Source organism: Carassius gibelio, chromosome B20, assembly GCF_023724105.1.
Source record: "Carassius gibelio isolate Cgi1373 ecotype wild population from Czech Republic chromosome B20, carGib1.2-hapl.c, whole genome shotgun sequence".
Taxonomy (NCBI): Eukaryota; Metazoa; Chordata; class Actinopteri; order Cypriniformes; family Cyprinidae; genus Carassius; species Carassius gibelio.
Window position 1 is genome coordinate 22,218,566 of NC_068415.1, and position 110,486 is coordinate 22,329,051.

At 36.7% G+C, this 110,486-nt stretch overlaps 7 protein-coding genes, 1 long non-coding RNA gene and 1 pseudogene across 10 annotated transcripts; 5 read left to right on the top strand and 4 right to left on the bottom strand.

The window, feature by feature from the left end:
• Positions 1 to 1,946: 1,946 nt before the first annotated feature.
• Positions 1,947 to 18,219, bottom strand: LOC127984221 (dihydroxyacetone phosphate acyltransferase). The gene is made up of 16 exons (XM_052586759.1): positions 18,052 to 18,219; positions 17,107 to 17,298; positions 16,701 to 16,877; positions 14,762 to 14,891; positions 13,857 to 13,984; positions 11,614 to 11,689; positions 10,947 to 11,098; positions 10,574 to 10,704; positions 10,204 to 10,427; positions 8,791 to 9,042; positions 8,630 to 8,709; positions 8,361 to 8,501; positions 5,645 to 5,744; positions 5,417 to 5,510; positions 5,270 to 5,331; positions 1,947 to 4,031 (listed from the first exon to the last, which is right to left on the bottom strand). The coding sequence occupies exons 1-16, from the start codon at positions 18,073 to 18,075 to the stop codon at positions 3,988 to 3,990; spliced, it is 2,007 nt and encodes a 668-aa protein (XP_052442719.1). The 5' UTR covers positions 18,076 to 18,219; the 3' UTR covers positions 1,947 to 3,987.
• Positions 18,220 to 21,924: 3,705 nt separating this feature from the next.
• On the bottom strand, positions 21,925 to 57,885 carry LOC127984220 (E3 ubiquitin-protein ligase TRIM9-like). The gene is made up of 10 exons (XM_052586758.1): positions 57,102 to 57,885; positions 42,229 to 42,324; positions 39,867 to 39,989; positions 38,054 to 38,164; positions 36,962 to 37,115; positions 35,472 to 35,632; positions 34,420 to 34,558; positions 32,062 to 32,365; positions 26,711 to 26,873; positions 21,925 to 25,926 (listed from the first exon to the last, which is right to left on the bottom strand). The coding sequence occupies exons 1-10, from the start codon at positions 57,837 to 57,839 to the stop codon at positions 25,882 to 25,884; spliced, it is 2,034 nt and encodes a 677-aa protein (XP_052442718.1). The 5' UTR covers positions 57,840 to 57,885; the 3' UTR covers positions 21,925 to 25,881.
• A 1,233-nt stretch (positions 57,886 to 59,118) lies between these two features.
• On the bottom strand, positions 59,119 to 62,452 carry LOC127983923 (exocyst complex component 8-like). Its single transcript, XM_052586324.1, has one exon. It carries the CDS (start codon positions 62,309 to 62,311, stop codon positions 60,257 to 60,259), a length of 2,055 nt encoding a protein of 684 aa, XP_052442284.1. The 5' UTR covers positions 62,312 to 62,452; the 3' UTR covers positions 59,119 to 60,256.
• Positions 62,453 to 63,287: 835 nt separating this feature from the next.
• sprtn (SprT-like N-terminal domain) lies at positions 63,288 to 68,758 on the top strand. Its single transcript, XM_052586325.1, has 5 exons — positions 63,288 to 63,865; positions 64,060 to 64,159; positions 65,145 to 65,273; positions 65,655 to 65,946; positions 66,295 to 68,758. Exons 1-5 carry the CDS (start codon positions 63,573 to 63,575, stop codon positions 67,368 to 67,370), a joined length of 1,890 nt encoding a protein of 629 aa, XP_052442285.1. The 5' UTR covers positions 63,288 to 63,572; the 3' UTR covers positions 67,371 to 68,758.
• A 2,489-nt stretch (positions 68,759 to 71,247) lies between these two features.
• Positions 71,248 to 73,963, top strand: LOC127984572 (protein FAM89A). Its single transcript, XM_052587277.1, has 2 exons — positions 71,248 to 71,660; positions 73,012 to 73,963. Exons 1-2 carry the CDS (start codon positions 71,409 to 71,411, stop codon positions 73,285 to 73,287), a joined length of 528 nt encoding a protein of 175 aa, XP_052443237.1. The 5' UTR covers positions 71,248 to 71,408; the 3' UTR covers positions 73,288 to 73,963.
• A 5,639-nt stretch (positions 73,964 to 79,602) lies between these two features.
• LOC127983844 (uncharacterized) lies at positions 79,603 to 83,044 on the top strand. Its single transcript, XR_008160503.1, has 3 exons — positions 79,603 to 79,846; positions 79,951 to 80,013; positions 81,893 to 83,044. It is a non-coding gene; the product is annotated as an uncharacterized LOC127983844 (long non-coding RNA).
• A 3,372-nt stretch (positions 83,045 to 86,416) lies between these two features.
• LOC127983542 (tetratricopeptide repeat protein 13-like) lies at positions 86,417 to 96,170 on the top strand (annotated as a pseudogene).
• Positions 96,129 to 104,845, top strand: selenol (selenoprotein L). Of its 3 annotated transcripts, none has more exons than XM_052586200.1 (10): positions 96,129 to 96,290; positions 96,420 to 96,501; positions 96,592 to 96,645; positions 96,882 to 96,927; positions 100,458 to 100,585; positions 100,980 to 101,094; positions 101,225 to 101,347; positions 102,295 to 102,432; positions 103,278 to 103,424; positions 103,755 to 104,845. In XM_052586200.1, exons 1-9 carry the CDS (start codon positions 96,188 to 96,190, stop codon positions 103,395 to 103,397), a joined length of 909 nt encoding a protein of 302 aa, XP_052442160.1. In that variant the 5' UTR covers positions 96,129 to 96,187; the 3' UTR covers positions 103,398 to 103,424; positions 103,755 to 104,845. The 3 variants fall into 3 exon arrangements, with proteins under 3 accessions (XP_052442160.1, XP_052442159.1, XP_052442161.1); XM_052586199.1 differs by having other exon boundaries at positions 103,278 to 103,414; XM_052586201.1 differs by having other exon boundaries at positions 103,278 to 104,845.
• LOC127983843 (C-type lectin domain family 11 member A-like) lies at positions 104,292 to 109,855 on the bottom strand. Its single transcript, XM_052586202.1, has 4 exons — positions 109,456 to 109,855; positions 108,696 to 108,807; positions 108,194 to 108,385; positions 104,292 to 108,050 (listed from the first exon to the last, which is right to left on the bottom strand). The coding sequence occupies exons 1-4, from the start codon at positions 109,564 to 109,566 to the stop codon at positions 107,653 to 107,655; spliced, it is 813 nt and encodes a 270-aa protein (XP_052442162.1). The 5' UTR covers positions 109,567 to 109,855; the 3' UTR covers positions 104,292 to 107,652.
• Between the last annotated feature and the right edge of the window lie 631 nt (positions 109,856 to 110,486).

Genomic DNA, 110,486 nt, shown 5'->3' on the forward strand with positions numbered 1-110,486 from the left:
TCATTTCCCGACATCGCACCCAGCAAGTGTGTGTGCACCCCGCTGCCTGCACCGCTTTTTTAAATACGCGACATGCATTACTTTTAGACACAGCAAATGTGCTTGATATCATCAGATGATGAAACACTGAAATATGTGCAGTGACTTTGAAAAGAATCCCCAGTGGACAAAAAGTCTGGGCTGTGACCCTAAGGCAGTATGACACTGAATAGACCTCACAGTCTCGGTCAGATCAGAGATTTTCTGGAAGAGCTGGAAATGAAACTCTTGAATGCATCACTAAAGAATAAAAAGTTGAAATTGGTTAAAAATGAACGAGCCAATCATATAAAGCCATTTCAGCATTTTATAAAAGTCTGTTAACTGACCACAGAAATGCATGGATGGCTGCAAACAAATCTCTCCTGCAAAATTGCGATTTCAATTATAAAACTAATTATTTTATTTTTTTTGGTAGCAAATTCCAAATATAGCTGACTCACAACACGGCATGCAGAACATGTTGAAGATTAGCTGCAAATGCGCGAAATAGCAAGCTGTTTCCACACAAAATCAGTTTATTCAGCGTACTGAAGCATCTCCGCCATTGACATCCATTCAAAGTAATCCACTTTTGAGTAATGCTCCCCTTGGAGAAGGGCTCTGGTGGTGTTTGCATCAAATTAAAATGCAGTGTGTACTCAGATTAAGGTAGGCCCGACGTTGTTTGCATTTGCGATGACATTTTGCGGCCAATATTTCCAGTTCCACATGGCAGAATAAACAGCAGGACTTCGCAGCTTAATGTTCATTCGTTGAATGTGTTCTGCCAAATGGGCCTAATCAATCAAATACAACTATGGATATGAATAAGAAAAGAAATACAGGATATTTAAACAGTTACAATATGCAGAACTGTAGCTACAGCATGAGCACTGGACATGTCCAGAGCAACAGTAGACGTGTCCTGTTCTCCGAGAGAGAGATTGCTGGCATATTGATTGATATCCTGTTGACAAGATGAATGAAATGGAAAGGAAAAATGAGTAAAAGGTTTTGCTTGGCTGCACAAATTTGGTGAAAGGACCCAACTGGCTGCTTAATACGAGCAGGTAAATTCAGATCCAAGTCTGCCATCTAGAGGACAGCACTGATGAAACAACAACTTCAAGGATGAGGATCGATGGAATAATTGTTTTCTAAACGTAAGATTCTGCACTGTTTTTACTGGACCAGCAGATTATTTTGACTTGATTTGGAAGATTAAAAAAAAAAAATGTGTTACTCTATTTTTAAACAAAAGCATTAATTATTTTAGTAAAGAATGGAAACAGTTGCATAGGATCCCAGGATGCATATCCACAACACTGATGAAATGTCAAAAGTGGCACAATTTGGACAAAATGGAAAAAGTGTACATAAGTTTATGATCAACGTATAGGCAATTATTCTAAAAAGGGTATGAAACTGTAATAGAAATGAGTTGCTCTGTTTTTTATTAAATTATATAATAATTAAATAATTAGATATTTGTAAATTATTACTTTTATTACATAAAGAGAAATGAAACTGATCAAAACCGACAGTAAAGTTTGTTGAATGTTTCAAAAGATTTCAATTTCAGTTAAAAGCTGTTGTTGTTGTTTTTGGGTTTTTTTTACTTTCTGATCATCAAAAATTCCTGAAAAACAAATGTACTATTGTCTCCAGAAAAAAAGAGAGAGCGAAAGCAGCACAAAAGTAAAAAAAAAAATAGGTTTCATGAGCATTAAATTATCATACTATAATGATTTCTGAAGGATCGTGTGACACTGAAGACTAGGGAAATGATGCTGAAAATACAGCTTTGCATCACAACCTTAACTAAATGCTGGGTACATTTTTTTTTCTTTTTTAAACAATCAAAATGGCTGGAGAACAGAACAGAAAGACTGATCATATACAGTACATATTACAAAAACACAGCATTTGGGTTTCACTTGGCTTTAATGCATATTTAAACTTTAGTTTTAGTCCCATTTCTCCAAAAAATTATCAGACAGAAGCATTGTTCAATCACAATATTAACATTATTAGAAAAACACTCAATCCATAGATAGAAAAAAGAAAACCTTTCAAAACTGTCCAAAAGTCAAAAGGAGTGAAAACCATTTCAAGATGAGTTCATCTAATTATGTAAAAAGCTGCTTGTCCATGTAAACATAAATATGGTTTCAGCTTTTTTTTTTTTTTTTTTTTTTCTTAATATGATGAACTGTGCAAGAATCAACCCAAACCCAGAACGGATGAATGCTATGGCTTTACTTATGGCTTGCGTTTGTGGTTGCATCATCCATTCAGTGAGTACAGACCAACAACGTCTGATGATCAAAAATATACCTGAATTTCCATTCAAATTCACACAATGGGCACATTATAGATTTTAGTTTTTTCCAAGAAAAAGTGCAGCATATAAATGTATCTAAACCTTGTAGTTAAGTTCTAAAAGCTGTATCCAACACTTCATCACCACAACTTTAAAAGTGACATTTTGTCCAATATTGAAATCTTGGGTCAGTATGATTTAATTCTTAACAGACTAAATCTGATAAAATGGATATAATGTTTTGAAATAACATTAGAGGGGCATTAAACAGAGATTCAGCAGTTTCGTGCGACATGCCTCTGTATTGTCTGATCAATCTTAGTAATAAAAAAATATTTCATCATATTAATTATTGAAAGATAGGGTGAAATATCCAAACAATGGAGTAATACATCAAATAAAACCTGTCGATTCATTATGCATTATTCTGAAGCAGAAAAGCTGCAGTTTACAACAGGCATGTAAACACTGTTATGGCAATAAAGCATCTCCATATCTGACTCATGACAACAGCCGTTCTGTAAACCCAAAAGTTGACCCAAAAATTCAAATGAGCTGAAATTTGACTCACCATCAGGCTATCCATGATGTAGATGAGTTTGTTTTTCAACAGATTTTTTTAAATGTATCATTACATCACTTACTTACCCCTGGATTCCCTGCAGTGAATGGGTGCCGTCAGAACGCGAGTCCAAACAGCTGATGAAATCACACCGCTCCATTAATTAACGTCTTGAGAAGGTTTCAAGTTAAAAACATTGTTTATTACAAACATTCAGATTTTCAGTTTATACATTAAAAGTGGATCATTATCATGTTTTCATCAGCTGTTTGGGCTCTCATTCTGACGGCACCCATTCACCACAGAGGATCCACTGGTTATGCACTGTAATGCTATATTTCTCCAAATCTGCCCCGACGAACAAACAAACTCGTCTACATCTTTGATGACTCGAGTGAATATTCAGCAAATTGTTATTTTTGAGTGAACTATTCTTTTAACTGCAAGTTTCTTTATGAGAGAGAGCAGATACAAAAAGACAAGCGTTTCTTTAGCTCTGAAGGAGTTAACACACTTTTGAGTGACCTATTTCTGTAACACGATCCTTAAAAAGCTTGATCTGTGGCGAACGCAACAGACGGCCATATCTAGAGAGCAAAAGAAAACAGTTCAATTCCGACGAGTCACGAAGAAAAGATAACAGACCCACCACAAATCCAGTGAGAACAAACAGTAACAGCCAAGGCTCTTTAGTGCAGACATAGATAAAACACACGCAAACGGTAGATGTTCAAACACTCAAAAAAAAAAAAAAGAAATCTCAAGTGTCACTCTCTTTATATACTTGGCAACATCAGAGCGGTTTAAAACTCGTCTGATAAAGACACGGTGAGGATCGAAGGCCGATCAGAGACACGGCAACCTGCTGTCAAGTTTGTAGGAGAGGGAGAGAGATAAAAAGAGTGCTTCTAGCGCAGCGTGGGCATCCCAGATGGCAAACCCGTGACGTCCCTTTAAAGCTCGATGACAGGTAACCTCTGTAGTCAGCGAAGCCATGCCACCTTGCAAAATTTGGCATTATGTTAATGAAGGCAGTTTAGTTTGGTTTGGCTCTCCAGAGACTCCACGTGTGCGTTCGCGACTACAGTCGAGCGAGGATGGGCTTCTGGGTAGGAATTTTACCTCCTGTGTGACAGGAAAAGTAAACAAGCGTAGCTGTAAATCAGAACGAAGACGCAGGAGGTCATGGCACTACGGCACAGCGAGACAAGAACTGGGTCACAGCGGAAAATCAGCCAAACAAACCAATTCTCGGAGAGGAAACTTTGAAAACTTCACTTCTTAAAGAGTAAATTATTGCATTTAATTTCAAAATATGTGTGTGCATTGAGTAGTTTACGTTTCACCTATAATATATTTAGATGTTGAGGCTGTTGCATCACTCGATACAAACAATACAGTAAATGCAAACTATATAAATATAATTCAACTATCAAACTCACCTAAAAAAAGCTATTTATACACAAATCTATAGAAGATTCTTTAATAGTACTTGTTGTAAAATAATGTTGTGGTTTTCTGGGGCCATCTTATAAAACAAGTCCTTCAAAGTTTACCTGAAATATATTTATTTTTACCAAAAAATGTTAAATTAATTGTACGATGTTTCTAATGATGCTGACTATTTGAAATCCTCTTATTTCTGAACACATATCAGCGTAAATAGGCTTCTGCAGTTATTAAAACATGAGTACATCCACTTCTCTGTGTAAACTGTAAAACTATTCACGTTCATAAGTATGAATTTGGATTATTTTGCATGTCATTTTAGTCACAAAAATATGTCTTATTTACACCATATATATAATGCTCTAAAATGCTCTTTTGCTCCAGCAAAATTTATTATTATTTATTATAAAAAAATAGGGTTGATTTACTGGGAATTTACTTGAGTTTACACTCAATATTGCGTACATATTATTTAAAAAAGAACAAAAAATTTTATATTTAGTAGGATATTTGTATATTATTATATATATATAGCATTTAATTTTTTTTATTCTTTTTTTCTACATCTGCGTACAGTAGCTTTAGTAATTACAATACTTAAACTTTTCAGTTTATAATTTTTAAGCTTTTCAACCAATGTTTATATTTTATTTCATTTCAGCTTTTTAAAAATTACCAAAACACATTTTTAATAGTTGCTACATTTGTAGTCTAATTATCTCATCACATGGATGGTTTAAAAAAAAAAATCATGTAATACTTTCGAGACCAATAAAATAACCCCAAAAAAGATAGTCAGATCAACTTGGAATGCACATATTATATACTGCAGAAATGATTAGACTAGTATGTTAGAGGATTGCTATTTCAACATTGCCATACGTGAACACCTGCTATTATGACATCACTCTTACCCATCATATCCTCCAGTGAGTTCACTGCAATCTTGTTGACCTTCAACGTCACCTGATCTTCTCTGTGAGAGGGAATCCACATCAGTTACACTTCTAAAGCCCCATGACACATCTAATGAAGCGGAGACTGTATGTAGATGGACTTACACTTTGACCTTCCCCACGGCTTTGAGCCTCAGAAGGGCTGCTAGAGCGTTCTTCTGCAGGTCTGAGGATAAAGCTTCGTAACACTTCAGGCGACCTGATGCCATGATCACAAACACAGATAGAACAGTGCAGGACCCACTACATGCATGATCAGATCAGTTGAGACAGATATACTGGTGTGTTTACGGATTAAACTTCCACACACAAAACACTGTCATCCTGTGTTACCTGCTAATATGAGTTTGAGTGCAAAACTCCTCACAGCAGGAATAAACTCCTTCTCTGTCAGGTTCTCGTTGGTCTCCTCACACAGACAGCGACACACCACCTGCACAAAGACACACACTAACTTAATAAAACCTAAGAATGTGTCCTATGTGAAAAAAACAATTATGAATTAAACAGGATTCTACAGTTTAATGTGCAGTAAGGGATTTCTGTGTGAGTTAGGGGGTGGAGCTATGAAAGGAGGGTGGGTTTTTTTGGGAGGGGGTTTTGTTTGAACAACAGTGTTTGTCAGAAATATTTTACCGTACTTTTATCTATTCATGTAGATAATATAAAGAAGTGTATACTAAAAATCACAAGTTAAGGAGTCATTAAGTTAATTTTTTTATGTGAAACCTCAGAGATGCTCACTGAGACAGCATTTGTTTGATCAAAAATACGGTAAAAAAAAAATAGCAATATTTGCTGGGGGCTCTATTTTTTTATATTTTTTACATTTAATTTATTCCTGTGATGAAAAGCTGAATTTCAGCATCATTACTTCAGTGTTAGGACTAGACTTGTGCCGGTATTCGGTAATGCGATATATTGCGGTGATTGATATGCACGATATTGTTATCGTGGGCACTTCTAAATATCGTGTATAAATATACATTACAAATTATTCAGAATTTAGAAAGCATTTTAAGAATAGTTAATTGTATGTAAACAAGCACGCATGAGAAGCACATGGAGGAACACGTGAGAGACACGCTGAATGAAAGCACATTCACTCTCTGACAGCAGATGGCGCTAAATGCAGCCCTTACCCTGTAAACCCCATAAATAAAGCAGCTGTTACTTTCAAAACCATATTTAAATAATCTTAAATAACCATTCAGATTTGTGTTTTCCCTATTGTGTTTATTACAGAGCCAACTACTGAAATATTTAGACTTAACAGGCTATTTATCTTCAAACATTCATATATATATATATATATATATATATATATATATATATATATATATATATATATTTTTTTTTTTTTTTTTTTTTTTTTTTATCTGGACTACAAATGCCCTAGATATTGTTTGAAAGTGTCTTGATCTTTTATTGTTCATTCACACTTTACATTATGGCTTCATTAGTTAACAAACTGCCAATGAAAAAATTATTCTGAACATTCATTAATCTTAGGTATTCCAATATTTAATAACACATTGTTAAAATTGAAATTTGCAACTGTGTTATTTAATGAGCTAACATGAACTAAGACTTGTATTTTTTAACAAAAATTAATAACTTCTATAGTAAATGTAGCTATTGCTCATTGTTTAGCTGTGCATTTATTGAATGTGCACTATGCGATGTCCGAACTGATTACACTATATTTTATGTATTGCACTGTATTTTATGTAAAATCATTTTCTATTTTTAAACTTAAATTCATTTTAAGTCAATTTTTAAATCATTTTCATTTTCAAGTTCTTAAATTGCTTGTTTAATTTTTGTGATTATTTTTCTTCATGACTTTTTTTTTACTTTCTTTTGAATTACCATTCTGTACGAAATGCGCTATAAATAAACTTGCCTTGCCTTGAATGTTAATGCATTAACTAAGGTTAACTAATAAGGTCTTACTGTAAAGTGATACCTATTGCTTTTTATAGTTCTTTTGCACTTTAATGTGTAAAACATTTAACTTTTATATATTTTTCTGTATTGCTTTAAATGTTTAGTTATTTTTCTTATAAGGAAAACCTGTTATACTGTATTATGACCACTTTTTTAAAACAAAATTTCAATACCGTGATAATACCGTATACTGTGATAAGAGCATTATCAATTAACCGCAACAGGAAAATTTGATACCGGCATATCGCTAGTTAGGACACATGATCCTTCAGAAATCAGTCTAAACAACAATGTTTTCAGCCAAAAACTGTAAAACTTTAATGCGTTTTGCCTGTTCGTTTACATGACAGCAGCGTTTTGGGGACTGAAAACCCATATTTTCAAAAACACCAATGTTATTGTTTCCGTGTTAACACGCAATACGGGAATCTTTCAAAATGGTGATGTCATGCGTGTGCGTAGTTTGTTCGGTGTGTAGACATGTGCAGTACGTGCTGATCTTAAAGGCAAGCACGAACAAACATACACAACAATTGCAGAGTACAGTACAGTACAGTACAGTTGTTGCTGCTCAAGAGTTTCTAACACTTCTTCAACAAAGTGTGGATTTATTTCACCAATATTACAACCAACAGCAGAGACTCATCATTTTACATCTTATAATCATCACTTCCCTACAGGTACTGTTTACTTACAAGGTGATAGCGCCAACTGCTGGCCTGGCATATGTAATACAACGTTTTTGGCCGATTTCGCAGACATGTGTAAACGTGAATCATTTTGAAAACGTTGTCGTGTATACATGAAACTTTCTAAAAATGCAAGGGGAAAACGTTTCCATTTTTGACCACATCGTTATCGTGTGAACACAGTCTAATATTCAGATTTGTTGCTCAAGAAATATTTCCTATTATCGTCAACGTTGAAAACAATTTTCTGTGGAAATCTTGATACATTTTTTTCAGGATTTCTCTGTTTTGATTGAGCATCCCAGCTGAAAAAAGAACTAATTAAGAAAGGAAAAAAGAAACAAAAAACATAAGGACCCCCAAACTTTTGCACAGTAGTGTACATTTGCACATTGTGTGTAAGGTGTCACCTGGTATCCCTGCAGGAAGGGGTCCAGAACCGAACAGAGGAAAGCAAGCGTGCTGTGACCGCTCGCTGACAACACAATCTCATGCTCCAATACCTGCAACACGCCACGCTTCATGAGCAAATAACACGCTTCTTCAAAGTCCTACAAAAAAAAAAAAACATACACGTCATGAAAAAAGACATTTGAGTACAGACTAGAGGTGAAAATCTTTTTTAAAAACTTGTCATTCGATTAAGTTTCAACTGAGACATTTGTGAATGATGTCTCACCTGAACAGAGTCCCCGGGGCAAAGAATAAATTCATTGGAGAACATGTTCCTCAGGAAGCTGAAACAGTTGTAGACGTCATCTAGAACACAAATTTCTTTGTGATTTGGTACAATATACTAATCCAGAGTAAAATAACATTCACAAAACATATTTCTCACACCTTTTCTATTAGAGTTTGCGCTTTGCATGGCCATCGCTAAGAGAGCAGGTCTCAGAAACACGTGTAAGATCTGGTTCCTGTAGGAGGCGCAAGAGAGCACAACGACCGCTCGGTGAAACACGGCTTCCTCTGGTGTGCTCTCGATCCCCGGCGCATCCGCGACGCTCAGCTGAACGTGGCCTGCAGACACACTCAACAGGTGTCTGTGTAGAGCTAAACTACTGCTGACCACTTCACTGCTGACCTCGTGATCTACAGAGAGAGAGAGAGAGAGAGAGAGAGCGAGAGAGAGACAGGGAGAGTGAGAGAGAGAGAGAGAGAGAGAGAGAGAGAGAGAGAGAGAGAGAGAGAGACAGGGAGAGTGAGAGAGAGAGAGAGAGAGAGAGAGAGAGAGAGAGAGAGAGAGTGAGAGATCATATTATTGGGGATTGTTCAAATTAAGGTCAAGTAAGCTTAGATCTGCAATATATTATTCATCAAGCGTCTTTCCTTTATCTAAGCAGATTCTGCATATCCTGGAGATATGCATGATCATTTTTGCCATACTGAGAAAATTTGAAGAACATGATATATGATATTAGGATACAATTTCATATGTCTATCGCTGCTAAGCTTTCAAATTTAGAGATATCCACGGATACGAACACTTTGCGTGAATGTTATTACATTTGATATGATTGTTATATACTGTGGGACTTTTGATGAACACATGATTTTATGTTGTTGTTGTCGACTGTTAATTCACGTTCATTATACAATAACTAATATTCATTTATACAACCTGTAATGTTAAAGGTTTTGTTTTTTATTATTATTATTCTTTAATCAAAGATTCCAAAATATATATATCACGGTTTTAACAATATTAGGCAGCACAATTGCAATAATGTTTCATAATATTACTGCTTTTACTGTATTTCTTAATCAATTAAATGCAGCATGCATAAATGAGTTCTTTCAAAAACATCTTACTGGACCCGAATGACAGCTAATAGCATATAGTAGGGCTGCAAAATGATGAATAACGATTCATTGCATACAAAATAAAAGTCTGTTTACATATTATACTATGTACTATATATACATAAATATACACAGTAGCATGTAAACAAACTTTTATGTAAAATGCATGTAAACATTTACATTCTTATAATTCGCTTCTCACATGGGATGGTGCGAGACGCTGCAAAAGACACAAGTGCACTTTTAAGGGGGAAGTATTACGTTTTTTTCTTTTTACAAATAATCGACATCGGAACATTATGTCGGTTAGAGGTTCTGAATGCCGGTTTTTGACTTTGTTTGCTGATAGACTGATGTAAAGCTGTGCATTCTGACTTAGAGACATTTTAATAGATTGCACTGGTGATCTGTTGCGATTAGTCTGCAGTTGAGGTAAAGTTGATCTCTCACCGGGCCAGTCCAGGAACGCTCCAAACGCCAGTGCCAGGTGTCTGAGCCAGTCTGTGTGTTCTGTGAGGGAGGACAGCTCCAGGCCGTCAGGGTTCTGTAGCAGCAGTGTGGCGATGAGAACCCAGGGCTTCAGAACCATGTTCTCCTCCTGGATGCGCACCAGACGGAACGCAGCGTCGTTCAGGAACTCATGAGTGTCCACACTAGGTCTCTGTGGAATATACCTGTTAAAAACAACACTCAAGTCAGGATGCTTTATACAGCTTACAGTAAAGTCTGTAAAAGTTTTAAAGCTTGTTATGCCAAAAATGCATGCTTTTTGACTTTTAGAGCAAAATGTTCTGAGCATGGCTGATTGCAGCTGTCATACCTGGGCAGCAGGTTGTACTGAGACCGCTTTATCTTTCCCTCTGCCAGACTGCGCACAGATACAGGATTACCAAAATACACATGCATACTGCCATAGTCCTCACTCAAGACCCGCCGGGCCTTCAGCAGACCCTGAGAGAGAGATACAGAGTTGAGAAATGGATGTCAATCAAATTCATTTTGGTCTGTCTGTCTGTGCCATACAAAATGATCCAATAAAAAAACAGAATATCAATGCATCATTATACAAACATTAAGTGAGGTTTCATGCCTGAAATGAAAATAAACTTAATTCAGGAGACAGCTAAGATACATGTTTAGTTGTTATCTGCTAAAACATAGTGATGGAATGCATATTAGAAGGCAATGCATACGGAGGTCGATTCTTTGGGCTTGGGGACGCCGAGCAGCTCTCGGGCGTACAGAGACTCTTCCAGAACTCTCTCATAGCTAATGCTGACAGGAACCAGGTTCACATCAAACAGCTCTCCTTTAAAAAACGGCTCCATCACAATATTAAACAACCCTGAGGGAGAGAGAGAGAGAGAGAGAAAGGAAGAAAGAGAGCAGGAGATGAAGCTGAAACAAAATGAACCGTGTTCAAAGAGGCGGACCATTTTGTTTCTCTCATTCATCTAAATTTGCTTTTGTTCGCTTTGATTGATGAGCTGCCACCGTCAGGCTTTCCAGGTTTCAAGCTGTCGTTTTGAACCTCTGTGCCATAAATTAGTCAGGGGCTCTATATCATACTGGGACTGAGACTCGATTGCGAAAATCCTGTGAAATTTCATTTAGCTGGCATCTCACTTCCTGTGTGCAAGCAATGCTGACCAAAAAAATGTTTCCTGTCACCTTGAATTTATTTGTGCAGCGATAAAAAAGGCCGAAAAGTGGGGAAAAGCCTTGACGCTGCACAATACGTGCAGAAGTCAGCAAAGAGCTTTTATCAAAATGAAACATCTTAAAGTCACAGCAGCACAGATGGTCTGTTTTTAAAATTGTATAAAAAGTGTTACAAACATATAGTCGATGTACACTGACCTGTCTTTGGTGTGAGAGATTTGCACGTCCTGCTTCTAGTTCCTTCCAAGAAGAACTCAATTGGGGCATATCCATTCTGAATAAGCAACATAATACAACAAAACATATTTACAACGGTTTAAGAATGGAAGTACCTTTATTACCTGTAAAATCGCACTGGATCGACCTGTTTGAACTTTGAACTCTGTCTTGATCAGTGTTACTAGTAAGGTAACACATTACTCTTCTATTTAAGAATTACTTTTTACAATTAAAAATTGTAATGCGTTACTTTTAAAAGTAACTTTCCCCAACACTGGCCTTGATCAAGGGCCATTACAACTATATTTTTCAACGTATTTTTCGGACTATAAGTCGCCCCTGAGTATAAGTCACATCAGTCCAAAAATATGTCATGATGAGGAAAAAAACATATATAAGTCGCACTGGACTATAAGTCGCATTTATATAGATGCAAGCACCAAGAGAAAACATTACCGTCTACAGCCACGAGAGGGCGCTCTATGCTGCTCAATGTAGGCTACAGGAGCAATTTTGAGCATCATAGAGCGCCCTCATAGGCTGTAGACGGTAATGTTTTCTCTTGGTTAATTTCTCTTGGTTCATGTCAAATTAATTTTGATAAATATGTCGCACCTGACTATAAGTCGCAGGACCAGCCAAACTATGAAAAAAAGTGTGACTTATAGTCCGTAAAATACAGTGCACACGATGAAAATTCTGTAATTAAAGACTCAACCTCATGTTGTTCCAAACCTGTAAGAACTTTGTTCATCTTCGGAACACAAGTTAAGATATTTTGGAGGAAATCCAAGAGCTCTGTAAACAGCAAGGGTCCTACCACAATTAAGTCACAGAAACGTAGTATAGACATTGTTAAAGTTGTCCATGTGACATCAGTGGTTCAACTGTAATTTTACGAAGTTACGAGAATACTTTTTGTGCAAAGAAAACAAAAATAGCAAGTTCATTCAATAATTTTTTTTCAGGGATATTCCTTCACCATTATCGATGCATGTGTCTGGTGCCGCTGACGTAGAACACACAAGCGATTCACCTTGTTTACGCAGATAGGAACACAATACGCATGTGTATATTATGGCAGAGAACTGTCCCTGAAGAGAAGAAATCGTTGAATAAAGTTGATCTCTTTGTTTTCTTTGCACACAAAAAAGTATTCTAGCATCTTCATAAAATTACTGATGAGCCACTGATGTCATATGGACTGTTTTAAAAGGGGTCATATGGTGCGATTAAGTTTTCCTTTGTCTTTGGAGTGTTACAAGCTGTCCGTGCGCAGATAAGATCCCTAAAGTTGTAATGACTAAAGTCTCAAACCCAAAAAGATATTCTATATAAAAGTTAAGACTCGTCCACTCTCTCCTAAAACGTCTCGTTTAAACACGCCCCCACATGTCTATGTCACTGTGTGGGGAGATCTGCAAAAAACTGCCCAAATGTTTATGCACAGAAAGAAGTCGTAACTTTTATTCTCGCTGTAGTATTGTTGCTGCAACTGTCATATCGAGGAGACTTTGTGTTTCGTTGCAAAAGCAAAACTACTTTGTTTGGGCTTCCAAAAGAGCACACAACTAGAGGTAGTTGTGGTTAAGTTGTATTTAAAACGCTGTTCCAGAACAGTTCACGCTTGTTGTTTGTCGTTTCCCTGATCACAAATGCAGACATGGTTTTATGTGTACCCGGCGCGATACACAACGCAATGTGTAAAAAGATTGTGTAAGTCATTGTAATCAGTAATTATTTCCCTACTGGATGCAGCAAATGCCTTGTTTGTAATGGGTTTTATTGGTTTTGTCTCGTCGCGCTGTGACACGTCATCACAGTGTGTTCAGGCGCATAACATCTCCATCACACGCTTGAGGCATTCAGCCAATCACAACGCACTGGATAACTGACCAATCAGAGCACGCCTCGCTTTTCAGACCAATGAGCTTTGTAAAAACCGACACGTTTCAGAAAGACGGGACATAGAGGAACAACAATAATGTATAGTATGTGGAAAATAATGTGCTTTTTTTTGTTTTACCTTAAACCGCATAAACACATTTCACTACACCAAATACACAAAATAATGTTTTTTTTTCGCAACGTCATATGACCTCTTTATTGATGTTGTTACTACCTTTCTGTGCAATATGAAGCCTGTATTTTTCTTATATAAACAGGACAGTTTAATTGACTGATTTGCTCAATTGTTCAGTTGTTTGGATGAAGCATCTTACCCTCAGCATGGTCTTCACATACTCAGAGAACACAGCCCAGTAAAGTTTATCACCTCCGAACGACCGGCGGATGAAAAAAGCCCCCGACTTACGCAGCATCTCACCAATAAACTTCATGCTCATAAAATCTGCAGAAACATATGGCCATTAGTAAACAGTACAGTATAATAATGAATATAATATGAAATCGACAGGTTTAAACTCACATATTGATCAAATCGGAATCAAAAGAATAAAGACATTACTGAAAAGAAAATAGTGGTTTATTAAAACTAAACTCCACATAATTTTAACTTGACACTTTCTGCCTATATCCTTCAAACCATTAGGTTTCATTTGCCAGCAATATGATTTTAATCATTTAAAATATAACGATTTAGTATGATCACTTTTTCTATTGTATATTTTAATAAGTACAGGTCAAAATAAATATGCTGTTTGATTTTTAAATCACTGTTACACTGAATGATGATGGAACAATATTCAACCCATGTTTTAACATTTTCACAAATATTAGACATTTGTTTGAATTTAATATGCATCCTACGCATATAAAATCCCTTTTGTAAAGTGAATTTGATGCGACACTGTCTTTGACCCATTTAACCATGGTTACAATGATTTTACAAGAGTATATATGTTTATGTATATGAATTTTATAAACTACCGCAGAGTGCTTGTATCAAGATTTTGAATATAACACAGAAAGATTATCAATTGTTTAGATGCTCTAGCTGGCACGGTCAACCCTCAACACCGTGATTAAACAAGAAAACATCAGTTACAAAGTCCACCCAAGCATATAAAGGAGAATGAACTATACTTCGGGCAAGTGTGTCTACTTGTGCTTGTATAATAGCTACACTCAAAGCATTAATGCATCAGTGTAACCGGTCCCCACTCACCCATTCCAGCCGCAATCACCGGCAGGGGAAGATCGAACATGAAGAGTACGTAGGAGAGCATCAGGAAGTCCATGTAACTCCGGTGGCTGGGCAGGAGAACCACGGGGTGTTCCTGTACAACCTGCTGGAGCTGAAGAGAGAAAACACCATCAATGAACACCAGCATGACATTAAACTCTATTTACATGCCATCTCTATTAAACCAAACGAAAGACTTAAAAGTATTTCAATTAACAAATGATTAATTATATTTAAGAATAATCTTTTTTATTATTATTAAAAACTAATAATATTAAGATATAAACTGAAATCAGATATTTTCCCCTTCAATAACTAGTGTTTGTATTGCACTGTTGGGCTGAAGAATACAAAGTTCTTGCAACATGATGACATTTCAATGATTGACTCATTTAATGTATCAAATATTTGTCTGATGAAGAGCCTGCGTGATTGAAACGTCCCATACGCCATGCGATGGGTTTTAAATAATGAATGTTGGATACCTTTGGTGTTAATGCCTTTACATTTTAATATTTTTCTGCTTGTTTTTTTGGTCGAGCACCCAGTTATATTGATGTGCATGCTTTTGCCTGCTTTTTTTTTATTTTTTTGCTGATATAATGCATCAACACTATTTCTGTAAAAAAAAAAAAAGAAAAACATGCAACGCTTTTATGATTACATCTTAAATACGGCTCAAAAGTTTGAAATAATTATTTTATTCTTATAATAATATAAATATTTATTTTAAGATTTTGATGTTAACAAAATCTGCTTTTATTTGATAAAAAATGTGACCCTGGACCACAAAACCAGTCTTACAGGGATAGCTCACCCAAAAATGAAAATGTAATGTTTATCTGCCTGAGATGTAGGTGACGTTGTTTCTTCAGTAGATACCAGATTATGATTTTTAGCATCAGTCGTTGCAGTCTCTCAGTCGGTACAATGCATGGCGAATGGTAACAGAATCTAGGAGTAAAAAAACATGCACAGACAAATCCATATTAAACCCTGCGCCTCGTAACGATACACTGATGTGTAAAGACACAAAATAATCGGTCTGTGCAAGAAACTGAACAGTATTTATATAGTTTTAGCAACGTTAGAACTCTTGTGAACTCACTTCACAGCAGCAGGCACGTGATGAGGCTTCTTCTTCTTCTTCTTCTTCTTCTTCTGACTTTAAGTTGGACTGCAGACTTGTAAGTGCATTACCACCACCTATCTCTCAAGTGGACCACTGAAACTCCTAACTGAAAATTGCAGATAGAGTGTCAATGTCCATTTGAGAGATAAGTGGCAGTAATGCACTTATAAGTCTGCAATCCGCCATAAAGCAAAAAGAAGAAGAAGACGCTTCACACGCCTGCAGCTGTTCAGTTCAGGCAGTGCATCAGAGGTAAAACATGATATAAATACTGTTTAGTTTCTTGCACGGACCAATCGTTTTGTATCTTTACACATCAATGTATCGTCACAAGCCACAGGGTTAAATTTTGTTTGTGTAAGTTTTTCGTTTTTGTTTTATTGTATGTTTTAGCCGTGATTCCCATACACTTATATTATAATACTGGTAGACTACAACAGTAAAAAAAAAAACTAATTTTGTGTTCTACTGAAGAAACAAAGTCACCTACATCTTGGATGCCCTGGGGGTAACTAGATAAACATCAAATTTTCATTTTTGGGTGAACTCTCCTTTTAATAAAAGGCTTAATAATTCTATATTTTTCAGCAGTAGAATATATATGATAATAAGTAAGCACTTTTAAAATAATCACATGCTAATGACAAGTGACACAAGGGACCTGAGACGCCTCAATCCTTGTAATTAGGACACATGTTTTAGTAACATTAAAAATCCTAACAATCGGCTCAAAGTGTAGATGCCAGGTGTTTCACATGTGTATTTTGGGGACAGTGAAGAGTCACTCACTCTCTGGATGCCCTCCTCGTTGACACACACGCTGCGGAAGAGTCTCTTGAAGGCTTTGCTGAGCGTAAAGACAAAGAAGCGTACAGTGCTGAGCTCCATACGGTGAGCCATCTCATCCAGAATCAGAGACGCTTCCTCCGCAACACACTCGGTGCTGTCTCCTGATTCTGATGAAACCTAAACACACACATCTCAGTAGCCATTAAAACACCTAGGCTTTGTTCTGTATCCCTAGATACAGACACCTGAATGTACAGCACAACATAACTGTAATAATGAAGCAATCATAATTAAAGAAAACCGTTTTTCATCAGAATGTAAAAATGCCTCACTAGATTTAGGGTTACTAGATAAAAGCATGGTAAGTTATGGCATGAAACTGTGGTGCTCTGTGTTGTTTCTGTACCTGTTTAATGACATACTGCAGGTGATCTGACTGCAGAACGATGCTTTTTAGCATGCTGACCTTGCAGGGCACCAGTCCTTTATAGAGTGTGGGAGTGTAACATTTCAACGCATATCTCAGATCACTGGAGCGTCTTCTCTCTTCCAGAACATCTTCAAAATCATCCCGCTTCTTCAGCACTGGATGCCTAGGCTGCATGAAGACAGAAAACATGTCTTTCAGAATAATAAGACAGCTTACATGATCACATTTCTGCTTCTGCTCTTTTAAAACCGTAATACACTACAATTACAGTACATTAAAAAATAAAACAAAAATTGCAAGAACTGATACTCTCGATGTGCATATACAAATATATTCATGTATGACAGAATTATGTCAAATACATATGAATAACACTTTCTGTAAAATCATACAGTATATTCTATCTTTTTTTGTAAGATAACTTAAATAAAATAACTTATTTGTGGTCACTGCATTATTATATTAATTCATTTGTGTTTTCAAAATAGTTTGGCTTTTAAGTTATTCTGAAATGTGGGAAAAAGTACTACAAAATATTGAGGGTGTGTCCATTTCTTTGTAAAAAATGCAAAGAAAATAAACCAAATAGCAAAAAATGTTTGTTGCTTAAACACAGACATACATTTGATAATTTCTTCTATGTTTAATCAAATTCTGCCAGAGTTTATAGATAGCTGTACAGTATGGTTTTCTGATGGTAAATGACTCTAAAACCATGTTAAATCACTTTTTTAAACAAATGACGTGTAAAACCAGAGGTAAAACTCATGTGAGAGATTATATTCATTGGTTCATGAAATGTGCTTAATGTTTCCTTGAAGGAAACATCAGAGGAAGCTCTGTGAGAGACTCACACTCTGCAAGTGTTGCAAGCATGTGCTACTTGGGACAGAAAGCATGCACACATATTGAGTTACTCACCGAGTACAGTGCTCGAGACGCCATTTCATTCCACACCTATCAGAGCATGAGTGTAATAGATCAGAAGAGTTCTGGGTGAGAAAGTTTGGATCAAGGTTGACAATTCAGTCCAGAACTCATTCCAGTCATAGAAACACAACATGTTGGAGGAATGAAGAATCAGTATGAAACAGCGTGTACCGGGTGGGCGGGGCTTGGAGGTACGGCTGGTCAAAGTAATAATTTTTTTCAAAGTAAATATTTCTTTAATGACGTTTATTAAATCTCACTATTACCCCACAAACTTTACTAAGGTGTCCTGAAATACCAGTCTCGGCTTCTCTGACAGATATGTGTAAACGACAACAAAAAACGAATCGAGGCGGGAGCGTTCCGAAGTTTAGCCAATCACAAACGCCTCCTTCTGGTCAATCATTCTGTGAGTTAGAGTTTGCCGTTAGCTGGTTGGTTGGCAGTGTTTTTGGGGGCGGGCTTCATGTGATTAAAATTATAGGCACTGAAAATCTGGATAAAGTTAGCAACATGGATGAAATAGGTCATAATGCTGTAAGTTATCGCCGCTTATTTTATTATTATTATTATTTAAGTGTTCTGGTGTCATTATCCTTGAGTAAAAACAACCGCCTCAGCGTCGCGGTGATGGCATGAACACGTGGTACATGTTAGTTTTCTCAGCGCTGCACGGATGGGCCAATCACTGACGTTTGTGATTATTAGGTTGTTGTGTTCATTTAATGTCTTTATTTAAACATTCTGCGCGGTTGTTTTATTTTTATGTCAGGTAGCACTCTTTAAAAGTGATATATGTAAAACTGTATGACTTTTGCCGTACATCTAGTAAGACAAAAACGCCGTGAGACTTGAATGTGGTTCAATGGAGGGTTGGAGCTCTGGGCTTCCATGCGCCGTCTAGAGGAAAGAAAGCATCTCTCCAGCCTCTACAGTTTCCTCCTCCTGTCCTGTCCTATCACATGGGCGGTGTCAACATTTCAGATTAGGCTTCTTCCGGGACGACGAGAGTATTGACGGAAAGTGAGAAAGGACATTTTGTGTATATGACGCACACACGTGATACTGTAAATGAACCCTGTTGTGTAGTAATGCAGGGCTCTGTTTACAATGAAATACTAGCGTACTGAAAAGTGTGGACTATATACTGCATACAGTTTCTAAAACAAATGTACTAAAGCAGTACTACGTACGCTACGTTAAACATTAATATTATATATATAAATTTCATGAATTATTATAATAAGTAATTTATTTTGTAGGCCTATATAACGTGAAATATATATATATATATATATATATATATATATATATATATATATATATATATATATATATATATATATATATATATATATATATATATATATATATATATATACATACATCACGTTATATAGGCCTACAAAATAAATTACTGATTATAATAATTCATGATATTTTTCATGTTTAGGTGATGGAAAAAAACAAAAGAATAGAAAAGTCTTGGAAAATAAGAAATCAGCTAAAGATGCCATGAACGATACTGAAGGAAAATAAAGATACTGTCTTTCATCATGGCACAGACTCAGAGCAGCTCACGACAAACTCAACCGTAGCCTTTATTAAAAAACATGCTATCTGTGGCATAACGATCCAATGTTGAGGTTGTTACATTTATCATTCCTTTAATGAAGAACAAATGATCAAAGGCTGTTGAACCAGGGCAGAAGATGCAGCCTCAGAAGTCCATGATCTACAAAAAAAAACATTTATCTCTGGTGACATATACAGACTTTTCCAGTCAACTAAATGTACACCTATTTCTTACAATCGACGGCAAACGAATTCAATTCTGTCTCCATCCAATAATGAGATCATGGATTGAAGTCCCCATCCTGCGTCTCTTTAAATAATCAATTTCACTTAAATGCTTGTCATGATATGAAAGAAAAGATCTGTAGATACTTCACTTTCACTTGAATGTATGACGGATGGCCGTGCCAAAAGATAGACAACTTAATTATGCTGCTCAAGGCTTGAATACACCGCATGACCAGATTTTTGCTTTGGTTTGCGATCTGGATGTTTGGACGCAAGTCAGAGTTCACAGAATTCATTTAAAACTGAGTGCATGATGGACACAGACTTCACTTTCTGTCTATCCAAGTTGGGATATCAAACAAAAATAAATTCAAGATGGTGGACAAAATGAAAAATTTTTTTTTTGATGATAAATAGCCTACTCTTGAAGTCTGAAAATACTGAAAAGCAGGTGTTTTCAGCTATAATTGAAAACAAAATAAAAGTTTGTTAAAAAAAACACCTCACATTTGTTTGCTGTGTGTTTTTAGAGTATTTCGTTGTTAGCTTAGCAATATGCTAATGTCAAACTCCTGAATTCAGTTGCAGCTCAACATTATTTGCCTCGTGGAGTTTCTGCTCGTGTAGAGTGTCCCAGATCAGTCATTTATGAGGTTCTAAGATTGTATGTTTATTAAGGTAATAAATATTTTCTCGCATCACATTGATTCTCTCGTGTTCAGATTGTCTATTTGTTCACAGTTTACAAGTCAGTAAAAATCAAGTCAGTTCAGCACACATCCACTAATCACATGCAGGACTGCTGGGCCTCAGACATACTCAAAGAAAATCTTCTGCAGTGCTTTGTGTTCAGAAATGTCTCAGAACGCAATATAAGGCAGCACAAGTATGCATTCTCAGCACTGCCACAAGGGGCGCTATAAGCATGTGATCTGAATCTTGCAGAGAAAGTGATTACATTTAATAATGCTTTTATTTGAATGTCACAGACATTTGAAGGTAACTCTATCGCCCCACTGACCCTACACTTGCAATGTTTTGGCAGCAGGTAAAGTATTGTAAACCTAAAAGCATAAAAAAGCCAATATTTTCAAAATGTTTTCCACATTTGTATAAAATATATATATATATATATATATATATATATACACACACACACACACACACACACACACACACACACACACACAAACACAACAAAATGACTAAAACTAATCTAGAAATGCAATTAGAAGATATAAAAATAAAACTGAACTCAAAATATTACCAAAATCGTTGTCATTTTTATTTTATTTTTTTATAATTCTCAAATTAATAAATGTTGTTGTTTTTCTCTGTAGCCCCCTAAAAAGCAATATGTTAACTACAAAGTGTATCAACAAATAATAAAAGAACAGAAGATGATAGCTAATGAGGAAGCAAAATCTGTTAAGTACAACTTTTCAAAAACTGAAACAGTTGTTATAAGCTTACTTTTTTAAAACACTTGACTGCTTCTACAGCATGTGCAAACTTTCCACTAACCTTTCCTCTCTGGGTGTTTCATCAGGAACCACAGAAGAAAAGAAAGAATGAAGGAAAATCAAGGTTTGTGTTTACGTTTTGAACTCAGTGACAATAAAAAGCGAATCTTTCTGATGTTATGTTTGTCATTTAAATGAAATGGGTTGTATCTGTTTGTGCTTGATTGTATTAGCCCAGGCTAAAAGTGTGGTCACATTAAGAAAGTTGAGGGTTTGGAAATAATGCTGCAATGCATGAAGCACAACTCACTGTCTGTTGGTTAGTGCAGTGAATCCAATTGAATTTACTGAATTTTGGCTGTGAAATTTCACAGAGCACCTTCAGAGTCAAGATATCAGGTCTGTTTTTGTAGCATTGCTAATTTTATTTGCGCTTTTGACTTCCCAGGACTGAGAAAAGTAATTTGTCGTCTAGCGGAGAGCTTGGTGGACATAGACGCTTCAACTGGGGAATGCTGATGTTGAGCTCCAAAGACATTCAGAAAATCGTTGAGAGTTTAATAAATCAGATGAGATACTCTGAATAAAGATGCATGGATCACGGTTGTATTGTTTATTAAAAGGGAAAGACACTGGTTTTCTGCTACACTAAGCAGTAAGAAAAGAATGTCATGTATAATGTATTTGATATACAAACCACAAAGACATACAAAATATCACGTTAGTTAGAGGAAATGAAAGCTCAAGATCACATACAGAAGAAAAGCACTAAAACACGCGTTCCCACACATTAGAGTTTGCTTCGAGGATGATGATGATGATGATGATGATGATGATGATAATGACATATGTGTGTGTCAGCAGATCAATGGAAAGACTCTTCAGAGAAACAGCTCGTCTTTCCTTTCCGAACTCTTCACAAAGAGATCATCTGAGGGCCAAACACCTGACTAACGTATACATCCACATGAGTAATATGCTGTATATAGAAAAATAAATCCTTAAATGCTGTTATTGGGACCGTTGAACTTTTTGTGATGGTCTCACTTGCAGGCAGTCATGTTAAGCATACAGCTATACAGCAAACACCTCAAGACCATTTCATTTTGTGTGCTTTCAAGAAAATCACTTGTTTAGTGTCTCCTTGATTCTGGACAAAACCCAGTGTAATGAATCTGTGCTTTCTTTTGATGAAGTTTCTTGACATCCAGTCTGAGTGAAAACACACCACCTTCCAAAGCAACGTCTCTAATGTCGGCAGATTTGTGTGAATGAGGCACAGGACGAGACGTTCATTTTCTCAGCCTAATGAATATTTAAGACTGTGAGAAACGGGAAAAGTAAGGAAAATTATTAATGTCCGAGATCTGGATATTTTAGGCTATGGCAGTTGGTGTAATAGCTTAAATAAATTCACTTAGGCAGGAATTGCAAGTTAACTTGCTCAGCCTTTGAGGAGGTAAAATATCTTCATATTACACATCCTTCCTCCCATTAATCTGGGTCGTATCCATATTTAGCTCATGAATTCTCTATTACTTCACAGTTGGTTTATTATAATACATATGCAATGCACTGTTTTTCTTTTTGCTTAATATTCAGTATATGACCAGTGTTTCTATTATCATTCTACATTGACATAAACTTTTAAATATACTTTAATACAAACAAAAAAGTCCACTGTGAGATTTAAGATGACACTGTGAAATAGATGGCAATTTTGGGAGGCGTCACCGACAGAATGAACTGGATTTAAAGGAATGCTCAAAGTTCAGCTTTAGCTATTCATACGTTTCAGTCACATGATTTTTCCGTCTCATCGTCCATAATTATGACCATGGGCAGCCCACTATTGACTGTGAAATGAAAACACATAAACTGAGATAAAATATATTTTACCCACATTGGCTATTTATATATCAGTGCTCTCCATTTACTGGCATTACATACAGAGATTAAATATATCAATGTCTATCAAAGTTGCATTTATTAAGGGCTAACCTGAGATCTGTACAAATGTTTTCTGGTTATTTTGTATGGATTGAAGCCATTGATGGCTGTATGTCTGTATGTCTGTATTTATCACCATTACTTTGGCAGCTGATGGTCATAAATGCGGTGTATTATGCAAAAAAAGTACATATGGACAGCAAATGTGGCATAATGGCAGTTTCCACAGACAATAAATAAACCTGGCACTTTTACAGTACAATGAAGGTCTATAGGGCAAAATGTTCTGAAGGGTCAAGAAGTGGAAATGCAGCTAAAGCACTAGTCCAAATTCTTCCCTACTGAATTATATCAGATAAATATTTATAATTTTTAGCAAAAAAGTAAGCATGAACATTCACTTCTAACCCTACCCCTAAACATAACCATCACTGGGGCATAAATAGATCCTATGGACATGTACGAATGAGATTGTAGAAACTTATATGGATTAGTCACCAATTTGCCAAAATGTTAAATAGTTAGAAAAAGCCATCGGTACTTGTGTTGGTGTTTTACTGCTAAAAGTCCCCTTTTTTTCTTTAAATTATACTTGAAATGCCATCATAGTAGTGTAAAGATGTCAATGAGTGACCTAGAACAACACTCTCAGTTTTCCAAAAGAGACAATAGTCCTGACTGAACCCAGAACATTCCTTTAAGCACAGCTTTTCACATTTAACCACTCCTTCTTTTCTTTTTTTTAACGCTCTTATTTAGTGCCAGTACCTGTTCAGTTTTAGTTTGGTACTCCTGACAGCAAAGCACTCACTGCGAGATAAATGTATCTGCTCAAGCTATTTACAATAATTACACTCTTCATAGAAACACATTATAAATATCAACAACATCCCATGCTTTACATCACCAATGAGTTATTATCTGTTCCCATAATCCCATGAGTTAATGTCTGGGCAGGAAAATAAACAAATATAACATCTTTCATTTATCTCTCATTTCTCCCTGAAACCACTGTATTTTGAACCGAGGTATAAACTGAAACATAGGCATGTATCTCCTGTTGCAAGGTCCATATGCGACTCCTCGTAGCATTTAATGTAGGAGTTATGTAGTTATGTAGTTATGTAGCTTTTGGTGGTTTTACTTTTAACTCAAAGCTATGTTATCAGAAAAATAATTCCACACAATAAACACTTGGGCAGATTGCAACTCTGCGTCTATGCTGTATTCCTGTTTCATTCACGTATTCACACTACGTAACACAAATTCAACATAATGAATGTGTAACTCATGCGTGCTTCACTGCTTTGACTATATTTACAGCTGTACAACATGCAAACGCAATCGTTTCTCCCGACTATAAGTTATGACTTTGTTTTTCGACATCGGAATCTAAAAAAATCGTTAAAGGGTGCGCCATTGAAATAATACTGATTTGGACCATGAAGTGATAATTTATTATAATGAAGCGTATGAAGCTCGAGTCTGTCGAAGTGTGTAATTTTCACCTCATTAAATAAATTTACAAAAATATAGTGACTGTTTTCAAACAGGTTTCCCGACCGCTCATTTGTCATTGGTCAGCAATACAGACAGCCCTGCCCTAAACTCTCTCTACTGGTTGAGTCGTTGCTAGGAGTTCAAACAAAAAATAATGCAATGTTTTGAATCAGTGTTTACACTTTTCTGTGAAATCAACCTAAAATGGCTTACAATTATCTCTGCATATTAAGCTGAGTCAAGAGAAAATTACACACGTCAGCTTCAAGACTCTTAAGGAATGTGTCGGTCACAGTGTAAAGAGACCTCAGAGTTGAGATTCTGGCTGAATATTCACAACTGTGGCTCATATAAAGCACCAAGGCTGAGTCTACTTGGCGGTGAGGGCACAGTCTGTGTCCAGTGGCAGGTATTATATCATTTCTGTAAACCTGGAGCTTTTTCCTGTGTGTTTTTGTGCTGTTTGCTAAGAGAATTGTGCATACATTAAGTATTACACTTCAGCATGTAACTCATCCGGCAATGTTTGTGCTACAATCGTTGTTGTTTTTTCCTCAAATTTTACAGCTTATTCAGCAGAAGTGTGATATTAGCCATAAGGTTTACAATTTTACTTGTGGAACTACGAACTGAAGAGACTGTAAACTTCACCAATATGTGACGCAGGGCTTTTGGCTTGACCGGGACTCTTTCAGTCCCAGCACCCCAGATTCATGGTCTGAGTGATGATATTTCTGAGGGCTTCTGAAGCACATTAAAGGTGAGTAAACCTGAGATTTGTGTCTCACAGTTGTTTGATCACTATCAGTTGCGTTTGATCACTCCGTTCCATTGCTAACATATCAAATGGCTGCTAAATTGGTTTTAATCCAAATATGTTTTTGAAACTGTGCTATCTTTCGTTGGAGGTATGAAAAAGAGCCATTACTCTACTTCAAAGTGGGAATGATTTGTAAACACTGCAATGCAAATCACCCATATGACCATGGGAGGCGGGGGGGTATTATTAACATTAGCATTATATGTCAGTGCAGTATAAGAGCAGAGTAGAGCACTGATTTCTTTAACAAGAAAGGTCTGGCTCGTTCTTATTGGTCCACGATGTTCACTTGTTGCTCTTAGGGACTTCCAGACCTGTGATTAGAGTCACCTGTGAAAAAGACAAATTTAAATCATTAATGTTGATAAATGTGATGTGCTGATGATCACTAGGCATGGAAATTAATATCATGATTCACCTTAAATTATTATATTTCCATCTATTAACTTTCAAGACGATTCATTTAATCTAAAGCACTGTGCAACAAAAAAATAGATGTCCACCCTATAAAAGATATTGAGTGTGACATTGCTTTTATACAACAGCTTACATTAAATGACGAGACTCAAACAGTAATATTTATTAAGAAAATTAAAGTGGATTTTGGTGTCAGCCATGACAATCGCTCAGTTGGAGTTCTGTTGTCACTAGAACAAGGGTACAAGAGTGGGACAAGGTGGGTCGCAAAAAAGTCACTTGGGTGAAGCTAAATTAGCATTTCATTGACACACACCCTCGCACAGTTCTGTCTAGGGCCGCTCAATATACCAACATTAATTACGAAATGCATACAGACTGATTTGGTTGTAACCAATCGAGTTTTAACAATAAGAGTGAGGTCTCAGAGCAATTTAATTTGGTTCACACTACTAATGAGAGGAAACTTGCTCACTTCACTCCGATGTATTCTGCATGAGATTGCATACACCAGAAAATTCAAATGCTACGAAAACTGTTTCAGGTATGTTTGTTCATTTCTATCATCTGTTTTAACACAGCACTGTTCTTGTTCCTTCATATGCATATGGCTACCCAGCAATAAGGAAAAGGTCTGTAAAAAGCTCTGTTTTAGAGAGTTCTGCAGTGTGTGTGTCAGCGTGAATCGGCCGCTCACCTGGACGTTGCGGTTGAGGCTAACTGCGGGCATGAACACACCCTCCAGGTTCTCGAAAGCGACGGGTCCATGCTGCTGTTTGTTGATGAAGAAGGTCAGGGTGTGTTTTGTCAGGTCTAACAGTATCCCCACACTCGAACCCTTTGTGATGCCACCCTCAGCCCTGCAAGAATCACAGAGAAGAGGAAGGAGACAAATGAAGTTAATCAGCGACTCAGGATGATCCGAGATCTCTGTGGGCAGAGCTATGAGAAGGATGCAGGTAACGGAGAATTTGGAGTGGAGCTGGATTAGAGTAAATAACGAAGTGTAATGACTCCACTTTACTCACAACACATTAGTGTGTATGTTACTTCTGAATCACAGCAATGCTAATATTCAGTTTGACAGGACGACTGCAAGTGTGATAACACCAACTTATATTTATAGAGTAGTGAAGCCCAGACATTTTTAAAGGGACAGTAAGTAGGAATTACTCCCATTTAGTGGTGAAATTGTATTTTGCATTCAAACTAATTTTGCTCTCCAGCGCCTCGCTTTTTCAAATGCGCGTTGCATCTACGGTAGGCGATATGTACCAAAAAGCTTTGACAGGATGTCTTCTAATAGCACTTCGTGAGTTTTCCTTCAGGTGAACAGGTGTGTTATTTCAAACAAACTGCAACATGACAACTAACAAACGAATGTTACAGTATGAATTACTGACTGTGGAAAACATAAAATATTGTAATTAGTAGTTATCTTCTTTATTCGTTATATTTTCTGAATTATGTGCATTGTTAGATATCATCATCAAACACTGACTTAGCTGTCGAGAAGAAAACAGGCCACTTCAGCGTCTCTTTTGAAATCTTTATCCAGCATTAGCTCTTTCCACCTAGAAAAAGCTTCCCCGACATTAACTCTTGTTTTCTGTAATCTACGGTCACGTTTCCTTTTACGTTCTATTTTTGACTGTTTTGGCGACGATGTTTTCTTCTCCTGTGGCGCGGCATATGTATGGTCCATAATAAGAATGCAATCCAGACTTTTAAACTTGCCGGCGCAGTTTCAAGCGCCTCTCACTGCTCTGCACCTGCGTTTCTGGCTCTGACCGAAAACGCGTTGTGGAAACGCGTTGGCTTAGTACTTTTTGTCCCTCTCTGCTATTATAGTTTTGCAAAATGGCGGAACTACATGGAAGCCTCCGTCGACCTACCCGTCCCATGTATATAAAGATAATAAATTCTTCATTTACGAGGATTAGTTTAAACATGGGCATAGGTATTTGTACACCATTGAGGGCATATTTATGAATAAAAATATTGATTTTAGATAATAAAATACCTAAAAAGTTACTTATTGTCCCTTTAAAGAAACATGTTGAGGAATACAAGGGAAGCCGCTACATATTATGTATTTCTAAACATTGGCCCTGTTTCCAACTGTTATTAAAGGGTTAGTTCACCAGGATTTTTGTTCTTATGTATCATGTGAGCACGTTTGAGCTTTGATAAGAGCCAGCGAGATTTGTTCTTACAGATCAAGCAACTACATTTCTTTTTACTATATTTGATAAATCTCAATTTTGGTTTCTTGGTCCAGGATCACATATCTAAATAAATCTGTTCATCATCATATAAAGTGACGTCTCTCGTCAAAAGACTTGGATTGGATTTTGCAAAATCCACTTTTATATGGTGTTTGGACATAAATGTGTGTTGGCAGTGTGTGAACACAACCACCCAACAATGACAAAAATCCACCCACTCCTTTTTTTAATCCCCATTAAACCAAATCAGTTTCACTAGGCCTTATTCTCTAAGCAATAGAGCATCACAGTCCCGCCCACAGCCCAAGAGCGATCTGGTGCCGGAAGTAAATTTCAAATTCATTTTTCCCATTGACTTTCTGAAAAATCCGTATCTAAAGAGTTTTAGAGCATGTCTGAGAATAACCAGCTACGGCTGAACTCATAAGCATATAACATATCATTTCGAGTGAAAAAAGTAATAGAAAATCCAAAAAAAGTCAAAGGTACTAGACTGTGTACATATTTTCATTTCGAGCGCAGGAACTACTCATCCCATAAACCACCGCGCCTCATTGAATTCGACTGAAGCACCAACCGCGAACAAGCCTCAGCCTTTTGAGCGACTTCCAAATCTGATGACCGCTGCCCTCGCGAACTTTTTCCTCCAGTGAATTTTATTCTATATAGTGAATGTGCAGTAATAGCAGTTCTTTCAGTATTAATCGTGTAAATAAATAGTGTTTTATATAGGTATTGTGTATTGATTTTTATATTTATCATCGTGTATTTTATATATTGTGTGCGTGTTTGAAAGGGGTTAACAACAACGACAGCGAAATGGGGCAGTGCTTTGTACCTGACTGCAATCACCGCTCAGTCGTCAACACATGTCGTTGCAATTACACAAATGTTCAGTAAATGGACAAAAAGGTATGCCTAGGCTAAATATTGTTTTGACAGTGGCATCATAAAATGCTTGATATGACTCATACCGTATGAAGGCTACAGTAGCCTAGCTAAAGTGGACGATAATGCTAACCAACGTTACCAACCTCCCTGCAAAACTCACCAAGACTTTGTAGGTCTTGTCCCTTATGCTGGCCCATACAAAACCCACAAGCTGACCCTCGGACACTCTACACTCAACTATCGTTACATGACCCTATCTAAAGTGGTTTTCCTCCTTGAAAAAAGCAATCATGGCAGCCAAGGAGCACACGATTGCACTGATAAGTCTACCGTGCAAAAAAACGCAAAGCATATTTTTATTTAATTTTTTATTAATGATCTTCAGTCTTCACGGATCTTCGCGGGGTTTAACCAGACAGTTACACGAGCTCCACCAATCAGATGCATCACTGTGGGATTGTGGGATTGTTCAGTATTGTGGGTAATGAAGTACTTATCCAAGACATTGCGAATAAAAGGCATTTATCTCAAAACAAGGTTAGTGCCCCATGAACTTTTGCCGTTTATATAAGCATATACTATTGCTTAGTACAGCCGTAGCTGTTTTTAAGTCTACCATGTATGGTTACGTTTTTATGGCTTATTTCCCAAATGTCAATGCAGAAATTGCATTGAATTTTACTTCCGGCACCAGCAGTGGGCGGAACTGTGATGCTCTATATGACATCACATTGCTTAGGCCCCTCCCACGATGGCTGATTGACAGCCCTGCGTTGCCATAGTTTCTAACAGCTGTTTATTGCTGTGTATGCAAAGCAGAAAGACATATAAACAAAGCCCTCTTCTGGAGATGGGGTGGGAAAATGTGGCTCATTTGCATTTAAAATGATACACACCAAAACAGCTCTGTTTTTAGACACAACTCAAAAATGACATTATCCAGATAATATAATGAATTATATATGGGGTATTTTGAGCTGAAACTTTACAGACACATTCTGGGCACACCAAAGACCAACATTTCCTCTTGTACAAAGGAGCATAATAGGTACCCTTTAAATCGCTTGGTTACTCTTACAATGTCTTTATACATTTTGTATTAATTATGAACTTTTTTGTTATAAAATATCTATTAAAAATATCTCCATTTGTGTTCTGATGGCGAACAGAAATTTTAAGGGTTTGGAACAACTTGAGGATGTGTACTTTTTTATTTGTTTGTTTGTTTGAGTTAATTATCCCATTAACATGCATTTCAAATAAACCTCATGTGACTCCTTGTGTTTGGATTTTTTATGTTTTGTCACAATTTGCATCCCTTTCTGTGTCTTTTCTCTTTAAAGCTATGGCGTGAACTTCTCTATACTTAAGAATCACAATGATTATTAAAACGTTACAGTCAATGTTATAGTTATCCTTGGTGTGAATGGGTCTTAACTTGAATGTGCATGCTGCATTCATGTTGTGAACAGAACCATTGTGTTTCTAGAACATTCTCTCCAACGAATATCACAAAGCTAATAATACTACAACTGTTACTAGCAAACTTCTACAGAAGTGATTCTACAAACTACTTTTATCTGAATGGCTTACAGTACCTGCTTACAGCCTCTGGATGATGGAGGAGAAGATAAAAGAAACATGCTGAGAACAAGACATCTTAAAAAATCTATAACTATTTTTTTAAAGAGAAGAGGAAAAAACTGTTATTAAGTGTATGGTGGATCCAAGACTAAAAAAGAAGTAGAGCAAGCTTGGCTTCAGGCTACATATGAAATCAGGGACTGTTAAGTGTAACACTATCAGTACTGTGTTAGCGTGTCCTCGGAGTCACCTCAATATCAATAAACGGAGGCAGAATTTTAAATCATTGCATTAGTATTCAAGGGTTTTAATCAGCCTGCCTTTCATCCTCTCTAGAGAACACTGCATCAGCACAACTGTGACACACACCATGTGTACATGCACTACATATCCAGTATATCCATAATCAAACCTTTATACTGAAACTGTTTATAATGCTCCACAACTATGAAACTATTCCAGCATACTGTAATATAGTGTGTATACATCAACAGCATAGTCTGAACTATCACAGACGTGTGTTATTGTCTTGCTCTTCTGCTTATAATATGTCAGCAAGTTTACATCTATGTATTTTGCATTTCTATTCATGCATAATGCATTTTGGAATAGTGGGAAAATGGAATGTTCTGAAATGCGTTTCTTAACATTGAATTTTGAACTTATTTTAACTTAAGTGCTGCATTTTTAGTATGCCATATTATGCACAAGGAACTGCAAAAGACACAAAACATGATCGCAATGATCGAACACATCCATCATAGAGAGACAATAGTGGAATGGAAAAACATGCTCTATGTGAACAGTTCATTAGATTGCATTTAAGATACACGTTTTATTAGTTACTGCTGCATGCAAACTGAACCCAAATCATGCCATTGCTAGCATCATGCTCTACTGTTTAAGCTACAGAAAACCAGTAAAACTGATTTAAATCCATATTATTCATAGTTTTAATCCAAATAATTTAAATTCTATCATTTACTCATTCTCAAGTCTTTCTTGAAGACTTTCTTTTTTAATCTTTAGGACACAAATAAACGTACTTCTCCTTTTGATGTTTCTGATCTCTCTATGAAGTTCATAGACAATGACAGCAAGTATACGATAGAGCAGCCATTGACCATATTTGATGTCCTCTATATATGTGCATTGATCAAAATGTATTAATATAAAGCCTAAATTAAACTTGCTTGACAATTTTGGTTATGTGGATTTTCAGTGAATAGACTAAAATTATTTGTTGAACAGATTGGTCCTTTTCTGTCCAAGACAATGTGGACCAAATCTGTCAAAGCCCACCTTGCAAAATGTATCACCACTCTAGAAAAATTAGGAAGCGTACCTATTGGTGTGGGAGTTGTTGTGCATGAACCAGGAGCGATTGTTGTCCACATACATGGCCCAGGCCTTGTCGTCCTTCCCTAGCATCATGTCCTTCATCGTATTAATCCGGGCCACACCGAATGCGGGGTCGGGGTGGTTGTCATATCGATCCACACTAAGTTCCCAGTAATGCACGCCCTTGGAGAAGGCAGCGGTCCCGAGCACCACACGATCATCGTAACTGTTACAAGTCACAGTCTGGTTTTCATTAGATAGGACAATGTCTCTGTGAGCTGACGTAGGGTCAAAGGTGAACCATGCCACTGCAGAGGAAAGATCAAATAAACTTTGTGAAAGCCAGAATAAGTCAAAAACATATTTTCAGTCAAAGAGGTTACTAAGATTACTCAGAATAGAATCTCACAGCATTTGACTGACATTGCTGTGCACTGTATAATGACAATAGTTAATGCTGTTTCTCCAACTGTTTGTGCAACAAAACAAAAACAAAGTCAACAAGTGCACCAATTTTAAATTCCACCATTTTCTTTGTGACTTAAAAGGCTTTTTCTGTTTAGTTTTTTGTTAAGATTTAAAAAACAGAGCCAAGGGAATTTTAGGACAGTTATTTCAGTTATATCTGACAGATAAAAGCATCGTTTTTACCTGTGATATTCCCAGAAAAAAATGTTCTCAGCTCCTTCAGCAACCATATAAAAGAGGTTAAGTTTAGTCATCATAATTTGCTGATCATACACATAGCTACAAATATTCACTCCTGCAGTGAGACATTAATTATTAAAAGAGTTGAAGGAATGAAATATTGAAGCTAGTATGCTCTCTTAGAAGATTTGTGGTAGCAAAGGGCCTGTGAGGCAAATCTAGCATCAAACCCCAGTAAGTCCTGTGTTAACTGAACATCTCCTGTGGGACCCCTGGTTTGTGTAGCAATCTAGAACCTGCCAATGTAACTATATCTAGGATCTTAATTCTAACGGTCTTCTATTGGTGCAAAACTTAAAAGCCAGTCACAGGACATAAATATACACCTATAAATAGTGCAATAAATCTAAATAATTATCTTTTTTTCCATAAACATTTTTGTGTTAATCTTAATCACTAAATGCATGTGTTCATTTATCCACTGTGCTCCTCTATTAGGTATCAGTGTTTTTATGCCATTTTGCTAAATATGAAATTAATTCTAAAAACCTCAAGATTTTTTTTTATTATTATTGTTTTGCCATCTTTTATCACATTCCAAGCTATAAGCACAAGTTAGCCATGTTCATTCAATGTGAACACTGTAAAGATGTTGTGGAAAGTTAAGAAATACAGAGTATAGTAAACATTTTACAAGTTCTATTCACAAGATAAAAGAACAAATCACCCAAACATGAAAATTTGCGGAACATTTTCTCATCCTCAGGTCATCCAAGACCTTCACTGGAACAAATTTTGAGAAATGTAGCATTACATGCTAAACAATGAATCCTCTGCAGTGAATGGGTGCCATCAGAATGCGAGTCCAAACAGTGAAAAACACTGTCCACTGTTATCCTCTCTTATCAAAATCCATTGAAATATTTGTTTAGAACAATTTTTGGCTGTTTTTGCTTGTAAACGATGCTTGAACTGTGCTGCATTTTTTACTTTTTTTCAACAGGGAAAGCAATATTATGGATAGATGACTCATATTTTAGCAAATGCTAGCAGTTAAGAAGTCTTAATGAGGCATTTTATTCATACAAACACGCAAAGGATCCACTGGTGAGCAGGTGATGTAATGCAAATTTCTCAGAATCTGTTCCCATGAAGAAACAAACACATCTTGTATGGCCTGAGGGTGAGTAGGGTGATGGTGAGTTTTTTAGTTTAATATTATTTTAATATTGAGTAATATTGAGTAATTTGTATACTTCTGCTCAGCCATAGAAAACAGTTCTACCAAAAAAGCTACAGCAGAATCAGTGTTTTTGAACAAATCGGTTGTGTGAATGATTCAATGACTCACTCATATAGAAAGTCACTCTGGTGGTTCAACATTAACTTACAGAAGTGGAATGGATGGTACAAACAGTGAAAAGCCTCAGTAATATTGGTAAAAATATCAGCATTTTTTAAATACACTCAGTCAAATGAATTCCCTATAAGATAGACAGAGTTTGATCAGTAGAGTAGCTAAAAAGAAATAACAGGAGTTTTCCTATAAAGCACTCATTAAAGAGATGCATCCACAGCAGGGATCCACAGAGGAAAGGGAATATATAATGGGAAAGCTGTGTGAATGAGCGTCATAGATAGAAAAGAAGCTTAAGAACACTCTATTAAAAGTGAATGAAAGAAACTGTATGAAAAAGATGACAAAAACACCCACCATCAGACGTTTTCAAAACAACAACTTTGCTGTACGCTCCCACGCCAGCAGAGTTGTACGCTTTGACTCGAGCGTTGTATGAACTATTGAAATGAAGGCCGTCCACTGTACAGATGGTCTCTTTCCCAACATAGACTTCCTAAAACATGGACAGGGTAAGATGGAAAAAGTAGACAAGGTGTAAGGTAAAAATAGAAAGCATCTGGTAAAGCTTGATCTCATGTAAGATAAGAGATAAGACAATAGACAGCATAGACAGCAAATGTATTACCAAACTCAAGGCCAGGAAACCGAGAGTTAAGTAATTTTTGTAAAACGCATGTCGAAGACTGCCAGGGAAGGTATTCTCATAGCTTTATAAAATTATTGTTTAACCCCTGATGTCACATGGACTATTTTAACAATGTCCTTACTATCTTTCTGGACCTTAAACGTGGTATAACTTTTGCTGTCTACTGGAGGGTCAGAAAGCTCTTCAATTTGTGTTCATTTGTGTTTCGAAGATGAGCGAAGATCTCATGGGTTTGAAACAACATGAAGGTGAGTAATTAATGACAATTAAAATTTTGGGGTGAACTATTCCTTTAAAGACCACAACTACTAGTGTCAGTTGCTAGTGCAAATCTTCTTGAGTCCAGAAGAGTGAGGTTTAGCTGCACAGTTCTTACTAGCTGGGCTCCTTTAAACCCCACTCTCGTCCGGGTCACGGCACCAATGTCACTGGTTCTACTGGCACCGCTCCAAATGGGATTTAATTAGCACCAATTCACATGGAAGGCTAGCAATTTTATTGCATCCCAGACTAGCTTGCATCCATTACACAAATATCAAATCAAAATGCTGATGACTGAGAAACGAAACGCTATTGGCTATTTTTAGAGGGGAACAAGCTCTTTAAAATGTCCTGCCAAAAAGTCCTGATTCAGTACAAATTATATCAGCACAAGAATGAAAACTGTGCATAGTTGAGTTGATTTCATTCAGAGTAAAAAAATATTACAAGATTTCTTTGTTTTCAATACTGCTAAATATAAAAAATGTTGTGGATGTACCCGGTAAGGCCCGCTATTCCCGTCATCCAGCTCCAGCACGTAACCCTCTACAGGCAGGGCTTGGACAGTAGTTATCCTCCAGGCCAGAGTGGCACTATTGTTCCTCATGCAGCATTTTTCCAACTGCAACAGCGGTGCAGGAGGCACTGTGGAGGTCTCCGCTAAAAGACAAAAATATTAAAAGAGTACGTATTTAAGCTGACTGTCATACACTGAAGCATCACATGGTTAAACGGGGTAATCATGGAGTGACATCATGCATAGGAATAAGCACTTCCTTAAAGTCACTGGTGCCAAACGGAGGATAAGGGGCTGTGGGTTTGGGAGGGGTCGAGTATTTTAGGGAGCTCTGAAATACCTCCTGTGCTCTCCTCCTCTTTCTGGTCACCTGCATGCATTTGTTTCAATAAAGCAGCCTCCTGACCATCTGAAAGATGATATCGGACAAAGCAGGTGTTGCATGTGTGAGTCTAGAGGTAAAACTGTGGGGATCATTTGCCTCTGAAACTGGGAATTTATTTTTGGATTGTATAGTCCAATTATTATTTGACAAGATGTGAATTTGTGTTTTCAATATTGGTTTTCTTTCCCAAACCTGGTTAATTGCCATTTTCCAACCTGTTGTTTACTAGTCCAGATTCTAAAGGGAAAAACAAGAATCTCATTGCAACAAATTCAGATTATATTATTAGCTTTATTACAGTGGCCACCAGTGTTGAGGAACATGTTTTTAGTTACTCATAAACAACTGTGTTAATTACAAAAATGCTGTTACATGATCATTTTTATATATTTCTGAAAAATATTCCTGAATTCTACCTACTGACCCCCCCCCCCCCTTCTTTTAAAAAGAGGTCCTATTTTTTATGCTTTACAGGGCTGCATTTATATGAAAATGAAATAATATGAATTTATATGAAGATTGCAATCAACAGTAACATTGTGTATTGTTACTACAATTTTATATGCTTTTCCATGTATATTTTGAAAATGTATTCCTGTGATGGCAAAGCTAAATTTTCTGAATCACATGATGCTTTAAAATTATTCTAAAATGCAGATTTGGTGCTCAAGAAAACATTTCTTATTATTATCAATGCTTTTTTAAGGATTCTTTGATGAACAGGAAGTTCACAAGAACAGCACTTATATTGATATCGAAATCTTTTTGTCGATCTTTCTGAAAGTCTTTTCTGTCACTCTTAATTTAATGCATCCTTGCTAAATAAAAGTATGAATTTCTTTAAAAAAAAAATCCTATGACATTGTTTTGGTATTAGGTAAACTTGTAAAAGTGCACCTTCTGTTCAGCTCCGCTATGTTCCATCTATCTGTTTTAATGCAAGAACATGCATGGTATGCATGGTCTCAAATCCAAAACATTTAAAGCATAACCTGATTATGTAATATGCATTGCTTGTTAATGTTACGCCCCCAACATTGTTCATTACAAGCAGCAAACATGAAATCTCATTTGTTAGGTGTGTTACCTTTATTCTGGGAGAAGTCCAGCTGGAGAATCGACTGCATCAGAGGATCTGTGTTGACGGTCAAAGCAAATTCTGGGCAGACCTTTGGCTCCAATGCACTTCTTACCCACTGTTCCTGAGACGCCAGGACACGCTTTATCAACGCATCTGAGATCTGGAAGAGAAATTATAATTATCAAATGTTTTTATAATTATATTTAATATAAATGTGTAATTCTTTCTTTTACAGACCTTAGTCAGGTTAGACACCACATTCAATTTAACACGGATGAAAATGAAGGATAGACTTTTTTACCAACTTTTTTTCATTTAACAAACTATTTCATAACCTTTTTCTTCTACATAAAGTTTTTTATTTTTTTCAGAAAGCTAAACCGTTAGTATGTTGTTAAACAACAATACAATCCACTGAACACGTTGCACTTCTTTTTCTCGTATTCATTCCTGTCAAAAATGAAATACCTGACTATGGTGCATTATTGATGAAAATAAGCATTAAAACTATAATTTTTTTAATCTATTTTTGAAATTGGAAAATGGTTTGGAATACAGGCACATGAAAAAAAAAAAGATTGTTTGGGTGAACTATTATTTTAAGGACATGATATTTAGCTTTGCTAACTGTGTTGCCACTGATTTAGTCCATAACATTCTACACAGGGTTTTCAGCGATTCACTCTTTCCCTTTATGCATCGGTTTGCCTTGATCCTCAAAACACATTGTTTTCTACCAACGTCTTCTTTTTTCCTGCCTTTTCAGAAATCTCTGCTGGACAGACCTCTCTGACTCACATTACATGCTTTGTGAAGACACTCAAAGAAACATCACAATCGATACTTCATAAAAAATCTGTAAAGAGGCAGCGTGGCTCATCTGGAGCTGTCGTCTCAATATTTTATACTTTACTTGCTATGAAACATCAGTTATTGAAAGAGTTTAATTGCTGAGCACCAGTGTGAACACCGGAAACCACATCTTACAAGACACCAAGTTTCATTCATACTCTAGAATTAAAGATGGAACCAGCACTTAAAATATATTTTCTTTTTGTCATTATGTGTTTCTCTCTGGGGGTTTTGTCTTGTTTGTACCTGTAGGAATCCACTGGGATCGTTCTCTTTAATAACCTCCAGACAGAATTCCATCATTCCTGTGGTCTGTCGGAGCTTCATGGTGCAGTGAGTTATCTGATCCTTCACAGTCTGAAACAGAGCGGAGATGGTTAGGGTCTCATCACACCCTCACAGTCTGAGAAACAGCCATTCAATCAAAGACATGCTCACACTGATGAAGATGAACCACTTCATAAAATTAAAATAAAATCTTATGTCCGTGCTGTGAATGCAGTCATGACTCCTGTCATGTCATGGCTAACTTTTCACATAAAGTACTTTACAAAGGAACTGCGTCTCTTCAGAAAACTGGATTCTTATGGAATTAACAGCTGGATTCTTATGGAATTCATATGTCAATAAAAGAATCTTCATTCAAGTCTTACAGGTTTGAAATGATATGAGGGTGATTGTATGACGAAATCTCTTTTTGTATGAACTTTATCACTTTAAGTGTAGTATTAAATGTTCTTTCCTGAAATTATAAACTGTGAATAATCCTGCATATATTCTATTAATATTTGCTTTTTTTAAATACAATGATTTTAAAAGATTACTCATTTATCAAACATTCACTCATGTTTTTTTTTTTTTTTTTTTTTTTTGCCATCCATGTGCAAATGTGAAGACAAGCTGATCAAATCAGTCACTCTTTATTTGTGATAATTATTTAATGATGCACTTGTCAAGTGCTCTCTGGAATGATGAATGACTGTATATAATTAGAACTGACAGAACCAGCATTAAGTTAGAATTAAATGAATATTTAAACAAAACAAAAGCAAGCAGATTAACACACTGTTTAATGTGTTTAATGTGCCATTAATCAAAAATTAACTAACAATATTTAAAAACATTAATATTGTGAGGCCATGAATATTTAACATATGAAAAAAATCAGCTTCATGTGTTTCATTTTCATTTTTTTTTTCTGCCAGCTTTATCATGATTAAAATAACCAGAAAGCCTTCTGTCTCTAATCTGTATCAAATGAAGCAAAGGATATTATGTCGGTTGGTTTATTGAGCAAAGAGCCATACATTAACCATTCATGAACCAATTCTGCTGCTTTTTTTCCGATACATAAACTGTAGATAATTGTATTCTTCCAAACACACAATATCATCTTCCATCACTGTGATCTATTGAACAATGTAAGGATTAATTTCTTAACAATCTTTAGAAACGCATTGGACCGAGCGGGTTAACTTTCACATCCTGTGTTCAGTGTGGTGAAAGAGGGCAAGTGTAAAGCTCTGTTGTCAGACTAATGGCGTGGAAGAAATTAATTAGAGTAGAAAATGACGTCTCCTGTCACTGCAAACAAAAACACTTCATTTGATTTTCTGAGCAGAGCACACAGACCCCGGGAGATGGAGGAACTTGCTCTATTAAGCCACAAATTATCTCAGAGAAAAAAACATTTTTTATTTTTATTTTAATTTTTTTAATTATGAGGTCCTCAGTACAACCAGAGTTGATGAAAACTGCACTTGAAATATCATCCATATTTAAAAATTACTCTGAAAAAGTGTTTTCTCCCTCTATCCCATCTGTGTAGTAAAGCCAGGGACAATTTCATGTCAGTAAACTAGGAAATAATCTCACTGCTGCAAAATGTATAGTGTATATACATGTATATAAAATACTTTCCCATATTACCCTTAAAGGCTGATGCAAAATATTACTACTACAGGCGCTAGCAAATGTAATTTTAGGTGTGTGTACCCCTGTCAAAAGGAGTTTAGAATAGGAATGAATGACGAGATGTGCATGTTGTGTGCCGACCCACCTTCAGCTTACTCTCTTTCTCCTTTGTGACCTTGGTGAGCAGTTTGGCCCTCTGCCGAGTGAGCGCTTCAATCAGAGCGTCACACTGAGCAACCAGACATGCCTCAAACTCAACGCCGTTCTCCTGTTACACACATACACACAGTACACACATACTGAGAGTCAGCCTCAAGAATTTAAACCAAAAACACTATATACAATATATCTATATTTTGTTTTTGGTGACCTTAATATGCAACTTTTGTAGAAACACTGCTGCTGCAGATATAACATACATGAAATCCCCCTGTAGCAGATCTATACAGGTGGAGCTGGGGAAGGTGAGGGCCTTCTGAAGTGTGCTGAATCTGCTACAGCAAGCACTAGCCATCTGCTGCATTAATAATAATATTAATGATGTGATTATATCAGATTTAGTTAGAACCTATTGGCCTGAACTGTCTTAAGTTTCATGACTTTGTATATTGTGGAAATGTGGTTACAATATAACATTACCTCTACTCCCCCATCTGCCAGTGTTTTCTGAAACCTTTCCACAAATTCACATAATTGAGTTTTATTTTTATTTATTTGATTTATTTTTTATTGGTTAATGATGTTTAAACAAATAAGGGTTATTATCTACAACCAAATCTATTCTAAAAAGTGATTTAAAATAAGATAAATGTTTATGTTTAGTCTAAGCTGAAGAATTACTTTAAGGTCTGATTTTCGCTATTAACAAACTATTAACTAATTTATTTATTTTTATTTGCTGTTTATTAATAGTCAATTAGGTAGTTGTTAAGTCTAGGTATGGGGTGGGATTAGGATATAAAATCTTGTCTTGCAAAATATGTGCTTTATATGTACTAATAAACAGCCAATATGTTAAACGGGATTTTTCATGAAAATTCTATAATTCAAGCTGGCCACCACCATATGACGTCATAATATGCAAATTAGGTGGGAAAATGTAATCCCTCCATAAACATTGGGTCATCCTTAATATTTTTTTTTTTATTGACAGAAAGTCTTCTATCTTTTATCACTTTTAAGATATAGTCTTTTGAAATTAATCGTCAAAATCGAATGTTTTAGGGAAAAAACTCTGGCACCTAAAGTGTTAATAATAGGCATGATAATAAATAGTAAGAACTGGTCACTATACTAAAGCGTTATTAAGAACTAAATTATTATTTTTGCTATTCTGTTTGCTGTCTGTAGTGGCACAGAAATGACACACTTTGGCTTTAAAATGCATTTTGCAAAGCTGGCAGAGGTCAGTGGAGGGAGTCTGTGGTGTAGGAGTTTTGAACGGAACTAATCGTTCATTCACTTTGAGTTCGGTTGTGACTCAGATGTGAGACCTACACCCACACACTGGGGCTGATGGGACTGAGTCATTTCATCTACTACACAACGATGATGAAGAGAAGATGTCTGAAATGAGCATGTGTGACTGGTACATTTTATAATAAGAGCTCAGGCTTGAAACCAGACTATAGTGCTTCTGCAGGACTGGTCTCTGTGTGAGAAAGTATGTCACGTTGAATTGAAAATCACTGATCACTATAGCACTTAAGTGCAAAGTCTGCTTACAGAGGCTTTCAAAGACAATCTCTTCCTGCTCGGCAGTATGAAAGGGCATTAAACTCTTCCCTCGAGTAAAAACAGCTCAGAGCTCATAATCCAGTGGTCTCCAGGCAGAATACAATTCAAAACTCATGACATCAATATGAAATGTATGGGGGGGAAATGGCATTGATTAACATTCAATACAAATGAATGTTAAGCTGCATCATTGTCATTGGACTATTGCAAGGACCCTCAGTATAACGTAAAATGCTCTCAATAACATTTTATTTCAACAATACATTCTATAATATTTAAGTGATAATTAATGCTTCAAACCTGATATGTATGAAATATTTGTATACGTTTATTATGAATCTTATGTTTTATCTGTCTTCAGACCCCCTTGGAGATGTGCCTTGATTAAAAACCCCAGCTTTAGATTATCAAAGCCTTTGAAATGCAATGCATAAACATCCTAACAAAATTCATGTTAACATCTGACATATGGTATGTTTGTTGTATACATGCTGAACGTTATAATTACCCCACCTCATTTTTAACGAGGTATTCATTTGCATATTTAATGAGACACTTCAAAATCAAAGAGGATATGCTAATATTCAAGTGCTGCTAGCATGGCTGTTTTAAATCATGTTATTTTACTTGCTCTGATGTGAAGAAAATGTTTATTCCCTAGTGTTCAAAACGTATTCGGGGTTGTTATATGAAACTGAAAAGAACACATTCAAAACTGGCAACCTATATAAACATTACTAATCATTTTCACATTTTTAAAACTGTGTTACCTGTATCTGCTGAAGCAGGTTCTTCAGCTGCACCAGGAACTCCTTGGCCTCCTTGGCTTTGTCAGACACTCCATTCAATGCCTGGGACAGCTGACACTGCACACATATACATGGCTCAGTGAAACCGTTAGCTTAACATGCTTTAAAATCTTTTCTTCTAAAACAATGTAACTTCAATTAAGTCAGTTAAAACATGAATCTATTCATGTTGCATAAAACAAATTAAATATTGTAGTCCACTAGTATTCACACTTACACTCCTTATACATCATCTCTAGACACTATCCTCACATGCTTATATCATCCTAAACCTGCAGAAATTCATCTAGCACATTCATTGGCTACATCCCACTGAACATTCCCAGTATTCTCTACCTAACATTTCATGCATCCTAAAATATCACCTACCAAAATCAACCCGGCATTAATTAGCTGATATCCTCAAATTCCAATCAGCATTCCCACCATTCCTAAACACACCTTCCCAACAGATTCCCAACATATTCAAGACCCAGGGGGTCAAGGATTGGCTGGTTAGCTTGTGCAGTCACCCCTGCTGGTACATGTCATAACTAAAATATTATGTGGACAAGATGTTAAAAGAAGTTGAACTCCCATTTTCTTGGATTTTTTTTTATTTTAGCACTGCCCACGTCGCATCTTTGTCAACACAAAGGTGCATTCTGTGTGAATGCCACCTAGCAATATATTCTACTTATGGTCCTTCACATGCGCGTCACATGCGTTATATACGCCAGAATAGGGTTAGATAATTATTTTCTCTTTACTATCATTGGCATATTGTGTCTAACTCTGATGTTTGGTATCATTTCTATTCAATATCGTGATTTCTCGAGTCGATTTATAAAAAACAGAATTGTGGCAAAACATTAAATTCAAATGGATTAATAAAATCTGAAAAATCGCCCAAACCTAGTTTCTACCTTGACAGCCTTCAACAGTTATCAATTATTCCAGGTGTCACCAAACTCGGTCCTAAAGGGGCCGGTGTCCTGCAGAGTTTAGCTCTTACTTTCCTCAGCACACCTGCCTGGAAGTTTTGATTAGCTGGTTCAGGTGTGTTTGATTAGGGTTGGAGCTGAACTCTGCAGGACACCAGGGCCGAGTCTGGTGACCCCTGATTTATTCCAATGAAATAACAACAAAATAAAGATAAATACCCACTGCCCAGGGACCTAATGGGACCTTGATCCAGTCCTGCCAATCCAACATTTCCCACCATCCTCAAACACCTCCAAACGTTCTCAGGATCCTCAAACAGCCCATATCCTGTGCATCTTCAAACACCACCCAACATTCCCAGCATCTTCAAAACACCTACCAACATTTCTGCGGTGCCTCAAAACCTGTGCCCAGGGGCCCCACAAAACCATGATCCAGTCCTGCCAATCCAACATAACCCAGCGTTCTTAAACACCACCCAACATCCTGGACCACAGGACCATAATCTGGTCCTGCTAATTTAACTTTACCCTGAAACACACCCAAGATTCCCAGTATCCTCAAACATTATCACTGAAGCACCTCAAGCCCTGAACATTCTAAAACACCACAAAAACACCAACCCAACAACCCTGTTGAAAAAAAAAACATCATGTGTTGGTTAGGTATGTTTTGAACTGGTTTAAGATGGTCATGTGCTGGTCTTAAAATGGTCCTGAGCAGGAGCTAATTGCTAAGGACAAGCTGCATTAAACTGGCTCAAACCAGCAGCCATGCTTCAAAACATACCGAGCTGTTTATTCAACAGGGGATGCTAATCACAACTACCACTAAACATACTCATTAATGCAATATGTCAAACAGAACTCTTTCTCATATTATTATGAGAGTCTTTTCCCAAACAAAACTAAACAGTCAGGATTTGAACGATTTATGTGTTGTATCGAATCTGTGCAGAATCGGCTTTAGATTACTGAAACACTGTCACTATCGACTTAATACCCAGCCACGAGAGGTTCAGAGCTTTACCAGACCTCCATAATCCATAGGCAGCAGCTATAAGATTATTTCAATATGATATTTTCAAAGCAAACAACAGCTTTGCATTATGGATTCTTTATAATTTATCACCTACTGTACTGCATGTGACAACTACTGTATATCATTTTAATCTGAACTCTAATAAAACTGGAGTGAACCAAGATGCATGACTCATTGATCCAGATTTAGTGGGAACACTGAAAAAACCTGAGTTCACCAGAGTGAAAGGAAAAAGGTGGCAAAAGGTAAATAAATCATATTTTCTATTCGACAAACTTTATAAATGTGTCTATTCATGTAATACTAAGCACAACGGCAGTTGCAAGGCACAATCATTTTTTGTTGTAAACACCTACTACACAAATGTTTTCCCATTTTGGATTGTGTTATTAAATATAATATTAAGGCCAATTATTAGATTGTATTGTTGTCAGCAATGTGGACATTTCCCTGACAATTATATGCTGCCTGTAATACATTTTTTTTAATATATATTTATTCTTCAAAAATACTAAAATAAATGTTAATGGAACTGTTAAGGATGTAAGATATTTATAACTTTAGAAAATATTTCGATTTCAAATATAAAACTGAAAAATAAAGATAATCAGAAATGTTTCTTGGGCAGCAAATCAGCATATTAGACTGATTTCTGAAGGATCGTGTGACACTGAAGACTGGAGGAATGATGCTGAAAATACAACTTCGCTTCACAAGAATAAATTACATTTGAAAATATATTAAAATAGAAAATAGACACTTTAAACTGTATTAAATAGCAAAGTGACTTGCAGGTTATTACCAGGACAATGTGTAGTTAAAACTACATGTGTGTAAGTAGTAATTATTTTATAAATAAAATACTTAAATAAATACCTAAGTACAATACTAAAGTATTTTATTTTGGGCTGCCTGGAATAAAACGTATTTTCTTAAAATATTTATTCTTCAGAAGTATTAAAGGAGCCATTAAGGAACCAAAATTGTTAAGAATAATCAGAACCAAAGCTGTTAAATTCCATAAGATCTATTTTATTTTCTTCTTAAACACTGCTCACATAATGCACACAATAAAAAAATCTCTCTGGCTTGACTAATGATCACTCGAGTCTGTGGAAAACACCCTGGCAGGAGTCCACAGAGACACACACACACACACACACACACACACACACACATTTCCTTTCCACCTGCTCTTCTTCCTCTGGGTCTTCTCTGGCCTTCTTCGATCAGCAGGGTCTTAAATCAACGAAAGAAACACACACACATAAACAAACACAAGCACACACACAGACGTATCTCCTCGCTCTATTAACATGCCATCTGCCCGGGCAAGCTGTCCAGCCTGCTAACAAGACCCTTCTCACGGCCCACTTCTCCTAGTATGTGTGCCTGTGTGATGGAGAAGAAGAGACCAGGACACCGCTGGGGTCAATGATGCATCGGGGTCACGCTTTTGTGTCCACAGACCCTGTACAACCTGGCCCTCCTTTACGACACTCGGGCTAATTTCAACCAAAGAACCAAACAAAGAAAAAGGCTTGCTTTGTTAGAATGGTGTTAACAGACTTTAAAGTCCAAAATGTCACGTAGTTAAAGTTTATTGACCACAGTCAGTGCAAAGGTCGGTGGTCAGACTCACTTACACAGATGAGGTCAAATGTATTTCAGTCCTAAACATGCTGGGGGCTAGTGACTGATGTCTCAAATGTGCACACTTTTCTTTCGAATAATGAATGAATGAGATGTGTCCTCTCTAAAAGGTTTTAATGTTAAATCATAAAGAAACTAATAGTAATTTCACAAATGTCTCAAATTCTTAAAAGAGATGATGACTCCTGTCAAGTCTGTGAGTTGGATAAAATAATATTACATATACAAACATTTTGGGGTCAGTTATTTAATTATAAGATGTTTACATTGTTACAAATGATAAATGCTCTTCTTTTTAACTTTCTATTTGTCAGTGAAACCTGAAAATAAAATCACTGTTTCCACAGACATATTGAGCAGTTTTCAACACCGATAATAATAATAAATGTTTCTTAAACAGCAAATCAGCATATGTGACTACAAAATCAGTTATAAGTAGCACGCTAGCATATTATTGCTAAGGACTTCATTTGGACAACTTTAAAGGCAATTTTCTCAATATTTAGATTTTTTTGCTCCCTTAGATTCCAGATTTTCAAATAGTTGTATTTTGTCCCAAATATTGTCCAATCCTAACAAACCATACAACAATGGAAAGCTTGTTTATTCAGCTTTCAGATGATGTATGAATCTCAATTTCACAAAAGTGAACCCTACGACTGGTTTTGTGATCCATGGTCTCACATTAGAATGTTTTCTGAAGGATCATGTGATGTGACACTAAAACTGAAGTAATGATGCTGAAATCACATTAATAAATTACGTTTCATAATACATTAAAACTGAAAATAGTTATTTTAAACTGTAATAATATTATACAATCAGTGTTGTAACACATTACAAGTAACATGAGTTACGTAATCAGATTACTTTTTTCAAGTAACTAGTAAAGTAACGCATTACTTTTTAATTTACAAGAAAATATATTTCACCAGTTACTTGTTTTCCCATTAATTGACTGATTATAGTCTCATGTCCCCATATCGGGAGAAATCGGAAGCACATAGGCGTGTGCACTGTGTGAACATGATTCTAGACTAAATGTGAATGTGCATTAATTCATCCCACTCACAAAAAAACTGATTTAGTATTCATCAAAATGAATTAAAACAGTGAATGCAAACTCAGAATATGATGCAAACCTGCAATAATTAAATATGTTAAATAACACAAATGTATCTAATCCCATTTTATTAACTAATGTCTTAGTTGGTGACCTTTGATGATCCAGTTAAACCATAATAATAAGCAAAAATTACTTTAGATAAACTAACAATTGTGCTTCATTGTTTTGTTTTTTAATGCTGAAGAGTGTTCTTCTTCTCCTGTGTTCTACTGTACAGATGCAAATCAACTTTTCCTTCAGCCTGAGGTTTATTCATTAAACTTTTACATTTGCTATAAATAGAACTTCTTATATTAAAAACAATTAAGCCCTGCTCATATTTAAAAAGTAACGTGATAGAAACTCAAAAGTAATGTAATGCATTACTTAGCATAAAAAGTAACTAAGTCATGTAATTAGTTACTTTTTTTAGGGAGTAACACAATATTGTAATACATTATTTTTAAAAGTTAAAATATTACAGTTTTACTGTCTTTTTCTTAAAGATAGTACATGAACATTTCACGAACATTAATAAACTTTACCAGCCCCAAACCTTTAAAAGGTAGTGTATATATTACATACATAACATTCATTATTATATTCAAGTGTGCAGTAGATGTCCAAGCTTTTTCACTGTATCATTTCAATGTCTAACTGGACAATTAACTTTGGGTTAAAAGATGTCAGTTAGAAGAATACATGCAGTGCAAAAATATAACAAAACTATGCTTTATTGGCCTTTTACTGATTTACTGAACAGTAAGTCTATCTGTAATTAAATAAAATAAAAAAGATTTAAAAAAATGCTGCGCTAATATGAAATAAAACAGAAAAGTGGAGCTTCTTAATTTAGACTCTTGCTAAAAGACGGAGTGCTATTATCCCATTATCTACTTCAGCAGGGCAATGTGATGAAGAGCTGATGAGACATGAATTGAATTTCAATGCCAGTGTGTGTGTGTGTGTGTGTGTGTGTGTGTGTGTGTGTGTCAGGGACATCACAGAAACACGCATGACATTTCAATGACTTTTGTTGGTTGATTTTTTTTGACAGAGCAATTGGGCACTTGCCTTATCAGCATGTTTGCTGGACTGAGACTGTGTGTTTGTTTAATGTGTGTGTAGTAGTGTAGTGTAGTAGTGACCTTGATTGTGAGTCCTCGGGGAGTGTGCACTAAAGAGTGGGTCAGGTTTGCCATCACATCTAAACCTAATGCCCCTTCGGACTCTCTTCCAAAATGCAGTGAAGTACCTCTTCATAGAAAGAGACCTTTCAAGGCAGCATCCAAACAGAAATGGACCTTCATAAATAGGTCACCAGTTTTAGAAGAGAGACATTCTCCACTTGTGTGCACTATTTTAGATTAAAGTAAATCTATTGACCACTCAGCTAATAAAGACGAAATGCAATGTGAAGTCACAGTTTACGCCAGCAGCTATGTGTGTATAGCTATAAAAAGGACAATCACCACTTGACTGAACTAAGTGCTAAATGCATTTGAGATGCAATCACTTTCACTTTGGCTCACTGACATACAGTACACATTCATTACTTCAGTTTTAAAAATAAATGCTAACAATAAAGATTTGTAACTTATTGATTTAGAACAAAACGTGAAATAAAAGTGAATTTCACTCAACCAATGAAATTAATTAGTAAAAAAGCCAACAAATGTAAGTTGGCTAATGCTAGCTGTGCTCCGTTGATCCTCTTTGATGCTTCCCCTGCTGTCAGATCAGCGACTCAAAACTCACACAAAGGGTTTCAATGTTTCACATCCATCTCTGATGATTTGATATCCATTCATTTTTTACATTGATGCTTACTGTATATCCTGAAATGTAAAAGCAGTGAAAACTCAAATGTCTTCAACTGTTTAGATTTTATATGCTAAAATATTTTAGTGTGGATTTTATAACCATCGTGAATTATTAATTAATGATTGCTTTGGACAACCCCATCTGATAAGAAAATGTAACTATTTTAGGAGTTGAATTTTTCAAATAAAGTCGTATGATTTCATTTGTACCAACACTTATGATTTTACAATTTTTAAAAACTTCTGGGGAAAAAAAAGCAAATCTGTTCCATTGTCTTTGTTAATAATGTAGTGATATATGAAGATATATGAAGCACAGCCCACGCTGAAATCACTTTCAAGCTAAGCAGGTTTCTGTTAGCTAACGAGGTAAATTCATGTCTCCAACTGAACCGGTTGCGAAATCTGCAAAAATAGTTCGAAATTCTGTGATAACGACCTGGGGTGCATTTCCCCAAAAACCGTAGAGTTCAATGGAGCTAACGGCTGTAGTTAGCAAACAATGGTTTTGGGAAACACACCCTGAGCAGTTATAAGGACGATCAAAATCATGGGAGTGAAAACGACGTCCAAAAAGGGTGTTTATTTCGAGCAGATGTGCAAAATGTGTAAATAAATATGATGCTAAAAGCAAAGATTATTAATGAAAACTGTCTGAAACTAGAATGATGAGTGCTTTCAACAGTACTAACTCTCATCTTACATGCTACTTGCCTTTTACATGCTACACAGCATCATAATAATCTCCTTCACAAGCTCTCGGTGGTGCGTGAACAGATCATACAAAAATGCACAATAACATGGATTCAACAGCAATTCACAAAACCATAATAGTTAAGAATGAGCATGAGTGTGTGTTGGTTTCAGAACAATCTGAACAGACAGCATTTAACTCTGTCTGTAGCACTCCTCACATGAAGCAGATACAGAGGAGATAGCTTGGTGCTAGCATGTTGCTAAGCTAACAGTATATAACCCTGGACCACAACACCAATCATAAGGGTCAATTTCTTGAAATTGAGATGTATACATTATATGAAAGCTAAATAAATAAGCTTTCCTTTTATGTATGATTTGTTATGATTGGACATTATTTGGATGAGATCTGAGGGTGCACAGAATCACATTTAAAGTTGTTCAAATTAATTCTTTGCAATGCATAGTACTAATCAAAAATGTGTTTTTTATATATTTTTACTGTAAGATCAAATTGAGGGAACGCAATAGTAATTCGAAGGAAAGCAATAGTGATCGTGTGCATGTTTTAGTACATCGAGGGAATGAATTAGTAAATCGTGCACACGATTTATTAATTATTTTCTTGCATGTCATGTGCGGGGCTCTGTACAAAGTGCTTTACATAAATAAAAAATATGTAATAAATCCCAATATATTATGTCATCAATATCTTAATTTCTTACCCTGATTTTGTTTCTCTTGCTTCAAGAATCTTTAGATCTAGATTCTATTGGAAAACAGGACCAAATGACTAATGAAGAAAATGATTTTTTTTGCAGTGCAAGCAGCTCATTAGGTTTTGGAGCACAGCCTCTGTCTCTGTCTCTGTGGGCAGCTGTGTGATTAATACAGTACATCTGGAGGTCAGCAGAAGCAATCACCCATCTGACCCGCTCACACAAATCTCCCTATACTGATGACAACATCCCTCTCGTCTCTCCCCTCCATTCAGCTGTACATCTCCGAGGCTCCATGTTCTCAGTGGAAAGAGAGAAACTCATTGGATGCATCAATTGTTAAATGACAGAACGTTGCGATGGTGCTAAGAAACGAGGAGCAGATCTGGCTCTAAAGTGTGAAATGATGGTTATCTGCACATATGTCAATTCTTTAGCCATTTCCCCTGCTATTCACTGCTGTGTTCATCACTTTTGCTTTATTCATTCTGTGATGCTGCAAGACAATTTCAGATTAACTGCAGTCAGAGGGAACTGGAAATGTGTTATATGCCAAAAACACTAAGAGAAGCCCTGAGGTTTGTTTGTACTCATCACTCCAAAATATTTAGAGCAATGCTGTAAGTAAACTATTAAAGAAAGCTGTAAATTAAAGATCATTTGAGTATTTTCATAAGAACATACTATTTCAGTTTTTAAAATGTCACTTTCATTCAAAATGTTACTTTCTTTCAAAAATGTTGTCCCAATCTTTACAAAACTAGATTTGTTTTTAATTCTATGCAGCTCGTAGTGACCACATTTGTCAACATCGATAAAAAAAAGTTCATAGTTTTTAACTTTTGACAATATTCACTGTAATATGGATGTGACACATTTCAGGAACAGTAACCTTTCATCCCAAAATTTAAAGAAAAAAAAGTATTATTTTCAAGACAAATAAGCAGAACAGCAATTGTTATTATTATTCGTACAGTGCTAAAATAATGTAATTGTAACTTTAAAGTATTTATACTTTAGACTGCTAGCATTTGGTCAACTGCTTTAAATCCATACTTATTTACATTAAAAAAAAAAAAAAAAAACCATTGAATTATTGAAAATTATACTATTAACAACCACCATTTAGAATCAAATAAATATGTGGGAACATTGCATCGGTGAGAATTTTGGGTGGAGATTTTATATAGACACAATGTACACAATTTCAGTGGTCCTAAGAATAAGCTTCAGATATTCTTCAAAAGGGAATTTATATGTTATTAAATATGAGATAGAGTGAGAGAGAAGTTTTGAAGTGAAATTTTTGACATCTAAATTCATTTACAGATTTTGACCTGGACACTTTTTTTGTGCGGGGAGGCCCGAGGCTGTCTGTTCAGCACGTCTGAAGAAACCACAGTCACTGATGCTTCTTCTCAGTTGTGTGGGAAAATGAAACATGGACATAATATTCATGAGTAACCATGGAAACCTGCTGTATTACAGGACCCTGTACTTAAGCGTTGAACAGAACGGGTCACGTTTGTAGGAGGGCGTTTGGGGCTCTCTCTATATATATTTCTCTCTCTTACTGTCTTCTCTATGAATAGCTGCATATCAAACCCTGCTGGCTGACCATCTTTGACTTCATCCGGCCGCACAGACACCAACAAAGTCAAAAAAATGTGAGCTGCTATTTCTGTATTAGAGGACAGACGTTTTCTTTATTTAATCTTTTCATTTTCTCAGAGAAACATTCCATCTAGACTATGTCTTCCTGTCTTATTTGCTGAAGTCTGGTCTGTATAAAGATGGTTTCAGTCAGTGGCCTGAGTTTACTGAGCTGTTTCCTTGGTCACAGAATAACCGGCAGGAAAAAGCGTGAAAAGGGCTCCTTGAACACACACACACACACACACACACACACACACACCGGCGATGGCAAATGGAGGAGTGGTACTGCATATTTCAGTCTGAAACATCTAACCTACATTCAATCTGCTAGTGTGTGTGTGTGTGTGTGTGTGTGTGTGTGTGTGTGTGTGTGTGTGTGTGTGTGTGTGTGTGTGAATGCGAGGCAAAACCACCGTTGCGTGTGATGAAAGTGTGTGTGGAGGAGGAGGTCACAGCTAGTCCCACACACTGTATTTATGAATATGTGTGGAAGGAGACGGCATTCCTGCATTACGTGTCTAGGCTCTACAATCATATTAGTTTTACAATCAGATTTTATTCTAGTGACATCCACTGACATTTCCACAAACGAGATGTGTTTGTTTCTCCATTGACGGAAGACATGTATATTGCATGTACTGATGTTAAAAACCTATTTTATTCTGTTTATATTTTAAGTATATATATATATATATATATATATATAACAAGTATATATATAATGGATATATGTCCCTATGGTAAATTATAGCCCTGCTAGTAATAGTAAAAATAGTAAAACTGTAACATTTATTCAAAGTTCATTTTTATATTGGTCTAAAGGTGGCTTCTGGTTTAAACCTGTTTTGTCTAGAAGCAATTAACTCTACACACTTGATTTCTTGCTAAGAAACAGTTTAATTTAAATGTATTTTCACTTGACACCAAAGTGATGAGGTGATGTCCTGACTGCAGAAATGATTATATTCATGAATGTGTTTTTAATGAGGTTAGGCCATGACTTAGCTAATTTTCCCTTTTGTTTAAAGGCCAATATATATATATATATATATATATATATATATATATATATATATATATATATATATACACCAGTAGCACTCAGATTAGAAAACATTATTATAAGATAACTGTTGTGAATCAGGCTAAAGTAAAGCAATAACAGTAAAGAAATAAAGTAAAGTTTGAACACTGGCTGGTTATATTCTTGCTCAAATATGTATTTCGGATCATTTTTAACCAAAACAAGTTACAGACTGCAGTTTTAAGTAACATTTTAGCTGATGTCTAAAGAAATTTATGGTATGCGCTTTATAATAAAGACTACTGCGTTTACTTTTGATGAATGTTTTAGTCTTGGGAAAATACATTTCTTTGATTAATATTTTTTAACATATTAAAATCAAACCTTGAATATAATTTGAGAAAACTATACATTTGGCTAATACATCAACAAGTCAAAGTTTATCAGTTGGTCCAAAGTATATATTTTTTCTCACTGTGATGAAATAAATGACCTGAATCTCTTTTTGTGTGCAACAGCAGGTTTTCAGGCAAGACTTGAAGATGTCTCAGGTTTTCAGTGCTAGTCACATGAACATTTCTACATAAACTTGACTCTCATTATAATTTCGAGGACAGATGTCTGTGTAGGCAGTCAGGGTCAGGGTGATGGGTAGTGTTTAAGGAAGGGCTCAGAGTTCAAAGGTCAAGGGTCAACTAATAGTAATCCATTATGGGAGTGTGTGTATTGACTTCAGTAGAGTTCCACAGCAACACAACACCTCCTAAAATCCTCAAATACACACATGGCACTGGGAAATACGTCAATATCAAATCAATGCACTCTAAACCAATTAAAGTTGAGACATGTAAACACTAGTACAACATAAGCATTTTGTCCCTTACACTGAGGCCTATTTATGCCCCACAAAATAAGTAACTGTGACTTTATATTTTGTAATTGCGGCTTTATATCTCCCAATTACAACATCAGTTCACATAATTGTTACTTTGTTTCTTGTAATTGTAAAATTATTAGGGCTGCCCTCGACTAAGGAATCTTTTGGTCGACTAGTAGTTGTTTATTTGACACATTTGTCAACTAAATCGCACGTTTTTTAATAAACCATTTCAGTCATTATATTGAGCCTTTAGTTGCCTACATAGCTTAAAGGGACAATAAGTAACTTTTTAGGTATTTTATTATCTAAAATCAATATTTTTATTCATAAATATGCCCTCAATGGTGTACAAATACCTATGCCAATGTTTAAACTAATCCTCGTAAATGAAGAATTTATTATCTTTATATACATGGGACGGGTAGGTTGACGGAGGCTTCCATGTAGTTCCGCCATCTTGCAAAACTATAATAGCAGAGAGGGACAAAAAGTACTAAGCCAACGCGTTTCCACAGCGCGTTTTCGGTCAGAGCCAGAAACGCAAGTGCAGAGCAGTGAGAGGCGCTTGAAACTGCACCGGCAAGTTTAAAAGTCTGGATTGCATTCTTATAATGGACCATACATATGCCGCGCCACAGGAGAAGAAAACATAGTCGCCAAAACAGTCAAAAATAGAACGTAAAAGGAAACGTGACCGTAGATTACAGAAAACAAGAGTTAATGTCGGGGAAGCTTTTTCTAGGTGGAAACAGCTAATGCTTGATAAAGATTTCAAAAGAGACGCTGAATTGGCCAGTTTTCTTCTCGACAGGTAAGTCAGTGTTACAATCTATATTACAATATTTTTTTTATATCTAACAATGCACATTATTCAGAAAATATAACGAATAAAGAAGACATAACTACTAATTAAAATATTTCATGTTTTCCACAGTCAGTAATTCATACTGTAACATTCGTTTGTTTATGGTCATGTTGCAGTTTGCTTGAAATAACACACCTGTTCACCTGAAGGAAAACTCGACGAAGTGCTATTAGAAGACATCCTGTCAAAGCTTTTTGGTACATATCGCCTACCGTAGATGCAACGCGCATTTGAAAAAGAGAGGCGCTGGAGAGCAAAATTAGTTTGAATGCAAAATACAATTTCACCACTAGATGGGAGTAATTCCTACTTAGTGTCCCTTTAATATACACTCAAGCACACGCATAAAGTTTGCCACAGTGCACCAGCAGAAGTAATGATTATGAATGTGTCAGGGAAAACAGTATGGATTATCATTTTAATAATAAGATAAACTAGTGCTTTCTTTGTTTTCAGATACAGAGATGAAGTCGGAGACACTGATTGCACAGGAGTAATGCACCTTTATGCAGGTTTCATATGAAATACATAATCTGATAATATTTGTTTTCCTTTTAAATTGGTTCATTGGTTCACTTCACTCTCTATATGTATATTTTTAATGTCTGTAAGGCAAAGATGCACTCGAGTTCACAGAGACCAAGACGGCAGAAAGCGCATCCTGTTTGCTTTCATTATTTTACAAAAGCACGGTATTGTGAGTGCACACATACATACATTCACAGAACTGATTAAAGACTAAATATTTAACTAAATATCAGAGTGTTTGACAGAGATACAGTAGAAACATTATGTGTGGTTTTGCATTAAACAATGACCCAGATCATGAAATACATGTATTAGCCTTAGAGTAAGGGAAGCTTGGGAAATATCTTTACTTGATGCTGAACATCTCTCTTTAATCCAGCAATAAAAATATAGTCAATGTGATTTCTCGCTTCTGAACTATCGTAATGGATGGAAATCATTAGACATCAGTACTTAAGACTGCAATCTAATGCTTTATTCACAAAATCAACATATATGTCCCACCTTCTTGATTCACAGCAAGTTTTCAGTGCATAAATGACTAGCACACTGTCACAATCACCACTTTAATGATAAAGACCCAAAAGCGTTAAAGAGATTCACACTAAATTCAGACTAAAGGTTTGTTCTAATTGAACCGATCTATCTGACAGCTTCATGCAATACGTGTAAAATGATCTGTTCTGTCAGCTCCATCTGAATCCATTAAAGTGCATGAAGAAAAACAGAGGCCCGGCGGGACGGTACAATTTAGACTGACTCATACACACTCACGCAGTTCCTCCCCGCCTACAATAAAATAGCACACACACACCGTGACTCTCTCCATCCACTATACACAAGCTTTCCTCAATTGCTCACACACATACTGTACAGAGCATAATGCACTTACACTGACCTACTCACACACACACACACACACACACAGAGCGGAGCTGACGGGGTAGAGTGTGTGTGTGTGTGTGTGTTAAAAGAGTTTAAGTGCCAAAACCAAAAATGTGAACCATCTCCTGCAGCACTTTAACAAGAACAAGCCAGAAATCGTATTCAATAGATGCAATAGATTTTATTCCCTGTTCAATACATTTGCAAGCTATTCCAAGGAAGTTCAAATAACACCGTACTGAAAAGTCACTGAAGGGGAAAAAAATTGTTGTTGTTCACACGCAATCATGTCAAACTTGTATGTTGTTGCATATGGATGGAACACAAAATGAGAAATTAAAAAATCAGAAAATTTTCCTATGAATGTCAAGGTTAAAAAGGCACTGTAAATGTATTGAAAAAAAAATATTTTATTTTAAAAACTTTCTATCTAAAGGTTTTTTGGGGAACCTAAAATGTTTCTTTTATTTGCATCACTATACAAATGTTTTAGAACTATTTGGTCTTTTCTATTAAATGAAAAAAATTTATAAAATAAAAGAAATCCATATCTAAAAATCTTCATCTTTAATGAACCACTGCAGGGGTCAAAATATGACAGTGATATAATCCTTAGAAGTTCATTATAAAATAATTGTGACCCTGGCTGTGAAAACTAGAGTCATTTTTTGTAATTTACTGTTTTCTACATGAAACAATCCTTCATATGGTAAATAACTTTCTGTGAAAATGTAACCTTGATATCTTTACTGACTGAATAAGACCATGTCAAAGATTGAAAGCAGAATGAAATTAATGACTGAAATCAAACTTTGATGCTTGTTATCTCTTAATTAGATTTTGAGACAGTAGTCTGGATTTCATAGAGAGGTCACAATTTCTTCTATAAGATTTTTTTTTTTTTTCATACCAACTACCTTGGCAGCACCGTGGTATTCTTGAAAGTTCCTTGGAGTAACATACCATGGTGTATCATACATTTCAGAAAGTACCATGTTTTTATTATACCACACAGTGCCTCAGTGTGTTAGTTACCTTGTGCTGTTTCCACATGGCGGCCAGGGGCTTCACGTCGTGCTTGCCGTGTTTGCCCTCCTCCAGACACTGGTAGCACACGGGGGTCTGGCAGCTGACGCAGTACATGCTGTAGTTCTCCGCCTCGTGGTCCACGCAGGTCACCTGTCTGCGCGCGGACGCGGTCCCCGCCTGCGCTGGAGTCGGCGGCAGCAGCCGGTGTTTTGCCAGCGGTCCGCGGGAGGGGTGGCAGCGCTGCTGGCACGGAGCGCAGTAAAACACATCGCACTGCTCGCACATCACCGTGGCGTCCACCGGGTTGCGGTCGCACAGCTGGCATTTGACGGAGGCGGCGCGGCTCTGCTGGTAGCGGGACACGATCGCCTCCAGCAGCCGGTTGCGCTGGAAGCCGCGGAGCCCGCGCTCCTCCAGGGACACGCTGCGGTGGCACAGCGGGCAGGTGATGGAGCAGTGGCGGTGCACCGGCGGGAACACGCGCACTCCGTTGGGAGACTTCAGGCACGGCGTGTATGAGCCGTAGCCGCTGTCCGTCTCGCTGTACATGCTCATCTTGTCCATATCCAGATAGTCATAGTCCGAGGAGCATCGGTTCTGCGGTGGGGTCTCTCCCTCCGGGGTCTGCACGATGATATTCCGGGCACACGCCAGGCAGACATTATGAGAGCACGGTAAAATAATCGGCTCCTTAAAGAGAGAACCGCAAACCGGGCATTTCAGTTCTTCTTCCATCGCGTCCATAAACCCACTCACACGCGTCCAACGAAATCAGAGCAGCACTATAGACGCGGACAGCTCCTATTACCCGCTCCGCGCATGCGCAGTGGAAGAACGGTTGTGGGCGTTGTAGTCCCTATGCAGATACCCGCCGCTTCGGCTAACCACATAAAAACTACAATTCCCGTAGTCCGCTAATTAAATGCGGAGAGAGGAATTTGTATTATCTGTCCCGTATCCAAGGGTCATAGGTTTGGGATGGGAGGGGGGGGGGCTAATTTGCAATTTAAAGAAGCCCGTGTGTAAACATCCCCGTCAAAGGAGGACAGGCGTTGTAATTGTGCTGGCATCCGAGAGAGCTGACCAGTAGCCTTATTCTGTGAGTGGCCGTGAATAATTAGAGCAAGGAATTGTTCACAGCTTGCATCGGGCTGTTTACAGTCCACCCTGCCCACACAGTCTAATTACAGCACAGAATTAATGAGCCCTTCATCACACATGCATCACCACACACCACCTTATCTAATGATTGAGTAATGGGGAAAATATCACATTCATATAAAAAATAAAAGGAAAAATATTATACTCATAAAAATGAATAATGTATATTTATATAGTACCTTTTTCTTGCATTACATGAAGCTTAAAAAATATTTTCATGTACACACAAATAGTGAATAATTGAAATGATAGTTTTGGGTTTATATATATATATATATATATATATATATATATATATATATATATATATATAGTATGTTTAGGGGGGAAAAATTTTGAAATAAGAAGAAAAACGTGAATCACAAAAGATTTTTGATCAATGTCCATTCCAATCTAAACTAATAGTGCAGGGGTTAAAATATTTATTTGACAATCAGGGGCACAAAGACACTTGCTTTTGTTCTCTCTCACATGCCTGTCGTTTTGTTCAGAGGCGCGAGACTGATCTGTGAGATTAGGCTGGGGGTCTGCCAAGACCAGATGAACTCCTGTCATAACCCAGAGGGTGACGCTTACCTAGAATACAGGAAAAACAGCACCCATGTTGTGAGCATCACTGCAAACCAGACGGCATCAAATAGTGAACTCAGTCATGCATGCATTAAAATTCTTGTTCCAAATTGTTTCAAGTCCCATGAACAGTGCCAACACCTTAAACCTTTCCCCGTCTTATCATTTTTAAATTCAAAGTTGTCTGTGTATCATGTGTGGGGAAGGTTAAAACAACAAAACACAAAACAATAAGACCTGGCTAATATTTGATCAAGGATATGAAGTCTTTCAAAGAACAGAAACAGCACTATCAAAGAGAAAAGGATATATTTTAATAACTCTGCCAAGACTTGGGCTTTGGGATTTTTACCAGAGCCTTATTTTTATTGAACAGTTCCCTGTACATCAGGAGCATTAGATTGAAAAGCTTCGACATCTGGAGCACAGGATCAAAAGAATACAGCACATTCATGTTAAGTCAGTTTAATGCACCTTGCTTTTTTAAAACCAAGAGTTTATGTGTACAGAAATAACACTTAAAAGAAAGCAGTATAAGTGTTTTCATCTTTACGTCTGTCTTGTTTGATTGAAATTACAAATGAAATGTATTTATTTATAGTTGAATAGGACAATCTTAATTTCCATTTACTTTAATAACATACTGTTCTTAATAAATGATTAAAGAACCAACAGCTGATCTCTCTACAAAGCACAATTAATACACTAAATATTATTACATTTAAGTGTTATACAGTTGCCATTTGGTTTTACATAGAAACCTGTTTTCTGCCACAGAATAAAACAAAAAAGGCAATTAAAATTTTTCCTCACAATTCTCACTTCTGAGAAAAACAGTTCGCAATATAAACTCGCAAAAAGTCTGAATTTCAAAATGTTAACTCAAAATTTAGATGTTAACTTTTCATTTTAATACAATAAACTCACAATTATGAAATATAAACTCACTATTCTGAGAAGAAAAGCCAGAATTGTGGGATATAAACTCAGCAACTGTGAGAAAATTGTCAGGCTGAGATACAAATTTACCATCGGTCACAGGACTGTTTTACATTTCACTTTTCAACTCACATTAATTTATACCTCACAACTCTGTCTATATCTTGCCTTTTTTTTCTTTTTCTCAGAATAGCAAGAAAAGTCTGAATTGAATGTTTTATTCTGAATCTTATTTTATTCTTCTGCAGTTGGATTTTTTTAATTCTCCTTTTGTGCTCTGTGTACAACAACATAAAGGGTTGACATAAAGGGGAGTAAAAAAGAAAAAAGACAGATTTTTATTTTCAGTGAACTATTCCTTTAAAGAGTGTGAGTGGTTAGGAGTGCATCGCAACACCAAAAATGAGTCACATGAGTGCAATGTAGCGAAACGTCTTGAGATTTGAAGACCTCTAGTTAGTCTCCTTCTTTCACGTCCCAACTCCTGTCTTTTAGACGAGAGACATGGTGCTCTCGGGGTTGACCCTGACAGGACGAGAGCTCTTCCTCAGATCCTGGAGCTGTTTGGCTGGTTTCCCGACTCCCTCCTCAAACCGCATCTCCACAACAGGAAGCACCGTCTCGTGCAGGAACGACGCGTTCTGCAGAATAAAGGCCTTTTTCTCGGCCTCCTGCTCGCAGCGCAGGCTGTAGTCCACATGCTGCACCGCCACCAGTATGATCTCCCGCAGGCTCTCCAGAAACACCATGTGCAGCTCGGGGAAGTACAGCTTCAGCCCTTCCTCCAGGAAGGCCATCATCTGCTTGGTGAAGGCCACAATGGTGTAGCTCAGGTTGACCCAGCAGTCTTCTCCCGTATACTGGTCGAAACTGCTGATCCCACAGCTGCGCATTTCGTCCTTGAGCTTGGCCAGAGCTTCAGGGGTCATGAGGTTCATCCTACGCCACATCTCCTCGGAGTTACGATGCCTCGTTGCTTCTATGATGATGTCCTTCTGGCTTTGGAGAGCGGCCCGGATGTCTTTCACGAGTAACGACTGCAAGATGAAGGTCAGGTCCAAGCCGATCTCGCTCAGCTGCATGCAGTGCTCGCCGGCGAACTTCACGCACTCCGCAGCGGTGGACAAGCTCTCTTTGCTGTCAAACACCTGCTTGCTGAAGGCATCTACGAACATCTTCATCACCGAGCGAGACCAGACCACGAAGGCGGAGTAGCAGCCAGTGTTGCCTGCGAAATCGGTCTCAAACTCCCTGGCGGTTTCAAGCAGGCTCGTGAAGAAGATGTTGCAGAGCTTTTGGATGTAAAGCAGCGTGGCGCCCTCGATGCGAAGCTGCCGGACAGCGGTGTGGACGGCCACTGCTCTGTTTTTCAAAAACAGCTCACAGGCTTTCGTGGACTGTCCCAGGCGGACGAGCTGAGAGACGGCGCGCCGTGTGGCTTTCGGTCCTCCACGGAGCGAGCGATCCGGCGAGAGTTCGAACACCAGGACCTCGGTCAGCTGTCGAACACGCTCATCCACTTTCCTCCTCAGCTCCTTCACTCGTGGACTCACCGGCTGCTCCTTCAGATATTCGTTTAGCTTATCCAGAAGATCAACAGCACCCTCGAAGTCTCTCTGAGCGATGCACACGTCAAGGTCTTCTGGAAGCTCCTGGATCCATTCGGGACTCAGATCCACCAGTTCCTCCGAACCCAGAGGCTCGTCCTCGTCGAATGGGTTCGAGGAGACTTCCTGTCTGACCGGCGACGTTGGCACTTCCTCCTCCTTTATGTTTTTGTCTTTCGCCACTTTGTTTTTCTTCGTTTCCTCCAGAATCTCCAGCCACTCTTTCTTGATCTTGCTGTTCTCGGCTTTGAAGATGCGGATCTCGGGGAACATGAGGATCTTGAACATGTCTTTCATCGGAGGGTTGTCTTTTACGTTCACGACCGCGAAGCTTTGTAGATCATACAAGGCGTTGTATTTGTATTTGACGGCTCCGCGTCTGTTGGGAAGCCAGGTTGCGATAAGCAGGCAATCGTTCATCAGAAAGGCGTGAACCTTTTGGATCTGTGACATGTTGTCTGCGTCATACTCCAGAAGATCCCCGTTATAGACCAGATATCTGCCCGGGGTTTCCATGATGTTCTTGCATCCCTCCACTTTTTCCAAAAGAGTGGTGAGCGTTCTTTGTTTGACCTCTTCGGTGTCCTTTGGGAAGGCTGCGAGCATCTCTTTGGCCGCTTGGTCTTTATCTGTGGACAGGAGAGACTGTGTTATGCTCTCCATGATGCTCTTCTGCTCAGTGAGGATGTGGCTCAGCTGATACATCTCACTTTCCAAGTAAGAAATCTCCTTGGCTGTTTCAATAAACTGCCTGTAGTTTTTATAAACATTTTTCTTCAGGTTTTGCGCGGTTTCGTCGGCGAGTGTTTGTATTTTCTGACGGTGTTCTTGTAGATCGCGGTCCCCGTCCGACTGCTGCGAGAGCTGCTTCACGTACGACTGAGGATCAAAATTAGGCGATTCCAGCAACTTACGCAAACGATTTCCAGTGTCTGCCATTATTTTTCGATGTTACGGCGAAAATGAAACACAAATGTGAGGATAATTGTGTGAAAATCAGGCTGTCATTGCAGTTGAGCAGCAGAGCTGGTCACTTCCTCAACAGGAAACGCTCGACACCTCCCCGTGACGTCACATCACGAGACGAGCGAACGTTTCAAAATAAAATCGGCTGAGTAACTGTCAAATGTATGTTTAACGTGTTATATTTTAATTCATACACTTTATTGCAAATGTAGATTTATATATACCACCATAAAAAATGATGGTTTGTTATGATCGGACAATATTTGGTCGAGAAAATCTTGAATCTGAGGGTGCAAAAAAAAAAGAAAAAAAAGAAAAGCCTTTTAAGTTGTCCAAATGAAGTCTTTAGCAATGCATATTACGAGTCAAAAATTACGTTTTGATATATTTTCGGTAGGAAATGTACAAAATATCTTCATGGGACATGATCTTGACTTAATATTCTAATGATTTTTGGCATGAAAAAAAAATTGACCCAAACTATGTATTGTTGGCTATTGCTACAAATATAACATTGCTACTTCTGACTGGTTTTGTGCTCCAGGGCCACATTTTATAAATACAATAAAAGTTAGTTTTCTTTATTTTATTAAATATGTCATTATGCCCATCTGAGTAGAACACAGAAAGACCAAATTAAGTGTTCAGAGTTGCAGAAGTATCCAACATTCATTCCAGTAATTAATAAATATTAAACATCAAATGATAAATAATTGACAAATAGCAAATAATTATACGATTTGTCGTGGTTTGTGTGGCTCTAGCAACTCCGTGCAACTATTTTTATTGGTCACCATTTTACGTCTCCGAGAGAGAAAAACACGTTCAAGTGGTTGTTATTTTTGTAGCGTTATTTTAATCTGTTTTTTATATTGTAACATCAACACGTCTCCAATGTTGCTCTGTTCATACATATAACGTACCATTATAACAATTAAGCTTAAAAATGTATTTCCCGTCATTCCCATTTCCCAACATTGTGTGACTTCACGATTGGCCAGCAGTTTGCCTCTCATAGGTCTCTAGTTGAATTACACTGACAGTTTTCTTTCAAAAATCCGAGACGTTAAACTTCATCATCACACTCATGAAAACCCGCGATTAGACCAGAATCCACACTAAACCCTTCGATATATTCGGCGAGAGTGTCGTTGGTAGCGATTAACGGTTTCGTGAGGAGTTTTTTTTGTGCTGATTGATGGTGTTGAGCTGCTCTCGCTAAAACAGACTGAAGATGGAGGACGAAGACTTTTTACTGGCTCTTCGTTTACAAGAGCAGTTTGATCAGGAGACCGCGCTTGATGAAGAATCTCCGTCCAGTAAGAAGCGGAAAATTGACTCTGGTCTTCTGGATGTGATGTCCTACTCTCAGCCCGGTCCAGAGAGACCGCTGTCCGTCGTGGACGAGTCGTGGGAGACGCTGGACCCCAGTCCGGACGTGAGAGCCATGTTCCTGCAGTTCAACGACCAGTTCTTCTGGGGCAAACTCAGCGGTGTGGAGGTCAGGTGGAGTCCCCGGATGACCCTGTAAGAGCCACACATCTCACCAGATCCACACTGAACACGTGTCTTTTCATCTGGAATTATATATCACTTATCAATTATTACATACCAAATGAATAGTATTTATTAAAAGATTGCTGTGGTTTTGGTAAGAATTGGTAAAATGTGCTTTAAAAAAGCCTAATATTTGTGGATGACTGTGCTGTTGGACTCCTCAGATGTGCTGGAGTCTGCTCTTATGAGGGAAGAGGAGGCTTGTGTTCAATTCGACTCAGTGAACCTCTCCTGAAGCTCAGACCCCGCAGAGATCTCGTACAGGTTTGTTCAAACAGAATCAAAACATCCCCATTTAATCCTTTAACTCTATACATATTTTAGTGTAGTTAAAAAAAAAATCATCCAATAGATATTAAAATATTTTTATGACATAAACATGACAATAACTTATATTGCTAGTAATATTTACTGTAAATTAGGTTTAATTTTGTCTTACTGATTTATAAAATGTTAGAATAACATTTTGGAATAACATTGAATGTTTCAAGATGATCGTTTAATGTAGCTTAGGTTTACTAATGTTCAAATATTTTTTATTTTTTTTTTAAGATAAAAAATGTATTTTAAAATGAGGAACTATTGTGTTTCAGTTATCTTTGTATTGTTTGTATTAGGTTTTGCTCCCACTTTAAAAGTGACTGAGCTTTGATTATAAAACTAAGAATTTGATTATAATCTTACTAAGACATATTATTGGGAGATATCGAGTGACATATTATATTTACAGTAGACCTTTATGCATTTCATGTAAATATTCTGCTGTACTGTAATAAAAATGTCATTGATTTAAATTACAAGCTATTGGATTTTCATATATAATTAACTTTTGCACATATTTTTGCCCAGTGTTTTCTTTCAGGGTATGAGCACTGTATTCTCACTATATACAATTATATAGACCATAAAAGTCTGATGTATCAAATATGATACAAAACATCAAACATATGCAACCGTTTTTGGCTGCGTGAATGTTTTAAAGTTCAATAAACTGGATTTTTCAGGATATGATTTCATATGTCAGACTACATGTTTTGGTCATACTGTGCACAATTCAACACTGTTGACACAACACTACACCCTATTGTAAATTATATAACTTGGTCCATTTCTTTAGCATCTTTTTCTTTCTGTTTTAGGTGAGGAAATTTAAAATTCTCATTTACTTTTATCATGTTGTATTATGTGCCTTAAATGTATTTCTTGATCAGCTGCAGCTTGATTTTAATGTTACTGTTTCTTTCCACAGACTCTGCTTCATGAGATGATCCACGCTCTTCTCTTTGTGACTCAAAACAACAGAGATCGAGATGGCCATGGTCCAGAGTTCTGCAAACACATGAACAGGATCAACCAAGCAAGTGGCACCAACATCACTGTAAGAAGCGGATCCGATATTCAGTATTAAACCATATCCAGCTTGACGTCACCATTTCCAGGGTCCAAATGTTCTATCATATCCCAAAAGCAAACACAAATGGTGCTTAAAAAAATACTAATAGTTTGTTGTAGCACCACCGAAAACCCATGATCCTAACCTTTACCTCCATACCGAAAGAATGTTATGAATTGTTGAAATATTAAACCTGACCATTAGTTTTTAAAAGCTTAGCTTACAGATGTGCTATAAATTAATAGGGCTCATAAACGGCGGTTGAGATGGTATTCTCAAATTTTTGGATCTGGAAACGTCATGACTTTATGAGTGGTTGGAGTCTAACCTCGAAAATATTAATGACACCAATTTCTGTGATCACAGATATATCACTCCTTTCACGATGAGGTGGACGTGTACAGACAGCACTGGTGGCGCTGTAATGGACCCTGTCAGAACCGCAGACCGTTCTTTGGATATGTAAAGCGTGCGATGAACAGACCTCCCTCGGCCAGAGACCCCTGGTGGGCTGAACACCAGAGGACCTGCGGTGGAACATACACCAAAATCAAAGAGCCAGAGAATTATGGGAAAACAGGCAAAAGTAATAAAAATAAAGACAAGAATCCTTCCGGTGAGACCTCCAAGAATACAAAGCCTCCGAGCAGTTCAACAGGTGATCCAGTCGATATTCCCACATTATGTATTATCTCTTTTCACACCAGTGTTCTTAAAAACGTTGTCAACCACTGCCAGCATTTTAGATCAGTTTCATTATTTTATGAATGTCTGAACATGCATCCGTACCTTAACACCATGAACACACTTTAAGGTTTAAAGAACAGAAAACCTCTCTGCCTTAGGTCAAAGCAACTGATCCCACCCCAAACTAATTCCATTGGTTGAGCCAGTGTTGCAATATGGAGTTGATCAATCAAACAAAACATTGTACGTTGTACGCTATTCTAGAAATCAAACTTTAGCTTCAAATGACTGAACTATATTGTTATGTATTGTATTGCAGGCTCTGGCTCACAAGACATCAGAAATATCATTCCATTCAGTGGGAGAGGGTTTGTTCTTGGAGGGACTTCCACGAACAAGCAGAGTCAGAGTCCTCCTAAAGCACAAGCCGAACCTCTCGCCTCTCCTCCTGACTCACCGCTCCTTCCAAGACTGCAGCCCGGCGAGTCAAACTCGTTCAAAAGACTCAGCTCAGGTGCATCGAATGTTCCCCGCAGGAAGTCTGTTAGTAACACTAATGCCTTCGTCAACGTCAACGGCTCGCCTGTGAGAATTTCCAAAGGCAATGACTTAAAAGGCAAGCAGAGGTCGGTACGAGATCTCTTCCAGGCCATAGTCCTAAAATCACCAGAGAGGGCAGTCAGTGCTGCTGGTTCCTCCAAGTCTGCCGCAGATGCCTCAACAGCAAACCATGCTAAATGCAATGGACCGTCTTCGTCTAGTGCTTTAGACGGGCAAACTAGCTTGACCAATAACCATCACTCATACAGTGCCACAGGGCCAAAGCCAGAGTCGCATCTCCCCAAATATTTCGGCAGCAGTGCTCAGACTTCGAAATTCCAAGGTTCCCAGTCGAAATCTTTTGGAAGCCCCCAAAAGCCTCCAACTGGAACACCAGGTTACTTTTCGAAGCTCTTCGGAAGTAACCACAAACTAGGATCAGATGCTTCAAGCTCAGAATTCCGAAACACGGGCAATCCTCAAAGTTCACATGCCTCGGTTACTTCAGGGTCCGGTTCCAAGCACTTCGGGGGCTCTGAAAAGCCTGAATCCAACTTTCCGAGCCCTAGAAGCATCGGCAGCCCCCGGACATCAGGGACTACGTCTTCAGGAGCCAAGAAGAGATCATGGGATGACCATAAATCTGAACATATCTTTGATGACTTCCAGCAGACAAATGGCAAGTCCTCCACGTCCACAGTGCAGCAGAGAGAGGAGGTGGAAGACGCCGTTCTGCTAGTCAGGGATCAGCACGCTAACAATCCTGTGATCCCGATCACCGTCCACTGCCCCGTCTGCCACGTCAAAGTCCCAGAGTCCACAATTAATGAACATCTGGATTCCTGTCTGTCATGATCTCTGAGACGAAGTACAGGCCAAAGGGCTTTAATAAAGCGCTTAACTGTGATATTCCATTGCTCAGGTATAGCTTGAAATAGAAATATTAAATATTATGTTATATCATTGTACTAATAGATATTTTAATTCCAATGCAATAAGCGACAGTTCTTAAAATAAACTTGTAAGTCATTTAAGTCTACAAAGTGCTTCATATTTGCTCATATTGACTTATTCTACCTCATTTTTGCATCATGGGAAGAATGTTGTTCGTGATTGACAGCGTAGTTGAAATTAAGTGAGTGGTTTAAAGCGGTGTCACTCACTGTGTGGGTTGATGTCCGCGGTTCATGTCGAATCAGCAGTACTGAATTTCGCATGCGTTGGCTGTCCGCTGTGGGATTTTAGATGTGCTTAGTTTTCTGCCAGATCAGGCTTTACAAGGTCGCTTTCATCTCTGTGTCATCAATAACAGCTCTGGCAGGTTGGCCATGATTGGGGGCGGAGCTTGTGCCAGCCATCTACTTTGTGCCCTAGAGGAATGCGCACATTCAAAAAGGAGCCCCACCCAGAAGTGAATATTGGGTGTGCAGGTTAAAACCTTTTGATGTAATAATAGTCAGGATATATTGTTAAGTCAGGAGTATTGTTGTTTAAAAAGCAACGACCCACTTTTGAAGGAAACGAGACGAGTTCACGCCACTCGGGTTACTTGCAGATAACGAAGATGTTACTTTTAGCGTGGTTCACTTATAGGCCTTTGCGCATAACATTGATTTATGCAAAAAGAGGCAGGACGCATTGATTTGTTTAGTCTTTGGCATGCTGCAGGCATTGCTGATGTCATTTGTAATGTATGCATGTCGTTTTAACATGCACTACAGGTTCTCAAGCAAACCTTGCTGTTAGTTAATGCATCATTCTCTGTTGGGAGTGAAACTTTGCACAATTTATTGTTGTTTAATTTAGGTGCAGACTTTTTGTTTTAAAATGGTTTTATATTGATACTATGTAAAGAAGTTTATTAAGGTTATAAATGTTTGTATGTTGATTTTGTTAAGTGGATTGTACGGAAGCCTGTTTCCGCCAATGAATAAAAAATAAAGGTAATCGTGACTTTTTATCTTACAATTCAGACTTTTTTTTGTTCTCAGAATTGCACGTTTATATCTCGCAATTCACGCAATTGCTAGTTATAAAGTCAAAATTGCAAGTTATAAAGTCAGAATTTAGAGATAAAAAGACAATTCACTTGTTTTATTTTTTGTTTAGAGGTGGAAACCGCTTACATAGGATCTTCTATCTTGTTTTTAAAATTCAAAATTGTGCCTGATTTATTTTTGACTCATGTTGCCTATAGGCTTTTGTAGTTATTAACTTTGTTGAAATAAATGTTCGATTGTGTATTTCAGTATCTTTTTATCTTTTTGAAACATTATAGTTGGTGAAAACTTAAGTCTTTTTTTTACATTGAGTTTTACATATGGTAATTCTGGTAATATTTAAAAAATGAATATGCTTGTTTGTAATTTCCAAGAAAGTATTTTTACAGAATCAAGTAAAATTAGGGCCATTCACACAACATGTGTTAGAAAAAAAAAAAGGTCAAATTTATTAGAACGTTTTGAAAATAACCGTAATGCCAAAAGTGTTTGATTTAGAATGTTTGCAACTAGTCTGCCAAAAACTTTCACTTTGAATGATTTATCTAAGAAAGGCATAATGTTAAAATGTAGAACTTATTATAACTTGAGCACTATTTTTTATTTTATTTTTTTAAATGCTGTGTTGTGCTTAAGACACCGCGAAAGATGCAAGAGCAAAAGTCAAAGCACAGGTTTGGAAGTTCGGAAGGAAATTTTGAACATGTCTTTTTTGAAAAAATGGTTTGATTCAAATGTCCGCAAATAGTTTGTAATGCCTAAAATTTTCACTTTGAATTGTTTTGAGATGAACTTAAGTTCATTTTAACTTGACTACCATAATTTTAAAATGCTGCAAACAGACAGGACAACAATAGTAAAAGCACGTTTACATAAAACATTAAGAAAGTGAAGTGCAATAGTAATAAACTGGAAAAAGGATGTTAATTTTTCAAGTTTAAATACTTTTACCTTTACCCTTTGATCTCTTTTATGCACACAATGCTGCGAGAGACTTGAGTATAACACGTTCGTGTGTTTACATAGAAAAACAATGGGAAAATACAATGGTGGAATAGAAAAAATCATACTGTGTGAACGGCTTCTTATATGTGCTGTGATCAAGATAAATTTGATTTTATTGAGTAAATAAATGAACAAGAGTGAAATAAGAGCTCAAGTTTTTAAAGATTAAGCACTGGCTGACTAATGGTGTTTATTTCTTCTTCGGAAATGTGTATTTGTGTCATTTTATCAAAGAGAGCTGAAGGTTTTAAGAGTGACACAAACCACACAAATATTGCACATAGATGTCTATACTGTTATTTTCCCACCAAAAGTTATTTTACTTCCTGGACAATGATTGAAAACTGTGAAAATTATTTAATATTTGATCCATTTTACAGCATGAAAACATGGTAAATGGGTTTTACTTAATTTACCCAAGCAGAATATGGTAGTCATTCATCATAATGTGTGTCTTGTGTTGACACAAAAATGACACAAGAGCCAGTAAAAAGTGAATTGTTTGGATCTATATTATCATGACAGAACGTGGTCAGATCTTTATCTTACTGCACTGTTCTCAAGAGTATCCAACACAGATAACCGCTTCAGTCAGACTGCATTTCATATGTTCATGTGTTCATTGTATGTAGTTGTTTGTTGTTAAAGGAGACCGAGAAGTTTAGCAGCTTTGTCTTTGTGTGTGTGTGCTCGCACATGCTGTCTTTGTACTGGCCTCATGCCAGTGCTTTGTGTCCAGCTGCAGCTGTGTGTGTGTGTGTGTGTGTGTGTGTGTCAGAGGGGCGGATCCGTGGCTGCTCGTGCTCACCATCTGTCCGCTGCTGACACCTTTGTTCCGTGTCAGGATTCCGGCCCTGACCTCATCCTGAGTCAATACATCGGACTATTTCCTGCCCATGTGCTCCACAAGCCAAGGTCTGAGCTGCCATTAGAAGAGTGTGGTCTGGATTTAACTCAGTAATCAAAACACCAACACTAAATTACAATATAACAACAGATGCAACACATTTGTATTTATAAAAGTACGTTTTTAGCACCTGATTAAAGTGAATATGTTTTATTGCAAAATGTATTTTTATTTAATTTATCTTTATTCATTCATCTTTTATATATTTATTTTTCTTGTTATAATTTATTATAGTTTTTCTCATTTTTTTGCGTTTTGTGTTATTTTACTTTGTTTTATTTTTCTAAAGTAACTGTTTGTTTGTTTTTTTCAAAACCAAATATACATGTGATGTACATGATTCTGAAAATGATCTATTTATTGTTTGTTATTTTTTCCCCCAAACAGATCAGTAACAAATAATATTAATTTCATAAAAAAAACAAATCAAATTTAGAACACATTGCGAAATCTATATATATATATATATATATATATATATATATATATATATATATATATATATATATATATATATATATATATATATATATAATTAACTCGTTTGTACTATTTTATATTTATTACGTTGATAATTTTTGTTATAATTTATCTTTTCCTTAATACTACTGTTTTTGTTTTTCAAAAAGGTCAGTAGCAAGACCCAATAATGTCATACATTTTATGAAAATGTAGGTTACCAGACAATAGCTCCTCTGGCTGCGCTTTGATCTGAAGAAAATATTAATTCAGAACTTAATTCTCATGAATATTCAATGCCCTCGCTGTCCGTCACTGGTGGCCACGCCCAGTCTGTCCTGGGTCTCTTTAAATCGACAGGAAGTGCGAGTTGAGTTCCAGCTTCAGATTATAGTGTTGTTCGCTGCGGTGGCCGTTACATGGGTTTTTCGACGTCAGGGTGTAAAGGTCTTTAAGAAAATTATCACATGCTGTTACTGTCCACTCGTCTGTGAGCAGAGCGTGTTATCTGTGGATGTTAGTATGAATGGTAAGGTCGGGAATGGAGCAGCGGGCGGTGTGCTGGCCTGTATCGAGGGTCTTCCGCCGCTGCCCAAGAGCCTGAGCGGACTGCTCAACTCCAGCGGCGGCTCGTGGAGAGAGATGGAGAGGATGTACGTGAAGAAGACCATGATTCAGGACGACTTGAGCCGAGGAAGGAATAACACGGACAGTGTGCTGGCCAATAAACCAGCAAACCTGGATGCCGCCCTTGCTTTGCTCAGAAAAGAGATGGTAAGGGTAACGTTACAGAATAGTAAGCAACAGCTGTTCTCTGACTGCAGGCGTTCATTTAATTACTTGTCAGTGAATGGGTGTTAAAGACGAGTTACCTTTCTGCCCAGTCAACATTCTTAGCGTAGTCACGAATAGATTTTTTGTTTAACGCGAATCGATTCGACAGTTCGGAAGGAACAAGAATCGAAGGCGCATGTGAAGCCCAGATTAATCGATTAGAATGTTCGCAACTCGTCTGAAACGGCCAAAAATATTCTCTTCGAATGATTCGAAGGGTGACCGTTATCCTGGAAAATGTTCGATTTGAATGTTAGAACACTCATGTGATTCCCAACAATGTTTTCGATTATTATGCTCTGGTGGGCTTGTCATGCCCAATTAATTCATTAATTAATTTGTTTGTTAGTTTCCTTTTGATTCCCAACAGTATTGTTCGATTAGAATGTTCCAGTGATGAACAAAAATGTGGGTGGTGCTCAATGTCTAAATCAGATGTTTTGAATGCACTTATGACGACCCAAAATGTTCGATTATGCTGTAGAAAACTAGTGTGTGGTGCCCAGAAATTTTCACTTGGGATTTTTGGAACGTGGCCGTTATTCTAAATGTTTAATTTGAATGCTTTAACATTCTCTTAGTCCGCCAATTGGAGAATGTTCGGTTTGTCATTTTTGATCAGTCTAGACTGTAATGAACAAATCCTGCAAATTATATGTATTTTTTTATATAAATGTTTTGAAAGTGAAATCGATTTTCATTCTTTTTTTTATAATAATTATATATATATATATATATAACATTTTGAGCACTTCTGTGATTCCCAACCATGTTCGATTCAAATGTTCGATTGTGCGAGTGATGAACAAAAATGTTCGCTTTGTATTTTCGATTCCAGTGTTCAGTTCACACAATCAAAACTTGCCTGCGATGGCCACAAATGATCCCTTCAAGTTATTTTAATGTGACCTTGATCCACAAAAATGTTCTAAATGAGTGTTTGGTTTGGTTCATATATTCAGGACTAGTGTTGCCCAAATTTGTATTTAATTTAAATGTTCTAAATGCACAAAAATGCAGGGTTCCTACGTCCCTAATTTAAAAACAACCGGTTCGGTTTGGGTCTGTTTTGCTGTAACACTTGAACCATCACTGGGAAAGGGTCAAATCATTACAATAACAGAACAAAGCTCAACCTGAAGAACATAAGGTTTGGAATGCAAACACAGAATATGCATTATGTGAGTAAAAGCCACAGATCTATTTCAAAGTAAAAGTCACTTTGCTCTAGTGTGGAATGTGTTGTCCCTCTGATGTTTCCGTAAGCACTCATTCGAGTTTGTTTGCACAGGTTGGTCTGCGGCAGCAGGACATGTCCCTGCTCTGTCAGCTCTGGTCCCTTCACGAGTCCATCCAGGAGTACAAGGGCAGCTGCCAGGACCTCTCCGCTGTGTCCAGCGCGGATGGACCCTACGGGATGGAGAACGGTTATTTCGACGAAGATGAGGAATATTATACTGAATCCGGTATGACGCCAGCCGAGACGCCCGATGGAAATGACACCTCTCCTAAAAACGGGACATCCAAAGAAGGCTGGATACATGACTCGTTCCATATCACAATCTAAAACACTTGACTTTTATTCTGTAATAAATACAAGCTGTGCCATTATTTAGTTTGCTGGCATTGTTTAGTTTTACAGCAGACTCTTTCTACAGGACATATAACTGAGAATTATTATTTATTGTATGATATTCTATATAGTATTATTTTTCTTCTGATTTAATCAACATTGGAAGTTTTATAGGATCTTTTTAATAAGGGGTGAAGCATATCATTTCATAATAAGGTTTACAGTAAATCATGTTAAACTTGTATTGATTGATTTCTAGACATTAGTTTGATGCTTCACCCCTCTGAATATCGAAAAGTCTTATTTCTTGTTGAGCAGTCGCTTGCTGGGTGCTTGCAGAAGACAGGGATTTGTTTTTTTATCGAAAATATGAATTCTGAACATGCTGGAAATGCTATGTATTCTTTGCTAAACTGTAATCCAGGGTCTAACCAGCGCAAAGATCTTGTGACAGCATCACCAAAACAAAACGCAATGTCCCAGTTTGCTCTTTGCATTATGTATTGTGTAACTCCTTAGGAACATATAGTAAATTGATAACCAGCTCCAGAACATTTCAATAGTATTTCCTTCTCACCTTGTGTAAACCTATCGTAGATGGTGTATTGTAGATGTTTTATTTATTTCCTCATCATTGCTGCTTGGATTCAGTCTTCCGTTGTGCTTGAACTTCCTCTCTGTGCATATCATGGGAGTGTCATCCTGTCTTTTTTTTTTATTTTTTTTATTTTTTGCTCAAATGACTTGCATAAGGTCACCTGTATTCATAATGTGAGATAATAAACTTTGTTTTGGCAAATACAATGCCCATTAAATACACCACAAAGATTCAGTGTGTGCATATCATAGCATGCCAAAATGTAAGCATTTTACCTCTACAAGAACACTAATGTTAGCCGAGAGATAATGTCTTCTACCTCTAATGTGTTTGAGCTCGGAGATCTTTTTTTTTTTTTTTACACCAGCAGACACAAACAAGTAGCTATTATTAATAGCCAGCATTTACACAAATCCTGATTCAATTTGAACACACTCTTACTATATATTAAACATTCTGATATATGAAAAATGTTTATGAAACCAGCAAGGCTTTAGGTGCTTTGACTAAAATCAGCAATGGACTTTACACATCGTGCCTTGACGCACCTTGGCTTTGAATCCAGGTGTTTCTGCCATCTCTGCTATCATACAGTTTCATATCTACATCCAGTATCTTCATGCATCCATTTCAGTCCCTCTCATTAACAGAATGTAAATGTCTGCTCACCACCATCTCATTATCTTCTACCCTGCGGTGATTTATTGCTGTGATCCTGCTTGGAAATTCCCACTCGGTTTGTTTTGTAATTTGCATAGAAGTCAGTAAAAGTGGTTTCTGGCCTGTTTGCTCTCCGTGGTTGGTTGTGAAGTGATTTCTGCAGTTGCTGCGGTTCTGCGTACGAAGATCTGGTTAGATGGCGTTTGTGTTTTTGTTTTTGAATGCTTTTCCATTTTTTTAAAATGTATTTAAATGCAAAACATTGCATATTTGAGGTTTGAACTGATCATTGATACAGGAATGATCCTTTTGTATGTTCTATTGTGTGTGTTAGCGATATAAAATAAATGCAATAATGTATGGTCCATGTGGTTTTTATGCGTTTTAATGTCACTTTAGAATTTTAGTGTTCAGATTCTACATTCAATATAAACATCAGCATAATTATGAAATAAACACCTTTATTTATTCAAAAAATAATAATAAGTGGAGAAAAATGTGGCTTTTCAGAATAAGCGTTTGAGACTGTTGTCACATTACATTTTTACCTTAATTCCAGTTGTTTATTCTTCATTTTAAATGCAATTTTGTATAAAAAGCTCTTAGTCCCGTCAAATAATGAATGCAGTTGATAATACTTTAGCTTCATCCAATGATGCATTGTGGGATATAATATTTAGTATTTAGTATATTTGAGTATTTAGTGTGTATACTGTGCACAGTATGCAAATGTTAAGCGTAGAATATCAGCCTGACCTACATAATGCCAAAATGAACAGTATAGAGCTTACTGTGTGGAATATTGCATCAAATAATGCAAAGCACTCCGTTTAACTCTCCATCTCCTTTTTGATATATTATTTGACTATCCTGCATAACTTAAATCATCTGGCTAAAGTTCTTCAGTTTATAAAAAGGTGAGAAAGAGATCTTCTTTAAAGAAGCTTTGACTGAATGGTTCTTTGTGGAACCAAATATGGTTCTTCTACGGCATCGCTGTGCAGAACACTTGAGTCATGCCCTGATCTGACAATGGGATAAAAGTCACAAGTTGATGCTGAATAATGAGGAGATGAATAACGGCGTTCTGGACACCGCTGCGGGCCACTGATGATATTATGATCTTTCACTCCTCACAAGTGTAACTGTGCTTTCTTTGATACCTGATATCTTAGAACACTTAATAGGATATTACATCAATACTGATGCAGTTATACTGTGTCCTTCAGCTAAATGGAGGATGGATGCTTGTCTTCAATGTTTCCATATGAGGGGGTTTTATAGCTGTGCTCTAAATCTCTCAATCTAAATCCACACCTCTGAGTTTGGGCCTAAGCACCTGTTCAAGCAGATTGAGCTGGATTACTGTAATCGTTATTGAATGTGTCTGCGTCACGTTGACCGGGGATTTTCCTGCTCAAACTCCAACAAGTGAAAGAGACTGTAGTACAAGAGCCACTGCATGGGTTAATAAAAGGGGAAAACACCTTACTGGGGAACCTTACATTCTCTACCTATTGGATCATTTCATTTCAGGACTTTTTTAGCATGCTATTTTCCTCTTACACAATACTGATCTGTGAAACAGACACACAGAGATACTTCAGAGCTGAACCTAACCCTATACGAATACCAGAGCACAATCAAGCACCAAAGACACTTAAAAACCTGTTCTGGCTTGTGGACGCTCCACACTGACCCGTGTTTAGTCATAACAATCTTCAGATGACAAAATAGATCCAGTGTGCTTTGAATATTTCCACTCCATACACAGAAAAACATATATATATATATATATATATATATATATATATATATATATATATATATATATATATATATATATATATATATATAAATAACATGTATAAAAAAAATAAAATAAAAAAATATATATATATATTCATCTCAATTATTTTATCTTTCAAATACAGTGTGTTTATGTATATATATATCAGTGTATACTCACACACACACAAACACAGTTAAGGTTTTAAATTGTAAATCTGAAAATAGATATTACAAGGTTCTCCTGCTTTGAGATTGATACCGAAAACAATTATGAAATTCGCACTCTTCAGTACTAAATATTTTCTGTGCACGACTTCTTACGACTTGTTAAATGTGGTTTGAAAGTTATGAAATATGAATATGAACCAATACCACAATGACTCAAACATATAGCCTTTAATAACCACAATCCCCCTCAGCTAAACTGTTACAAAACACTCAGTTTCGCAAATCAGTGCAAGATTTATTCATCAGAACAAGTTGTAAAGTTCATACTGAAGACCCGCACTTTATGTACCAGGCATCAGTTACATCAGTAAGAAAGTCCATAACTAAACACCCGGATAAAAACAGATGGCATTCAGATGATTACAGTATGGTGTCGACACTAGTCCGCAGGCATCTGGAGTATAACTGAGTTAACGTCTTCTCTCAGCAGAGCTAATTGAGGAATTTGACAAATAACAACCTCAGGAATGTGAAGCTGTGCCTTCAAAGTCTTTTTAAACTGTGAAAATCACACATGCTCGCTCTCAAACTAGTTCTTCTGTATGAAGAGGATTCACAAGTGAAGACAAATGTCTGACATAGAAGCATGTAAAAACTCATAAACATGGTAACCATAGTAAAGATAAACTATTTGCTCTCTGTGACCTCATTTAGTTTCATTTGGACTTGCCAATGAATTCCTTTGTACAGAACATCTTGATCAAACAACATCTCCGAAGTAATGACAGGCACGTCTCAGACGTCTTACAAGGTAAACAGTTTTGTATTTCAAACGTTCTTGGACTCTTAATTTTTCATGATGAAGGTTTTGCTTCGGTTCATAGAGCATCCATTTATCATCCGGACTCCTGGATTCTGGACTACAGCATTGACAGATGCAGAAAACCCTAAATGTGTCCATGACAAAAGAAATTTGGCATTTAAAAAATCTCCAATTAATGTCCTGTGAAGTGAAGAATAGTGTTTTTAAGAAACAAATCCATCATTAAGTCTCGGCTATTTTGCTTTAAACCATAGCCTCTGACCGAAATGCTAGTCCATAAACCATAATAACATTCCCTCCAGTGAAAAAGTACATCCTCTGTTGCAAATATTTTCCACCATAACTGTTTTGAAGTGCTTTTGCTTATGAACAGTGCTTGATCCGTGCATATTTCTCTCCTGATTCAGACTAGACCACTTATTCACTGAATCAAACACATCCTAATGATAGCCTACAAACATACATCTTGTGGATTCTTTGTTTTACTTGTGGATTATTATTATTATGATGTGTTTATCAGCTGTTTGGACTCTCGTTCTGATGGCACCCATTCACTGCAGAGGATCCACTGGCGAGCAAGTGACGTAATGATACATTTCTCCAAATCTGTTCTCATCTACATCTTGGATCTCCTGAGGGCGAGTCATTTTTCATTTCTGATGTGGACTGTTCCTTTAAATAAACACTGTTTTGTTGATATGTCCCTATAACAGTGTTGGTGGACCATCTGCACACACTACAGGAACTGCTGGGGGTGGTTAGCACACCCGTGAAGACCTTATGCAAACAACGGCCCACTCTAAACAATACAGTCCTCTGTGGGAACGCACATCTGTGGGAAAGAGAAAGTGTTGAGTGTGATGTGGACTTTCCACTTTGGCTCTGGGTGTTCATGTGAATGAAAGAGTGTCTGTGAGTGTGTTTAATGTGTATGGCTTCTATAAAGGTTGATGTATTCACCTCTTACAGCTTGTGAATTGGAGGTCAGGACGAACAGTCGTACAAGGCTGAAGCAGAGCGGGGAGAAATCCTTCTCTCAGATGGCAGCTGGAACTAACAGCACTTTACCGTAGCTGGAGAGCAGAGCGAAGGCTAGAGAAGAAGCACAGCAGCGCTGCGCCGTCCAGACTCGAGAGAATGAACTACACAGCTGTGCAGAACACGGCCAACTCTAGAACAACACAAAGAACACCGGAGAGTCCCCGGGAAGTTCTGCACTGTCACATTATTTTATTGATAATTATGTACATTATGCTAAAGTGCACAACATATTCTCAGTTTCTCATTACTGTATTGCAACCTTCTGCATTACAGTGCTAATGATAAATAGCAGTACATGTAATATAATAATAATAATAATTTGCTAAATGAAAACAATATTAAGGGTACAATTACTTAATTTAGGATTTTTTCCCCATTCTCATTATTCAAGACATTCTCATCTTTTACGCTCGGCAGAAGAAAGAAGCTCATACAGACTAGAAACAACATGAGGGGGGAAACTTTAAATCCATGGACAAATTTATGCATGGTAAAAACAATCCTGACTGAATTTAATACTTGCGATGAGGATATCATGTTTTACCTTGTAATTTTCTGAGCATTATGTAGTTTTGGTACTGTATTTAATTCTGTATCCACTTGATTTGGGTTCTGCAGCAAAGCCAGTCAGAAAGCAGTTATCTAGATGTGTATTGTTTTGAAAACAACACTCATTATGTTTAGTTCAAGCCAAAGTTATTTGGTTAGCCTTTTATCTGTCCTGTCTGGTAAAGGTCTTTTGGTCCCTTAGAGTCAGTTGGAGTACCCGGAGTGTGAAGAGGGGAGCGACCTGCCCTGCAAGTCCATCCAATAATTATAAGTTCAGGCCAAAATGAAAATGAACTCATTTTTACTTGCTTAATTTTGAACACAGAAGTGAACCTTTGAAGAATATTGACTAAGTGACTTGGTTCTGGGGCTTTTAAGCTCAAAAATAAAATAATACAAAATAAAAAGCACAATAAAATGTGCTTTAATGTTGTTGTTGTTTTGCTTTGCGATTTAAAAAAAAAATACATTATGAAATATGACAAACTTAAAATAACTCTTTTCTGTTTTTGTGATTTCAAAACCCTATTCATTTGAAGTACATGAAAAAGAGACACTGGTACATTAATATTTTGAGTTTTTATTGAAGAAAGAAAATTAATAAAGCGTGTGAGGGTGTGTAAATGATGACAGAAGTTTCATTTCCAGGTGAATTATTCCTGTTTATAACATAGACAGATGTAAGAAGAGTGTCAAACCAAAACGCTTCCTATCCAGCACAGAAAAAGGTGTTTTTCTCATCCTCTGTAATTATGGCTTTCTTCACATTGTTTTTGCATCCACTGTTGGGTTGGATTGATTGTTAGAGGGTTGACAGACTTCCTGACATGTTTTTCTTTCTCTCTTTCTGTCACCACAGAATCAGGCAAAGCTGTTTGTCCAACAGCGGAAGGAAGCCGACCAAAATACCAATGAGGAACTTGGTGTGTATCAGCTCATTGTTTTGACTTTGGCACGTGTGTTTTTTGTGCTTGTCTTTGGTTGACATGCTCTGCTAACACTCTTTTGTTTTTATTTCATCCATTAGCTATGTTCTCATTGAAAATTGCCTTTATGATGACGCTATCAAGCACTCTCTTTACTGCTACAGGTAAGTTTTGTTGAGAATGAGTTTTTTTGGTGTTAAAATCAACATGAATTCCACACTGTCCCTCGTTTAGCATCATAATGAAAGATTCTGGTCTTTTTGCCCATTTGTTAAAAGTCAAATCAAGTCAAGTCACCTTTATTTATATAGCGCTTTAAACAAAATACATTGCGTCAAAGCAACTGAACAACATTCATTAGGAAAACAGTGTGTCAATAATGCAAAATGATAGTTAAAGGCAGTTCATCATTGAATTCAGTGATGTCATCTCTGTTCAGTTTAAATAGTGTCTATGCAATCATTTGCAATCAAGTCAACGATATCGCTGTAGATGAAGTGACCCCAACTAAGCAAGCCAGAGGCGACAGCGGCAAGGAACCGAAACTCCATCGGTGACAGAATGGAGAAAAAACCCTTGGGAGAAACCAGGCTCAGTTGGGGGGCCAGTTCTCCTCTGACCAGACGAAACCAGTAGTTCAATTCCAGGCTGCAGCAAAGTCAGATTGTGCAGAAGAATCATCTGTTTCCTGTGGTCTTGTCCTGGTGGTCCTCTGAGACAAGGTCTTTACAGGGGATCTGTATCTGGGGCTCTAGTTGTCCTGGTCTCCACTGTCTTTCAGGGCAGTAGAGGTCTTGTAGGTGCTGATCCACCATCTGGTCTGGATACGTACTGGATCCGGGTGACTGCAGTGACCCTCTGATCTGGATACAGACTGGATCTGGTGGCTACGGTGACCTCGGAATAAGAGAGAAACAGACTAATATTAGCGTAGATGCCATTCTTCTAATGATGTAGCAAGTACATCGGGTGTTATGGGAAGTGTTCCCGGTTCCGGTTTACCTAATTAATGCAGCCTAAAAATCCTTTAATGGATTTGGATATTAAAAGCATATTAGTATGTTATGTGTATGCCAGGTTAAAGAGATGGGTCTTTAATCTAGATTTAAACTGCGAGAGTGTGTCTGCCTCCCGAACAATGTTAGGTAGGTTATTCCAGAGTTTAGGCGCCAAGTAGGAAAAGGATCTGCCGCCCGCAGTTGATTTTGATACTCTAGGTATCATTTCTAGGTATTGTTTCTATTGATTATTTACGATTTTTAAGTTTTTGTTTACATAATATGTAATGTATGTGTGCTGTGTATATTAATTATGTATATATAAATACACACACATGCATATATTTAAGAAAAATGTTACGTTTATATATTAAATATATTGATATATGATATAATTTATATGAATATAAATATATAAATAAAAATATTTTCTAAATACTGTGTATTTTTATATACATAATAAATATACACAGTACACGCGTATATTATGTAAACAAAAACTTTTATTTTAGATGCGATTAATCGTTTGACAATGCTAAAAAAAGAAATTAAATTATTCAGCAAGGACACATTAAATTAATCAAACATGACAGTAAAAGATTTCTTTAAATAAATCCTCTTCATTGTACTTTCTATTCCTCAAGGCAATCCTGAAAAAAGCACCATGGTTTCCACTAAATATATTTAGCAAGATCTGATAAACTGACTAATTGAGCAGCAAATCGACATATTAGAATGATTTCTGAAGAATCATGCGGCTCTGAAGACTGGAGTAATGATGCTTTACCACAACAGGAATAAATTACATTATAATACATATTACAATATTTAAATAACACATTTCTATTTTAATATTTCACAATATTTTTTGTTTTTTTATTTTTTTTAAAATGCAGCCTTGGTGAGCATAATAGACTTTTTCAATGCATTTGAAGATTTGAACGGTAGTTTATGCACAATGCTTTATCAAACACTACAAATATATGTGCAATTTCTGTCATAGCTGTACATATAAATGAAGGTAACTCTCTCTCTCTCTCTGAAGGACATCAAGTATGCAGACTTGGCTCTGTATGAGTTGAGCAGAGTGATCGCACTGGAGCCCAGCAGACCAGAAGTGTATGAGCAAAGGGCAGAGGTGAGGAGCAGAGGTCCACGCACCACACGGACGTCTTATCTTCAGGATGCACTTTGATTTCGACTTGAGTAGACACTTCAAATAATGTCCAGAGCAGAAAGATAGCGCTGGTTCAGTCCAGAAACTCCATGTTTGTCAGCTTTAGCACAAGTGAAGATATTTATCGTTATCTGGTTGAACAGTAACTTGATTTGTGCATTATAAACACCACAGCGTGTCTTTGTGGTGATACACATTGTAAGAGTAAGCTTATTTCATTTATTTGTGTTTATTGGATTTAGGATAGCAATATATAACTGTGCTTGACACAGGCTTTAAAAAAACATTCATTTGTCTGTTAATGAAATTTATTGTTGGCCCACTGAAGAAAAAAGTATGAATTATAAAAAAATATTTGTGTATATTTAAAAGAGAATCCATTTGATTGGGAATTGCTAATTACAGTGCATTAAGGCTAAAATATTTTACCTAACGTGTTCCCTGGGAATCAAACCCACAACCTCGCGCTGCTAACGCAATGCTCTACCACTTGAGCCACAGGAACACATGTGACTTCCCCGTCAGTTTTCCGTGTTTGTTGCTGATACAGTGCCTTCGAGACTATAGTGTTAATTAATCATGTAATTTTGTCACACAACTTTTGTTGGACTGATGACATTTTTGACTCTGTTCTGTTCCTTTCATATTCCATCTTATGATTTGGAAAAATAGCCCATTCTTATTTTTTTTAAATCCAGCCCCATTGATAAAAGAAATAAACCAGAAAATAATCCTTTTTAGTTTATAATGGATACAGTCAATTCTGCCTCGTTAATTATTGTTATCTTACATACTATATTATTAAAGGAATAAGCACAACTTTTCAAAGATTTGGGGTAGCAAATGTGTATATATACAGTCATTACAAATGAAACTAAATATTATATCAATTGCCTCTTTTATTACCGTCGACTGTGAGTGACGTCACTTCCCAATGCAAACACACCCAATAAACTTCCCAATGCATTTTGGTTAAATTGTGTTGAGCCTATCATTCGATATCTTTATGTCCTGTAGAAGGAATGCAGTTGCCTTGGTTGTATGTATAATTTTGTATTCAAAAAAAAAAAAAAAAAAAAAAAAAAAGGTTAATTATTAATATTAAAAATAAAAAAAATAAAATAAAAAATAAACTTCCCAATGCAAACACACCCAATAAAATGGCCCCACCCCTGTCACTTGATTGACAGGTTTCCGTGTAGACGTTGGAAATTCAAATTCAAAAGGAATCGCGATTTCATTTGAGTTTTGGCAGTTTATGTGCGCATTGCAGAGAGAGTGAAAAGGCAAATGTGGTAATTAATATTGCTATTTAAATATGACAGGCTCATAGCTCGTAAGATATGGGAAACACAATTGCAAACGGACTTTGCATTTCCATTTTAAATTTGGCAGACACTGTGCGTTCGCTTAAACGAAAATGCAAACGGTAATGGGCGATTTGCATTTGCGTTTTGGATTGTCACATTTTATGCGTCCACAAATAAAAAATGCAATTGCAAATACAATTTGCAATTCCTTTTGAATAATGTCCGGAATATCATTCCATACCAATAACTTAAGTTCTCGCAGAAAATTCTCATTAGTTCATTTGTGTTTCTGAAGCCAAACAAAAGGCTTACAGTTTTGCAGGAAAATTTTTGGTGAACTTTCCCTTAAAGTATTTCCTGCATACTCTGATTGTTTGTTTAAATTGACTCATTTGCATCACTTATGTTGGACTATATTTGCTGTCTCTATTGAAGACTCTTTTTCCAGTCAAGTTGACCTGTGTAGAGGAGTGCAACTCCAAAGTCCTTCTTTACAATATCAATAACATTGATTTTTTTTTTTTAAGAAGTGCCCCATTATGGATTTTTGAAAGTTGAAAATTAGCTTTCATGCAGTGTGTAACAGCTCTTAGTGAATGAAAACATTCTGCAAAGTTTTATGTCTGAAAGTGCACTTTGTAAAAAGTTATTGTCTCACAAAAGAAAGAGTCGACTCAGAATCATTGAAACGAGCCGTATTTAAACGAATCCCAAGCCGTTTCATATTGACGTCAACTTAAAAAAATTATCATATTGCCCGTCCACTTGATGGTCTTTTCGCGTTGGTCTGAATGAAAATGCAAATTCGTTCTTGGCCACTAATTGCTGCTTCTAAAAAGCGGTTTTCCTGGTAATGCTGTACATAAAGCAGCACTGCGCTCACAAACACTGCTTTATCAGGCATCACAGGCTCATGACCAAATGAAAATGAGACCAGTCACCTCAGATTACCCTGATTTTACTTTTGAATTACACAGATTACGCAAATTTAGTATTTCATCACAGATTAGTATCTGTATTAGCCAGATAGATAGTGTTATTTTGGGACATAAACCTGCAAAATTAGCAACAGCAGTTTCATGAAGTATTTAAATATTGATTTGTAGTTGAAATATGCCTCTGTTGTGATAGAATATTCCCGTTATCTACACTCTCATCTGGATGTACCTGTTGCGGAGTATAATGGCGATCAGGATTTGCCGGGAAACTTTAAAAACCACTGGGCAAAAAATCATCCCTTCCTCATCGAGGATTATGAAGAACAGCCTGGACTTCAGCCTCATATTAAGTGAGTTTAGATGCAAACTGAGTCTTTCGTGTTTTGGGGCATCACATCAAATTGATATGTATAAATAATGAGATAATTAGTATGATGTAGTATGATTTTATTCCCTGCTTGTTTTGTGATTGTAGAGATGTTCTACCTCAGGACTTTGTCAGTTGCTCTGCTGAAGTTCAGAAGATGATCTGTACAGCGGATCGCATCGGCGCACTGATGCAGTATGACACATTAGGGTTTTACCAAACCTCAGAATACACAGAGCTCAGGGCTCTTTAAAAACAATAAATCATAAATATATCAATGAAACGTGGTGCAAAAAAGAACACTTGAATACATATCGGTAGTGCAGTCAAACGATTAATCGTATCCAAAATAAGTGTTTGTTCACATAATAAATGTATGTGTACTGTCTATATTTATGTATATATATAAATGGACACACATGCATGTACATTACAGACCAAAAGTTTGGACACACCTTCTCATTCAAAGAGTTTTCTTTATTTTCATGACTATGAAAATTGTAGAGTCAGACTGAAGGCATCAAGGGCTATTTGAACAATAAGGAGAGTGATGGGGTGCTGCGCCAGATGACCTGGCCTCCACAGTCACCGGACCTGAACCCAATCCAGATGGTTTAGGGGTGAGCTGGACCTCAGACAGAAGGCAAAAGGGCCAACAAGAAGCATCTCTCGGGGAACTCCTTCAAGACTGTTGGAAGACCATTTCAGGTGACTACCTCTTGAAGCTCATCAAGAGAAAGCCAAGAGTGTGCAAAGCAGTAATCCAAGCAAAAGGTGGCTACTTTGAAGAACCTACAATATGACATATTTTCAGTTGTTTCACACTTTTTTGTTATGTATATAATTCCATATATAATCCACATGTGTTAATTCATAGTTTTGATGCCTTCAGTGTGAATCTACAATTTTCATAGTCATGAAAATAAAGAAAAATCTTTGAATGAGAAGGTGTGTCCAAACTTTACTGTATATGTTTAAGAAAAAAAAATATTTATATATTAAATACATTTATACGCAATATTAATTGTATGAATATAAATATAAACATGTAAATATTTTCAAAATATATACTTAATGTGTTTGTGTTCGTATTTATATATACACAATACACACACATGCATTATGTAAACAAAAACGTTTATTTTGGATTTGACAACACTACATATCAGTGTAATTTTATCTACATATAAATTAAAAAATGTTTTTACTATTTTATTATATTTTAGATAAGAGCTCTTTAAAATCACTAAACAATAGTGATACAAATATAAATATTAACAAGTTTAAATTACTAAATAAAGATAAATATTTGAATACATCTTGAATACATAAACAATCTTTCTTTTTTCATTTAAATTTCTGGGTTTAATTTTGTTAGGGTTGTTTTTTATTTTTTTGTGGCAAATGTCATGAATTATTACGTTTTTTTAACAGTTGCACCACAGGACATTTTTTGTAATATCATTAAAAAGTCAAAAGCTATGACATCGTTTTATGCTGTTTATTTCCGTATGTTCACTGGACCACACGTGTTTGTTCATAATAAGTAATAAGAAGTGATTTTTCTTATTTTTTTATTCATTTTATTGGTAAATATTTTCATTTTAGAAATAACAGTTGAATCTTATGCCAACTTAATATGGTTTTCAACTTTTTTCTTCGTTATGATATCAAAATGGTTAAATTTTTGACTTTGTTTCCAAAGAAGATCAAATTTTATTGTAATTAAAAAATAAAAGCATGCTTAGAAGTCATGATACTGTCATGAACTGCATTTTTAATGTTGTCTTGTGTTTTGTGTAGCGATGGGTTTGGCCACCATAGAGGTGATGCAGGCCATGCAGCGCACCTGGAGCCACTCGAAGGTCCGAGTCCATGGAAAGACCAGACAGCTGCAGTGAAATGGAGAAGGTCAGATCCCAGCCGGCGTTCCTGAGCTCTTCTCACGGCTCAGTGGAGGGTGTTACCAGGGCTTGGTGATTAATCTTTGCTGGTGTGTGTGTGTATGTGTGTGTGTGTGTGTGTGTGTGTGACAGAGAGCAGGATTGCAGATCCAGACCAGCCTGTGCTGTGCTGTGGTTGGATCAGATGCCTGCCAGGAGTCTTTTAGGATTTAACAACCACATTAACCTCATCAGGTGCTGTATCTGCCCTCAACCTGGCATTTACTCTGTAAAGCGGCTAGCCCTAATCGCTTAACCATGAAGTTTTAATTAATTATTATTTTATTTCTCCACAACTGTAACGAAGGAATTATATTGCTGTAAATTTTGTGATGAAAAGAAAAAGAAGCTTTAAAAGGCACCTTGTGGTGGATGAAAGTTAAAGAAATGAAAACAGATGTAGATATTAGTATTATAATTGGAGATGTAACGATTCACTCAACTCACGAGTCGATTCGATTTTCTTTTTACAAAATGAGATTTAAGACAAATTATAAATAAGATGTGTCTTTTTATTATTGCTTGGACAAAATGCTGTTCATTTCTTTGTGAAATTGAAATGTAACAATAATATACTACTATATACAATAAAATGCATATTATTGCTCTTTTGTTGGTTTTGATTGCTTCTATTGTCCTCATTTGTAAATTGCTTTGGATAAAAGCATTTGCTAAATGATCAAATCTAAACATGATGTAAATGTAGATAACAAAACTAAATTAAAATTTTATTATAAACAAAGTAAGGCTATGTGAGGCAACTACTGCATTTTAATCATGATCCAAACAAAGATGCTGCATACATGCAGCATGAGAAGATTTTAATCTAAACTTATGACCTTTAATATGAATTATACAGAGGCAAGATGAAAATAATTAACCGCCATTTGTTTGGCATCTCAACTGATTTGAATTGTCACATATCTGAATCGTTTTTTAGCCAGCTCGCGGTTAATCGTTACATCCATATTATAGTTTTTAAACTGTTGAATAAAATGATTATATTTTATATTATTTATATATATTTTTAATTATATATATTTTTATTTTATGTTGAAACATTGCAGTAGTAATAGTTCTTATTTAATTTTAATTTGTAAATGTTTGTCATTTTCATATTACTACTTAACAGTAGTAAAAATGATTATTAGAATCATTATTATTTATAGTGTTAATATTGATGCTATATTATAGCTATAAAAAATAAATTAACCCCCCCCCCCCAATCTTGTAACCCAACCCTACAATGTGCTATCCATGAAAATAGATAACGTACCAGTAATTAGATATTACTAATATTGGTATCATTAATGACAATTCTGTACAGAGATGCAGCCAATTTCACACCTCACAGAGTAAGAATAGTTTTACTTCCTATTAGAATAGTTTCTAAATGAAACACTGAAGCAAGCATTTTCAGTAAAGCTGCTCTGAGACGACTCGTCTTGTGAAAGCTCTTCACAGCTCTGACTGCTGCTGCTTTTATTGTGAAGACACAGGTGTCAAACTCAAGGCCTTTGAGACAATTCTGGCCTGATTTAATGCAGCCTGTGAGCAAATTTCTGTAACATACTAGTGAAATGTCTCATTTAGTGCTTTCCTCGTAAACATTAACCCTTTGACGGAAACAAGCAGACTAGTGTTTACAGCATTCAGCATGTGCCTTGATCAGCTGCTACACTAACATCGCTCAGCGCTAGTCATATATCACACTTGTATTACACAGTTAATCAGGGGTTTTAACACGTGATGCTTCTTTTAGGAGTTGAGTTTGAGACCCCAGTTCTAACCTGTCAACATAGGTGCCGAAAAATATGTGCTGCTCACCTTTGTGGTGTGAAACAGACTCAAAAATCTATTGCTATGCTTGTTTTATAGTGTTTTCATGGTGTTTTTCTGTTGTTTCACAGAGGCCAGATCAATAATATCAGATATCTGGAGTATTTCAGTAGTATTCTCAGCTTTGTGAAGGAAAGAATACTGGTTTATCATGGGTAAGTCTCTTTGTGACATACACATTTTACATTTTCCAAACTTTTAAACAGATTTTATATCCTGTACATTCAGTCAAACTCTTCAGCATTCAGTTTTAAAAATAGTTTATTCATTCATAATTTTCTTCAAACTTTTTATTTCCTCATTCATGCATGCATTCACTCACACATACTGTCTATCTTTTAATCATTTTCCTTTTATTAATACATAATTATGATCATTTTCATACACGTGTTTTTTCTCCATCAGGGCGTATAACCCGCGGGGGCTTCAGGAAGTAAAGCAGGCTCTGGAAAATTTGAAGAAAGTGGAGGATCTGCTGTAGCTGCCCATCATGAAGAGGATTAAACATGAAAAACACTCTTTTCATCATTTCATTATTATCTTTATTAATCATTACCTGGATCATTTGTGTGTTTAGACAAGGTCAGTGAATGTTTCTAGGTCTAGAGGCATCCTTCTCATCCTTAAAGTTTACCAGTGTTTAATGTTTAAGATGTATTTATTTTTTTATATTAGTTATAGAATGATATAATTATTTCGGCATTAATTAAAAAAAAAAAAGTTTGTAGCATTATAATGTATTTTCTGTCCTTTTTTGATCCGCTTATCAACTTATTATCTTTTAATCTTTTAATCTTTTAAATAATATTGTATATGCATTTTCAACATAATAAAAATAAATGATCTTGAGAACCAAATCATCATATTTGAATGATTTCTTAAGATCATGTGACACTGAAGACTGGAGTAATGATGCTGAAAATTCAGCTTTGATCACAGGAATAAATTACTTTTTTTTTTAAAAGAAAAAAGTTAATTTAATTTTTATTAATATTTCAAAATATTACTGTATTTATTGTAAAAAAAAAAATTTCAAATTTTGAAATATTCAAATCAGCCTTGGTATAAGGATAAGAGACATCTTTCAGAAAAAAAATAAATAAATAAATGATTCCAAACTTTTTACACTGTATATACTTTATAAATAAGGCCATTGTACACTTTATATCTTTCATAGATTTTTTTCAATCTTTCTTTCTTGTGCACACCATTCATATGATAATCAAAAGGATGTTCACAGAGAACAATAACGAGTGTTAGTCATAGAAACAACACATGACAGTTATGAGTGTGTGTAATCCAGGATTAGGTCAGATCTGTGAGTAATGATGGGAGCAGCTGATCAGAGCGTCTCTGATAAACACGTGTGCAGTGATTGCTCATCTTTTTATTTGCTGGCTCATAATTATGCTTGGCTTCTGTCTAACACTTGCATTTGTGTTTATTAATATACATATTTATCTTTCAGGCACACTTGATCACACAAATTTATGAGAGGTTTGTGTGTTTTTTATTATCTATATAGCTGTATGGATATCTAACAGGCTTTTCCACACTGTTTTTCTAAAAATGGCGTGTATGCCCCATAATACCAATCTTGTTGATCGTTATAATATTATATGTTTTCTGTAAAGATACGAATCAAAACAACTCACCTGTCGAGTAAAACAAAAAATTTTTACTTTTAAATATGACAATCCTATTTTCACCACTGAATAAAAAAATAAAACAAGGTTATTGCAACTTTTTCATCTCACAATTCTGGTGATTATATATAATTGCCAGTTTATATTGCACGATTCTGATTCTATAGCTTCGAATTGCGCATTATCAACTCAGAATTGTGATCTTGCAATTTTAACTTTATTTTTTCTGAGTTGTGAGTTTACATCCCCCAGTTCTGACTTTTTTTTCTTGCAGTTGCAAGTTTATATCATAGAATTGTCAGTTTGTGTGTCAGAATTGCGAAATAAAAAGGTCGAAATTACCTTTTTTTTTTTTTTTTTTTTTTTGGCAAAACAGGCTTTTCTTAAATGCCCAACGAAATTAAATTGAACAATGTTAACTAAACATATAATTTAAAATCAAGCACAAACATTTATTTTAACACATTATTACTTCTTTCTTTTAAGTTGTGATTATCGCAGCTATATATAATTTGTTTTCGTTTTGTTTTTTACAGTGGATATAAATTTGCTACATCATGCTAAAACTCTCATGGCATTTACTAAATCTCTCTAAATCAACGCTGTTAAATTAATATTGAAGCTATATATATATATATATATATATATATATATATATATATATATATATATATTTATTTATTTATTTATTTTTTATCTACATAAGCATATCAACTTGAGTAATTAAGTAGTCAGCTGTACCGTTTTTGTTCTTATGTTTCATATCGCAAACAATGTATAAAGGCTGTTTAGCAAGTTTTTCTTTTTATTATAGTTTATAGTTTCCAGCCTTATTTTGTGTCTTATGCTAATGACTCAGTTGTTTGTGTGTCAGAGTGGGGAACATGCTGTTTTCAGTAGAGACTCATGAGAGGACACAGCAGTTTCAGTCAGAAATTGAAGCGCTCTGTAAAGATCTCACTGCCAAAGGCCAAACCCTGATGCTCTCCACTGAACTCGGGGTAAGATTAACATCGATTCTGGAATCTGCACCTGTCTGACCTGTTACACAGAGAATCATGCAAGATAAGTGAGCTGTGTGTCTGCTCTCTCACACACGCACACATGGTGAGACCCACATACACTGTTACACACAGATGAACAAAAACTAATGCTTAGTGCATTCATTTAGTGTGATTAATTAATCTGTCCATAGTTTCCATAAAACGTTTTTTAAACCACTGGTACAATGATAAAATTGCACTTTATATATATATATATATATATATATATATATATATATATATATATATATATATATATATATATATATATATATATATATATGTATACATAATTTTTTTTTTTTATAAGATTCTAAAATAATTTAAAAGAAACAATAGAATGTATTTCTGTTCATTTGAATATTTTATTTTTAAATGTAGTATTAGAATGATTTCTTAAGTAGCATGTGACACTGAAGACTTTAGTAATGATGCTGAAAATTCAGCTTTATTTCACAGGAATAAATAGCATTTTAATATACCGGTATATTAAAATAGAAAGATTCTGCTAAAAACAATGTCATGGTTAATTCAGTCATAACTCTTATTTATATTGTATGTTTTCCCACCTTTATCAGTTTCTGCAAAATCCACTATTTTGTACACTTATTTTAATAAATCTTTCTGAACTCAGTGCGCTTTTAGTTGCTGTGGATAAAAGCACTGCCAAATGCATAAATTATATATATATATAAGCAAATTTAAACCGAAAATATAAAGTTAACCTGCTGATTTATTTACTGTCATTTATTACTACAATCAAATCCTTATGAATATTTGGAACCATTTGTCCTCCAATTTAATAACTATAGAACACAGTCAGAGAGTAACAAAGCAAGAAGAAAAATAGCCTTAATATGTTCAGTGTTAGTAGTTTTTTTTGCCTTTCTCTGTCTTTGTAGGACGCAGATGCTGTGTGTAATTTAATTCTTTCTCTGGTGTATGGTATGAAAACAAAAGAATCATAAATAGGTGGTTGCTAGGGTATTAGGATGTTTAATTAATACTTTATGCATAATCACTAAAAATGGCATTAAAAGGGTAATTGCTTTGATTAGTTTAGCCAAGTTGATTTCTTTAATCCATGTGATCAGCTGTTAATATTGAAAGGTATACTTATTTTTTCGCATGTTTAGAAATCCCTGTTTTACATTAAAGGGTAGTTCATCCAAAAATGAAAATTCTGTCATTAATTACTCACTCTCATGTCCTTCCAAACCCATAAGACCGTTCATTTCACACAAATTAAGATATTTTTGATGAAATCTGAGAGCTCTCTTATCCTCCATAGACAGTAAGGATCCTACCACAGTAAAGGCACCGCACCGTAGCAAGGACATCATTAAAACAGTCCATGTAACATCAGGGGTTCAACCATAATTTTACAAACGTTTCAAAGCTACGAGAATATTTTTTTTGTGTGAGGGGTTTGACATGACATGCAGCAGCACCGTCTCAGTCCAGCGCGGGTGAAATAAATATAATGCTTTAGCTGAGGTACAATTCATATTTCTTCATTAAAAAAACTGAGAAAGTAATTTGAAAAGGTGTCTGCGAGACATAATTTCACAAACAGTGTGAATGAATTACCACACACTCTCTTTCTCTCTCAAAATGCATATGGCTTCAAATGACATCGCTTCTGTACGCTGCACAGTCGACCCAGGTATTGTCACGTGCTATCAAGGCAGTGTTGCATTTTTTCTTTTTAATTCTTGCCAGTGATTAACCATTCAACGCCCGCGCACTTTCCTGAAGACCTTGCGCTCATGCAAACCTGCAGCTCACACAAATAATAATGCCAGGTTCACATTACTCTGTTTGCAGTGCATTTGTGGTGCATTTCTTTTAAATGTATAGCACAGTAATGAAGGCAGCAACATGTGATAGATAGGACAGAATAAGAAAGGCTATTAATAATTTTTGATTGTGCAGAAAAGTATTATAATACTAAAGGCGCCAATAAAGAGCGGCAGAGAGTGCTTATGCACATCCCGTGCACAGGATGATGAACTTGAAACAACACAGGGTTGCCTTGGTAAAATTCGAAATTTAGGGTCTAAATATCACGTATTGGGGTCGCTTTGATCCGCGAACATGAAAAACCACCACAGACTTGGCAACACTGGTGGGCATTTACTATACCGAGCCGTAATTCACTGACAAGCTACACAAAATCGATGTTAAAATCGCAGGCGATTCTTTGTCGATTTTGAAAACTATTTTGTGTTAGTTGTCGGTAGACTATGGCTCTGTTTAGTAACTGCCACTCCACCTGAAGCAGTGTTGCCAAGTCTGCGGTTGTTTTTCATGTCTGCGGTTTGAAGCAACCCCAATACCAATAACGTGATATTTAGCCCCTAAAATGCGAATTTTACCAGGGAAACCCTTCCGAAAAATGTATATTTTAACCCCGGGAAGCAATTTTTATCGGGGAACCTCCCGGAAACGCGATTTGGGCTAGTTTTAGACTAGTTTTAAGAAGAAACTGGGCAGGATTTGTTGTGAAAACCTGGCAACCCTGGTCTAAACGCACGTGCTGGAGATATACTTCTAATTACAGGAGCGTCTTTACTGATGAGATGCGCATGAGCATTCTGAGGTCTTACGGGTTTGGAACAACATGAGGGTAAGTTATTAATTACATAATTTTGCTATCTGGGTGAACTAACCCTTTAATGTTCACTCTATCAGTAAGATATTCTTTATTCTTTACCTCATATTGACACACTAACAATGTCAACCTGTTTGCACATTTGCCTCTTGTACATTCCTGTGTATCTTAATATTTAAGACTACAGTTTACTTTCATGCACATTATTTTGCGTTCTATATTTAATTCTACAATATACACCATTTTTATATTTTATTCTAATATTTTTATTGTTTACTTTTATTTCATTCTTAGCTATTATGTATATTTCATTGCACTGTCCATGGAGTGGACCTGACTCACATTTCACTGCTGGTTATATATGCTCTATATAATTGTGTATGTGTCGAATAAAAAAATCTTGAATCTTGAATAAAAAAGGCTACTATTACAACCACTCACAAACCACAATATATGAAGCACAATCCTAATAATCTGCAAACTTTGCCAATGTCTGCTAATACACTACTTTATTTTTCTATTGGTCTCTGTAATTGTCAGTCTGCAGTAAACAAAGCAGCTTTCACTAAATCTATATCGAGTCATTCCAGACTAAACCTTATGACCCTGACAGAGATGTGGATCAAACCAGAGGACACTGCTACTCCTGCAGCACTCTCCAATAATTTCTCATTTTCCCCCACTCCCCATCTGACTGGAAGAGGTGGAGGTCAGGGCTCAACATGAGCCGCGTTTCCACCGAAATTACCCGGAACATTTGAACCAGGAACTTTTCTCCCCCCAGAATTGTTGCTTTCTGCATTTCCACCGCGGTGTAAATTACCGGGAAAATTAGGCAAATAGACTGAACATACGGATTAAGTGACAACATATTTTTATATCAGAACAGTGTTTAATTTGTGTTTCTTGAAGTTTTTTAAATTGCTGTTATTCTTTCAGTGTTGTGGCATACTCTGTGGTCATGGGAGCTCTGATGGCCAGTGGGAAAGAGGTGCTTGGCCCGAATCCCATCTGGAAAGGTAACGACATCAATGATTTAACGAGACACATGACACATATTGTAATACTTTAATCTTTCTGGTTTTTCTACCAGCTCTTTGATTTTGAGGCCATGACTACAGCCAGCCCTGATCGCTTCAGCAAGACTGTCAAGAGTTGAACTTAAAGAGGTACAACTTTAATGTATTGAATCCCTATTTTGAGTCCTAGGCAAGCATCTCAATCACTTTTACAAATAACACTTTCTTCTTTCTCTCTCTGTATCTAGTTTGCCGAGTTGTTACCAGAATCTTCCATCGGTTTCAGAGATGTTCCAGTTTACAATGATTGAAGTTCTTAACACAGACTCGTTTTTGCACTATCCCAAGAAATCCTGAACTTGAAGAAACAATAATACATTCAAAACAAAAAGGGCCGTCTCTACTCAGGGCATCTTTGCTCACAGTCCTGACTTTCACATGGTTTTTACATATCGAATATCAGAACAAATTTTCTTTGATTTTAGCTTTTATATTTCCACAAATATGGAAAAGAGAGTTGGGTTTTAATACAAATTTTGTATTTAATATACATTTGGGTTGCCATTTATTAAATAATTAAAGTTCAGCAATAACTAGCATAAAAACAGCACAGCAGATAATGTAGTGAAATTTAATTTATTATTCATCAGTTGCTTTTCATGGACCTTTTTGGTTTTAGAATCAAATCGGTGAATTGTTGTGGAAATGTCCTTTGAAGAGTTCATATTCTTCAGCTCTTTCTTTCTGAATACTGGAACACAGTGGGGAAATATGTTTGCAAATGTTTTCGTTTGTTTGAAAGACAGAAGTTGGTAATATTGCCATGTTCACTGTCCACACTGGCTTCTTTATAATTTTTGTTGTCTCTGTTTAATGGCTCAACTGAATAATGTGCGCTCAGAATTCTGGAGGTGTTCATGTTGACCTTAAACACTGGGAAGAGTAGTGCCTCAATCTGTAGCTGACCTTAAGCAAAAAAAAAAATCTTACATTTCGTTAATTCTCCCTTTTTGTGAACCAAAATTATAAAATATAGAAATAAATGTTTTTATTATTATTATTTATCTGTTATATTCTATAAATGTCCATTTTTACTATATTTATTGATCAGGATAGATATGCAGTACTTCAATGAGCCACTAGATGAAGTCCCGGAAGCGGTCACTTACTGGTCAGATGTTACAAATTAAGTAACCTTTTTATTATTTAAATTAGTAACTGTGCATTTCCAATTGAATTTCTATTCAAGTTTCTAACATTCATTATTCAGACGTGAATTATTTTTGCCCAAACGTGCTGCTTACTGAAAAAGCTGTGGTGATCACATGGTTCCTGTTACTTTTCTCAGCGCATTTGAGACTTAACCAATCACCGTTTAGTTTCCGTATTCGCCTGATCTCTGATCTGCTGATGACCGGTGATCAGTACAGTGAGTGTATCAGTCATGGCTACTGAAGTGGGCCAAAACACACTCGTAGAGGCTTTGAAAGAACTGATCGGATTTGGTAGAACATCTTTGGAAAATGTAGAAAAGTTAGTCGCCAAAGGTACCCTAAACAGCGTGAGATTTTACCTCTTATTGGTGCGCAAATGTATGTGTTGTGTATGTACAGTTCAAAATCCAACTGTATGAAAGATGTTTCTGTTTTGTATTTAACGTTACTGCGTTTGTTAAGGTGGTTCTTTGCAAGAAATTGTCGATGAGAAAATTCGTCCTTTATTTGGTCTGATGTCAGCTGGTGCCAAGTTCTTTAACAGGTGTGTATATCTGTCTTCAAACATTGCGATGGTGCATGTGTGAAGAATTGTGTTGTATTTCAAAATTATAAAAATCATGTTTTCTTACAGTCTGGGTGTTAAAAACCAAAAGGAAGCAGAACATTTATGGGAAAAGTTTTTTCAGTGAGTATGGATGGAAATATTCAATGGTCTAATATTTTGCATACTGAACAGTTAATTTAATATTTGGTAAGTAGCAATCTAATAAACAGTCACATATGTAAATAGTCAGTTGTTAATTATAAAAAAAAGCGAAATTAATAAAAAATCTAAAAAATTTGCCTGTACTTGGTACTGAATAGCAAATATCATGTTAGTATATTAATGATAATAATGGTATTTGATTCCCAATTTAACAGAAACACTGATGTTCGAGATAATGTTGAAGGCTTGCTACAACTGGAAGTAAGCAATATATATATATATAAATATATATATATATATATATATATATATATATATATATATATATATATATATAATTTTCTTTTCTTTTATTCATTTATTTTCATGTGACTGCTATTAAAGGGGGGGTGAAATGCTATTTCATGCATACTGAGTTTTTTACACTGTTAAAGAGTTGGATTCCCATGCTAAACATGGACAAAGTTTCAAAAATTAAGTTGTACGTTTGAAGGAGTTTTTTTGTTCCCAAAATACTCCTTCCGGTTTGTCACAAGTTTCGGAATGTTTTTTTCGAGTATGGCTCTGTGTGACGTTAGATGGAGCGGAATTTCCTTATATGGGTCCTGAGCAGGGGCGGATTTAGACATTTTGGGGCCCAAGGCAAACACAGACATGGGGCCCTCTACATCTCGTTTCCCTCCTTTTGTCAATCCTTATTTAAAAAAAAAGCCCTACTTGTTACTTCTCTTCAGCAGTCTTCACACAGCAATGATGTATAGACATCTGGAGTTGTATCTGTAAGAAAAAAAGAAGAAAAATAAAAAGGATAAATTCTATCCTTGCTCTGAACAGGGCCTCTCTGCACTATTAAGCAGCGTTCTTTGTCAGTGAGATGTTTTGGCCAGAGTGCTTGGTCATCTTCAAGTTCAAGTGTAACAAATTGGTCAGAATAGCCGTGTTTCCACTATCGAGCTAAGACCGGGCGTGCTAGTGCGTGCCAGGGCCAGTCGCGTTTCCACTGTCACTTCCGGGGCTTGATCGTGCCTCGCCGGGGCTTCCTCGGGGCCAACGGCCAGGGTTTTTTGGCCCGACGAAAACCTTGGGCCAAAGCGGGCCAGCTGGGGCTAGAGGAGGGGTTATGAACAAAGGCGGAGTTTCTCCATGTCTGGAGAGCGTCAGCGCGGATCATTTCAGAAAGATAACAGCTTAAACACCAGCATTAAAGACGTTTTAAAATCAGTTGAGCTCAAAACTCACCCTTAGTTAGCAGCAAGTGTTTGAAATAACTTGATCCGATGTGGATTATAATCACTAAACAAGGCAGAAATATTTATAAGCGATGTAAAAGACTATGTACGCTAAACATTAACGTTACACAGTAAACATGTTAAATATTACCGCTTGGAGAAATCAGACGTCAGCTTCTTATTCTCTATCACAATTGTGTATTTATTAAGTAACATTTTATCTGTCGTCTCTTTTCAAGAGTTTAGCTCCACGTTGCATATCATCAAAATATAATAATGATTTTTGTTCGGGAGCTTTTATAAAAATAGCGAGTCTGCGCCGAGGATCATTTCAGAAAGATAACAGCTTTAACACCAGCATTAAACACTTTTTTTAAAAATAAGTTGAGCTCAAAACTCTCTTTCAGTCAGCAGCGAGTGTTTGAAATAACTTGGTCCAATGTGGATAATCACCATACAAGGCAGAAATATGTATAAGCGATGAAAAAGATATGCACGCTAAACATGTTACCATAGTAAACATGGTAAAATATGACCGCTTGAAGAAATCAGACGTCAGCTTCTTATTCTCTATCACAATAGTGTATTAAGTAACTTATATTATCTTTCACAAGCCTCGTCTCGAGAGTTTATCTCACGTTGCCTATCATAAAAGAATATAGCCTAATAATGTTTTTTGTTCGGGAGCTTTTATAACAATAGAGATATTATCATTCATTATAAACATGACGGCTATACTGTGGCTAATAAACATAAACAGACTCGACTGAATAAGCAGGCTATTTTTATAAGCGTTAAAAATAAATAAATAAAATAGAAATAAGTGTATTTATGTGTGATTAATTTTGAGTCCTGATAAATTAAATCAATTCTATAATTAAAACATCGATGATTTTGAATTTGAATATATAACAAAGCATGCAAACAAACGGCCTCTTTTAAGCCCTGGCTCGCACTGGGCCGACAGTGGAAATGCGGCTAGTGACTGCTAGTACTCATTACTCATCAATTTTCCTAAAACCTTTTTGCTTTCCTCCTGTTTCTTCCTTTTTTCAGCACCGCTTGGGTAGCTTCGCTTCATTTTTACTGTCAACACTCTCTCTCTGTACACAATGTCTATCACTGTCAATCACTTCTTCTTCGTCAGTTTTTTGGCGCATTACAGCCTTGTCACTTTCGCAGATGCGCAGTAAGTGAAATAATGGAATAGTCCAATGTAGTGAGGTGGGGGGGGGGGCCCTCCTGTCTGCGACACTAATGATTTGATGCCATTTTTCAAATGGAGTTTTAGAAATATATATTTTGCACGAAGTAAAAAAAAATAAAAATCTTTAAGCAAGTTAATGGGGCATTTTGGGGGCCCCTAGGTAGCTCGGGGCCCAAGGCAATTGCCGACCTTTGCCTAATGGTAAAGTCCGCCCCTGGTCCTGAGGCACTTCTGCCGGAAGAGCGCGCGCTCCCATATAGCAGAGCACTGAGAGCACAGGCATTCAGTGATCAGTGCGAGAGCGTTGCGAAATGTCACAAAAGAAGTGTATTTTTGGTTGCCAGGGCAAGACAACCCTGCACAGATTACCAAAAAAAAAAAAAACAGCATTAAGGGACCAGTGGATGGAGTTTATTTTTACAGAGCATCAATGGAGTTGTGCAAGTGTTTGTGTTTGTTCCCTGCATTTCGAAGATGCTTGTTTTACAAACAAGGCCCAGTTTGACGCCGGATTTGCGTATTATTTATTTTTTGGTGAGTAAAACTGCTTGAAATATCTCTGCCTCCTTGTTAGTGCGTCCCCTCCCATGCCGAGACCCGGGTTCGAGCCCCGCTCGGAGCGAGTCGTTGCTGCTGCTGCTCTCGTTCAGTTTCAGCCTCGGGATCTGATTCTGGATCATAAATAAACGGCTGAATCTGACTGTTAGCCATGGTTTGTTTTGGATGATGTTTTTTTCCTCAAGGTAATGTCACAGCTTCCAAACGCTCTCAACGCAAAAGCCTACTCGCGCTCGTGATTTTTTAGCTCCGCCCACACGTCACGCCTCCAGCCGGTCGTGTCTTACAGGGTACAGACTATCTTTCTCTTATGAATATAATAAAACTAAAGACTTTTTGGAGATATGAAGGATGCAGTACTACTCTATAGGTACTCAAGATTAACAGGAGATTGAGTGAAAACAAGCATTTCACCCCCCCCCCCCCTTTAAGCCCCTCACAGGCATGAACATGGTATTTAAAAATAAATAAACAAAAATAGATTGCATAAAATGCTTTGCATTCCCACAAGAGACTCAGCAATTTTTTTATGGATTTAATATGAGTTGGGACTTGGGAGGAAACTATTTCAGTGCTTTAGCGAGAGAAGGGAAAGTTTCTTGGGAGGAATGCAAAACAATTAAATAATATTTTTTCCTCTTATCACATATGTTTTCAATCACTGTGTCCCCTTAGGGGCTCCACAGGGTGCTTGTTTTCAATTGATATATAGTCTTAATGATTTTATATTAGTAGGACATACATTATGTGTGTTTGAGTAGTTTAGTGTGCTGAATGGAGGGTTGTTTGATTGACAGGTGGAGTGGGATCGTTTTTTGAAAGGTCTGGATGTTCAGATGCAGATGAGTGACACAGTTCTGTCCCAGTGTCCTGCAGCCCAGACGCTCCGCTCAGATACACAGTTTAAACACGTCCAGACTAAAGAGTGAGATCATTTCTGTCCATATTCAGTGCAAGCCACGATCCAGAACTGCTGACAGAGAGTATGTGTTGAAACAAAACGAAGGCCTGCAGTTGCAAGAGTTTATCACTCTACGTTATGACTGTGATTACATCAGTGTCTTACTTATCATGTTATACTGTATAAGATGTTTTAAAATGTTTAGTTGTTTGACTGGTTTTGGATAGTAGTTTAAAACCAGTTTCTAGCATGTCGTGCTTTGTGAGAGTGACTGTTATGTTACCTGGTTAAAATTTAACTTCTTGTAATTACAGTTCAAATTAAGTGTAATATCCTGTGGATTGTGGCTATTTAAGCTCAATTTCCAGCTCACAAATTGATATGGCATGTATGTTGTGGTTGTCCCGTGCTCCTGTAGGAATGTGTCTCTAAGTCAGTACTTGGGGAAGGGAGAGAAACTCCTCCTTGTGTTGCTCCGGCATTTCGGATGACAGCCATGACGAGACCACCTGACTGAGCTGAAGAACAGCAAAGTAAGGAAACTTGTTGACTTGACAAGGTCAAATGCTGTGCTGCTTTTCTGTTGCAAATGTCCCAAAGTCAGCATCGCTGTGTTCTTTGAATCATCAACACTGTTTCTGTTTCTGGCTCTTTCTCGTACAGAAGCTTCTGGAAGCTCAGTCGTTGCGGGTGCTGGTGGTCTCGTACGGTTCTCTCGAAGGGGCCACATTCTGGCTTGATCAGACGGGCTTTGAATTTGACATGCTGTTGGATGCAGAGAGAGCGGTGAGGACTGTCCACTGTGCAGTAACATAATTAGCCCTTCTTTGCTTAATCCTAATGTTATGAAAGTAGTTTAAATCTCAATTCCGACTTTTTCTTTAAGAATTGTTTGATATAAACTTGCAATTGCATGTTTTTTTTTTCTCAAAGCTGCGAGTTTCTCACAATTTTAACTTTTTCACATGCAATTGCAATTTCTAAAGTCAGGATTCTGAGATATAAACTTGGAATTTTAAGATAATAGACCATCTTTTTCTCAGAATTGGACTCGCAAAAATTGCAAATTGTGAAAAAATGTCAGAATTGCGAGAAAAGTTTAAAGAGTTTAAATCTAAATTCCGACTTTTACTTTTAGAATTGTATGATATAAACTTGCAATTGCATGTTTTTTCTCAAAGCTGCGAGTTTATCTCATAATTCTATTTTTCTCACATGCAATTGCAATTTGTAAAGTCATAATTCTGAGATATAAACTTGCATTTTTTAGTAAATAGACAGTTTTTTTTCTCAGAATTGGACTCAAAAAAATTCCGAATTGCGAAGAAATTTCATAAATGCGAGAAAAGTAATAAAAATAAAAAAAAAAGTTTATCAGCTGCGAGTTTACATCTCTCAATTCTGAGAAAAAAGGCAAAATTGCAAGTTTAAATTATGCAATCCTGAGAAGCAAGTCAGAATTGTGAAATAAGAAGTCGCAATAATTCATTTTACTTTATTTTTAATACATTGGCAGAAATGGTCCTCCATATATGGTCATTTAATGTTTATGGATAAAAAAAAAATCTTCTTATTAATCATTTAAGACATTTTTCCTGAGTGCAAAACATAAATGCAATTATCTCACTGGGTGCATCTTGTGTTGTTCATAATTGTCTTAACTGTTCACAATTGACCTTGACAGTAGTTTAATACTGATTTGTGCTGGTTGGTCTGTTTATGATGGGTCACAGGTGTATCAAGTGTTCGGTCTGGGTTCATCTGTCAGCAAGGTGATGAAGTTTAAGTTAATGCTCCACTACTCTGAAATCCTGGTGATGAACCGACAGTTACCCGATGTGCCACCTGAGTTCCTCGAGGATCTCTTTCAGGTGACATGCAAACATTTATTCAAAATATCACACAAAGAAACAAAAGAATGGCATAAGGGCGGTAAAAAGTACAATGTCAGCCTGCATATAGGGCCGGTTACACAATGATAGTATCATAAATTCACTTCTTCAGCACAAATCACACAACAAAATTGTATTTTGCAGGCTTGCTCTAATTATGCAGTAGAAATGAGACATATTAATATATCTTTCCACAATAGGATATACTTTGTTGTCCGATTTTGGTGTTTACCTTCTCACCTGTGTCAGATAAATATTAAATTCAGTGTTTTAAAAAGCTGTTTTTAATTATTAAATCTAAACCTCCCAAAAAGTGTCCTACAACCTGCTACTGTATGATTTTACCATTAAAAAAAAACATTGCAAGCTGAGAAATAACATAATTTGAACCCTTCAGCATGGCTAAGACAAGTAGCTAGGTAAATTAATCTGATATAGTTTTTTTTTACATTTTGTCTATTTATTATCTATTGCCAGAAAATGCATAAAACTGGCTAAAACTGCATTTATATAAAAACAAAAACAGTTTTATGATCTAAGATGCATTTAGAGAATGCATTTAATCCCAAATCTTGCTGAAATGATAAAACTTGTGTAAAATCAATAGAAAAAAGAAAACCCTCAGGATTTTCTGAATGGCGATTTGTTGAATGAGGAAAAAAATGGCTTTAAGGGATTCATGCTGTTTGTGGAATGTGCCAGATCCATAAAAAACAACTCCAAATCATTGCATAATACTCAATGATAGCATAAACATTTGTCTCCCTGTAGACTCTAGGACTCTTGAAAACGGATTAAAAGCCCTCTCCCTCTGTCTCTCTCAGATGGGTGGTGATTTTGTTCTGGACCAGGGGGCCAAAGTGATATTTTCCTACCGGTGTAAAAGCCCTGCGGACAGACCATCAGTTCCACAGATTCTGGCGGCCGTCTCTGCCCTCTCTTAGCATTCCTGGAGGACAAGGTCTTTGATGGTTTGTGTGTCTAGTATGTTAAACTGCTTGACTTGCTTCCTTGCCATCCCGACGAGAAGTTCCAGTTCCTGATAAGTAATACTCGTTCACGTTTGTGCCAGACTTCCATTTAGAATGGGGTACAAATTTTGGGCTGAATGGGTGATTTTACTCATCTGTAAAATATAAAAATGGGAAGCTACTGTATCACTATGAGACTCATACTAAAGGGAACACGAAACAAATATAATTTCAGAGTATTTAGGACATTAATTACTCTATAGTATGAATTACTCTATAGTAAATAGTATGTTTAAAGACTGACTTCAGGCCTTTAATGTGTTGCTGTAGGTCGGCTCCACAGATAGACAGCTCCCCCAGAGGTTGTATGGATGAAGATCTGACTCAAACTCATTCGTGAAGAGTCATTTCTGATGGACATTTACACCCTCTGGTCATCGCAGCTTCTCATCTGTTGAGTTACAGACCTGCCTGACCTCTACATCACACATCACTGTCTTGATTAGATGGAATGAGATTAGTAAATTAACTTCTTTACATACATTTTATAATCATTCAAGATCATCATGTGTATATATATATATATTTCTTTGATTATTGAAATCAACATTGAATAAAGAGCTGGATGTTGGCCAGAATGAGACTGGGCTTTTCTCCATTTTTCAGCACAGCTCAAGAGTCTCATTTCACTTTAAACCTGCTTCAGTTGTGGCCAAGTGAAACAAACACAGCTTTGAAAACAAATACAGGGTTGAAACAATAAGCCACGATTCTAAAGAATTTTATAACAATAAAGAACAAAAAGAAAACCCATTTCTGTTACAGTTTTGAACACACGTCTAAAGCGCCCTTGGAATAATACAAACATTAAACATCAAAAAGATTAAATTTATTAAATTTCAGTATGTTTTCATTTGTCCATGATCTTCAAACCTTTGTTATCACAAATGTTTCCAGCACTGACTTTAGATCCCATGAATATTGGAGTTTTGTGGCATTTATTAGCCATCTAGAGTATAGGATGTTGTATTTTTTGTAAAGTTTGTTCACTTTCAGCAGATATATGTTTTTTAAAATATACAGTATTTCTCTTACACCCTACAATATACGATCCAGAGGAGAATCCTATCGCCCTTCCTCAAAGTCTGTTCAAATGTGCTATCTGGAGCTAGTAGGCTAACTACTTCATTTGCTATATAACATGATTCATGAATGCAATATGTAATTCAAAAGGCATTAACATTTTCATGAATACAGGGTCAAATTATTTATAGCTATAATAAAATGAGTCTCAACCAGTGAAATTGCTGTGGGATTTAAAGGGACAGGGAGTTAAAAGATTAGTTCAGAATAAATATTTCCTGATAATTTACTCACCCCATGTCAAACAAGATGTTCATGTCATGTTGGAAAATGTCACACGTGAAGTAGGTGGAAAGACCCAGTTTTTATAAAGTGAATGCCCAAAGACTAAATCAAACACCTTTTACAAAAAAAAGTTAAAGCAACGATGTTAGACTATTTCAGTCGGAGAGGAAAATTTTGATGGAGTTGAGTAATACTTCGGTACTGGCTACGTCACATTGTTTGTTTGTTTCGCTAGATAAGAGCCTTATTTTTACAGCGTCATATCCCCTGGAGCATTTAACATTCAACTTATATTAAAGGAAAAATAATTGATTTACAGGTGAATTTTAACCTTTTATAGAGGCAACTGTTTTCTATCCTTATTAATTGTATTTCATGTTTTATGTCGTATTCTTAACATTGCATTAAGTGTATTATTAATATAATAACTAAAGTAATAAATGATGGCAAATCAAAGTGATACTTGTAGATTTAAAAATAAAACCACCAATAGGTGGCGGCAAGTCGCTGTCTTAATGAGCCAGGCGTCGCGTCATTCAATCATTCATTCAGTAACGAAGCAAAATGCTGTAGCTATGAATGGGTTATTAATCACTGACTCTCCAAATCTTACTAAGCCACAGATTTGTTCACAAATGAAATACCGCTGTATGTTGCTTGGAGAATGATACGGATTTCGTTGGAACTATTATTCCGCTGCAAAATAGAACAAACATGACAATATTCAGTTTAAAGGGGGGGTGAAATGCTATTTCATGCATACTGAGTTTTTTTACACTGTTAAAGAGTTGGATTCCCATGCTACACATGGACAAAGTTTCAAAAATTAAGTTTGAAGGAGTATTTCTGTTTCAAAAATACTCCTTCCGGTTTGTCACAAGTTTCGGAAAGTTTTTTTCGAGTATGGCTCTGTGTGACGTTAGATGGAGCGGAATTTCCTTATATGGGTCCTGAGGGCACTTCTGCCGGAAGAGTGCGCGCTCCCATATAGCAGAGCACTGAGAGCACAACAGACTTCACTGATCAGAGCGAGAGCGTCACGAAAAGTCACAAAAGTAGTGTGCTTTTGGTTGCCAGGGCAAGACAACCCTGCACAGATTACCAAAAAAACAGCATTAAGGGACCAGTGGATGGAGTTTATTTTTACAGAGCATCAACGGAGTTGTGCAAGTGTTTGTGTTTGTTCCCTTCATTTCGAAGATGCTTGTTTTACAAACAAGGTCCAGTTTGACGCCGGATTTGCATATCATTTATCTCTTAAGGATAATGCAGTCCCAACGAAAAAGGGTCAAGATCGTGTGTTGGAACCGCAGGGGGTGAGTAAAACTGCTTCAAATATCTCTGTGTTGTTAACTTAGCTATCGGCGCGTAAGCACATCAAGTAAACAACATGCAATGTTTTCATCAACTGCACTTTCCACATGTACAGCTTAAAAAAAAGAATACAAAAAAAGACGACAAAGTGGAACTTAGTCATTTTCCAAAACCGCTAAGCAAATATATACAGTTTCAGTACATACCACATAGAGACATGTGGTATGCTGATGCTGATGCTGCTCTTGTTAAATTTCAGCCTCTGGATCTGATTCTGGATCATAAATATACGCTGAATCTGACTGTTAGCCATGGTTTGTTTTGGTTTGTTTTGTCCTCATGGTAATGTCACAGCTTCCAAACGTTCTCAACGCAAAAGCTTACTCGCGCTCGTGATTCTTTAGCTCCGCCCACATGTCACGCCTCCAGCCGGTCGTGTTTTTCCGGGAAAATTCGGTACAGACTATCTTTCTCTTATACATATAATAAAACTAAAGACTTTTTGGAGTTATGAAGGATGCAGTACTACTCTATAGGTACTCAAGATTAACAGGATATTGAGTGAAAACGAGCATTTCACCCCCCCTTTAAAATGTAGGCTACATTTAAAATTTAAAATGTTCACTTAATATTACCTCTTTTTTTGTTGTTGAACCGTTTAAAAAAATGAATTGCACATTTGCCATCGTTTGGATATTCATGAAATTTGCATTCTTAGTCGTATCTTAAACATGAAAACAATAACACGCACCGAGTGTGTCTGTATCGAAGAGAGTTTAAATCGATCTCAGTCCATGTCAATATTTGCTATTCGTGCTATTTAGTGAAGGTCTCCAATAAAGATGCATTGAACAGCAGCGCGATTTGCTAAAGCAACGTATTCAGCAGCCATCCTATCGCATGCACGCTGCTTGTGTGGATGCAGTCAGTTTTGACTACAGAAGATGAGGTAAGCTGATTGGATGTCTGTATTTGACCATTTACGGCACTCCCATTTTCCTGTTTTTACATTAGAAGCAGCATTTTGCTTGACAGAAATACGTGTTCGGTTTTAATGTTACTTCAAATTAGGTTAGAATTCAATGAAACCTCAACATTTTGTTTGCGTACCCCCCTCCGTCACCTCATGTACCCCAGTTTGAGAACCACTGATGTAGAGCCCTTCGAAGCTGCACTGAAACTACAGTTTGGACCTTCAACCCGTTGGTCCCCGTTGAAGTGCACTATATGGAGAAAAATCCTGGCATGTTTTCCTCAAAAACCTACATTTATTTTCAACTGAAGAAAGATCTTGGATGACATGGGGGTGAGTAAATTATCCCTATTTTTTATTCTGGAAGCAAAATAATCGTTTATAGAGTCCTGCTCCAACTTCCTGTTTCAATAGGAACAATGTTATAAGGAAAGAAAATTGCATTTATAAAACCATTTCATAGGACCATTAAATTTACTGGCCCTAATTTTACCTGTGCAACAACTGTTTATAAAACAGTTAATAGCTGCTCTAGATATATATATTTAAAAAAAAAAGCCATTTAAGAGAGAATCAAGCATCAAACTCGCACAGATAATACATGCGTCTTTCACAGTAGGTGTCCCACCAGTCTCCGTCATCTGAAGACATGGCTACACAGTTCTCTCGCTTCCCACCGTCTGGCTGGCTTGACAGGAAGTGCTTCCTCCACTGGAAGTAAGTGACACGAGTTGTGTCCTCAAACAGGTAGAGGCCCTCAGAGCGCTCGTCATTGATCCCAAGCCACACCGGCCAGTTTCCGTGGAATACTGATTTCACATATTCAGCCAAAGCTTCCTGCTCCTTGCGATCTCGTGGCATAGCCATGCGTCCTCCCCGCTCCTGACACTTCTGGGATGCATCTGTGTAGGTCTCATACACACGGTATGCCAGGAAGCATTTGTAACCCATTTTACGGCCTTTCTGGCAGCCTGGAACCACAACAATCATTTTCATCATATTTGAATCAAATACAGAACCGTGTCAAGGAGTGTATTTTGCTGTCATCTTAAAAAGATTTGCCCAAGTAACACATATTCCTGGACAAACTAGATTCAGTAGATGACCCACTAACCCTCTAGTCGTCCGATCTCTTTGCGATTGTGCTTGCAGTAGGACGAGACTTCTTGAATGGCATCCTCAGTGTCGCCTAATCTATTCTCAAGTCGGGACATTCTTTCCAACAGCTGTGTAACTTTAATGTCCAATGTGTAATGTCCCACATTGAGCCTGTGGATAGCCTGATCCATCGCTGCCAGTCTAGACACTGCAAGAATGTATAAATAGACAAATGTGAATCAAGTCTTTCATTAGTCAGCTATGCTGCTGCATACCAGTGAAAGAATAGAATATGAAGAGACTGTGTTGTGGAGGGGGAAGGGGTTGACAAGGTAGCTAATGATATAGACTGTCTGGATTCTAGAGAAGCGGTTATTTTTTTTTATAGATAGAATCTTACTGAAGTTCTATTTTTTAATTTGCACACCTAGACTATTAAATATTACCATATAAACAACACCTGCAATTGTGCAAGCTGTTTTAGTAATTAGAACGTGTGAAGTGAGTGTTTAACGCACTGATGTAGTTGTAAGTGCTCTCCATTTCAGAGACTGCAGTGGTGGGTTCAGGTTCTATGATGTCAGGAGTGTCCCCTCGTCCTCTGACCATCTCCTCATTGAACACTCTCACCTGTAGAATTAAACGACAGCAAAACCACCATCAAAAAAAAACACTATACACTACACAACTCCCGCCCATATTTTTGCCCAATTTACACTCTGAAAGACTCCACAGTAGTTGCCAAAATTCAGAGGCAATCTGCAATTTTGGATCGTATATGGTTACCACAGACTTTTTTGATTTTTATTTTATTTTTTTTAGTTCAGACTATGAATCCATTCAGCGGCAGGATATAAAACTTGATTTAATTCTTTGAGCCAACTGTAGAACAAATGATGTTCAGAGCAGTCTGTGACCCTTTGATGCTCTGGAACCCACAGAGCCAATTATGTGATGCCTAGTGGTTTGAAATCTGGTCAGATTTTAAAAGTCAAATAGTTTATTCCAGCCTTTGCCTGATACAGAATACACATGCACAGTCACACTGGAAGTCCTGGCCGGGCACTTCCAAGTAATGTGTTTGCTAATCAAGGATGTCTTGTAGCAACCAGAAGAGTATGCCATTGAATTTTCCTCCCAGTTAATAAATGCTGACACATTTTGAACTTCATCAAAACGGTACAGTAACCCCAAGTAGAAAACCATAGTAATTCAATATCACGGTACAGTGATGGTGTTTAACATAGATATAAATAGAAACAAATCTAAAATCTTAACCTGAGACAGATCGGCTGTTGTGATGGCTGGTCCTGTGGTGTTCTCGCCGGAGTTACAGGAAGACAAAGCCCCGAAGCCCACTACAGCCGCCAGAATCACTGTTAGACTCATCTCCACTTCAGATCACTTCACTTCATAAATCCCTCCCTTCTGTTTTACTGCATATATGTTCACAACTCTTGATGTTCACTCAACAGCAGCCTTCTCTCCTCTGTTCACATCGCTTTCCACTCTGTCTCGCTCTATCCTTCACCTCTATACAGCTCTGTTTTGTTTTAGCCTCCTCCCTCTCTGCAGCTGTCGGATACTTTTCCTCCTCCTTTCACCTTATCTAAAAGATTCCTGGTTTCTTTCTCTCTCTCTTTCTGTTTGCTTTCTTTCAGCTGCTTGTTCCTCAGAGTTTTATACCCAAACAGGATTTTTCTTTTCTTTTTTCATTCCTCCCACTTCCATTCTTTGTGCTAACATGGCGTTTTGTGTTTTACTGACACAGCTCTTTCTCCCTCTTCCATAAACATTTAAATAGAGCTTCATGTTCTTGTCCAAGACTTGTTTTTACGCTTTTGTCCCTTGGGAACATGCCGTTCTGTAGAAGTCAATAGTGGCCGAATGACAGGAAAATGATGAACGTCTCATTACCAGCTGAGTCCTGTCTCCTCACATGGAAGGAATTTGGACCTCTCGTCCTCTAAACAGGACACTTTCTTGCTCACTTCCTCTGGAGGAGACTTTGGAAGAGAGTCAGATGTAAGAATGGAGTTTTTCCCAAAAGAATCCAGTTCATTACATAACTAAGCAAATCTCTCCCAGATGACTGTGTCTAGACATAATACAGTACAAGAAACAGATAAACAGCTTGGATGTCTAACTCCAAAACCATGGATATCTACTGTTGTTAGACTGATCTAATCCACCTATACTATAGCAAAACAACATTTGAACGTTGAATGACCTCTTGGAAAACTACAGGACCACTTTCCAGTCAGAAATTAACGAGGCCTTTTTCAAAACATGTGGTGCAATAACCAATC

What these genes read in the sequence shown, in the direction of transcription:
- LOC127984221 (XM_052586759.1), bottom strand. Translation starts at nt 18,075, where the DNA reads ATGGCGTCTCGAGCACTGTACTCG. An exon ending in TGCAGTATGTCATTAAACAG is followed by an intron (nt 16,878 to 17,106) that starts GTACAGAAACAA and finishes GTGTGTGTTTAG; the next exon opens with GTTTCATCAGAATCAGGAGA. An exon ending in GGTGATTGCGGCTGGAATGG is followed by an intron (nt 13,985 to 14,761) that starts GTGAGTGGGGAC and finishes ATGTTTCTGCAG; the next exon opens with ATTTTATGAGCATGAAGTTT.
- LOC127984220 (XM_052586758.1), bottom strand. Translation starts at nt 57,839, where the DNA reads ATGGACGCGATGGAAGAAGAACTGAAATGCCCGGTTTGCGGTTCTCTC. An exon ending in CCATGTGGAAACAGCACAAG is followed by an intron (nt 42,325 to 57,101) that starts GTAACTAACACA and finishes ATATGTGTGCAG; the next exon opens with TGTCAGCTGTCCCAGGCATT. An exon ending in GGACTTCTCCCAGAATAAAG is followed by an intron (nt 35,633 to 36,961) that starts GTAACACACCTA and finishes TTTGTCTTTTAG; the next exon opens with CGGAGACCTCCACAGTGCCT.
- LOC127983923 (XM_052586324.1), bottom strand. Translation starts at nt 62,311, where the DNA reads ATGGCAGACACTGGAAATCGTTTGCGTAAGTTGCTGGAATCGCCTAAT.
- sprtn (XM_052586325.1), top strand. Translation starts at nt 63,573, where the DNA reads ATGGAGGACGAAGACTTTTTACTGGCTCTTCGTTTACAAGAGCAGTTT. An exon ending in CCCGCAGAGATCTCGTACAG is followed by an intron (nt 64,160 to 65,144) that starts GTTTGTTCAAAC and finishes TTCTTTCCACAG; the next exon opens with ACTCTGCTTCATGAGATGAT. An exon ending in GCCTCCGAGCAGTTCAACAG is followed by an intron (nt 65,947 to 66,294) that starts GTGATCCAGTCG and finishes ATTGTATTGCAG; the next exon opens with GCTCTGGCTCACAAGACATC.
- LOC127984572 (XM_052587277.1), top strand. Translation starts at nt 71,409, where the DNA reads ATGAATGGTAAGGTCGGGAATGGAGCAGCGGGCGGTGTGCTGGCCTGT. An exon ending in CTTTGCTCAGAAAAGAGATG is followed by an intron (nt 71,661 to 73,011) that starts GTAAGGGTAACG and finishes TTGTTTGCACAG; the next exon opens with GTTGGTCTGCGGCAGCAGGA.
- LOC127983843 (XM_052586202.1), bottom strand. Translation starts at nt 109,566, where the DNA reads ATGAGTCTAACAGTGATTCTGGCGGCTGTAGTGGGCTTCGGGGCTTTG. An exon ending in GAGCACTTACAACTACATCA is followed by an intron (nt 108,386 to 108,695) that starts GTGCGTTAAACA and finishes ACATTCTTGCAG; the next exon opens with TGTCTAGACTGGCAGCGATG. An exon ending in AGAGATCGGACGACTAGAGG is followed by an intron (nt 108,051 to 108,193) that starts GTTAGTGGGTCA and finishes TTGTGGTTCCAG; the next exon opens with GCTGCCAGAAAGGCCGTAAA.